Source organism: Mytilus californianus, unplaced genomic scaffold (genome assembly GCF_021869535.1).
Source record: "Mytilus californianus isolate M0D057914Y unplaced genomic scaffold, xbMytCali1.0.p SCAF_2, whole genome shotgun sequence".
NCBI classification, from domain to species: domain Eukaryota; kingdom Metazoa; phylum Mollusca; class Bivalvia; order Mytilida; family Mytilidae; genus Mytilus; species Mytilus californianus.
The window spans coordinates 25498198-25642376 of NW_026262668.1; the positions used below are offsets into that span (position 1 = coordinate 25498198).

The 144179-nt window shown below is 31.9% G+C and overlaps 4 long non-coding RNA genes across 7 annotated transcripts; 2 read left to right on the forward strand and 2 right to left on the reverse strand.

The window, feature by feature from the left end:
- The first annotated feature begins 14785 nt into the window (after positions 1-14785).
- LOC127729580 (uncharacterized) lies at positions 14786-17153 on the forward strand. The gene is made up of 3 exons (XR_007994732.1): positions 14786-14855; positions 16446-16637; positions 16996-17153. It is a non-coding gene; the product is annotated as an uncharacterized LOC127729580 (long non-coding RNA).
- Positions 17154-23669: 6516 nt separating this feature from the next.
- Positions 23670-28452, reverse strand: LOC127729570 (uncharacterized). Its single transcript, XR_007994716.1, has 3 exons — positions 28169-28452; positions 25928-26253; positions 23670-23911 (listed from the first exon to the last, which is right to left on the reverse strand). It is a non-coding gene; the product is annotated as an uncharacterized LOC127729570 (long non-coding RNA).
- Positions 28453-50923: 22471 nt separating this feature from the next.
- Positions 50924-116153, reverse strand: LOC127729567 (uncharacterized). 4 transcript variants are annotated; one of them, XR_007994711.1, is made up of 6 exons: positions 116137-116153; positions 72577-72616; positions 54913-55104; positions 54371-54472; positions 52435-52552; positions 50924-51045 (listed from the first exon to the last, which is right to left on the reverse strand). It is a non-coding gene; the product is annotated as an uncharacterized LOC127729567 (long non-coding RNA). The 4 variants fall into 4 exon arrangements; XR_007994710.1 differs by lacking the exon at positions 116137-116153 and adding an exon at positions 89476-89492; XR_007994708.1 differs by lacking the exon at positions 116137-116153 and having other exon boundaries at positions 72577-72635.
- Positions 89921-92371, forward strand: LOC127729582 (uncharacterized). Its single transcript, XR_007994734.1, has 2 exons — positions 89921-90049; positions 92308-92371. It is a non-coding gene; the product is annotated as an uncharacterized LOC127729582 (long non-coding RNA).
- Positions 116154-144179: the final 28026 nt, after the last annotated feature.

Here is a 144179-nt window from a genome sequence, read left to right on the forward strand (position 1 = left end):
CTATTTTATTAACGTTTTGTTATATAATTCGCGACAGAATCCATTAATTTCCTGCTATGTTTCCTGTTGTGTTTCTAGCTTTTCTATTTAAGCTAACAGTTTTTCTGCCCATTAACAAGCTCTATTACAAAAAAAATGTCTCCAATAGGATGGAAACTAGTTAAATCATGGTTGGTTTGATTTTACAACTGGAAAACTTATACAGAATAGAATCTCCAAATCTTTCAAGTTGTCAAAGTGGAGATCCTATAAGATGTGTATGGCGTCTCTTCCGTTTTTGTTTTATTTAGAGAAAATTGTATTGATAGACTTGTATATTGTTTAAATCTTAAACTGACAAATCCATGGTTGAAAAAAGACAAACAAACAAACAACAGTACTGATAAACGGCGTCTGAAATCGCAGATATGGAAATTCCTCAATCCTTTCAAAATAATGTCAGTTTATTAGATAACTTTTTACTAGATGTTTGACAGATTTAAATATAAATGAATAGGATTACATAATGTGGAGGTTTAATTGCTGACATTTCATTCATGATTCACTTTTATGTCTTAAACATATCACATTAGTTTAACTTCTCAACCATTTATTTCCCTTAACGTTCATTTCTTGGTACTACTGAAGGTATATTTAGAAAATTGCATCAGAACCAGATCAGCAATGAACATAAATATTTAGTATTTTTTCTTTATATTTACTTCGCTGTGTCTTAGTCATTGTTGTTTGACCGAGCCACAAAGTCCCCGCCGTCTCAATACTCATCTGCAATGATTCCATATTTGTCAACGTATGTCAAGTATATCATTCAAAATCATATCTTATGAATATTGTGCATTTAACAAAATCCAAGTTTGCAAGTTAGACAGCATAATGTAATTTGAATTGGGGTTTTGGTTATTTTTTAATATTAAATGCAAATCATTTTTGTCTAATATGTTGCAGCTCTCAATAAATATGGGGGAACGATCTGTTTTGCCTGCAGTCAGTCCGAACGACCAGACACTTGTCGACAGATACGTTTGTGTGCTTCTAGTCAGGTATTTGATCGAAAGATATATAACAGAATAGTATATTATCCAGTATTCAACAATATCTTCGTGTATTGCATTTAATGTGTGATTTGTTTACACTATGTGTCTCGCTTTTTTGTTGTTGATAAAATGTAATTTGACAATGAAAATCAATAAAGAAAGTAAGCACAGTGGGATTCATTGTTGTATCATTTAAGGACTTCCGGCATGCTTTCCATCTCTTATTGATGTAGAGCTTACGTAAAAAAAAGATAGATTCCATATTTATTCTAGAAATTGAAAATATTGTTTTCACCATCCGTAAGCCTTATTTTTTAAAACTTCATTGTGTCAGATATGTCAAAAAGGTAGTATGTTTTTAAATACTTTCACTACCTAAAAATTCCAAACATTCAAAACATTAAAACATAAAAACACAAATACTAAGAACTCCAATGATAATTCATAAAGGGGAAGTCCATAAACTGATAAAATCAAATGTTAGACTTTATCAATCAACGAAACGAATAGAAAATAAAACTTTGTGCATTTAAACAATGCGAAACAGCAAATAATATACCTGACAGTACAGGAATCTTTTTTAAAAGTCATCTTTTCAGTTGCACACACATGCAATTAGGCAATTCAACATCATATCAACTATAAAATAAAAAGATGTGGTATGATTGTAAATTAGACAACGTTCCACAAGAGACCAAATGACATATAACATGTCATGCAGATTTTAATTTGGACAAAATCGGAATCATGACATAAGAAACATCAGTAATGTAAAAGATCAATAGCAATTTAAGTGGACATGCTACTTGTCTTTTTTTTTTATTTCATAATTTTTTTTCTTCTTCATGGATTGACAGGCATTTTCATTTATTCATCTTTAGTGGCACACAATTACAGTAAGCGAGATAAATAAGCATAATCAAGCAAATGATAGGGAAAAAATAATAATAATAAGATACGATATAACAGAATAAAATATATAGACGAAGTATAACATTTTCATTATTATAATGATAATTGTAATAACAGTACAAGCACATTTATACATTTACAATTCATCATTAAAAGCTAATCAGTGACATGTTAATGGTTGAGACCTTAGTTCGGGAATGAATAACATAAAATATCTTAAAGCTAAAAAAACCAACAATAAAAAACCAAATATGACCCTTAACAAGTATACTCCTTCATGTCACCGGCCAATTCCAACTTCCAGGATCGATATGATAAGGTAACATTTTTGGCCCCTTGTATTTGATTTAAAACAATGAAATACTTATGATATCAAATATTTCCCTCAGAAGTTCGCATGGCTTTAATATGTCAATTTTGTTTAACATGTTTGCTTTACGGCTTCATTCGTCTATTTTAACTTACAAAAATGCAAACACTTCCAGAATAGTCTCATTTTAAGGTCTTGTTATAAAAGAGGGACGAAAGATACCAGAGGGATAGTCAAACTCATAGATCTAAAATAAACTGACAACGCCATGGCCAAAAATAAAAAGACAAACAGACAAATAATAGTACAGATGACACAACATAGAAAACTAAAGACTAACCAACACGAACCCCACCAAAAACTGGTGGTTATAAATATTTAAACAATGGCCTCGATCTTATTCAAAAGATATTTTGCTAGAAGAGTTATTGTACAAAGATATTGTTGTCGGTAAATAAAATCAAACTTATTTTTGCTAAAATACTAAAGAAAAATTTAAACTGAGAAGTCGACTCATTGATTTGATAATTAATCTTAATAAAGACTTTTGATTTTCCTGTTAAGTTTATATAACAATTCAATTACTTGCATATACCACAAGTTTATTTATGTGATTACACTAAGGTAACAATAGTTAACCGATATTAAATTCTCGTAACTTGAGACAAAATGATAACACAACTAAACTGAGGAAATTGCATGATCTCCAAAAGGAAAAACCGTTAACGTTGACGGTATACGCGTCTCCTGTTATGCACGTATCATCCGTCATGCGAATCCACACTCAGTCAAAATTTAACAATCGGGAATAGGACGAAATCGGTAAAATTACAGATCAAACGACCCCGAAAAGATGTCGCTAATGAGTTGAGACACAGTCACAACCTTTCGGTAAACTAATTGATGATCACTATAAAACTTATGTATTGTCGATTTCCGTCGATCTTCCTCATAACTCTGTTTGCACAGTGTTTGCGTTATGAAAATGGTATAGTGGGAACAAACAAGAACGTAGTTATAAATTGAGATATGCTAAAGCCATATCAAGTGGCCGAGGGTATATTATTGCTGAGAAATGGGAAGTTGACAATTATAAATACTATATCATCACGTTTGTAATACATTCTAGTGTAAATACGTCTATCTTTTTTTAATATCGCGGAAAAGATTAAGATATGAAGTAGACCTTCTATAATTGGTAGTATCCATTATCTCAAGTTCACTTGGATATATATGACAAATGCACACATGAAATGTTGGTTATTGAAGATATTTGCAAAATGCTTTTTTCCTTTTGTCGTTGTAAATGTATGAATTCTGATTCATATGAGTACACAAACAGGTTAGTTAAGAGGGTGGTTCAGATCCAGTACCCATTGGAATACCCACTGTCTGTTTAAATAGCAATCAACAAAACTCAACAAATATGTTTTCGATCAAAAAGTCCAGCATTTCGATTATTTCCTCTTTGGTGTTTTTGTCGTATAGGACGGTTCTCTTTATATAAAGAGGCATAGCTTGGAAGAGCTGCATTTACTATACATAAAGCTTCTCTATATAACAAATAAAATCTGTTTATAACGTTAATAAATGGGGGTGCATTGATTGCAAATAGCAAAATAACTGAAGTCGACTCTGACATTCAGTTGACGATGCTTTGATATTTACTCATTTGTTTTCTTTCAGGGATGTGTAACTCGACAATTCATAAACCAGTTATCTAGAAGAACGTTATATCAGACAGGTTGTGGAAGCAGAGATGTGAGCTAATTTGTCATGTATTTCTTTCATTCACAGCGCCATTTAAAACATTTTGAAACGTTCTTGATATTGAATTATTATATGAAAGTTTTATATTCTTGAATATTTAAAATCGACATGTTCTATCGCTAGTACAAAGACCACAAAGAATATTTAGTTTTTAGGAATGTCCTTCACATAAATATTTTGAATATTTGCTAATGATATATAGACCTCTATCGAATATGCAGTGTTTAACTATATTTACACACTGCAGTTGCAACTTGATCATATCGTTAGAAATATGCCATAATGCCAAACGTCAAGGGACACACATTGAGGTTTTATGACGTGAATGCTAGTAAAGATTAAACAACCGGTTTGAAAACAAAACCTAAGTTAGAATAAAATAAGGCTAACCTAATAATTCTTATTTCCTTTTTAATACATATAAATTATTTGAAATATGAAAACAACAGGTTATTAATTGTATGCGTCCACAGCGCTTTTTTAGATAAACGTGTTCAAACTAATGTCATACACACAACATTTATCATTTATTTGGTGTTTTTTTTCAAAATAAGCTTGCCTTTTATGTATAGTTATAAGATAAATAAGTCAATCCAATTTAATTAAAAAGGTACCAAACGGACACAATAAACAAATTTTAAAGAAATAAATAGAAAGGCTCGTCATTAAATTCAGTTACTCCTCTAACCGACTTCTTCAGTTCTTCAAAGTGAGCAGGTCAAACGCAAATAATATTCTTCACGCAATACGCACGCCAAATGTTCTATATTGAAACAAAAAAAACTAACTTAAAGATACAACGCATCTTTATCGCTGCAAATCAAGTATCAGTTTTGTAATGCATATTAATAAGTAACCCGGGCGCCGCGGTTATGAAGGAAACTTCAAATTGTAATAACATTAACGGTACCAAAGTCTTCTGCACCAACTGTGCATTTTGACAATTAATGTAATTTCAGTGCTGCCCGAGACACAAATATTTAAAAGACCAAAATCTAATACAAACGATTAGGAGCTGATACATCATGAAAAGATCACAAGTGATATTAAACCCGGACAAGGAAGCAAACCTAAAAACAATATGTGCAGAATATTCAACAGTTATGAAATAGTATATAATTTTATAGTCATTAAGCAAATATTTTTGTATCTATTAACAAGCAACTGCTAACTTTTAAATTCGATTTTCCAAAGCTTTTTTGTGACGAATTAGCTGTCCTGATTGATTTTAAAACGCTTTGTATATGACTACTTCCATAGAGATGTTTAGATTCATTCCAAATTCCGAACCCAAATTTTGTCAAACTGCACATAATCATGTCAAAATCAAAGTATTCTTTGATATGGCAAAGTTGATACCTGTAAATAACGACTGCTCTGAAGTTAGACGAAATGCTTTTAGATATTTTGAATTTATGATTTGGTAAGCTGATAATAAATGCAAACTTCAATATTTCAGCAATGTTTAGCGGCAGACGACCGAACACAATGTTGTACAAGAGATTTGTGTAACAATATGATTTGTACGTATCATTTTATAGTGTTTGATTTGTGTAAACCATATATGCCACACATCATCCCTCTGTTTCCCGTTGCAGTATATTTTACACAAAATGCACCTCTCCATACGACATTGCACCATTCAAAATTACAGCTTGTAAAACTTAATTAAACAAAAATTGTGGGATTACAAATCAAAACCCACAAATTAGCATTATTTTAAAAAAAGAGTAACTTTTAACTAAAATGTAAAACAATCTACACAGTTACCAATTGCACTATACACTATCCCCAAATAAACTATTCGCAGTTCAAGAGCCGTATTTGACTTAATTTTGACATGATCAGCTATTCAATATCTATAGTTTAAAATATCGTTCTAAACAAGTTTATCCTAAACCAAAATATACTGTTTATTTGATTGGTAAGTAGTATAACGTGTATATGCTAAACATCGAAGATTTTAAAACACAATTAAAGAGCCATTAAAATATGGATTATACGATTTAAAGGGTTATATGTATAGAAGATATATATATATAAAAGAGCTAAAACAGGGGGATTGTGTAACGAACTGGATTTTTACGAAATATAATGAACTCTCCAAAACGGTTTGACATCTTACTATCAACTTCAACATTTTTTTTGTTGACGTCTATGTTGAATTTATTTGTATGTTTGTTTGAATTTTTAAGTCAGTTGTGTTGTATGTATGTGATGTATGTTAACACAGTTTTGGCTACTGGATCCGTATTATTGTCACATTAACCTATGTCTGTTTGAATTTCTTACCCAATTTGTCAATATAAGTGAATTATAAACAATTGTCATACAAGTTAGAGGTTTAGCTAACTTAAAAAACCAGGTTTAACCAACCATTTCCTTCGGAAAAACGCCTGTACCAAATCAGGAATAATTTATTGCAGTTCAGTGTTTCAGTTGTTTTCCTCTTATAGTTGATGTGTTTCCCTCGGTTTTGGTTTGTGCCCCGGATTTGCTTTCGCTTAATCGATGTATGACTATTGAACAGCGGTATACTACTATTAAACAGCGGTATACTACTATTGAACTGCGGTATACTACTGGTGCCTTTATGTTTGACAATTGTTTTTCACTCGTTCCGTTGGTTGATAACCTTTAATTTTTCCGTTTTTTTTTTTGTTCCTCTTTTTAAATTTCGTTTTGTTATGTTATACCTGTTTCCCATCTGTGAGACATATTGTCTCGTTTTTGTAAGTATGTCATTTTACAAAATGCTATTATTTTATTAACGTTTCAACGTCAATTTAGACAAAAAGAAATTGTGAAACTCTTTAAATTTGGGATAAGACGTACCCCTAAATTATAGGTTATCCATTTTGATATCAAATTATAATCATTAGTTAATTGCGCACAAATGATTTATTTTTCAGCTTGTAATGTTAAATTGAATGCAAGTCTTGGGGTACCTTATGTTGACAGCAACGGAAATGTAAAATTTAATTGTTCGATCCTCTCTTCCACATTAAGAACGGATGTTCAGTACAACGTGACTTGGACAATTGATGGCTTTCCATTGAAAAGCAAGAATGGTATTTCTTTAGGTAGCATCTTGAGTTCTTATGAGCGTGTTGCAATATTGGATACAATTCATCTTCAAGGAAATCTCAATAAAATGGTTTGTACATATCATTTTCTAGTTCTGTATGCATTTAAAATGGTTCTGACTAGTTTTGTTAAACCGTTGATACAGTTTGTCTAGTGCTAACTCCCGCCATATCCATTTGAGATTTTTCCTGTGTTATTACCCGCCATATCCATTCACATTTGTCCTGTTCTATTTTTTGCCATCTCCATTTAAATAATTCTACTTTTATCCAATGCCATATCAATTCGATTCTTTCTACTAATTTTTACATTTTAACTATCTCGATTGGACAAAAATCGTTATAAACGAGATGCTGTTGTAAAATATGTATCATTGCGCATATAATATATCATACAATTAGTTATTTTAAATAAAAAAAAGTGAACAGAACTTTCAATGAACTGTACGCCCTGGGGGTATCTCTAGTCAGGTAGCTGATACTTATGCATTGCCATTATACATGTTATATAAGTTATTAGATATAAGAAGATGAGGTATGTGTGCCAATGAGACAACTCTCCATCAAAGTCACAATTTTTAAAAGTAAACCATTAAAGGTCAAAGTACGGCCTTCAACACGGAGCCTTGCTCACACCGAATGAATGAATTGTCAACTTCTTAATTTCAAAACAGATAATAAATTATTCAGGTATCATACCCCACCCTTAAAATTAGGGCTATATTGCAATCACCTTTGTCGTCCTGTCGCCTTTAGTCCAACAAATTATTAGTCACATTTTCTCAGAAATTACTAAACAGAATGTCTTTATATTTCATAAGTGGTTTGACAGTAACGAGTTTTAATTATATAACGAGGAATTAAGCTGTCAGATACCTTATTCCTGTTTACAGATACTTTGGATTTTTCAATTTGTTAAATTAATCAAATAACAAATCGTCATATGTTTCTCAAATACTCATACACAGGATGATTTTATAATTAGTAAGAAGCTCAATGGAGATGAGCTGTAACGTGTGTGCGCTTGTCCGATCCTTAAGACATCTACTTCCTGTACGTTTTCCCATACTTTGAATTACGAATAGGGTTATGCTTAGCACGATACCACGTTCATTAGAAAAACATTTACTTGCTCAGATAATTTTCATTTTCATTTCAGCTTCGGTGCAAAGTTGAAGTGACATGTAGCAACGATTCAAAAGTTGAAACTGTCAACAGCAATGGTTACTGGGTAGGGATGAAGGTACATACATGACATAATTTCTTCTTCATTTTTTTAAAGCGTAAAAAGGACCAATATTATGGACATACTATACCAAATCAATAAAATGTCCTACTTTTGACATGAAAAATATATAGTATGTATAACTTAACATATTAAGATGTCTGCTAAATTGGAAACCTTGGTCACAAGAATAGAAAATGAAGACGATACTACGGTTTACATAGATTATCAGTTGAAAATTAATGTTTGTCAATTGTTCTAGATACCGAATCTGGACGTTAAGGAGGATCAAATGCAATAACATAAATTAATGTTAAAAAGGCAAGATTCATCCAAAAAAAGTAAAAAAACTAAACATACCGAACTCCGAGGACAATTCAAAACGGAAAGTCCCTACTCAAATGGAAAAAACAAAAGCTCAAACACATCAAACGAATGGATAACACTTGTCATATTCCTGACTTGGTACAAGCATTTTTTTGGTAGAAAATGGTGGATTTAACCTGGTTTTATAGCTAGCTTAACCTCTCACTTGTATGACAGTCGCATAAAATTCCATTATATTGACAACAATGTGTGAACAAAACAAATAGACATAATAGTTTAAAATGTCAAAATAGGGGTATAGCAGTCAACATTGTGTTATAATCTCAATCACTATTAAAAGACATACATATATGTCAACAAAGAAAAACAAAATGGCATATAGACAAAGCACATATACAAAAATGAAACACAAGAATACAAATAAATGACGACAGCACAACACCACAATGGCGGGATGTACAAGTACCTAGTCACGCCTAAATGATATTAACAAAAATGGACCAAACAGTAAACGTTAATAATTTACAAAGACAAATAAAGAACACTATAACTCGTTATTAAGATTATAAACAACGTTAGTACCTAGAATCTATACTTCAAGACTATCGTGTATTGTTAGGGAAGTTGATACGGAATATTTATCAACAAGGTCTTGGTTTCTTCCGATGAACTTTTAGAAAAAGGACGAGACGTTCTTTGACATAACCCTGGTTCATCAACTTTCTGCTCAGAATAAATTTAATGTAATAGAAATTAACATAACAAAAGAACGGAGTGAAGTGCTATAAAATTGAAACTGCCTAATAAATACAGGTAGCTCTTTTGAGAAAAAAAAAACCCCGATAGAATGAATACTTTATTCAAACGATTATATTTGGTGTGATATTAAAAATATATAGACAGATTATACTACATGTTATTTGTACAAAGATAGATGATATTTATAAAGATAGATGTTAATTATTAATAATGTGAGTTTTTTTCTCATTTTCTCTTTCCCCCCGACAAATGAGCCTGTAAAAATCGGGGCCCCCATTGTTGCTTCCCTGGGCAACTTAGAGTTGATATAACAGGTGATTATTAATATAATATGTTTAAAATTTATAAAAAAAAAAAAAAAAAAAAAAAAAAAAAAAAAAAAATTGTGACAATAAATGAATAAGTAGGAAATTTAAACGTTAAAACTTAATGATTATTTGAACTGGAACTTTTCAAAAAATATAATAGAAATAACGTAGGCATATCTATTTTTTCAATGTTGAGTTATTTTTCTGCGTCTATTTTTCTTAAGAATTGATTTTTGATGTCTTAAAAATCGAATACGTTTGAAAAGGAAACCAGTTTCCACGACTCTTCTATAGTTAAAAACGATGCATTGAATGTTCTCCATGTATCAATATGAGGCGACAACAAATGAAGGATTTTTAAATTTGAACGATCAAAAATGTGAATGAATTGAATAAACGTTTTTTTTTTGTACTGTAAATAATATTTGCTTATGTATATGAACTTCTTTGGAAAATATGTTATATTAACTTGTATCTAATAAATGTCATGTAAAAAAAAAAAAAAAAAAAAAACTTTCTGCTCAGACACTGATGATGTAGTACAAAGTATGAGTAGCGTGATAAATGTTGAATAGAAAGTTATAAAATTTATCATTTGTTTCCGTGTTTTGACAAATGGAAATTTATCGGGTATCAATATCAAAATACTATCAAATCACTAATGAAATATTGTATCAGTGAGAGACATTCCCTTCAAATGTTTACTCAACTACATGCATGGTTTTCAAGTCGATGTCGATAGGGTGAATATCGGCAATAATTGATGGAAAAATCTAACGGTCTATCGTGCTAAATCGCTTTTTGATTTTTTTTACTGTTATGTTAAATGTGCCTAACAAACTATTCAACACGTTATATTTCAATTATAATTGCATACATATGTACATTCATATTCATATGCAGGTATCACCTCAGAGAATAAGTCATACAGTACATCAGAATGTTACAGTAGAATCAACGCTTCCATTTTTCAGTGATCATTTACATAAACTTTCTGTTGGCATACAGATAGAAAGTACAGGTATAAACAATAATGCTTAAGTAATATTTTCACGATAATGTTGCATATAGGGCTCGTTTAGTAAGATACAATCCATATATATGTATTGGTCCTTTTAAAAAAAACAAAGTTTTAAATGTTATCAATTTTGCACTTTTTGCAACTTATGTAAAACATAAAAAAAAACATGTTTTGCGATCCTGGTAACAAAACGCATGGTCCTACACTTTGTTTATACATATATTTTGCCATAGAGTAATTATTTTCTCAGAATGCTCATTGTGTCATTACACTTAATTCATTGGATGTTTTCTGATTGATATTTATGTCTGGGCAAATGCAAACAAGTTGGTTTGTATTAGTTGGATTTGGACTTGGAATTATCATTCATTAACTATGAGCACTCTAAGATCTATACTGTGTGTCTTTTGTCATTTTCGTGTTTCGTTTTTGTACAGATCCGATAAGTCAAGCCTCATCCTAGTAATTTTAAAGTTTGTCTTTTGTTGTGTCGATCCAGGTGTTTATAATTCAAAGATGGTCGCTAGCTGCTCTTTGCCATAGTTGTTTCCGTTAATTGCTGTAACATACATATGGCTGTTGGTTTACTCGTTTGGTTTCTTTTGTAAATTATCATACCGGGACCCATTGGCAATCGAACCACATCTCCGTTTTTATAATAATACATGTCATCTTATCATGCTTATTAAGACAATTATGCATTTGCAAAGGTGTTTGAAATAATCAATTGATTGATAAGCTGCAAAACTTTCATTGTTTATAATGCGAATAACTTTCTTATTCACCAAAATTAAATCATCCTGCAGAGCACCCTTTTATGATTCAATTTGATAAGTTCTAAAATGTTATAACAGTTACTACTACTAGGGGGTGTTAATCGACCGTGACTACCCATGAGGGTCTCACACGGTCGGTACATGTTTTAATGTGCTACTTAAGAATAGTGTAATATTTTCCACTAACTATGGTTCGACTTACTTGATGTAGGCAAATATAACAAAAATGATTTTCCAGATCGGAATTTCATTATTGAGTGCATACAAGCACTATAGTAAATTATCGTTTATTATCATTCTAGGTCGTAATGTTACAAAGTGCGCCTACAGTTTTGAATTAGATTCCTTGACAGGAAAGTATACATCTAAAATACCTGTTCATGTGCAACCACACTCCTTTTACAAAAACTCTGACATATTAATATTTCGTCGATTGAATAATCTTCGTTATCCGATGTTTTATGACTACAGTCTACCGATCGTCCATATTGGTGTAAGTTTACTATGAAAAGCATGTAAAATTTATACCTTTGACTTCTATTAAAAGATAATGTCATCACAAATGTGTAGAACACAACCACATGACTACTTGCTTTTCAAAGCTAATAACTTCGTTATTGGTTGCTATTAATTTAGTTATTATTTAGATAATATAAACACTTATAAAAGAAAGTTATATTACGACGAATTACAATGTCAAAAATAATTTGAATACATCTACCATATATTGCTTACATTTTTAATTTACAAGTCATTTTAAGATACAATCCTTTTAACTTTCAATATAGGTAAATTGTTTTTAAAAATTTCTGCACTTTTTAATCATGTCAATTAATGCTCAAGTCACGTAAAGTACGCTGCTCTCATTTTGTTAAACAATCTATTCGTTATTTCCTATTATTGAATTATTCTTGAAAAATGATAACATATGTGTTAAGTGTTCAGAAATTTTTCACTTACATTGCTTCCGTTTATGTGAAACATTGCAACCTTTTGTCTATAAATATACCAGTATATAATTTTGAAAAAAAAAGAGGAAATACAACATGCGGCTCTCTTAATAAAAGCTTGGTAATTACGAGTTTTTGTGTAACTTTCCACTTGTACGGCTCATATATAATTGTTGTGTTTAAATGTAACAACTCGGAAGGACTAATATCAAATGCCAGTGAATAAATTTTACTGCAAAACCATTGTATCATCGAAACCTTTTTATCAGTTAGAGGTCCAAGAAAGTGCTGTACATTCACCATCTCTGGGTCAAATCAAAATGTATGCCTCATGAAAGATCGACTTGACAAGATTCTCTAGTGCCAGTTGAAATAAATCCTATCAAAATTAAAATACTTCACAAATACACGTCCAGACCTATCTTGTTGTTGAAAGGAATATAAATAATGCAAAAATTTTATCTCAACCTTTAAATTACGTTCCTTTTACATAAAAATCAAAGATGAAGGTAGTAACGGTACCATCACACTTGTTTAATTGATGCAATGGCTTCTTCGTCATTTCGTTTTTTCTATTTATAGCATTACAGTATTTCACATGATGTTTTGCATTCCTGTAAGTTAGAGGGGGACAGTATTCGATTATTTGATGACTCGTGAGTACATATTTAAATCATATATACTATACTATTAGACTTTTTCAATAACTCTCGACAACGACTTATGACACCTACAGTTTACACTCCCTTTTCACGAATGTGACCTACCGAATTAGACTATTTATCGGGTTTGTACTAACATGAGCAATACGACGGGTGCCACATGTGGAGCAGGATCTGCTTATCCTACCGGAGCATCTGAGATCACCCCCAGTTTTTGGTGGGGTTCGTGTTGCTTAGTCTTTAGTTTTCTATGTTGTGTTTTGTGTACTATTGTTTGTCTGTTTGTTGTTTTCTTTTCAGTTATTTTCGATTTATGAGTTTGAATGTCCCTTTGGTATCTTTCACTCCTCTTTTACAGATGAAATGGAGGGGTCGTACCAAAGATAAAAATCATTCAGAAATAATATAACATACTTATTCGAAATTATAGAATTAGACCTCCTTAAAAAATGGCAATTCGCAAATTTGTCACATGTACGTTGAATTGTATAAATCTTTGAGTAAAAACATACTGATTCACATCCGAATACTTTTCTATCTTCAATTATATAATTATGAATATTAAGATGTGCTAGTCTTCAATAGAAAACTCTGTCAACTGTAAATAGCGATTAACTTGTTTTAGAATGCCTTGTTTGTGTCTACAGCTAATTATTCCTTAGCAACAACGTTGTAAAGAGGCCATGATATTCCAATGTGTCTGCCTGTCCGTTAGTAACACATGGTGAAGACACGGCATTGCTTGTTTATTAATCGATCTTCGACAACAACCCATATCAATCCGTAGTCGAAAATGTTTGAGGAAAGTGTCAAAAATTTAAAAGTGTTGTCACTGAATATAGAATTATTTTTAAAATCAAATTGGTGAATTTAACTATGGAGAAAAAAGAAAATATAGAAGGTATCCAAGACCAACATTAAATGACATATTCCAGCCTTGTAAAAAGACTTACACATTTGTTTGATCATCTTTTCGGTTCTGAAATACACATAGCTTAATTTTCGTCTGCCAAATTTCAACACGAAACCTTGAACATGGATGAAGATCGTCGATTTGAAATACAATATGAAGATCCTCCCGGGCTTCTCTTCATACTCAATTAAAAAATAAAATTGACATTTGATTAGCAATTGATTTACTATGTTAACCCAAACAAGCAAAATATCATTGTGGTAAATATAACAGACATAAAGGATAACTTTTTTTTCAAGCCAGTATACATTTACGTTAAATACTATTTTTGAGACGAAACCTTACATTTTACACTCTTCTACCTGTCGGTGTCCTTATTAACTGAAGGTTCAAACAGTTGTTGAAAAGGTCTATTACTGTTATCCGGACCCAAACATATATAGGATAGAATGAACATAACTAAAATTCATGAATTCGACAATATAAAAAAATTATCTAGACTGTTATCAATAAGATACCTTGTGTTTTTTGCAAATTATGTTTGCCATAGAATATATGAAAAAGCTATTTTCATAAAAAATTGAAAACATGTACTTTGATGTATGAACATATTGACGAAATGTATGATAATGTTTTTTTTTGTGTAACTTTTGTATAAAGTTATATAACCTTGTAAAATATAAAAACTTCTACAATTTACATGTCATCGAAACAAATGCTTTATTACAGAACACTTACTATCAACCAGGGAGAGTACCTATATTTGATTCTTTATCGAACAAATGCCGTGCCTTCCATGGAGGTACGTTTTAAGTATAAACTTTAATACATATAGTTTTAGTTTCTGACAAATATGTGAGTCTTCCAAAGAGAGTAAACGTCGCCTGTCGTTCCAAAAATAATTTCAACAGAAATAGAGGAGTCCATGTTTTGGTATTGGAAACGAATTTTTGGTTTGGTTCTGGTAAAATCTGTTAAGCTGTTTTCATGGATTTATAACTGATATAAGCAAAACTTATAGGTCCATGTTTGGATATGGGAAACCTTAAAGCGATTAATTCTTACCCAAAAGGAAATTGTGCTTCAATATGCTTCATATAAAATGATATGGTGGGTAAACTATCTTTTGGGGTATGACGTTGTTTATCATTTGGATTCTGATTGACGATACTTGATATTCGTAATTTATAAATTTAACAAAAGTTAAATTACATACTCTCAGCAATGTTTTCAAAAGCTTTAGATATTGTATAAACACATTGATTTAGTGTGGAACAATTGTTGACATGTTAATGTCCTATTGGATGCGCCGTGCGGTTGTTGTCTCGTTAACCCATACAATGTGTAACGCAGTCATCGACGACAGAAGTGATCTTTGTGCGTCGCTTTTGCTTCGCTGTCAGGTATATAAGCTCTAAAAAGAATCAGGAAAGGATAACAAATATCAGTCTACAAAAGGAAAAGGGAAGATGAGTAGTCCAAATTGGAACTCAACTAAAATATATTTCAAATTATCTGAAATTTGCAGAATTGAATGTTGAATATATTTATTTCAATAAAACCACCCTATTTTGTTTAAAATTAAACATTTTTAATGAGTTATACAGTCATGAATGACAGTAAATTCTGAAAGATGGCTAAATTAGGCAAATTTTGGACTATTTGATCTGTAAATAACTAGTAATGTCATAGAATGATATTTAATAGATACATGTAAGAAAGGATATTGGGCATTCATCCATGACACAAAATCAATACAGATAATGTTACATAAAAAGTAGAATAACAAAAATACCCAACTCCAATGAAAATTCAAAACAGAAATTAACTTATCAAATGGAAAAATCAAAAACCTCAAACACATTAAACGAATGGAAAACAGCTGTCATATTGTTGGTACAGGCATTTCCTTATGTAGAAAATGGTGGATTAAACCTGGTTTTATAGCTAGCTAAACCTCTCATATGTATGACAGTCGTATAGAACTACTTTATATTGACAACAATGTGTGAGCAAAACAAACAGGCATAATAGGTAAAAATGTAAAACAAAAGTTGGGACACAGCAGTCAACATTGTGTTTTAATCTTAATCACTATAAAAACAAACAACTATGCCAGTATTTTGATCAGTCATACAAATCTCTAATTACATTTGTTCGAACCAATTTTGGGATGCAATAGATGTGATTTATTATCATAAAGGTACAATTATGCAATACAGCTCAAAACCCAGTGTCCTATCGGATATCACTCATTTTATCCAAGTACGGCCATAAGCTCTTTTTTCAAATCTGTTCTGTTAAAAGTTACCAGGAGCAAACGCTAGCATTTGTGTTATCTCTGCGAATCTATTTTTTTTTTCTTTCGTAATATATAAAATCTAACCAATAGGCTGAAATTAAACGTCAGATGAACGGCAGGAAAATGGTAACATGTGGTGTATTTGTTAAAGAAGGCAATGATGCTGTACAGATAGATGTTTGTGAAAAAACGACACAATTTGTTCCTAAAGTAAAGTATCTATCCAAGTCAGCTGAAAGAACAATAGGTGTTCAGCAATCAGACGACGGGTTGCGTTTCGTTGTGAGTTTTTTCTTCTTTATACAATAAGAAAAGGCATGACATCTAAAGACGAGTACAAAATTTGAATACATTTTGCAAGATTTTAAGCTAGAAAATATTCAGTATGGTCATAGAATTGCACTCTTCAATTGGTCTTCACTATTAAAACCCTACGTTGTCATTAATGTTTAATTCATAATGAACATAAGTACACCATTTCAAGTTATTGTGGCCACAACTTTATCATAAACTACCTTCAACCAAAACTATAACCAGAGACAGAATGTACAGACCGTTTTTATATGTATTTTGTTAATTGGAATACCTGTACGAAAGCGTTTCATAATCCAAAACATGTGTTTCTTTTAATTTACCATAGATAACAGTTTTAACTGGTTCAAATATAACAGTGGACATCAAGAGATCATCTGTGGACATGTATGTTACATTGTCAATAATTGATCAAGATCTAAATCCTCCTGGTGGAATTTGTGGAATGTCCACGAAAGGACAAAATGAGGCGGCGTTTTTTCGAACATGGACGTAGGTGATTTGTAAAATCAATGATGTAAACGAAAAAAGATTATATTTAACTAAAATATACAAACTTTCAAATTATACAAAAAAGCCAAACGAAAAACGAAGAAAAGACAAACAAAACAATTGTGCCCACCTTGTAAACTAATTAGACAGTAAACAATATTTAATCTTTAAATAAATTGCAAAATATAACGTATTATTGAATTAAGAATTTGATATATAGAAGCAATTATAAATCGAATGTGTTTGCATTTGTGTTTAAACAAACATTAAATAAACAACTGAGTTAAAATGTATGAGAATCCGTAATTTGTCAGTTTATTGGGATCATAAAAAGCGTTAGATAAAGTAGGACAGCGGCAAGGCATGATAGAAGATTGTTGTGATCTATTTTTACAATGAAGATATGCATTTAACATTCAATCTGTCTAAATAAAGATCATATATCCACGCTAAGCTGTCAATGCTCTGTTTTACTTTCTGTTCTGAAGATCTTTCCGGGAGCATCGAGATTTGTTGTAATGAAACACAGCTTCAAAAAATATTTTGAGACAGAGCTTTCATTGGTCAACGCATATATTTCAGAACAGAAAATAGAAGTCCTTGTAGACGAAGGGTGGACTCATGGTCAGTATTTAAATTTGATGGACTTGGGATAATTAGGGTTGATACACTACATACTTTTTTGAAAATAAAGTCTATGTCTACCTTTTTAATAAGACATAATAAAACTTATTGATTATCGAGCTTGTGTATTGTAAATAGTTTCCGGGAGAAGGGTATGTTTGTATTTATAGATTACTTGAATCCGTATGAAATTCCTGGCACATTTCTTTTCATTACAGTGTAACCAAGAGTACAAGCTTATTCGATTCTGCCATTCCTTTTGACTCATGGAACATCAAAAGTGATATAGGATACTGTAGCTGTGAAGATTTCAGAAATTTCGGAAATCAGATTTCCTGCGGGACAATGATATAAAATAAAGTTAACTGACTCTTACTGCACGAAAAAAATGTTTTATATTTCATGTGTATCAGTAAATACATTTAAGTTTTAAAAAGTAGAATAACAAAAATATCGAACTCCAAGGAAAATTCAAAACGGAAAGTCCCTTATCAAATGGCAAAATCAAAATCTCAAACACATTAAAAAACTGTCATATTCCTGACTTGGTACAGGCATTTCCTTGTGAAGAAAATGGTAGATTAAACCTGATTTTATAGCTAGCTAACCCTCTTACTTGTATGACAGTCGCATAAAAACGACCATTGTGATTTTAACAACATCTGAAAAGTCTGAACCATAAAAAAAAAACAAAAGTCTTGTAAAGTGTTGCAGTTATTGTTTCATCTATTTTTGATTTTCTGACATTTGGCTTGTAGTCAATCCAGTACTGTTCAGATACTTTATAGACAATTCAATATGTTGTTGTTATGTATAGGAAAATAAACTACTGAGCAGTCTAAACACAGACGGAATAGATCTTTATTGACTGCAAGAAATTTTCTAAAAAGTACTGAAGTTAGAGCAGTGGATTCGTTTGAAGATTTATTTAAAGACTGAACATCACTTAATATTAATTATTTACTTTTTTAAGCGCTGTGCAGATCAAAATGACCGTTGCAGGTCAAAATTTGTTCACTAGTGTAAAAGGGTAAATGTACGTCTAGTTCTTTGAATTCCTTTCACGATGTAAACCCATTGATTTTTTTTAAACTGTGCTTTCAAGGTTTATTTGGGATGATAATTAACATGATTAAGGTATCACAGGACAAACCAAGTCTATTGATGTTATTTGAACACAATCGCATGAGCTATACAATACTCGTCAAAGTGTTTTTTGCATTTACAACAAAACAAAATGTACCCTTAATTATCGTGAAAATCGGAATTGTTAGAGTTACATTTTAACACAATTGCATTAACCATAAAATACTTGAACATGTCGATTTGAATAGTTTTTGCATTCATTGAGTCATGGTCCTAATTGAGTTGACAAACATATGTTCTTTCACTGATGATAACCAAAGTTCGTCTTGACTGAATCTTTATAAATTTTAACATGATCATGGATCATGAACAATATAATACGTGACGTGTGATTTTGACGAATTTCTCATTTGCTGCTTAAGAGTTATGAGCAGATTTTATATTAAATAGAACATGTAAATATTCTGCCCGTTAGAATTTCTTTTTAAGGCACAATGTCATAGACTAAGATATAAGTTGGTAGTTGATTGTCCCGTCGACGCACCCAATCTTGCTTCTTTATGAATTCATGAGAGTCCGTAAGTTTATTGTTTTTACCTTTATGTGTCTTCTTAATCGATTTATGAGATTTGAATGTAGGTAAAGTGCTGTTGCCATTAGATATAGGTTAACTTCGTATTTGACATTGGACATTTACCGTTTTCTTCACCGGATTACCTAATTCTAGTTTAATATGATTAAGAAATATGTTAGTATACGTCAATTAGACAGGTAACACATGTCTTTTCATTTATTTTATTGTGTCTTTAAATTGCCGTTTTAATCATCAAATACCTAAAACTTTCTAAACAACATGTAATCTACGCATTTTCATCTAATTTTGTTTATTCTAAATTAATGAAAAATTTTAAAATCACCATAACATCAGAAAATATCTTAGTTTTCTATTTCTAAATAATGTCCTGGTTCAACACTTAGTGTTTCTGACCCAGACATAGATGACCTTAGTCATATTTGGCAAAATTTGTATGATTTTTTTGTTTCTAATGCTCATAAACTTCGAATTTGATTTGCAGTTTCAACTGTTCTGATTCAAGCACCACACATAAGTCGTATGTATATTTTTCGTCAGCACAGGTTAAAATTCTTCCAAAAAATATCTATGTATGTATGGTGATTTCTTCATATAAAATATGTACGGTTATGAACGGAACCAACAGGAAATACTCAATACGACGATACACGGAACGTCTATTACTGCTTTAAAGGCATTAACATTCCAAGGTCTAAGATATTTATATGAGAATTCACAAAATGATCCAAAGAAAACTTCAACAAATTATAACGAATTATATGAATCTCATTATTCTTCTTAACCATTTGCACAATTCCTATTTTTTTATGTTGTTACCATTTAAATTATTCAACATCCTGAATACATTCTATGTATCAGTTAAGGATGTTCCCTCCTCTGTTTCAAAACAACAAGCATTTTAAATAACTGGCATACATTAATTGCATATAAAACACGGAATTTAATAAAAAATAAAAATGAAACGTCCTTGTCCTTGTTTATGAGATATTATCAATTGAAAAGTTTGCGGGAAACGATTCTCATTTGATTTTTATACCTTTTTTTTAAACTATGAAGAAATAACAATGATTTTATAAGATTTTAAAAAATGGCCTTTTAAACTATATGTGATAAAATTATGAAAACAATGTTATTGGCACTTCATTGATAAAACAAGAGGATTCCGATTATCGAAAAAAAGTCAAAAATAAGAGTAGCGAACGTTCATAACAAAATAGTCAAAGATTGTAAGTCTTTTCAGTGTTATCGTGTTGTTAATATTGCGGAACTACTGAACTAAAACAGTTCAAAGATAGTAGACATTTTTCTTTTTTTGATAATTTTCAAACTGTGGCGTTTCTTGTAATGGTATGTCAAATGATTGTCAATTATGAACTAGCAAGGCATAATTTTTGATAATATGATCTCAATATCTGATGTCAATCAGACTTGAAATAAATTGTATCAGATGGAATACAGGGTATCAAATAGAAAAAAGGACACATGATGATATTTTGTTTTAAGGATGTTCGCTACTCTGTTTCAAAATAACAAGCTTTTTAAAAGACTGTTAAAAATTGATAGTATATAAATAGAGAAACTAAAAAAAACAGAAAAAAATTCAGGGTCCGTGTGCTTGTTTTCAAGATATAAGCCATTGAAAATTTGGCGGGAAGAAATTCTCTCTAGATTTTTCATAAAATTAACATCGGTACCTTTTTTCTTTTAAAAGCTATGAAAAAAAACAAGGATTTTATAAGATTTTCAAATACAGCTTTTTAAACAATATGTAATAAAATTATGAAAAGAAAAGTAGGGGTTAGCGGGAAAAATATTTAAATGGAACTGCATGGATAAAACCAAAGGATTCCGAATATCTAGCAAAAATTCAAAAACAAGAGGAGCGAACATCCTTAAATCATACTCGATATTTCATCATTGTTCATATGTAAAATAAATACAATTTTTAGTTTGAATGGAAATATATAATATACTGTTTTAAAAAAAGAAAACTAAATTTCACATTGAAAATATTAAATTCGGCGAACATTGTCATCAAACAGTATAGCAATAAAAACAAGGAACGAAATCTTATATCGTAAAACACCAACCAACCATGTTCATGATGTAATCCTAGAAAACGCATTTAGTGGCTATCTAGGATCTTTAAATGGTGTCCAGTACTTTTGATCAATTAATGACACGCTAGCAAAAATCTTCCGCGGGAATTATGAAACGATCCTTATTTATGTTATGATATAGTTTTGATATCCGCGAAATTGAATACTCTACAAATCATTGTCAATATTTTTTTGCGTACAAATCAGTCCAAAAGCGAAAAAAAATATAGTATTTTTGTTTATATTGTAATTATCTATTATACCGGTATTATTAATTTTGTCATCTTTTCTGTACTGATTTTTTTTTTATTTAATTATCTTTTATGAACGTTTTTGCTATGCTGTTGATCGAGTTTTACCACTCACAGATACAATGTATGTAATATACTTTGTGCCAAGTGAGGAATATCGTCTTTGGTTGTTTTGTGGAAATCGTAATGTTTCTGGCTTTAGGAGTTTTTGTGGTGTGGGCAAACATTTTACAGTTTCTGTTTAATTTCTACACAGCTTTCTTAGTAGATGGCAATTGTTCAATACGCTCCCATTACTTTTAAAGTTCCTTTGGTATTTTGATTTCGCCTCTTTTTTTACTGAATGAAAAAAATAATATATTACTGTAACAGTTTGTTCCGTTGTAGTGCCATATGGAACTCTTTCTATCTTTTGGTTTTGAGCCTTTGTGTTGCCTTCTCATTAGAGTATACCGCATAGTTTTTTTTATTTATCTGAATGTCAATTTGACATAAGACAATCTAAAATATAGATTCTAACTGATAAGGAATTATCCTTGTCGGTTATTCTCAATCACGTTTTAAAGGGGTGCTTGTTAATTTCACTTAGTCTTAGTTCCGTATTTCTTGCTAATTCATTTTATTTTTTCAATGTCTGTACTTTTTCTAACAGTCTAGTCTATCCTTTCTCCTTAAGAAAACCTTGTTTACATTTCATACCTTCACATTCGATCAAGTGTTATGGTTGGAGAATATGCATGTACCGTTATACGATGAATATGGTAATGAAGCCCGGTTTCACAAAAGGCAATTAACGTCACAGTACCCAAATTGCACCGAGTACCCAAATTGCACTTATTCAACAAAAATAGCTGTGGATGAATCTTACAAGTTTTCTTTGAGACTAAACAATTTGTATTTTTATGATTTGACATTATACACGTCTTTCAACATAGGTAAATATATTCCAATAAACACAAAACGTTCACGGTATATATCAACAGATGAAGCATTCACTGGAAAAAGTCAAATCTACGGAAACGTCACTATGCGACGTTCACAAAAAATCATATCTTAAAAATTATTAAATAAAATATGTTACAAGCATCCATTTCTTAAAAAATGAATATTAAGCATGGACTAATGTCTAATTGTTCTAAATATTTGAAGAAATTAAACAAAACATCTGTAATTCGATTTATAAGGATGTGAATTTAAGCATGGGTGCAATTTGGGTACTCATCATTACAGAATCCTGGATCGTTTGGAGGTCGGTTCAAACCCATTTTTCTATGATTCAATATAGATTCAAAATTAAATTTGTGGAACTATATAGTAAATACGGATACATCTACAAAATAAACCAAGAATGGAAACTTTTGTCTGAATCATTAATAAACGTAGGTGAAAAAACTGTCAAAAAATGTGCAATTTGGGTACCCTCACGTTACCAATCTGCCATTGTATGATGCCGTATCACCTGATATGACTCATCAACATTTTTTCACGAGAGTAACATGACGTGTGTCCCTGATGCAGCAGGAACTGATGCCCATTCCTGAATGTAGTGTTTTGTGGATTTTGTTTTTTCGTAATTTTCTTTTTGGCCTCGGTATCGTTTGTTTTTCGCGACTGTTTTACCTCTTGTTATATTCTCCACGGCCCTTTTTCGGATAGTTCTTGTGTATTTAATCAACGATAAAAAGGAGTTATGAAATGAAATAACATTTAATGATATGAAAAAAGGTTACATACATGTAATCTATGAATCAAGAAAGCCTTACTCTCAAAGATAAGGATATTTTTCTTTTAATTTTGTCGGTAATTAGTCATAGTAAAACTAAATTTAATGATACAAATAAAAGTAACGAGGTAATGCAATATTTTGTTTCGTTTTATTTCAAATTTGAAAACTTTCCGCCTCTTCAATATCATTTTTACTTATAACAAACTATGTTCCAGGCAAACTACAATTTTTCTCGGTCAAATTCTTCAAGACTAATAATTCCATCTTTATCTTCGTCCATGATTGACCAGTGATGAAACACGGTCGCGTTGTCCGTTATTTGCCTCTGTTCCAATGCTGTAGTGAACTCAAACTGTTCCATCATTCCATTCCTACAGAATAAAAGTAAAATTACTTTATAGCTATCTATAAAACCAGGTTTAGCTAGCTATAAAACCTGGTTTAACTAGCTATAAAACCAGGTTTAGCTATCTGTAAAACCATGCTAAACCAAGAAATGCCCGTATCAAGGCATGATTATGACAGTTGGTTTCTATTCGTTCCGTTGGGTGATAATTCCCAATGTTTGGTTTTGTAAGATTTTATGGAATTCCCCTTTTTGAATTTACCTCGAAGTTCGGTATTTTTGTTAATACTTTTTAAAAGGTATAAGAAGAAGATCAAGAATTCATGCTTTTGCTTTGTAACGTATGTTTTTTTAATGTGTATCGAATTATGTTTGATTTGTTTACATGTAAAATATTCGGCTTATTTTCACGGTAATAAAGGTTTCTTGGAAAGTGCTTCTATAATGTAACATGCAAATATGGATATTTTTTTTATTGAAATTTGCGCAATAAAATTTTGAAAAATCATTTTGAATAAAGTAATTTGTTTAACCTCTGCTTTCTTGTCCGAGTTTGATCTTACTTTTGGTCCTCTTAGATTGTATTAGCTCGTCAACATTTGTATTAAATTTTGGATTTTCAAATATGTTTAGCTCGAGCATCACCGAAGAGACGTTGATTAATATTCATGAACTCTCAAATCTAAACATTTGAAAGCCATGGACGTATAAATACGTACAAATGTTCAGAGCTATATGATCAAACGGGACTAAAGAGAAGAGCAACCGTTTCATATGATTTTTTTACCTATTTCTTTGAAATGTAAATGAGAGCATACGTCAGTAAGACAGCAACCTAACAACACAAAATCCAAAAGTATCATCTTATATCTTTAGGAGTATTTGTCTAGTGCACAAATTGTGTAATACAAATGAAAAGTGTCAGCCAGGGACACTCACGTCCGCGTGAAAAAAAGTCAGGCATAATAGCTGCTGTCAAAAACAGACAACGACGTTCCTAAATAATATTGAAAAGACCAAAACGAATAAAAAGAATGAAACTTTAACTTTAAATTTGCAAATCAAGCCCCGCCATTTCTTCAAGATAATTATATAAAGTGTCATGTAAATTAAAAAAAAAATGTGCCGAATAACATAGAATTTATTAAAACCATTTGTATTACCTCCAGCTATATTATGTAGACTATATATCATATCGGGTCATTTTAAAGCCGACTATACGGTATTAATTTTTCTCTTTGTTGAAGGCCGTGCGGTTGCCTATAATTGCTTACATGTCCTTCATTTCAACTTTCGTGAATAGTTGTCTCATTGGTAATCATACCACATCTCCTTATTTTTTTATTAAAGATATTTTTTTTTTAAACTTGATTTTTGTAGTCCCATAGGATTGCTAAGCAAAAATGTATCGCCATGTATATAAATATAATAGGACTGGAATCTAACTCTACAGAACCTATAACAACAATGCATTATAATGGACAAATTGTAAATATATATATAAAATAATATTTTTATCAGATTGGTTGCGAATACAAACAGTTGAGCCAAACACTTTTGGTCGATAGGAAAACTATCTACTTAAGCTGTTAATCATGCCCCCTTCTTGTGTCCTACGACATCATCCAGTGTCTTATTGGGTTCTGAATTATGTCATACTACACCACACAGTGTCTTATCGAGTTTTTAGAGGAAACAACACCTTTTTTTAAAAAAACTTCATTCATATTCAAAAAAGAAATTATGGCATAAACGTCAATGAAACAGCAACACAACTACAGATAACAATATTATAGATGTTAATCATAATGTACATATGTAAAATGTGTTTTTTATTCTATTTTTTTTCTTTTTGTTTTGTATGTAAAAACACATCAAAGATACGCGTTTCGTCTACTTAAAACGAATCAAGGTCCGTCTACTTAAAACAAATCAAGGTCCGTCTACTTAAAACGAATCAAGGTCCGTCTACTTAAAACAAATCAAGGAGTTGAAAGGACAAATCAAATCTTAAATTGTCAATAAAGAAATTTATACTTACTTGTTGATGTCTAGACCCATAAACGTCACATAAGCAGACATGTCGGTAGTAGCAAATGGTGCGCTACGTTTTCCTTTTGCCTTGTAACACTTACATGCACCATCACGTACAAAACAATCTTTACCGCTCGGTTCTGTACGACACCTACATCCACAACAGAATATGTTACATTTATCATATCCACAACAAGGAGTACCTTTAGTGCAGTCTTTGCAGTACTTTTCTTTAAATTTACGACAACATCCTGCGCTAGTTGTATCCATGAAAACAAAGCAAATTAAGAATACAAGCGTCAACCGTACCAGTTTTCCTTCAACAAAAGACATCTACAATAAAAAAATAATTGATATACATCAACAAATTCGTGTAAGTTCATTTATTCTATTTGGAAATATATCGATAGATCAGAGTTCACAGTGACTGATCGGTAATCCATGTGCCCTTTTTAATCGTATTCGCAAATTGATATATTACAGTTTTGTGATGTCAAATGTGATTGACCTGGCTTATATAAGTTTGAATCGATCTTATCAAAGGCGTAATATGGGTTAAACCGATGTTGATCATATTTAGTCAATTCTTCTTCTTGTCAGCTTCTAAAACAAAAGAAAACTATTGTATCGATCGTAAAAGCCACACAAGTACAATCCGATAAATGCAGGCTCCCCTAGCATGGAACTCTTAAAATATTAGCTAATCGGCACCAAATGAAGTTTTTGCTGTACATTATATACCTCTGTCGCCAAAGAAAGCTACACAGGGTTCCTGCAGCTGATATTTTTACAACATCAATATTTAGAAAACCTGATAATCGGTTATATTGTTCATGTTATTCATAAGCAATGGTTGATGGACTTTTAGTATACAAACGTCATAGAGTTTGATAAAACATTATGTGATACTAATGTGTGTGTACGTGATGCGTATATAAGGTACAACCGTCATCAGAGATGCTAGATACTTAAAATTTGAAAAGAAAAATGCATAAAAGATAATAGACATTACAACGTGACCTAAACAGAAAAGCCAAAATGGTCTAAGACCAACTTTTCCAGCTGGAAGGAAGTGCAAAAGAGAAGAGACGAAAGATACCAAAGGGATATTCATACATCAAAAACAAACTGACAACGCCATGGCAAAAAATGAATAACGATCAAAAAACAAACAACAGTATATAAAACAAAACATAGAAAACTAAAGACTAAACAACACGAACCCCACCAAACTTAGGTTTATTATGATTAAATAAGTTGTCAACTAAAGATTTATAATCAAAATGTAGACTTTCAAGCATATCAGAACCAAAGCATTGTTTATTGGAATCAACATTAAGTTTTTTTTATGTACAATTTTTATTTGATAAATTTTAAAGCCAGACTGATATCGTTTAAAAAAAGAATTAATAACATTTTTACCTTGTAATACATTTAATATATTAAAACTTATGACGGGGCAGTATAAATAGGGCAGGATAAAGGATCTTTTTTTTAATTATATTTTTGTTTTCAAAATCTCCTATACGTTTGTTGGTACAAATATATTTATGATACAAAATAGTATAGGGTACGGAATGGTATATGGTTTTGATCATTGGTACGAAATAACAAAATATGTTAGGTACGAAATGGTTAAGGTACAAAAAGAATAGCTACCTAGGTTATCATGTTTTATCTTAATTTATATTGACTGTATTAATCTAACATTTGTGAATTCCAGCAACTCAAAATGACGGCGCAATACATTTTCAATGTGGATTTAACGGTAAATTTTAGCCAATGGAAAATATTGTTACATGAAGATTGAATTAGAATTAAGGAATAACAGTACGGTAGTTGAAGAGTTTTCTTTGCAGTGTTTTTGTATTGTTGTCTGTCTGTTGGTCATTTACTTTTTTAGTCATTGCGTTATCAGCTTATTTTCGACGTATGAGTTTGAATGACCCATTTGAATCTTTCACCTCTCATTTACAGTTGTCAATTTGCGATTTGATGGTCACAAATGCAGTTTTACTGGCGATGCGTAGATTTCGCAATTACGACATATAATGTGGATTAAACGGTAAATTTAAGCCAATGAAAAAAACAATGTTACATAATCGCCAATTGACCACTGCAGCTCTTAAACTACAGTACTGTTATACCTTAAACATCACTCGGGTAGCGTGATATGGTAAATTATCTCAAAGGAGATCAAAAGAAAATTGTAAGTTAGATAGATAAGAAATAGAAAAAAGACTGTTACCTTAGAATGCTTAGTAACGATATACTCACTGTAGTAAATCAAGTAATTCTCCACCGTTTAGAATAACATCGCATCAGCTTTACTTATATAGTAGTGTTTATTAATTGTGAGTTCACAAGGTTAACATGCAATTATTATTCAAAAGAAAACGGCAAAACATGATTTAAGCATAAACATTCCTCCTCGGCTTTGAAATTCTAAATAAAAATGACAGTTTCCTGTTAAAACAATTACGCGTTAAGAACTAAATCAACCACAGTTGCGTTTCGACAGGGGGTATCGTTCATGGTTTTGTGGAGTCACATTTATCAGTGACACAAATATTTGTTGATTGCAATTATTCTTTCGCGGAAACCTAAATGATATAATAAAAAGCACGTGTACATTCACATGTAGGAGACAAAAATAGTAAGACTCTTTATATGATGCATTGTGTTTGTAAATTTCTAGTTCATCAAATTGTGTAACTGTCCAAAAATTAAGGTTAATTGTTTAGCTGTCATATGTACATCCTCATTGTTTTTCATAAATCTAATGGTTATATAAGAAACACGTATTGCGCATGTATTAAATCAACGGAATTCCACGACACTCCACGGAAATCATATTTTTTTTTTTACATTTTTGTTTATTTGGTTTGTATCTTTTTGTAAGAAAGAATCATAAGATACACCATAAAATGTAAATCAAAGCTGTCTAAGAAAGTTTTTAAAAGGATAGTATTAAATAATACATATAATTAAAATCCCATGGTTGAGTGAAAAAAAAAACAAAAATGTGTTTGACTCTATTAAACTCTAAAATTCAGTACTGTAACATTGGCCCCAAATTATCGGTAAGGGCTTCTCTAAACCAGCCTTACTGGCCAGGGGGTTTCATCAATTCATATCGATGTCAGTAAGAAAATATTACTAAAGTATTAAACCCCTTTTCGAACCTTGGAATACAGTAAAATCTTTTTACGGCCACATTAAAAAGATTATTAAGGGGAAAGGGTTTCCTGATCTAACATTATTCCGGCTGGTCTAGGGGAGCATCTGCTTAATGAACTAATGTGATTAACACCCTTTTGAGCCTCTCGTGTCTCTATAATGCAATAACGAATCCGTTCTTAAACCCGTTTTAAAATTTTTAAGAAGAGCATGTATATACTTACTCAAATTCATACTATACCACATCTTCTTATATCTATATAGGGATTATTCTTCAATTCATATAAAACATTAAAAAAAAACTTATGTTTGTATAATAATCATCAGCTTTCTTTTGAACCCTTACATTACCAATTCATCATCACATAATAACACAGCTAGTGTCAAGCTACCCAAGACCTCATCAACACCGAATGTACACAGCTACATTTGTAGTATAACACGGAAGTCAATAGCTACCCGTGACTTCAAAAGATCATCGTCCCCTAATTTACACATATAGCGTGTCACAGAAAACAAAAGCTACCCATGATTTCATCTTCGTCTAATTATATAATGCAGACAGACAGTATTACCCAGATGTTCTTAGCTACCCACGACTTCATCATCACCTAATTTACACAGCTTGTGTTACACAGAAGTCCATAGCTACCCTTGACTTCATCATCGCATAAAGTACACAGCTAGTATCACAGCTATCCATAACTTCATCATCACCTAATGTACACAGCTAGTGTAACACGGGAGTCAATAGCTACCAACGACTTCATAAGATCATCGTCACCTTATTTACACAGCTAGTGTGTCACAGAAAACCATAGCTACCAATGCCTTCATCTTGGCCTAATGAACACAGTCAGTGTTACACAGATGTTCATATATAGTTACCAATGACTTCATCCTCAGCCTTTGAAACACACATGTTTCTAGCTATAGCGACTTGTGACTTCAACATCACCTAATGTACACAGCTATTGTTACACAGAAGTCCATAGCTACCCGTTACTTCATCATCTACCAATGTGCACAGCTAGTGTTACACAGAAGTTACCCATAACTTATAATGTATACAGCTAGCGTAACAGAACCCAAATTGCACCGAGTACCCAATTTGCACCTATTCCGATAAAAAAGTGACAGATATATTATAGGTTTTCACAAAATGTACGTAGCTAGAGTTACACAGAATTCCAAAGCTTTGGGTGTGGATGGGAATTCTTTATTTCATTATTTTTTTAGTTTGTGTGCAATTTTTCTTCTATTTATTTTTGGCCCATTATTCTATATTCTTTATATTTTAGCACCCCTATTTTTTCTATTCTTTTTTGGGGATCTGTTTTTTCTCTATTTTCTATTTTTTCGGCCATTATTGTCTACTAGTATTCTGTAAACCATCCACACCCTCATATCCATCCAGACCCTCGTACCTACCCTTGACGTCATCACCACCTCATGAACATATCTAGTGTAACGCAGAGGTCCATAATTACCCACGACTTCATCGTCCACTAATGTACACATTCAGTTTAACACAGAAGTTCTTAGATACCCAGGATTACATCATCACCTAATATACATGTACATAGCTAGTGTTACAGATAAGTACGTAGCTACCGACGACATCCTCATTACCCAATGTACATAGGAAATGTTACATCGAAAACTAAAGCTTTCAACGACTTCATCATCTTTTGTGACCTAATAGTCTCGTTTGTTTTGATCTCTCTTTTCTTTACACCCCATGCAGACCCTTAATAGTCTTTTGTTTCATAACCAAATGATAAACGATGAAATCTGTACGTTGATTAACAAATTATTTATAACAAGTAAACATGTTTATTATGTATCCGTCAGCAGTCCTCGTAAAGTTGTCTGTTCAGTTTAAAGAGCCATTTACATATCATATCGAACGGTAGTATTCTCTGGACTATGGATGATATAGTTTCATGTTTTATAGTGTATGTTATTTTAAGTTTTTTTATTTCCCTTTTTCCTTTTTTCTCAGAATGTATGGGGTGGAAATGAAAGAAGATAGATGAAATAGATTTTTGTTTTTGTTTTATTTCTACTTTCAGTATTTGTAAACTGTATGACTTCAATATATCTGCTCTTTTCTATAAATTTGGGGAATGTGAATAGACTATTTTCATATTACCGACTTTTGACTCCGGATTATATAATTTGTCGACTGGTTACCTTGGACATCATGGTACCAAGTCAGGTAAGAGCAAGCTAAAGAAGTAAAACCAAGCTTTCAATCGGTACAATTTTGAGGGAAAATTACCTGCTTAACAATTTTTTCACTACAAAATCATCGGAAAACAGTAAACTTTCCCCTCAAATTACACCGATTATATGTTTGATTTTACTTATTTTGGTAGCTCTTACCTGACCCAGTACCATGATGTCCAAGGTAACCAGTCGACAAATTATATAATCCGGAGTCAAAAGTCGGTAATATGAAAATAGTCTATTAAGCAATTCGTGTATAATGCAAATAGGGTAGTGTGTAATGATATATACAATGTTCGTGCAGTGAAGGAAAATATAAAAAAAAAAATTTGAGGAGCCTTAGAAGCAGAGAAAATCGAGGCTTTCCTGTTTCGTAGCGAGTACATGACTGCCGTTGCTAAAAATATAGCAAGGGGTAAAAGTGCAGTTTCTTGCTTTTATTTGAACCTAATTTTGTGGGACTGTTCCTTGGGGTATTTAGTTTATAAATCATATCCAAAGTTCTGATTTATTAGGCAGCATGGCTGTAATTGCTAAAAATATAATATAGGTTCAAACTGCATTTCTTTGGATTTTCTTTTTCTAGTACTTGCTCAACGCCGCTTCTGGTGATATTGCAGGTACCAGAAGGAATCATCAGCTTAGTGGTCAGTGCTTCAGTAATAACATTATTTATAACATGCCTTTCTTAAATTTTCCGTTGGTACATTTAGAAATCATTTAAATATTCCAACTACTTCAGGCAAACTTGACCTCAAATGAAATTGGCTATTAATTTATGCCCATTTCGTTTAAACAGATCCTGAAGTGTTCAAGTATTTATCTGTGATGAGTAAATTTTCATCTTTAGCTTTTTAATTTATGGGTTGAATAATTTTTTTACAGAGTCACTGTACTTAAATGCATTTTTATGATTTTCACTTGTTTTTGCTTATGTCGTGAATATAAAAAATATAAAGCAAAACTATAAGTTGAAAAAAATCAGCACTGTCTTAATAACCATCTATAAAAGTTGCGATTATGTTGACACTGTCTGACGACTTTTTAATTTGCAGCTTTACTGTTTTTGACTTGTATATCAAAAACTAAAGAGCTATATTATAGAAAAAACTGTGACAATCAAAAATGATCAATGCTTCAAGATCTACCAAATTTATGGACCTAAATTGCCCGATTACTTACTCCGTATTGCCCTTGAAACACATTTTAAAAATGTGTTATGTACAATGAAGAGGAATGAAGAAAAATTAAACAATGATTAATATTTTACTATAATTGTATTATTGCTTCTGAAATGACCTGATCTCTCTAGGTATTTGATGTGGTACCAGGTGAGCAATTTGGCCTCTTGGGAGCCCTTAGTTGATTTAGATGTAGATGATGGATATATGGATGGATGGCTGTTTAGTCAGTCTGCATAGACTCAAACAAATGAAGATGAAGATGAATATGAATGACATCACAATGTCAGCGATTATGATAAATAGAAATAAGAAGATGTGGTATGGTTGCCAATGAGACAACTCTCCATCCAAGTCACAATGTGTAAAGGTAAACAATTATAGGTCAAAGTACGGCCTTCAACACGGAGCCTTGGCTCACACCGAACAAGCAAGCAATAAAGGGCCCCAAAATGACTAGTGTAAAAACAATTCAAACAGGAAAACCAACGGTCTAATCTATATAAAAACAAGAAACGAGACACACTTATGAACCACATCAACAAACTACAACCACTGAACAACAGGTTCTGACTTAATACAGGTGCAAACAAATGCGGCGCGTTTAAACGTTTTAACAAGTGCCAACCTTCACCCTAACCTGCAACAGTAGTGTAACATTAGAACATAGAAAGATACACTATAAAATATCAACAGACTGTTCTTAGTAAACGAAAACAGTTCGAAGAAAGAAGTTTAATAATAAATACATATAATGGAGTGTGTGTCCGAGCGAGAACTTCTCTATTTGGTCGGGTTGTTGTCTCTTTGACACATTTTATTTTATACGAATACCTTAAGGTATTTGTTCAAAATTATTATATTTTATATATATATATAATTTTATTAAAATATACTTTTTCACTCATTTGGTCTTTTGGAAAATGTTGTTTGTGCTGTATTTAGACCCCTCTACCAAGAAATTTGTTTTGCATGCACACGTAAAAAAATTACGGTTTTTATCGAACGCAATCATATTAGGTTTGAACGTTGTTTTCAATTTAGACTTGTTTATAATTTTATGTTATATATACTACTATGAAAATCAGTCATATGTTAACATGGTAAAGGTTGATGAACTTTTTAAAGTAAGTATTGGTTAGGTTTTACTGCACCTTACATGCACTTATAACAACTGCTCGAAATAAAATGACGAACATTTATTATTGTTTTTCTCTTCATTACATACACTCGTGAGAATGGTTGTTGTGCATTCTTTTGACCGTTTCACCTAATTCTTTAATCTGAATTATCATAATTCGTTTTACTAAAATATTCTGTGTTATTTTTAACTCGTTAATAGTTCTAACATTTTTTTCTCAGAAAAATGGATTTCCGTAGGGATTACTTTCCTTCTTGGTTTAAGTTATTATTATTTTTTATATTAATTAAAGAAACTTCAAAAACAATATCTCAAGATGTTCAACAGTAGAGAATAGAATGGTCTGGCGGGAGGGGGATGCATATGCCAAATAAGACTAATTATGTAATTACCACCCTTTAGAGCCACTCGTGCCACTAATATCGAATCAATTCTTAAACTGCATTTTAAAATGTTTAAAAAGGGTGTATAATACTTATTCAAATTTACACGATCTAACCAAATATAAGGTTGTTATTTTAGTGTGTCCAATCAAATATATACTTTAAAGTTGAAACAAAAAAAGTAAAATCAAGAAGTTTACAAAATATACTAATTTTGTCATCGTTTGCCATTATAGTAACTAATTAAATGTGAATTTTGGATTTTTTCTTAACTGCTTTTACCTTAGTTATGCTTAGGCAACTTTCAGACCATGTATGGTAAAAACAATTTGCATTTAAATTGTTTGATGTTGCCTACCTACCTACCTAAAAGCAGCCTAACCGAAACATTTTATGACATAAATCGTTTCAAATTTTGTTTTCGTGCTCTAACGTCGTTTTCTTGTGTTAAGCTTGTAACTTATGTCGTTGGCCCAAAACAAAAATAAAACCCTATCTACCTACCCAACCCTATAAGCATAGGTAGGCAACATTAAACAAAAAAATTGTTAAGGATGGCCTCATCCAACATTCGTCATACAATAGCTTGAATAGCTGTGTTATTTATGAAGGTCTGGATAGGGGGTTCTTCATTTCTGTATTCTTTAATTGGTTAGGCCATTTTTCTCTATTCTTTATATTTTTGCCCATTATTCTCTATTCTTTATATCTTAGCACCTCATTATTCTCTATTCTTTATTTGTTTGGTCCATTTTTCTCTATTCTTTATATTTTTTTACCAGTATTCTCTATTCTGTAAACCCCCATCCACATCCTCATATATACACGGCCATAGACCCCAGTAAGTCATCCTCGAATGATTGGATACAAACGCGTTAGTGTGACTTCCTTGTCTGCTAATGAGGTACTTAACCTTGACACTTGGCAAAGTAAGTCATCCTTTAACATTATTATTTTTGCATTTGTCAACAATGTATGTAACTTAAAACAAAGTCATAAATAACTAGTTTTCTTTCACGTGTTTTCACCAGTTGATGCAGATCCTTGCTGACATATATCTAATTGTTCTCGTTAAACGGTCGATCACTGCACATTTCATGATTTTTGTGAAAATAAGTTGTAAGATATGATTAATTCTGATAGATTAGGGTACGACATTTGATTTAAAGAATAAGCATGCATAGAATTAAATAAAAAAGGAATTTTCGATCCGCAAAAAAAAAATATACTAGAACATTATATACAAGATCATAGAAGTTAAATTTAGTATTTGTGATAAAAAGATATTATTAACCCTACATGTTTAGTTTAGCCTTACAATGCGTTATTCCAAAATATAGATTAAGGCCATTTTTATACACATACCAATGCAAATGTCAACAAAATGCATACATTTAAATCTATACATACTTAGATATACAGACACTTTACAAAAGTTCTTGTTTTTGCATTGAAAAGGACATTTTGGATAGTAAATTCATTTTTACATGTCCGTGTTTTTTCGAGTGTGTCCTTGTTTTATCGAGTGAAATAAACAAAAATCCTATGGCTTAAAATGTAATATGTCAGTGCATTTACGTTTAAAAAACAATGAAAAGGTTCAAATAAAGTTCTTTTCAAAACACGAAACAATGCATCAAACCAGTTTGATAATACTGTATTAACACGTACATTTCATAAAAGGTATCGTTCATTAGTATTCAGAAATCTTCATGTTAGTGTTCCGAAATGGATTTCATACAATAAATATTTCGTGATATAAACAATCTTTATGTGATCTCAGACATTTTGGATTGAGACGTTCGTACAAATTGCGCGTAAAGCGGGTAAATGCGTGTTTTTTTAACAGAAAATACAACCTAAATGTTTCATTTACTAATTGTCTTGATGGTAATACGTTTTATCGTTCTAGAAATGGATATCGAGAACAATGTGTAAATGCTCCTACTGTGAAGAGTAGGTCACACAGAAGTAAAGCACCATCATAGCTTCATTTCCATCAGAAATATTAAAGGAATGAAAATTGACAATGTATATCTGTGAGGTGTAAGCATATTATATACAAATTTCGATGTTTTTATTATTTCAAAAGGATCGTATTAAAACTTACATATTATTTATTTCGTTGTTTATTAAATACATTGGATAAGTCACCAGAGTGTATCATCATCTCAGAAGTCAGTACTTCGATACTGACATGATTTATAACAAACCTTTCTAAAATTGATTACCTACAAGGGGGACTGGGGAATAGAAAAATGGTCACTTAGGTCATCTTCAGCCCAGCTTTAAAACCCTTGCAAAAGCACGGCCTCCGTTTGGCTGTGCGGGATGTTCAAGTACACAGCCACGTTCGCGGTCAGAATGGGGCGTGTAAAGGAGTTTCACGCTCACTGCACGTTAAGGCATCCGTAGGTGGCCTATTGCAAGGCAAAATTTCTGTCCATATCCAATATACCCTCATTTTCAGTGACGGTCTAAATTTCCCAACCTTCATCCCGAACGTCTCCTGTTACAGGACCTACCTATTGGACTTAATGTAAATTTGTTCTCGTCCTGAGCATGCATGAAATATTTTCCACTGGACGTTGAGTAACCAACAATCAATCATTCCAAAAATTGTCCGTTTATGAATTAAAAAATCATAATAAACTAAGGTTTCAACTCCATCAGACAAAGTTGACTCTAGATGGAGTTGGCTATCTTTTAGGTCCTTTTGGTCATATAGTTCTTTAAATGGTTCGGTTCTTCTACATCATTGGCTTTCAAATATTCTAAATGAAGGTAAATCAAGAAAAGTGCTTCGAACGCATGAAATTTATTAAGACTGAGCTGCGTCTGATAGAAATCGACCTTATGCAAGTGCACAGTCATATATAAGTACATGTTTAAGACTTTGGTTGATTTTGGAACATTCAAATACAAATTAAAGATGAATCTTGGTCTGTTTTGAATAGATCTTATAACAACTCAATTTTCAAACAGTTACAGGCTAGTGTTGTTTTTAAATTTATTTTTATTACATATTCCATTCATTTCAAATGTTATTGTAATTATTTTATTTTTTTTGGGGGGGGGGGGCTCTTTTAGTACAATAGTTGGGTTTATATTGAATTTTTCAGAATTTTTACTGCTTTCCTCCTATGTTTTTTCGTCACTGTAATATTTATCAACCATAAAATAGTATTGACTGCAAAAACAAAGATATGAAATGAAATTGAAAAGATTACGAGTCCCTGAACTCGGTTCTAAAGACCGTTTTAAAAGAGACACAGTGATTTCTTATATATCGTGATATTGAAAGGTTATGGTAAAAGATTTCAGAACAGAAAGTTATCATTAGACACGGGTGTTTTTCGGTTTATCGAGAGAAATGATCGTGAAAGAATAACTAACGATGGTCAAGCATTTGCGACCAGATCGTGAAAGATCTGGTATAGGATCGTGAATGAAATATTATCGTAATATTATATAGTAGTAGGTAATTCATGTGTAAGAATTTTCAATTCAATATAGAAAATGACATGTTTTATCATATTTATGGTTGTATTTTACAAAAAACAGAATACTTTTGTTTGATTCAATTTTTTCCAACTTTGCCACATAAGGGGAGGCAACTCAAATGTAAGGGCAGATAATTCAGATAAAGTTACTTTTACAATAGAATGTGTTTACATATTTTATTATGTAGCAAGAAAACGGGTCCCGTGACCCCATTTTTTTCTTATCTGAAAGCATAATATTAGAGCTATCTTCTCATATTTTATCTCAAAATTCTATGGTGTAGTTTTCGTTTTATGGCAGAAAATTGGGTTTTCCATGCATAATCAATACAAAATCTGTCAATTTTGCACAACCTGTAGCGTGAAAATAAGCCCCGTGACCCATTCTTTTTATAATTTTTTTTAAAAAAGCATGATATAAACTACATTTTTGCAAATTATTAAAAAATTCTATGGATTATAATTTAGACACCCCATCTAACTTAATTGGTTTACGTGGTCATATCCAGCAGCGTAACGTTCAATAGATATCAGAAGATGTGGTATGAGTGCCAATGAGACAACTCTCCATCTAATTCACAATTTGTAAAAGTAAACCATTATAGGTCAAAGTACGGCCTTCACCATGGAGCCTTGGCTCATTCCCCGAGGGTATCACCAGCCCAGTAGTCAGCACTTCTGTGTTGACTTGAGTTATCATTGATATGTTCATAATTATAAATAAACTGTTAACAAAACTTTGAATTTTTGAAATACTAAGGCTTTTCTACCTCAGGAATAGATTACCTTAGCTGTATTTGGCAAAACTTTTAGGAATTTTTGGTCCTCAATGCTCTTCAACTTCGTACTTTATTTGGCCTTTTGAACATTTTTTGATTCGATCGTCACTGATGAGTCTTTTGTAGACGAAACGCGTGTCTGGCGTAAATATAAAATTTCAATCCTGGTATCTATGATGAGTTTATTTACAACCGCTGCGTCGATGCCACTGCTGGTGGAGTTTTTATTCCCCGAGGGTATCACCAGCCCAGTAGTCAGTACTTCTGTGTTGACTTGAGTTATCATTGATATGTTCATAATTATGAATTAACTGTTAACAAAACTTTGAATTTTTGACATACTAAGGCTTTTCTACCTCAGGAATAGATTACCTTAGCTGTATTTGGCAAAAATTTTAGGAATTTTTGGTCCTGAATGCTCTTCAACTTCGTACTTTATTTGGCCTTTTTAACATTTTTTGATTCGAGCGTCACTGATGAGTCTTTTGTAGACGAAACGCGCGTCTGGCGTAAATATAAAATTTCAATCCTGGTATCTATGATGAGTTTATTCACACCGAACAAACACACTTACAATCGAATCAAACAAATACGCCAGCCAAAAAAAGATTATGGAGTTGATTATACAGCCAGTGTAGTAAAGCATAATTAAGGAGCCCCTTAAGTGTCATGTAAATATAAATATGTTCGTTTGCCGGATATTTAATCTTGCACGCACCAGTTTGAAAACTCGTGAGCACGACTTTCCAAATTGTGTGCATGACTTTCAAACTGGCGCGCATGACTTTCAAACACGTGCTCACGATTTTCAAAAATAGTGTTCACGACCTTCAAGATCTGGTGCACATGACTTTGAAACTGGAGCGCATGACTTTTAAACTGTTGCGTATGACTATCAAAATGTTGCGCACGACTTTCAAACTGGCGCGCACGACTTTCAAAGATGGTGTGCAAGACTTTCAAGAACTGGCGCACACGACTTTCAAACTTGTTTGCATGACTTTCAAACTTGTGTGCATGAATTTCAAACTGGTTCGCATGACTTTCAAATTGCGCGCACGACTTTCAAACTCGTGTGCACCAGTTTAAAAGTCGAGCGCACCAAATTTTGAAAGTTATGCACACCAGTTTTTAGATGTCGTGCGCATGACTTTTCAAACTAGTGTACATCAGCTTAAATGTCCGGCAAACGAAAATATTTCTATTTACTTGGCTCCGTAAGGGGCTCCGTAAGAGGCTCCTCTCATAATGACATATACACTAACCCGATAAAATTCATAGAAATTAAAATATAAGTACAAGGGTATACAAAATGAAACTACGCTATAAAATCCTTAGGTGTCCTTATTGCATCTCTGGACAACCCACATAAAGAACGCTAAAAGTAAAAAATCTGAAAGCTGGATGCACATATACCGAACCACGACAAGAGGCATACGATCAAATGGAACATAATACTATAGTAGTAAAAAGACAAATAAAGATAAAACTGTAAATTAGATAAAATGCTACACAGAGTCAACACCTTAAACCCTGGTTCATTAATTGTTTACGCAGGCACTGATAACGTTTTACAAACTAGATCTGAGTATTAGCTGCAATCTCTTGAAAATCGTATGAGTTCAGAAATGTATACTTCATAGGCGGATGAAGTTGGTAAATCGCTGCTAAGGTGAGGAAATTTTATAATTTCAAAACTGAAATCATCTCGTTTGTCATAGACTCTGGTATTAAAAGATGACCGCTGTAGTCAAATTCGGGGTATATGTCTAAAAATGATGCCGAGGAAGCTGTATATGTGGTGTCTATAATATCTAGTTCAAGACTATTAATGGGACCAAATGAGAAAAGTTCGTATTGTTAATGGAGAGAACATCTTCAATACACCTGTGTGTACAATTAGAGTTTATTTGATCTAATATGATATTAAGAAGATGTGGTATGATTGCCAGTAAGACAACTCTGCACAAGAGACCAAATGACACAGAATTTAACAACTATAGATCATCGTACGGCCTTCAACAATGAGTAAAACCCATACAGCTATAAAAGGCCACGAAATGATATATGTAAAACATTCCAAACGAGAAAACTAACGGCCCGACTTTATATTCAATGAACGAAAAACAAATAGGATATAAACCAACAAACGACAACCACTGAATTACAGCTAGACTCCTAAATTGGGAAGGCACCTACATAATGTGGCGAGGTTAAACTAGTTAGCGACCCTCTTTCTAACCTGGGACAGTGGTGTAACAGAACAACAATTGAACAAACTATAAAGATCAGTTGAAAAGGGCTTAACTCATCAGATCGATACAAAGCAAAAACAAGTAACAAAAACACAAGAGTGGACTTATCCATCTCAATTACCCTTTCGAAAATAAAAACGCACACATTAAGATATTTCCGGGGGAAAACCACCAGACCCCCTCTCGCTTCCCTCGTTTGTGGATGCATTACGCATTATGTATACACAATATTGACCTTTCGATCATTTACGCTGCTGTAGGTCTTATTATCTTGGATGCCTAGTTACGCGTAGCATTGCCTCATAAATGAAAACAGGTCTAAATATGGGTAAAAATATATATATCACCAACAAAATTTAAAGCAATGATTTACGTTCTAAGAAAGTAATTACACACTTCAACCAATTACAAGTACATCAATTGATAACACAAATGCTGTTTTCTGATCATTACGTCTGGTCACGCCTTGTCTTTCACGATCCAAATAATGCGTTGAATGATCTTTAACGATCAATTTTGATAAAAAATCAACAAAAATAGAATTTTTCAAAAATAATATGAACTTTTTCAAGTAATAACATGAATATATTTTACTGGACTATCTGACATATAAAGATTAAGTTTTAGATATATCATGATATATTGGAATGTGACTATTATAGTTACAAAACGTGATTTTTTTCTTAATGATTTTCATAGGATTGTGTGTCGCCTTTTGTGTTTTCTTAAAAAGTACTGCATTTTTTTTTATTTTTTAAGTGCACAGTTTTATTAAGGAAGCTGAATCATTTTGACAGACATGACTTTTTTTTCTAATTTGTTCCACCTTTTGAAACTACAGCAGATTGTTTCATAGATTTTGAAGTAGAATTACACTTAATTGCATTCACGATCCGATACCAGATCTTTCACGATCTGATCGCAATGCTTGACCACCGTTAGTTATTCTTTCACGATCAATTCTCTCGATAAACCGAATGACACCCGTGTTAAAGTGAAAAGGGTTAAATTTGATCAACAAAGTAATATGTTTTTGGGACTTATTAAGAATATATAATATTGTTCTATGTATAATATATATATAATTACAGTTACAAACTAGAAAAATTCAGTTTAAAGCCCACGAATGTCCTTTCTTAATCACATTTTTTTTTCAAAAAAACCCGGACCATTTGTTGAAAAACCCGGACGTTTTAAACGTTGCTCTCGAAAAAACACGGACAATATAAAACACTGAATTGTAAGTGAAATTCTGCGTCGTTCGTGCTCAAAACATGTATAGCATTCAGAATAGGATGAATAGTCAAAAATAAAACTACTGTATCATACTCGCGAAATAGCAGTAAATCGATCTGATCGCATGTAATATCACTCGAAAAAACCTGATCTACACTCTAAAAAAGTGGACCTATTCACTAAAAAAAACACGATCTCAGCCGGACACTATACCTACCGTGGAAGTGTTCAATATTAAGTACTTCCTTATCATACAAGAAAGTCGTACTAACACGTTTGTTTTCGTATTACTTGAGTATAAAATCAGGTTATAATAAAAATCTATATTATTAATGACGGGATGCGGTTTTTTTTGTTGTTGCTAGAAAGCATAATAGCCATACAGAAATCAAAATAGAATTATTTTTGACTCGGTGGTGTTTTATAAAGTGATGAGCTGAAATGAATTTCGACGAATATTAAACATATTGAACCGTGGTTGCCTTAATGATTGTATTGTTTTTGCAGTCTTTAGTGTGATTGTCGGGCTACATTATGACTGTAAAAGTTTGATTTCTTTGCCGGATTATTGATATTACTCCATGGTTTTTTATTCTTCAATTCACAGGTGTGGCGTGATCGTCAGTATGCAAAGAATTACGCTCAAACCGGTGATAGGGACCGTCTAAAACTTGCAATGAGGTGAGAATTTTTGCTCCATGTTGAAGTCCTCACTTTGACTTTGAGATGAAGAACAGCTATAAAAGCGCTGTTCCTTTGCTTTTTGTGTTTTTTACTGTGCATGTACTGATTTTGTGTCATGGATGGATACCCCATATTCTTTCTTTTTTTATTAAGCAAACACTGCAAATAAAAGACATATATGTATTTGGCACACACAAAGTTTAAAAACGCCTTAAATCGTGTGTCTTAGCCAGATTAAGCTTGTTACCAAACAGCAAGAATCGTTGATTTGAAGGTCTAAAAGAGAAACAGATATTTAGCCTGAACGTGACTTTGGCAAAAAATAGCCAACTATTTGCAAGCATGGAAATAACCAAGAATATCAAAGATGTATCAATACAAATAGTATAAGACATCGAACGTTCATCTCTTGTAGGGGGACGGTTTTTTTTTCAATAAGTTGTCTTAAAAAAAATTGTTTTAGAAGGGTGTGAAAAAAAATAGATTGATTTTATTTAAAAACTGGAAAAAATGAAAAAGTAGAAATTTGAAAACAATGTAGTGCCTGTATGTTATTGAAAAAAACAAACTATCTGGCACGGTATAGCCAATTGTGCTGAAAGTGGCGTTAAACACCAAAAATCAACCAATCGATCTAGGTTTTTCCCCAGCAGTGTTGAATCATTTTTCAACTGCTGTTAATATGACCAAATTGACATACTGATTAGTAAAAATTGATAGATATTTATATTTACAAAATGGAGTTTCCAATTGCAATAAAAGCCATACCAATACACGGTTTTATATATGATTTCCAATTTTATAAATCTATATTTCCAGAAATTTATTTCCGTTAGTTTAATAATGTTATGGCCATAAAATTAGATAAAAAGTATAAATTATCAAATAATTTTGAAGCCATCACTACAAAAACAAAGCTAACATGATTAAGAGTAATGGAAACATCAATACTATATGCATTTGCTGAGACTTCGATAAAACCTGGGAGCTACTAAAACAACCTGGACTAGTACTATTCTCCAAAAAAATCCGGACTTATTAAAGTTAAGGTTTCCCAAAATGTCCTTTTTCATTCAATAACAAGTATTTCAGAAAGGTGTCTGAAAAAGTTAGGAAGTATTATAGATTCTGGAAATTCTTTTCCATTAATGTTTGCTTTCATATTATGCATATGAAGGGCTGTATTTTAAATCAGGCCTTTGGTTTTCTAGTTTGAATAGTTTCACTTTTTGGTAATGTCAGGGTCATTTAAAGCTGACTATACAGTATGGGGTTTGCTCATTGTTGACAGGTCGACCTGTATTAATTTTGCTTACATGCACGTCATTTGGACTCTGGTGTATAGTTGTGTCATTAGCACTCATACCACATCTTTTTATTTCTATTTTTATTATGTTTATTAAAAACACATTTTGCAAAAGATCATGTCAAGTATAACAACAAAAACGCTACTGTAATTTGAACCGCAACGCCTTTTCACTTTAGTCTAAATGTAAAACAGAATTTTGATTAATTAAAAAAATTGAAATTAGAAACAAATGAAATGAAATACATACATACATACTTCCCAAAGCGCCCCAAAGTTTACAGTGGTGCGTGATAGTAACCGTCGGCTTTTAAAAAAAATGTTTGGTTGTACGGAGTGATATAAAATACAAAATGTATATGTTTTTGGCCAAACAAAAGGAAAAGAAAAGAATATATAAAGAGCAACAAAGAACAAGATCGTAACCCCACACCCACCCTAGACAGTGTGGATGCATAACCTTATTCTGTTATTACGTATATACATGCAAACAATATGAATATCTTGGATGGAGTTGCATTAACAATCTGAAATTTTAGAAGTGTTGCAGAATTGTCGGCTTTCGTAGTTCTTAAATGTATTCTGAACTTGGAAGTCATTCAAATTATGTGTTTTTGTCTTATGGTGATACTGTTAACAGGGATACACATAATTGGGAATTGTTAGAAATTGTTTGGTTAAGAGATAGCAGAAAGAATCAACGTCCGATTAGTTCGAGTTATCAGAGATCCCCAATCGGTGGCAACAAGTACAGTTACATGATGTACAGTAAATAGCATTTCTTGAAAGTATTTCCCGCTATGTATAGCATTTTTGGAAAGTTTGTTTTTAAGCGACCACTTCAGTTGATCTCATATAAAAATATAACTAGCGCAGTTGAAATTATATTCGGTATTACATTTAACTGTTTTATTTGAATGTAAAACATTTCTAAGGTAAGACTTATATTGTACACTAGCAAAAAGGGGGATGTTTGATAAAGGATTACTTTTCAATGCATACTTTTATTCAATATGCAATTTGGAGGAAAATGATGCAGGTCTTTTAATGAAAACTGTTTAATAAATAATTAATAACGTACATGTAATACTACAATTAAAAAAACGTACTGTTTTCACGATCATGATGATCATGCAGGATCGCCTCTATTTGTCGTTTGTTTTTTTGCCTTTTTTCATTGGTTTTGTGTTGTTGGGTTTCTGTGTCATTGTCGTATACTTCAAATCTCCTTTTATTCTCGTTTATGATGCATAAATATACGTATAAACTTTATCACACAAAGAATACACCCTAAAAATCCAGCAAATTTACGGCAGGATCGACGTACTATTTTTCAAATTCAGTGCAATTTAGTTCTTTCGAAAGAGATGACAGTCTTGTAAAATTTTCATCTTTCGTTTACTAGAAACGAATTTAGGAGGGTCCGAAGCACCATTTTCATTAAATTAACGACTTATTGAACCATTATTTTCAAATACACCATGAATTCTTTACATCTTCAAGTAGGCTTTCTTCGTATTGACCTTCATATCAATAGTAAGTATACATACTATTTAAGGGCATACGATACAGTTACAACTTACAGGATAGGTCATAACGTTGCTACCGTAAAATGAGTGCATAGACCTCTCTTTTTGAAATTGACATTTGGCTTGATTATGTATGAAGATTATTTTTACCAATTTTTATAAACAAATCAACGATGATTTGTTGTTAAATTAGATAAATATACAGCAAGAAAAGTACCACATGAAGATATATTTTTTTATTAATTATCTAAATTGACTATGTGAAAAATAGCTTCTGTTCGCCAAAAATTCATGGTGGGAATGAAACTGTATCGCATGCGCTTAAACTCAACTTACAATAAATAGGCTATATCACCGATTTTCTTAAAATTTTGGCTCGTTGAACTTTAACTGAAAATCAAAAACATAATGCATTTATCTTTTTTTTCTCAGAAATATTATGATTGAATTCTTTCAAAATAAGTGCACATTTGTATAGAAAGCACAAAAAACGGCGAAAGACGTTCTTAAATTTGTCTTCCAATTTTTATTCCATATATTTTTCTTAAAAAACAATATGTTGTTGGTACAGAAATTTCCGTTTTAATGATATAGAAATAATTTGGTCACCGACTTCGTTTTACCGGTATACATCATTCAAAGTGGTGTACTAGGTGAAAAAAATTCCACAAAACGTCGAAATAATCGTAGCTTCATCGCGTTGTAGGCCGTAAAACGTCGATTTTCGGATGGTTTTTGTCTAAAATGTTTTGTATACATAAAAAAAAAAAAACAATTGCGGCCCCTTATTAGCGATAAATTTCCAAAATTGTCAACCCTAAAAACCCTAGGTGCTCACCTTTTCAACGGAACATCAGTGTATATTACTATATTGATTCGAAGTTGGTGTAATATCAAATCAGGAAACTACAGAAAAAGGGTGGGGGCGAGCAGTTTTATTATTATTTTGTACATGCATTCAAGGTAAAAAAAATTATAATGATACCATATTATGATAAATAAAAGAGTAGGACATCTTTAACCAGTACCTCTGGCTACTTTCATGTAATAGCGAGCAAACTTTAACTCTGCTTTCCAAACTATACTAGTCAACAAAAGAAACGATACAAGGCAATGTATTTTCCATATATAATAAAATTGGATACACTGTACCAAGGTAAATAATTGCCCAATTGGTCTAATATTTACAGAGTGTTTTTTTCTTATCAAAACCATTGATTTAAGGCAAAAATGCGATTTTTTGTTGTTGCAATTTTTGTTATTTCAAAAATCGTATTTTCACCCAAAAATTCAAAAATCGATATAAGAACTTAAAACTCTAAACTTAAACATGGTCTGCTTAAAATTTTGAATGCCTTTGCAGATATTTGTATACTTAATTCATATCTTCGAAATTAAGTACCGACTTTTGTCATCATTTTCCGCTAAATAAATTTGACCCCTGTGTTCAATAACATGGTATTTTCTCACTTTCAAATTTGGTCAGATTCTTTTAATCATATGCATTTGCTTTGCAAATGAATGTTTTTTCTTAGGTAATATAACAGTTTTTCCTATTTATTATATTTTATGATAAATTGGAGTTCAAACTTGTGTATCGTTACTTTTGTTGACTAGTATATATGCCGTCGTATTCTTTGTTCGACATATGATGTAGATAGGCAAATAATGAGGTTTGTGTGCAGGTAAACAGGTTCTACCGCACCACGTTGTGTGCAGGCAAACAGGTTCTACCGCACCACGTTGTGTGCTCGTACAAATTTGGCCTAGTATCTGGACCACGAAAAAAGGTTGGTTGTTGTTAGTTTTTGGGAATTTTTTTTCGGAGTAGTCGGACGTCTGTAGTTAGTATTTTTTGTGTTTCCTGTTCTCTTTTTTATGCATTATTTTATTTTTTTGCTGTAAATATACGGATGCCGACTAGGGCAACATTGAAAAACAAACATTTATCGTAATTACGGCATACCGTATAGACAAAAAAGACGAACTGGAAATTTGTTATGGGCATACATGTAACAGTTATATATTTCAAAAACTGAACTGTTAACTTTTCTGGTAAATCAAAAATTCATATAAAGATATTTACAATTATTCTAAATGTGCGTTTAGGCTTTTTATACGCGTTTTACGTGTATTATCTTCAAAAGATGTCATTAAGTGACACGAACCTGTTACCTCAGATACTGTAGAAAGCACACAACATTTAATGTTAGATAGAAGTGATGGGGATTTTGTTTTCTGTTGTGATCTGTAGCGAAGTGTTGAAGGAAAAGAAAATGGATTGACTTTAAAAGTGCAAAAAGTAAATAATCTTACTATGACACTCTCACTGATAAGTACAAAATTTAATGTACAACGACGACGAGTTGGAGATGGGATATCGCGGGACACAAAAAGAGGTTGTTGAAACTTTTATATCACATTAAGGAGTTTACAATATCATCACTGTTTCCCTGCTTAAGGATCACTATCTTACATGTTTTTTTAGGGGGGGGGGAGGGGAGTGTCGGAAGAAAAAGGACATACCCCTTATGGTTATATGGTTGACCTCTTATAAAATAATTTATTCTTCTATTGCAGCAACTGTTTTCGAATAACCCGCCTTAAGCTGAAGGTGATATGCGGAAGACTGAGAAGAGTTTTAAGACCCACTTGTGCAGGTTGTACAGATATTTGTGAAAGAAAAGCCCGAGGACGTTGCCAGTGTCGAGTCTGTATGAGGAACAGAAACAGGAACAGATACAGAGGGCGCTAACTATTCATATGATTTAATTGTTTATACAGTTTAACAGTTCTTTTGTCTTTTTAAAAAAACTTTTCACTAAATTGAATTACTAATAACTTATAGAATACCAGGAAATGTGGAGTATACGTCAATTACTCAACATCAGTGGTTAATAAAGAAGACAGTTAAAAGTCGCCGTAGGTATACGTACGGCCTGTTCAATAAACCAAATCCAAGTGTGGATGGTAAGCTTTTCAATCGCCCCTAAGTATAGGTGTGTTGTTAATATGATCAAAACAGACAACCAAATAACCGACTTCCACATCAGATTCTCAATTGACATAAATATGGAGAATGACAACTATTGACGATATCCTTGACTTCTTTTCAGACAAATTAACATCAGCCGGGGTACTCAATCTCCCCTCGTGAGTATCTTAAGCATCATTACTATGTTCCTCTTTCGTAAGTATTTTAGTGGTAGCAATTAAGAATCAGTTAACGTTATATGTACAGTTAATAAAGAAAAAAAAAAACAGAAAATATAAAATGTATATTATATAACAGAAAAAAAAACCAAAAACAGTAAAGATCCGAATTATTTTCTTTTACTTTAAAAAGATTATATACTCTGGAATCTAAACACTTTTTTTTCGTCTCTGTATCTGTCAAGTTTCTTTGTTGTGACTTGGCAGTAAATTGTGTTGTTGTAGTTACTTTTGAAGTACAAAAAAAAAAGCAACAGTAGTTTACCGATGTTCAAATCTCGTGAAATATCGAGGGAAACACGTGCCCCAACAGGGTAAGCGTTTCCTGATATGTATGCATCAGCCACTATGCGAATCCACACTCAATAGAAATGCTCAGTTCGAATCATTTGCGTTGCGTTTTATTGAAATCTGGATACCAAGACGATTTAATGGTTTTAGTAGAAATCAATAGAATTCACATTTATCTAAATCTACTTTATAATGAAATAAATGAATATTGACCATCTTGGATGACGCAGTTTTACTTTCGTACTGTACAATTCATTGTCGAGCTGAAAAGCTGACTGTGACAGAGTCAATTTTATAAACTTGTACTGTTATGGCTTTAAACGTGTGAATACTTGACACCCATTAATTTTGTATCAATGATCATCGGGTTGTGTAAGCTTAGGTCCTTATAATGGCATGGTCATTTCACTTTTTTTTGCGCATTTGCAGATTGAAATAGTCCCTAAAGCTCCAAAAACCATGTCTTTCTTTCGTTATCATTATAAATGCCATACATTTATCGCTTGGCGTGCAGTTGAGATTAAAAGCAAACCAATAGCTCTCTATAATCAGAGTATACATGTACATTGTTTCGATGGGTTTATTAACCATTTCTAAGAGACGTCCGTTTTATGGACCGTTCATAGGCATATTACTGTTGAAATCTTTAATGAAAAGTACTGAACAATGCTGAATTTATTTTTCAGTACAAATATTTTTAAAACGATTTTGTATGATTAAATCTACTATCAATATTTAGAAAATGATAATTAACAAGATTCTTTAATTCTTTAAAGAAACATTTTTTCTTCAATGATGTAAGCAATTTAATTTTTCAATTAATATTTCAGTTTTTATTTAGTCTGAATGATAGATCTTACACAAAGGATTGATCCCATTCGTCAATATTATTTGGGAGGCTTTCTTATTCTTTTCCTATTTTAATGATTGTTTCAATTTGTCCTGAATGTTCAATTAATTTGCCAATAACTATTTTTTCTTCGCCAGAATTTGTTTGTTATATGACATTCATTCAGTGGTAAGTCTTTAGGCATAATCAGAACGAGTATATTCGACGTCATTTTACCAAATTCAATGGAAACGAAAGTATATGGTATATTAATACACGAAAATTGTCTACCCATAGTTATTGATCTGCTTCATCTCAAAGTCACGGTGAGATAAAACGCATGTTATATATCAAATTAAAAAATAAAACTGTGTTACAACGTTCACCGATGTTGATGGTAAATTATTTGAATCGTTTTGCAATGTTCAAGGTAATTTTGTTCTTAGAATTAATTTTCTGCATTATTCACGTTTCTTGCAATTGCCTTCAAACTGCTGTTCAGACGCCAAATGTCAATTTTGAGTTTATACAAATGAATTATGTTATATATACATTGTCGCTATCATAGAATTAAAACCGTGACAGTATGGACAACAGCAACACGTATTTTGTTAATAATACTGAATTATTTACCTTTAACTTCTTTGTCATCGGCTATCGATAACAATGATTTTACGCTCACACAGTCTGTCAGAGGCCTTCCAGTGGGGATTTAGATAATCACTTGCTACATATTTCGAAACTTTCTTTTTACAAAACTTTAAAGGAATTTGTTTAAACTATTCTTAATATCAGCACACCGAACAGTTTCACTTTAAAGAATGATAAATATTCAGAGCTAATATCATTAAAAAATACATTTACACATTTCGATTTTCATTGTGAAAACTTTACGTTGATGAGGTTATTTTACAAAATATCTTACGAATGATGTAAATGTTGTAATATGCCTAAAAGGTGTATTGCTTTTGGAAATAAAGTATTATTATTATTATTATGTTAAACATCTATGAATATGAAATCTAATATTATACAAATTTAAACATATGGATCTTTACCAATTCAACTGTGTAGAAACATTTGCACTCTTTATATCTCAGAAGAGTTCTGTCAACACTGCAATGATCTCTTTTTTTTCCATGATTAATATGGAAAGGTCGTTACAAAAAAAAAAATAAAAAAATAAGAGAGTTATTCTTTTTTCTAACATCGTCCTATATATATTAAGTTATAACAAAGTCAGCATTCATTAAGTTATACGATATCTTTTACATTTATTTTTCAAGCTGACACATTTACCAGTTACCAGGTGGTTTGAAAACGTTCTTATAGCTGATTGGAGGACTTGTGTTATATGCGCACTGATAGCTAAACCATGTAACCCTGAAAAGACAAATCTTGATCTCATATAGACAATTGATTTTAAACGTGAAGTATTACTGCTTATGCGACAGTTATCTGTCCCCCAAAATTCACTTGTGCGTAAATTTAAAGCCATTTAGGTAATTTGATTCAGTTCACTTTCAGTGTTTTGAAAAGATCCTACAAATCATCCTTTCTGATGAAGGTAAATCCAGAAAAGCTCTTTGGACGGATGAAATTATCTAACGTGTTGTTTTCATTTTTTACAGCACTGGGTCGATACCTCTGCTGGTGGACTACCAGTCCCCGAGAGTATCACCAGCTTAGTAGTCAGTACTTCGGTACTGACATGATTTATAACAAACCTTTTTAAAATTGCCCGTTTATAAATTTTGAAATTATAAAGAAACTAAGGTTTCAACCCCCTCAGGCAAAGTTGACCGTTGATAGATTTGACTATTTTTTTTAAGGTATTTGTTTGTCATATAGCTCTACAACTATTTCGGTTCATATACATCCTAGGCTTTCAAATATTCGGCTTTGAGCGTTCCTGATGAAGGTAAATCCAGAAAGAGCTTCGGACGCATGAAATTATTTAACGTGTTGTTTTCATTTATTATTGTATTCTTATTCTACGATTTCGGACGTACGTTTATCGGCTCTATCTTTTTTGTGTTCATTTTGAAACGATAGGTAACATTAATGAAGCCTCTATACTATTTTCTTTTTTTTATGTAATGAACTTTCAGTAACAATGGCTTATATATCTTCAGTAGTCGATTAATATTTACTTCTGCAAGTTGGATTCTAGATCTTTTTAATCATTTACAAGGAGAATGCCAAAATAGACGGGCGAGAACCAACCATCGGACTCCTGGTTCAATTTGCGTTTAGGATTAGAGCTAGTGAAAGTTTTAGGTATGTGTATGGTTAAGGTTAAGGTTAAGAATAAACTCATCATAGATGCCAGGATTCGTCCACAAAAGACTCACCAGTGACGTTCAAATAAAAAAAAATGTTAAAAAGGCCAAATAAAGTACGAAGTTGAAGAGCATTGAGGACCCGAAAAGTTATTGCCAAATACAGCTAAGGTAATCCTTTCCTTTGTTAGGGTCAGCTTAGTATAGCTGTGTATGGGTTGCCACCCCTGAAGTAAAATAATGTCAAATTATATTCCAGGTTTAAACTTGAGCTACATAATGTGGTTATATTTTACTACTCTCCTTACGCTTAGAACATACCGTTTATACATGTAATATATATTTAGAGAACATAAGGAACTGATGAAAGCCTTGAATTATTTATTATATATACACATAGTTTTGTAAAACTAGAGTTATCATTCTTGTCCCTAACAGATATATAGGATATTTTAAAGGCCCGAACGATTGTGACTACGTTAATACAAACCCGCCATCAGGAGACCAAGATGTGGTCATGAACTTCCCTTTATCTACTCTAAAAATCCGTCCTTGTGGAAGTTTGTCATTATAAGCAAGTCTGCAATCTTTTAGGGAGTACTGTATTCCTAAAGATATTTTAGTAAAAGTTCAATTTAATTAAAGAACTAAAATGTTTAAACATAAACATCGATACGATACTTGACTTTCACTACATGATTACATGGTACATGTAACTTTAGCTGTTTTCATTCCTTTTGGTAATGCTACCTTTATACACATTTGGTTCTTTAAACTCTTGGAACTCAGCTTTAACGTTCCTTGGGATTGATTAATCATAAAAGTGCTTCCAATACACACAGCAAAATGAAAAAATAAAACATTTTGACTTATTCTGCAGTTTGTAATATATGTTCGGAATCTTTTGTTCATTCCAATGAAACAAAAAAAGTTTTGACTGTTTGTTTGATATTAGAAATTGACCTCGAGACTGCATTATAGCCTGCTGGTAAATGGTTGTGTCGTACAAAATCTTGTCAAATAAAATAATTAACATTTAGACCATGTGATTTTCTTATTTTGTGTATTCAGTCTATTGACGTCAGTCCAATTGGTTGCAGTTTTATATCAAGCATTCGACTTTCTTTCCTTGACGTGTGAAACACAACTTCTATGATATTTCATGAAAATTTATAGCCGACCGTACGAGACCCTCATTGGTAGTCGATGTCGTTAACACCCCCTAGTAGTATGACAATACAATTTTGCAAAAACACATGTAATGTAAATTTCAAGCACGGAAGAAAAACCTTAACCACTCGCGTAATACATGTGCCTAAATGCTTGATAGCATTTCATCCCGTTCCCGTCTATACAAAATACAATACCAATTCATGCTTTCGTCATCCTGACTGAATTATTAAATATTTTTGTATAATTGGTAGCTTCATGATTATCTTTGTGTTTCCTTCCAGTTGTTAGACTATGAATGAAAATATAACTCTTCAAATAACACAGGAAAAAGGTTCGGGCATCTTTAATTTATATATAGATATACAAATATGTAAATGGTTTTGGAGGCTTGACATGTTCGCCTTTATAATGTGGTTCCAAGATCATTTAATTTATACGCAATATAATGCTTGCAAACCCGTAAATCGCGTTTCAGATCTTATTTGATTAAGTTTGAAGTACTTGGAAATTAATGGTAGACATATCCTGATAATTTTAAAGACCAAATATTCAAAATATCACCAGATTTCTAGAACCAGTTTTCAACATTTGGTGTCATATAGTGCTATAAAAATCATTAGTTTGTTGAACACTAGTGTCTTGTCAACGATGGTAGCTTGAATGTTCTCAGTATATGTGTAGCGAGTGTAGAAAATATTATTTTACAAAACAATGAACATGTACGATAACATTGCAACAACATATCCATCTGCAAATAATCTTGTTTTACTGAACATTAAGTAAATAGAATCATTGCCATGTCATTAGAATACGTGAAGGAATGAAATAAATTAATTTGATTTATGCATGTTTGTTAAGGATGTACTTAGGTCAGGTTAAGGAGTTTTTGTCAGATGTTCGAACTCCTTGGTTTTTTTCCTACTATACAGGGTAAAATATTTTGCCCCATAATACCCATTTTTCTTTTCATATAAAACTTCAATAGCTCATAAAAGGTCATTTACCAAAATTTAAGCAGATTCTAGATTTCTTTTCTTTCGATTTGAGACCCAAATAATACCAATGCAAATATAAGGTAAAAGTCTGAGTCAGCCTTTTCCCGCCATTTAAAAAAAATTAAATATCTCGAAAATATATTTTTAGCTTATTTTGTTCCTTAACTAATGCTCTTTTGACTTATAGTATCAATTTTAAATTTTAGATTTTTTTAATTTCAACTAAGTACATCCTTATTAAGAATATTATATATTTACCTGGCTCTCTACAACATTTTATCATTCGTTTCAAACCTAGGTGGAACCAGCCACTATAGTAACCATCTTTAGGACACTGAAAAAAATTGCTCACCGTGGAATCTACCAAAATAAAACGTCAAATATAACACATATCTTTTTGAGCCGCAAAAATAAAAAAAATGTTAAAAATCAGGAATCTATATATTGACCTAAAATTAAAACCAAATATTTTTTCATTATATACAGGTAACGTTTGAACAATTTGTGTGTTTCAGGATTAATCGCTGATTCTTAAATATTAAAAAAATATTTATTATATAATCTTAAAATTTAGAAACCAGGAAGTCTTATGTATTAATCATCACTATCATTACTTTGAAAAAATAAGGATATGGAGTTAATAGACTGGTGAACAAAGTGTTTTCTTTCATTTACTCTTTATTTCAATAATAGTTTGATTATACATTTGCAGATTTTTTTTTACAATTTATTCTACATTTAAGTTTCAAAGTTGAAATCGTTAATGCATAATGAAGTATTCGTCTAAATCAAATACTTACGGAAGATTTTGCACTTAACATTTTTGCCAGGCCCAGGTCCAGGTTTACATGCGATTCGATCTTGATCTGGAAAAACTTGATCTGGAACATTGCCATCTTGACACATTTGTATCCTCTTATAAGGTCTCGTCAGGACTCTAGTTCCATTTGCACTTTCGGCAAAAAGTATTGCCAAAAGCGCAAATATTAAACCTTTATCGGTAAAAGAAAATATCAGTTCTCAAGAACAGTAAATCTTGAAAAAATTACAAACTCAGACAATATTGGCAGATTTTGCTGAAGAGACGTCAAGCAGCTGGGGAAAGCACATGCTGGAGTATTCCAACTGTCCAACGTTAGAAATTCTAACATATCAAACGTTTTAAGCAATAACCATGATAACAAATTTTACATTTTTTATGAATTTAGTTTCAACCGATATGAGAATCTTCAAGTTTATGTTTTTTTACGTTATACATACATCATCTTCATTGATATAACAAACATCAAAGTATATAAGGTCAAATAGCGATAGTACCAAAATATACACAACATGAGATGTTCTTACTAGTACAGTTGTCTGCAACTGAATAATATGCTTTTGTTTTGTTTTGACCATACCTAGTGGTATGTGTCATAGACACGGAAGTAAGTTTACTAATTTTTGCATGAACCCTATTGATAGTTTTTGTAGTCTTTCGAAATACCGGAAGTGATTACTGTTTTTTTTTCGGAATACATCTGTTCTTTTCTATGGCCACCTGCGTAATAGGTAATTAATTTATCTAATGAATATGTATTGGCGTTCTACAGTTGCTATAGAGATAAGTGTTAATCGAGGCTGATTGATATCCTACAAAAGTAGTTAACTAAATTAGAGTCGCGGCGTACGTTCAGTTTTCTGAAATAAATGTGTGTTCACATTGGCGATTAAGTGACCGTTAATGGATAGGGCGTTTTTAAGATTTTTAAACTAAGCCATTTTAGCGTGATTGAAAAAGAGCAGTCCATTAAGCAGCAATTAAAATTCTACGTCCAGGAAAGATACAAACCAACAAGGAGTTTCTTAAATTGTTCCTATATTGATTGAAATAGCAAAAGTGGAATAATTATTAGAAGTCCATTACTTGAACTAGTAAAATGTTGGATATCCTTTATCTTTATCAAAATACAAATTAAAATAAATAGGAAAAAAAATATAGAAAAGCAAACTGAACCTTAGAATCGTTGAGATGTTTAAAATACAGATATAAGATGCAACAACGAAACATTATATTTTTAAAGTTATAAACATATTTTTAGAGGTATGATGACGATTCTGAAAGAATAATAAAATGTTTGGGCGTGAAGTCTGTGATGTCAGATATTATGCATATGTAATAGCAGTGATGAAATTCTAATACATGGTCAGAGATAAAATAACGAATGTCTAGTTTTATAGAGACTGAGTGATGATAGATACAGTCAGAGTTAAGATACTAGTAATGAATTTCTACTTATAGTAATTAAGGTTTTACTTTTTTATCAAAATAAAGACAAGGAAACGAAAGCAATAATAAGACAACTCAATGGCATCAGGCAGTTAGTTTTCTCGTATGATTTGTTTTACATTTGTCATTTCGAAGCCTTTTATAGCTTACTTTGCGGATTTTGCTAATTTTTGAAGGCCGTACGGTGACATGTATTGAGTTGTAAACTTCTACGTCATTTAGTCCCTGGTGGAGAGTTGTCTCTTTGGCTTCATGCAACATCTCCCTTTTTAAATAAAGAAAGCATACTAAATCTTATTTAAAAATGCAAGTTAACACTGGAAATTACGATGAAATTTAAAGGCGCCTTTTAGGTGCGTTAAAAGCAGAAATTATTTGTCATATTGAAACAGTTCATAAATAAATATGCGTTTGAGTCCTTAAAATAATACTATAGACATGAAACAATTTACAGACACACTGAGTGATATTCTTTGTGATAGGTGACCCCCTCCACAACACACACACAATCAGACTTAAAGTTGAAATAGCGGGTGGACAACGTCATGTCCCACATAAAGAAGAATCAGTGCAAGATTCTTCTGGGAATTCCGTCAATGTGTTTTCAAGGAGTTGAGGCAATCTCTATTCATAAGCGAATTTAAAGGGTCTAGTTGACAGAGGCCTGGAACGTTTTTGGTAACACAATAGGACGATTTCTTAAAGTTTGTATTCATACGCAAAAAATAGCACAACTAAGAAACAAATGTTTTTTTTCTCAAAATCAATTTCCGTATTCAACGGAATTGCGATCGCAAAAACCGGATTTTTAAATAGCGTACTGGACATGAGCTATATTAAATTGGCACAGTTATTCCTGCTTCCTTCTGTCTGTCACACAATCGTATAACAACAAGAGATAAACATCTTCATTATATTTTGGCTAATTCAGAAAAGGCCAAGTTATGAAATGAAAAAGTGAGATTTGTTTGAACAAACTGATTTAAGTATAAAGCTGAGGTTTCAAACTATTTCTACTGTAAAAACCTGATTGGAGTGTGTTGCCTTGTGTATAAATAAATTGAGATCAAGCATATCTTGAATATGATAGCCAATGACCAAACCATATAAACCAGTGTAATTGGTTTTCCAAAACGGTTTTAGTTAGGAATTAACAAATAAGAATATAGCTTAGGGTTTTGAACTATTTTCAAACTAGCTACAAAAACAAATAATCATGATTCATTTGTTTTCTTCACAAAAAGACTGTTTTCACATTTACATGTCGACTTTATCCAGGAAGCTACCTCATATTCCCAAATCAGCACCTCAAAATGGAACATACAGTGGTTGTCTCCTATTTGGCACGTTTTAATCTTATCTATTGTAAAAGAGAGGAATGGGAGAGAGAGGAATAATTTCTTTGAGAAAATTATACCCATTATTGAACAGCAGTGTGTCTACATCTTATATAAAAAATGAAGTAAAATCATACATCTTTATTTAACAATTATCTCATCTTATATACCAAACCGGCATGTAGGTTCACGATTGCATTTCTTTTTTAAAGAAAACAACTTGTTATAAATTTTAGTTTTATCCTACTCACTAGGTTGAATCCGCTGCTCTCCGTGATGTTCATTCTAGCAACGTTAGTAGCCACGATCCTCTAGTGGCATGACAAAAGGGTGTATTTCTGCATTTTCAACACTGAGGTTGTGAGTGCGAACCCTGCACGTGGCAGGTGCAATCGACTCCAATCTTAATTGACTAGGATTGTCAGTTTTCCTACAGAAGGTCGGTCGTTCTCTACGGTCACTACGGCTTCCTCTACCCATAAAAAATGACCACCACGAAATAGGTAATGGGGCTTAAAGTGGCGTTAAACACCAATCACTCAATTATTCAAGGTATGTAATTGCACTAAAACTACAGCTCAATTAGTCAACGGTGACTTGGAGGATTTTTTTCTTATCAATTAACATTTATATATAAGCTCTTTTGGTTTAATGCTTTTAAGTCTCCAATGTGACTAATATAAATGGTTTGAGTAACACGTTTCGATGACAGTAAGATGCGTATGTGCTTATTTTATCGTGTTTTTTTCTAAAGTTAGCACCGCTACTTGAATAATGTCGTTCTCCGAGTGTCCAATCCACCCTGTAGCCGGTGCGTCGGTACTGGAATGATTTAAAATTTATATATCTTGTTAGTAAATTTATCTTTCATAAATTAGATAAATCTACCAACCAAGAATTAAATTTTCAGCGTTAATCATAAGGCAAAGCTCAGTTTTGTTTAATGTTTTGTTTAACCCGCCCTTTTAATTGTGTGCTAGCAAACGATATATCTGTCCTGTCTCTGATCCTGATTGTACACGATTACGGATTTCAATGTGTTATGATTAACAGTTTGCCAGTTATTGTATTTATATTTCATAAGGTTTAATTATGGAATAATTCTTAACTTTATCATTAAAGGGACATTAGCTACGAGATATGAAAAAAAAAAAATAAGATTTGATTTTTTTTTGGTTCAATCATTAATGAAAGTGAAATATTGAAATAATAATTCGCTTTTTGCAGCCAGTTTGGTTCAATTTTGTCAAAATAAGCTAAGAAATATCGCTGATGAATTTTTCACTTGCAAGTTAATAATTCGACCTCATAGAATCCGTATTCATGTGACCTTTTATTCAACTCCTTAGCTAGAGATAGGTTACGCATGTTCAGCTTTTAAAAGGATAAGAATGTCAACATTGAAAATGAAACAAGGATAAATCATTTGATTGACTGATTCGATCCACAAAAACTCATTCTTATACAGGTAAAAACGATGATTAACATATTTGTTTAATCTATAACATGAAATCAAACAGGCCTAGAAAAATCCAACTGTACGTGTTCGCTATTTATTTATATCTATATTTATGTTTATATCGGGTTATATGACCGTTGACAGTCTTCGGAGGTCACCTCGTTGGTTAATAAGATGGCGTCTAGACTTTTTGTAAGTTGGATATACGTTTTAGTAGGTTATAAATCACATATGAGATTTTGAATGAAATCGGTGAACTTGAATTTGACAGCTAATGCCCCTTTCAAATCGATTTTATGTAAATTCATTACAGTTTTATTCACCGTTTTTGTTTACGACTATGGAATTCAGAAATTTAGTTCTTTCAACAGTTTGTTCTTTTTTGAATATGATTAAGTAGCAGTCTGGCTAAGAAACATGCAAAATGATGAGATAATAATACACAGTGTATCACAGAAATTTACTATACTTTTTGTATTGAAAGGTCTTGTGAAATTAGTACTGACTTTGTAATATTAAACCATTCAACACAGTATATTTGTCTTGGTACTATATTGAATGTTTTGAAAATATGAACTTTCCCCACTTATTCTAGTATAGAAATTTCACTATTTTCTACAAAGGCCGGATGTTTTAAGGAAAATTGTTAAATCCAAACTAAAGAGAATAATTTTCTTTAACACATATGAGAAAATGAAATATGTAGCCTTATACTGGTTTCGAGTAAATTTGGTTTTATTTTAGAGTAAACATGATCTAAGAAAGATAACTCTTTCTATGAAAGATAACTCTTTCTATGAAAGATAACTCTTTCTATGAAAGATAACTCTTTCTATGAAAGATAACTCTTTCTATGAAATATAACTCCCTCACACATAAAAACAGTTGCCATGTGACTAAAATATATTCAAGGTCATTATCTAAATGGAATTAAAGCATTTTTGAACCATTTTAGTCCTTTTTATGACAATACAGACTAGTGGTTCATATTCAACAAAAAGGAATAAATAGTATACAAACTATATTACACTTCATTTACCCCTGAACTGCAATGTTTACATTTACTCACTTTTTGTTTGAAAAGAGTTTTAGGCTGGTGTGTTTCATTTGATATTACACATTTTTGTGTCGTTTTACCGTAACGGGCGTTCATAATCCTTATGAGAAGATACTGTTCATGATCAGGCATGGGGTAATGCAAATTTGTAATTGTAATGCATGGTAATGCATTACATTTTTCAAAGTAATTGCATGTAATGTGTAATTCAGCAATTTTAGCATTACATGTAATTGTAATTTAATGCATTACTTTAGCAAAAAGTTGTGTAATTTCATGCATTACATTGCATTACATGGCATTACATTTTTCTGATACTATATATATATATCTTTTAACAGATTATTTAACAAAAACAGAATATAAGATTTCTTGATTAACTAAAAAATTATCATTTGAATATTCATTTTCTATTTATTCTCCACACTTTACCCACTTGTACTTAATCATAAAAAATGGGATTATCATTCTCTTACTTAGTTTTTTATTTCATATATTTTCCTGCATACAAAGATTGATATTTGAAAAGCATTACTGTAAAAGTGTCCCATTGTTGTCAAAAGATCAGAGAGTACCTTGTCATAATTAAATAACAGATAATTGAACATTGTCATAAAACACTAATTGGTTTGTTTTACAATCAACAACATTTGGTCATAAATTAAGTTCTGTGTATATTTTATAATTAGGAAAGAATTTCTCAGTAAATATTTTGATTGAAATTAAAAAAACAAAAAACAAATGTATATTTAAATTTATGTATGTATAAAAGAAAAGTCAAGATTAAGTTAAAATGAAGCTTAAAATTCATCTCTGTCACTTCTTTTAAGAGAAACACAGAGATGCATAATATATTGAAACTTTAAAATCAAAGATAGAAGAGCAACCAACTTTGATAAGTTTTGTGAAACAGTCAGGTAGTCCGAAATATCATTGGGATGATCCTAAGCAAAAGGAGGCTACAGATGCATTAATTCAGTATATTGCTGGTGATTTACTTCTGTTTGCTACAATTGATAGCCAAAACTTAAAGAACGTTGTTAAAAACTTGACCCAAAATTTAACATTCCAAGCAGAAAACATATCTCGTCTAAACTTATTCATACTAAAGCCAAGGATATGCTAGAATCTTTTATTATTTCATGTTGTTTTTCAAAATTCTTGATTTTTCTTTTCACTTGATAATAAAATTTTAATACAAATGTAATGTGTAATTCAATGCATTACTTTGCAAAAGTAATTGTAATTTAATGCATTACTTTGATAAATGCATGTAATTGTAATTGTAATTTAATGCATGGTTTTGTCAAAGTAATTGTAATGTAATGCATTACATTGCAATGTAATTCGCCCCATGCCTGTTCATGATGTGAAGATATTTTTGAATTGATTTAGACAAAGGCAAGTCTTTTCATAACTTTTCCAGTGACATGTTGATTTCTCAAGGAGAAATCTATTCGTTGTACTAGTAGTTTTCAATTTATCAGGACTTTATCAGCGATATCCCCAGAAGACCAGCCAGTCAGACAATAAGACTGCAACACATACACATTGTAAATCATTTACGAAAACTGAATTAGAAATGTCTATAGTACCAACATGACAAAGGGAAATTTAACAATGAGCAAGCATGGCATAACTTGTGAGGACGTTTTTGTATGTCGTCGTTAGGCCATGTGTGGCTTTTTTCACTACTAAACGTTCTTTTGGCTGTGTGCCCTTTCCATCAGAAAAACAGGGAAAACAGTGTATTCACCCTCTACCTAGTTGAATAGGGAGAGCGATTAGAGAAGTTACCAGTCAGCAAAACAGGAAGATCAAGATGGACCATGGAGTAATGGTACATGTACATGTAAGTAATGGTAATACTTAATTTAATATACATGTTTTAATTGAATGTAAATTCATTATTCTCCTGTGAAGGATAGATTTATATTGAGAAAATGTAATCAAATGATATAAACACCCATCAGGAGTCCATTGTAATAATATAACAGTGTACGTATTACTTTTACACCACCACTCCCTCCCCCCTATTTTCTATGATTTATCTTTAAAAATCCAAGAGACTATGTTTTTGTAAATGAAGTCGATTCGATGCTCACTGTTATTGCCAATACATGTTTACAAAACAAGTACCTCTTTAAAAGTTGGGGGAGTAGACAATCACGCACAACGAAAGATGAATTTACAAAATGTGACTAAAATGACTAAAGACCCGTCTAAATTGCATTTAATTGATAAATTCAACTTGCACTTACTGTTATCTTGATGACATTTTCTCGCTAAATAATCAAGAATTTTCTAAATATACTGCCAAATATACCCAAAGGGACTTACTTTAAAAAAATCAATTATAAACGGTTATAACTGTCCTTTCCTATATTTATTCATTTCAGTTTTACAGGCGAACTCTACACTAAAATTTACGACAAAGGGACATTTTTTCGTTCCCTTTTGTTAATTTTCTTTTCTTGGACGGTGAAGTCCCTTTGGCACCATCAAATAAAAAAATCAGTAAACATAAATTTGAACATGTACATTATTCACTGATCAATTCTGTTTTGTATTTCACTTGTTAAACACATTTTAAAATCATTTTTTCATAAAGTTAGTACCTTACACATATCTGTTTTACCCCTTCTGACACCCACATGTATAGCAACAAATGTACTCCCTCCAGAAAAAAACCCCAAATAAAATAACTACAAATGTACCTCAACCGCCCTTTTTCCCCATTTAAAAATATTTTCAATAAAGTGATTTGTTTATTCTGTTAAAGGCCCGATATTCTGAATAATGTACATGAACATGCAATTGCCTATATCAGAAATTTATAACCTATACTGCTACACACCCACTGAGGCAACAACATTGAAGCAATCTTTAATGGGTGTAAAAATAGAAATTTTCTGGCTAATTTAAAAAGTTTTTATACCCCTTCCGAATATTATTTACATAAAGTGATGGTGTATTGTCATGATAATGTCTCTGACAGTTTGGGAATGATATAGAACTGCTTTACAAAATTTTATTAGATTTTCTATGACCATTTACATGATTTACATGACTAAAAACAGAGAACCACCTTCCTAAATGTGATAAAATTTTATCAATTTGTATGTACATGTAATAACAACCTATTGTTTTTACTGATTAAAGATCAAGAATAATCCTGATCTTTTAACAAAAATGAATATTTTATCTTAACTGATATGTAATAATGTTCTTTACTTTCATGTACATTATATTCAACATTGTACATGTTGTATGTCTTATTTTAAAGGTATTTGTAACCAATTGCGTAGATGGTGTATGCCCCATTGATTGGAAACGATATAATTTTTTAGCACAAAATATAAAAAGAAGATGTGTTAGCATTCACTTAGCTTGGCGGTATATATTCCATTTTCTGTAATTGCGTACCCCCCCCACCTTTTTAAGAAAATGTAGGATCTGCCCCTGATTTCTGACTTGGTACAGACATTATTCAATGGTAAGTTAAACCTGGTTATTTAGCTAGCTTAACCTCCCACTTGTATGAATTATTTATCGTTCCCTTTTATAATGCAAAAAGGGTGCTCTCTGACACGTCGGCGTACTGATGAATTAAAATATAGGCAATCGTTTCTTACGTGGTAAACACATGCTCGTTTTTCGAACCACCTTTTAAAAAATGTACACTGTTGAATAGATTTGCACAATTAAGTAACATTCTACTTAATCATGTGTCTTCATAAATCTCAAGATGGATTGTTTTTTAAACAAGCTGATCAAAAACGGATCAAATTTACCTTAAAATCTTCATTTTCATAAAAACTATCTATGCCTTTGCTTCAAATTTCAATAGACTATCTTTGAAAATTGTAAAAAAGCATTATTCACATTAGACTAGTACTAAAAAGTGAATAAGGTTGTGTACAGGAAGCTTATTTATATTATTATTGAGAAAAGAGTGCATAAATATTGTAAAAGACGTTAAGACATGATCAACATTTAAAAAGAAAATTTACCAGGCTACATATTTTTATTTTTGATATGTTTTACACAAGAGTCAACTGCAATAGTATGATTAAACAAAATAATTCTAATACCCTGTTCTAGGGAGATAATCAAGTTTGAAAACGTCAAATATTTTATTTTTTTCCAACATGAAAATATTTGATAATTTGCTTGCCATGGTAACCAAGTTGCCTTGCTTTCATCCGTCTTTTCAAATGTTTCCTATTTAAGTTGAACATTGTAGATTGTAACAATTAGTATATTTTTCTAAACAGTTTATCATTACTGTATTAATTTTATTTGAAAAACAATACAAATTTAAAGTTTTTAAGACCATTTAACACCTTGTTGCTAGGTAGAGCTGTTTCCATAGCAACATCTTGAATTTTTGTGTGCTGATTGTCATTCATATAAATTCTGCCTCAAGTTGAATCAATTTAAGTATAGCAGATACATATCCTACACTGTAGATGTATCACTCCTTGCATGATTCTTAGCTGGACAGCTTCTTTATTAAAATTCAATGTTTCAAAGGACAGTTTTTCTGTTATAAAATTATGTTTTTATACACAATATCACATAATAAAACCAAATAGGACGAAACATGTGAAAACATTCTAATGATCTGTTTTCGGTGTTCATAAATCATGTAAATAAACAGTTTTTACAACAATTACATGTCAGTAAATAACCAGTGAACTTCATTTTAAGACGGATGAACACACTTAAAATGTTTTCATGCTTGTATTGACAAAAAAACAACTCACATTGCGTAATACACAATTCGGACGCATGAAATTTATAACGTGTTGTTTTTATTTTTCTACAATTACTTGTTGGTAACATCAAAGATTTGTCATAAAAACTACAAAATAAAACTTCAAACGAGTACTAGTTAAAATTAGTATTCTAAAAAATTTCTAAGACATTAATCAAGTCTAACACTATGCTATATCGTAGTATACAAAATATAGACGAAACACATTTCTGAATGTGTAAAGGTGTTTATGCGTATAGACTTGATATTTAAACTATTTATTTTGTTTTACTAATTTCCTGGTAAAGAAGCAAAAGTCACTAAAGTCAAAGAGAAAACAATAAAAAAAAAGGAAAAATGAAAAACGCCGTAAATACAAACAAAAGAACCGACAATTCTTTATAGACAGTTAATGTCTTAGCAACCCTACCAAAACCCTGTGTGATTTAGGGTGTAGTCAGATCCTGCTCCCCATGTGGAAACCGTTGCACTGGTAATGCAAAAGTAGACATATTAACACAGGTATAGGGGTTGACAAAACATACATGATACATGAAAAAAGTAATAAAGATAAAACAGTTAGTACGAATGGTTCGCTTCGACAAACGTCGGAAAGCTTATTTACGAAAAAGAAATCAGTCAAATAATGTCAGTGGTAAAATCGATTAAAAGCTATAAAGCGTCTGAGTTTGCTTAACGTCCAAAGGCAAATATTTCATTCATATTATCACAAAAAAATCTTCCACTACGGAGCATAGGTATTAACGTCCAAATTCCGACCAAGCGCGTAAATGTACACTCCATTTTGAAGATGTGTTTTCCCGTAGACAATCTTCATTGTTAAGGGAAAGCTCAACTTTGTTTAATGTTCTGTTTAACCCGCCATTTAAACTCTGTGCTAGCAAACGATATATCTGTCTTTTTCAAACTATAATCTTAAAAATACATGATTAAGGAATTCATTGTTTTATGATTAACAGTTTACCAGTATTAGTTATTAGATTTCGTAACGTTTGATTTTGGAATAATTCTTAACTTCATCACTATATCGATTTTATATCATATCAATATAGTTGTATACACCGTTTTTGTTTACGATATATATAGAATTCTTTCAACAGTTTGTTCCGTTTTGAATATGATCAATTAAAATTCAATGCTTCGAAGTTGATATATTAACACAGGTGAAGGCGTTGACAAAATATATATGATACATGGAAATAGCGTCCTAATTCCGACCGAGCGCGTATATTTACATTCAATTTTGGAGATGTATTTCCCCGTAGACAATCATTAGTCCTAAGGGAACCAACTGTGTCCCTTTTACGTGGCGACCTGAGGTACATTCCATACAAGAGCTTTGCAAGAATAAAAAGGAGCCATTATTAACCTTTTATTCTTATTTTATAGTTAAATTCTTTAAATTTAGGTTCTACTATATAATGTCATCAGTAAATCATTCCTGGTTTTAAGACTATGCTGATGGCACCTATCATATTGAATTTGAAATAAAAGATACTGAATGCAGTAAAGCCTGCATCATATCTTGACTTACATCTAGAAAATGACAATGAAGTTGGCTGAGAATTAAACTTTTTGACAAACGTTAAACGATACGATTTTACCTTTCCCATTATGATATTCGATTAAGAGTTGCGACTGTTCCCCTGGTAGTCTTTCTTTCTTTGCCAACCAGCGATTGACATTTCGAAACTATTAAGGACGCCGTTTTTTGTTAAACATATTACCCAAAACATTTTTTCTGATTGTTTTTTTATTCTCTTCTAATTTAAAGCTTTTGGACTGCAGTTGTAAGAGTTGTAAGTTGATATCAGGATTTGACACATTAAATTCCGTTGGTAAATCGACAAACCTTACATATTTTCTTCTAAATTATACTTAATTTTGAAATAACTAGCTTTGGCCCTTGAAAATCTTTCTAAAACGTCAGTTCCCAGTCTGCGATTTACTTTAAATTTGCGAAATAAAAATGGACGATTTTCTTTTCAAAAACAAAAAATCAGAAACATTAATTTCTATTTCTTTAGATTTTTTTCTTTAAAACCATAAAGTTTTCGAACTGCAGTTAATATTAGATGAAAAGAATTCACACATTAAATTCCGTTGGTAACTGAAGGCGACGTTTAAATCTCGAAATTCGGTTAACACATTTGATGTCCTACTAAATTATACTTAATTTGGAAATAACTAATTTTCGCCTTTCAAAATTATACAAAAATTGACTATCTTACCTTTCATTGTGTAGAAGATTATTTTATTTGAAATATTTGTTTGATACACAGATACTTTTATTGTATCACAAGTGACTGATATATTTCATGTTATTTTTTTACAAAAGAGACGTAAACATGGTAAAGAGATAACTTGTAGTAACAAAACCAATAAAATATAATGTAAAATGAACATAGATTGATCAGTCTAATATCCATCACTTAGTATATTGTTCTTATAGTGTAGATGGTCGTATATTTCAAATTAATCAAAACTCATTGTTTTGAGTAATTAATGTGGTAACTATAACTTATATTGTATACGGTTTAACCTTTTTCGTGCATTAATGTTTATTCAGTGATGCTGGAAGTCGCAATACTTGAAAATTCATCCAAAACCTAATACATATTACATTTAAAACGCTCTTTATGGCAATACCACTTAATAAATCAAATTGAAATGTTTCGCAGTATTTTAAGAAATGATTTCACTATTTATCGGTCGTACCACTGTCTGTACCAGTCTGCTTTACTCTTAATAAAATTGCTTATCGGCCGTCCCGCTGTCTGTATCACTCTGCTCAGCTGTTAATAAAATTGCATATCACGGCTTTGTGACGTCAAATACGTTAACCCGGCCCTGATAACTTTCACCCAGACATATCACTGACGTCATAATTAATGAACCGACGTTGACAAGTCAATAAAGAAAACACTTGTTTCTATCATGCAAAATACACAAACACAACCTGATAATTGGTATGTATCTGTGTATTATGTATTATTAATAAACTCCTCACAGGTACGAGGACCAAACCCTGGAATCCAGACGCGCACTCCGTTCACAACAAAAGCACGAAGTCGAAGAGCACAGAGGACCCAAAATTCCGAAAGGTCTTGCTAAACACAGCCATGGTAATCTTTTCTTGAAAGGGTAGAAAGTCCTAAATATTTCGAAAAAATTTAAGTTTTGTAAGCAGTTGATTTACAATAATAACCATATCAACTTGTATCTCAATTGTTTGTAAAACAATTGAAAGGTCTTTCCAGTTAAAGTCTGATATTTGTAATGCACTCTTTACGACCTTTCATTTAAAATGCGACAAGCATAGCTTCTGAAACTTTTCACTTTTTGCACTTAATGACCCTATCCACTTAATTTTCTAGATCGTAAGTATTTGTTATGTAGACTTGATGACCTTTCATTTGCTATGCGACAACACCATCTTCTAGAAAGTTTGATTTTTGCACTTAATAACCCCATCTAGCTCATTTTTGGAGGAGAAGAATTTTGTTTTTGAAATGTACACATTTTGACCTTTCATTTAATATAAAACAACCTTACCTTATGAGACATTTTTTTTTGCACTCAATGACCCCACCCAACCCATTATTGGGAGACATCAATTTGATTTTTGAAATGTACGCTTTATAGACTTTCATTTGATATGCGACAACCTAACCATCTGGGAAGTTTGAATTTTTAGCACAAAATGACCCCCACCCTTCCCACTGGGATGAAAAAGGGGTTTAAAATTTTCATTTTTGAGTAGAGCACATTTAGACGTTCAATTTGGTATTCATAATGACCGCATTTGGCAAAGTGCCAAAAATGATGCAATATCAATTATATAAATAGAACTTACGAAACTTACAAAGTCAATGTAAAAGATGAAAATTTCAAATTGATTTTTTTTTTGCGTTTTTCATTGAAAGTTTTTGGTAATTAGTCAAACATATAACCATGTTAAACTCTTCAAGTTCTGAAAATTTCAGTTGGAAACTGTTGTTGATTCAGAAATACATGCTCCGCTCGCAAAATTTCAAACTGCATTATCTCTATAACAACAATAGATATCTCAAATCTGTTAAATGATAAATAATCTGCAGTTGAAAGACAACATTGTACAAAAAAAATTGGACAATTCCAAAGTTCAAGAAGGTCACAATGAATCATCAAATATATGATGTAATACCAAACTTGAGAACCGGAAGTCGTAGAGACATGGGACTACCACCATTCAACTCAGGACCACTTGACCTTTCAAATATCACAAGGTCAAGGTCATTATACACTTTGAAGGTCAAGGTAAAAATTCATCATGACCTGACATTGACCTCAAATTGAAGGTCTTAAAATACGGATCACTTTTGCAATTTATAGTAGGTTGATATCTGTTACCTTTAAAAAGATATACACACAATATTGTACTTTTAAGAATCATCTCGTCGAAACTTTTGAACAGACGGTCGGACAGTTTTGAGTTTAATGTATTAAATGTAAAGCTCGTCTAGAGGAACATTTTATACACAGTATGTATGCAGCAAACTCTTATCGTTTTCTTAATATGTTAGCTTGAAATTGCAGCGTAATTTTTTTTTGCACTCAGTGACCTTTGACCTTGGGTGCAACTTAAAGGTCACATGAATTAAGATTATTGATAGAGGTCCCAAGTCTCTACGACTTCCGGTTCTCGAAATATAATTTTTCAAAAAATGTGTATAATTTTTAAAGGGAAATAACTCCTTATAAGGGATGATAACAAACTTATTGTTTATGTTTATTAACATTGCCATCTGTTCTTGTAGATGCTGCAATTTTTAATGTGATTCTATCTATAATACTTTTTAAGAAAAATGCAAATACAAGAAATTGCTTCAAGCGGATATAACTCTCAAAGGGGATGATGAAATCCTACGCAGCCTCATGTGGTAATACATAATAATGAGATCTACCTATTGTTTAAATAAGGTCATGATATCTTTAAAAACAACGAGGGGGCCATGTCGAAACAAACCAATAAAAGGGAGATAACTTCTAAAGGGGATGATGAAATCCTACACAGCCTCATATGGTAATACTTCATGATGAGGTCTATCGATGGTCCATATTTGGTCTTGATAACTCCAATAGAAACAGGGGGAGGCCATGTCAAAAAAATGCTGGAAGAAAAAAAAACAAACTAGTATCTCAATTGTTTGTAAAACAATTGAAAGGTCTTTCCTGTAAAAGTGATGTTTTTGTGATGTACTCTTTAAGACCTTTCATTTGATATACGACAAGCATACCTTCTGAAAATTTTCACTTTTTACACTCAATGACCCCATCCGCCTAAATTTTTGATATCGGAAGTGTGAAATATGTAATGTAGACTTGATGATCTTTCATATGATATGCGACAACGCCATGTTCTAGAAAGTTTGATTTTTGCACTTAATAACTCCATCCACCTCATTTTTGGAGGACAGGAATTTGATATTTGAAATGTACACATTCTGACCTTTCATTTGATATACAACAACCTTACCTTAGAAGACAATTTATTTTCTGCACTCAATGACCCCACCCAACCCATTTTTTGGGGACGTCAATTTGATATTTGAAATGTATGTTTTATAGACTTTCATTTGATATGCGATAACCTAACCATCCGAGAAGTTTGAATTTTTTGCACTAAATGACCCCACCCTTCCCACTGGGATGAAAAAGGGGTTTAGACTTTTCATTTTTGAGTAGAGCTCATTAAGACCTTCAATTTGAAAGTACCAAAGATGATGCAATATCAATTGTATAAATAGAACTTTTAGCCTTTCTACCTGCCGTTAGGTTTTAAAGGACGATAACTCTATATTTTACAGGAAGCTGAAATGCGCAATGCAATCACAACCTATTATCACGAGTCACATACAGTTATCCTAAACGGACCGTAAACCTTTGCTTATTTCCACCATTAATTCTGTTATTAGCATTTATTTGTTATAATAGGTACAGTCATTGTATTGAAAAAAATCATTCCTCTTTGTCGCATAATTTATATATAATGCATAGTGATGCACGTTGACAGAATATGAAAGTGCATATGTAGTTGTCTCCCTTAGTAGTATAATCAGTTTCAGAATGTGCATATCTGGCTTCATGATAAAAAGTATTTAATAAATTAATCCAAGCATTACACAACAATAGGCATTTACTAAAAATTAAAAAAAAAATGGCTTGAAATAATATTGCCTTAACCTCCTCCCCTTAAAGAAACCAAAATTGTATTTGGCAAACAGGATTATTATGTCATTGTTATTTCCCTTGTTTAAAACTATAAATTTCATATTTCTTTATTTAATGACTTACATGATGCTTATTCAATTCATATTTGTGAAATTGAATAGATATTGGTATTTTGAATTCATTGGTTAAAGATATTTTTTTAAATTCTAAAGTTTAGTATTTGCATCGTCGCAAATCATTTATAACCTTATTTGATAGACTTAGGCCTATACATTTTATATAACTGGTTTGTAATCATTATATTAAATTGTCTGAAATCCAGTCCAATAAAGGAAAGCTGTGAATTTCCAAAACTTCCATTAATGGATAGTGCATCTGTCATGTGCCTTCTTACAACGGGTAATTATTGAAGTCATGGAATGCTCCATTCCTTTACTTTGGACTACATGATAAAAGTACTTAGTGACTAAATTATATATTGTTTTCACTGTTTTTGGTTTTCATTTACTTAGATAATTAGATAGCGCTTTTACATTTGGCATCCATCGTCTCCGTATAAATCAGTTCACAAACTTGAACAAGCATTTAATAAGCCACTGGGTGTTAAACAATGATTGATGCATCAGTTCAACTCAATCTGTAGTGTTCTATGCTTTATTTCGCCTTGATTTACATATATAAGTGCTATTGTGCAATACTGTGCCGTTGCACAATACTTAGTTAACCTGTTATATATTTATAGGCTTCATAACGTGTGAGAATGGGATATCGCTTGATATCAACTCGAGTTATTCAATTTCAATAATAATAAACGAGCCTTGTCCCATGGACAAAATGTACATCGCCATAACCTTTGAAAGTCATCAATGATATAACGAATAGCCAACGGAAAAAAACCACAATATATTATGAGAAAAAATGGAGTCAATTTAGTACTGTTCAGGAGCTGTTTTGACAATTCAGTATGATGTTAATGTTAACAGGTAAATAATATAATCTATATTTTTTATTTTTATAAAGTTTAGTACATATTACACTACCGTGAGATAATGGTAGGGATTCCGTCTCCTTCTTTAACTTGTAATTTCCGTTTACAGTTGAGAGACCCACGCATTACAAAATATCCAGCCGTGTATTGAGCATCAGACTTAATTTTTTAATTAAGTTAGATTTAATCATAAGGTTACCACAATTAATTCTGTATATAACAAAGGTATTCCAAGTCTAATCAAATCAGTTCAGAAAACGTATCTGTGTCACAATCTCGTCCTCATGTTCTGTCATAAAGCAATGTATTTTCTAACTATTCTTTAAATGATATAACTGAATAGGAAAAGTTTATACCTTACCATTCATACACGTGTTCATCATGGTAGTTCATTGAGTCATCTGCAAATATTTAACGAAATCATTTGCTAAGTTACCACATAAACATGAAGTTGTATGTTTGATTGTTGTAAAGCTTTGTTTAAAAAAAATATCCAGCGTTTACGATCTAGTAAATAGTCATGAAGAAAACATTTGTGTTTCACCCAGCAAAATGACAAGACAATAATAGACGAAATACCGTTATTTGAAAAAAAAAAATATATTTGCTTTACGAAATCGAACACTTAACAATTTTGAAAGCCCTCTTTACTCACATTAAACCGATGTAAATGTAACTTTATGTACTATTTTGTCAGATATTTGATTTTCTTCAACCATATGTTAAAATCGGTGAATTGATTTAGAATTGTATTATTCGGTTACGACACATCATGTATTAGTTTCTAAGATTGCTTCTTAATGACGCAAAATAACGTGGAAATTTATATACATTAATCTAACAATTATATTCGATTGTATTTACGGTGCATTTATTAGACTTGAAAACCGCTTTGCAATGTTTCTTTAAACATCCGTCTTCTAACATGGCTAGAAATAAGCTAGATTTAACATATACTGTATGTACTTAAAAATTCAAAAAAGAAAAAAATATAATATTGTTAATATCAAATAAGAATTGCCAATAAGAAAGAGAAGGCCGTAAATAACTACAAGTCGCCATACGGTATTCAACAATAAATAAAACCCTTATCGTATAGAAAGTCCAAACAATGAATTATTAAGTCATGTTCAGTCTTTCACTAAATTTTCAAATACTGCGGTTAATTCAGTACTGTTCAGTACTTTTTCATATAATTCAGTAACTATATAGTTGATCTTTACAGGTAAAATATAACTACTAAACATTTTGAACATAGACTGAACTGATCTTATTTGACTACAATCGAATTTTCTGAAAAGTGATGAATTAACAGCAGTAGATGAATTCTGAAAAAAGATTGAAAAACTAAAAATAGCTTTTAAAATTTATTGTTCAGTCCCTTATGAGTTGTGCAGATCAAATGACCGTTTCAAACTAAAAGTCGTTTACAAAAAATAAAAACAACCCGTTTTAAATTACATGCGTCCAAAGCGCTCTTCTGAATTACCTTCATCAGGAACGCTTAAAGCTGAATATTTGAAAACCAAGCAAGTGGGTATTTATACTTTAAATTACCTTGAAATTATCAAAGAAAATAATTGACCAATATAATTATGACCTTTATCAATAAGTTTCTTCAGATAATATGCCATGGTATAGCAACAATTTATAAACTTATCTGCTTGTGGATACTATATCTAGAAGGATAGTTGTGTTGCTCAATTTGTTTTTGTAGTGTAGTGTGTCATGAAATGATCCTTGTATCATTCATTTATTCTTTTGACAATAACGCCGCTTATTTTTCTCCTACTTGTGCATTTAGGTTACATGCATAGTACGTCATCTACTATTTGTTTAAATGGTGTTTATTGTGTCTTTATGAAGTTAAGACAGGAAAAAGACGAAAGATACCAAAAAGGAAGAATCAAAACTCATTTACGTAAGTCGAAGAGAGACCGAAAATAGATGTTATTGATAACAGTTTAGAAAAAGAGGCTCAATTAGTGCCAATTATCCATATATGTAAGCGAATAATAAACTAAAGACACATAAAAGCCTAGTTCAATCAAACCCGCCAAAGGAATCAGAGTGATGCATAATGAAAAGTTATACCTAACATCCCTATTTTTCACCCGATAAAGGGTACAAATCCAAATTCGTAAATAGTCAAGTAGTCAAGAACTAAGACAAAGAGCGTCTAAAAGTACAGAAACCGTTCAGGTGCAAAACGATTATTTTGATACCATTATAGGTGTTACCTCTCTACCGTTAACTTAATATGCTTATTCTTCAAAAATCAAATAGCTTCTTGAAACGTGTGACATATGTCTTACATAATATGTTTTAATAAATAATTGATGCCTAGTTAATGTTGTATATATTCCTTTGCGACAGAGGGGGAGCAAGACGTGCATGGTATGCACATTATATCTCTTTGAGTTTGTTAAAAAGGAAAAATGAAATCCAGTCACATCATTTGCTTTTTTTTCTCGCCGTTATGTGTGGAACATGTAAGTCAAGTCTATAACTACTTCTATGTGATATCATTTTTATTGTAACGAGGACATACATTATACCCACTGACGGTTGATATGAGATAAATAAACATTCTCAAAAATGTTTTCAGAATTGGACAATATTTGATTGCACAGATAACCGCATAATTTTCCGATAAGAAGACAGTGCTCCGGTACTAGCATGATAAGCATAGCAGTTTTTTTCCGTAATTAAAGATTATCGATGGTTTTTCAAACGAGACGGTGTTTCTCATCTACAATTTTATCGGAAGGCGACAGCCCTGAGATGAGATGTGGCCGAGAAACATCCTAGAGTTTGAAAGACCATTGGTAATATGTTTATAGCTATTTTGCCTATGACGTCGTTGATGTTTACATTGACAACGTCACGTGCGCCCTTGGTTTCTGACGATAATTTTCTATCTCAAGTAAAAAAAGACCAAAGGAAGAATACGCAAAATTGCGATAGTTATAAAATATCTTACTGTACTACACATTTTAAACCAACGAAGGCGAAGGAATGTTTTTATTACCGAGACACTTTATTCGTTATGCACTCAATAGTTTTTACTTTTAGAAAAGATCTTTAATCTCTTGTCCATGGTTCAAATTTGAATTTAATAGTTTTTTAAAAGGCTTCACATAGACATGACGAAGGTCAGTTTTTATGATTAATATTGAGATATTTCTCAGCATCAATCTCATCGAAGGGCAATAGTCTTGAGATGAGGTGTGGCCGAGAAACATCCTCGAGTTTGAAAGACTATTGATAATTTGTTTATCGCTATATTATGCCTATGATGTAGTTGTTGTTTACATTGACAACGCAACCTGCGCCCTTAGTTTCTGACGATGATTTGCTATCTCAAGCGAGTAGCATGATATGAAAATTATCACAAAATAGACCAAAGGAAAAATACACAAAATAGCGATGATATTGTTTTATTGGTACCTACATCGATTTTTTAATCAATAAAATAAAGCATAAAGATAAGTTATTGCTATACGACTGTGAATATTAACGGTCCTACATTCTGTCGAAACATATTTCTTGGCATTGCACAATATCAAGTTTTCTCTGACTGTGTATGACGTCTTTATACTAATTCTATTGGATGTGTACTGATTGATATTTAAGTACATGATTTGTTCATTAGTTGTTATTGGCTTTGAACTATCTTTCAGCAACTCTCGGTCATAGAAATACACTCAGAACTCAGAGTATATAATTTGTGCTCGAAACACCAAAAAATAGTAGTTTGATTGGTTGAATTTCTGAGTCTGAGTACGATAATCGTACTTGAAATTTTTATGACCGAAAGGCCCGTACTTTGTTTCTTAAGTCCTGTGTGTTTTGTTTGGATCTCATGAGTCAAGCCTTTTTAATAGTGAGTTTTTATGTTGTGCTGTTACATCACTGTTCCCGGTTCGAGGGGGAAGGGGGTTGTTGGGCGCCCGCAAACATGTTTAATCGCGACACACTCTCTGTGTGTGTCTGTCCATAGTCAGAAGCCTGTAATTCAGTGGTTGCCATTTGTTGCTGTATATCATAGTTGTGTTTCGTCTTGTTTTGTACATAAATCAGGTCGTTAGTTTTGTTGGGGACTTTTATACATGTAGCTTGCTATCTGGTTCAGGTTTTGCTCATTGTTAAAGGCCATATGATAACATGTCGTTGCTTACCTCTACGTTAATTGGCCTCTGGTGGAAAGTTCTCATTGGCATTCATATAACATCTTATTATTTTTATATGTAACCGCTTTTCATGTTTCTATGGTCAATTTTATGTTTTCGCGCGCATATTGGTTTCTCAGTTGGATATAGTAAAAGATTAACAACCTTTGAGTTCTTTAATTTTTATAGTGTTAGGTGCAGTCTGCTGATTGGGTTACATTTACTTTATTACCATTGCTCATATATCAGTCTGTCAATAGCCATCTGACTATGATCTCTTATAGTTGTAAAACATGATAACTTTCTGTTAAATCATATTATTAGTGAATATGAGCACTAAGACATAGAATTGAGAATGGAAACGAGGAATGTAACGGAGACTTTAGACATAACATTTTGAATCCTTTGTAGATATTATTTTGATATTTTAGTGTTGTTGTTTTAAATCATAAACAAAAATCAATGTTAGTACCGATAGAGATTCAAAGATCTGATAACATAGTCACACTGATACTGTCTTGAATATTTCAAATTAATAAGTTAACATGGATCATATCTAAGTTTACAGGTTCTATAAACAACTCTACCGTTAAAATCAGGATGTATCATATTTGTAAAAAGATTTCTACAGTTACCATTTTAGCTACCGAACTTTCAAACTAAACGTATGTATCTATGAAAGAATTTGAAAAATTTGTCAAGTAATTTGTAGTTAAGAAATCCCTGACTTAATAATTTACCAGTTATATAAAGATTGATATTAGCGAAATTTGAAATTTCATTACAGACTAAGGCATAGCGAATGTGTTTAGAACTATACAGATCGCAAGAAGGGACCAACTAAATATTAGTATCCAACCAAAAAAAAAAAAAGGATAATAAGCAAGAGGGAACGAAAAATCGCCTCTTTTGTAGAATAAAAATGTGTTTATATTTGTCTGTGTGAAAATGAAATGACCAAACCTAGAAAAGGTAACATTATTACTGTTATATTAGGTGCATATTTAACAGAGTTTAAAGCCGTTTGCATGATGTCAATATCTGCATTATGTTTAGAAACTTCTTGATTATTCTAAGCAAAAAATTATCAACAAGGCAAGTGTTATAAAATTTTTCAATCGAATTGATTTTAACGGATCTCAACTAAATTTGGCTACAAGTTAGCTGTAATTCACAACAATACAGGAACACATCTGCTCTTAAAGGGTCTCAATTGGTGCTCGTATGATAACCTTCAACCAGCTCATATTGTCACAATTTTTAGGAAGTAAATGTAGCATGTTTTGATTTTTCCTTACAAAAAAGCTTTATATTAGTCACATCAAAATCATGTCTAATCACATCAAAATCATGTCTAATCACATTCTTCATAGGACTTTTAATTGAATAGTAAAACTACACTTTGTCAATGATGAGATTGTATAGACATGTAATATAGAGAGTCATAACTATAAACTGAGTTGAAAAGAACATCAAAAACACGGAATGTATGTAAATCATTCAAATGATGTTTAACACTCCAAAAAATCAGTTCCATTTTTTTTTCCGCAAAACTATGGATTTATAATTTCCCTCTGAAAACCTCCTTTCACATACTTTCCATATATATTTTTTAAACTTTAGTTTGTTCTATCGTGTATTATATATTTTGAAATAAAATGTGTTTACATCTTGTTTACCCGATCAGATACACTTTCTAAACTGAATGAATTCTTAAAGTAATTAACTAAATTTGTAAGCCTTACATGTTACAGGTTATGCAGGATTTGCGTGTAGGAGGAGTTGAGGAATTTGTACGAAAGGGTTATTTTGAGGACCATTTGCCATACGAAGACTGTTATTATACTGAAAGATGTTATCTTCCCTTTTGGCATCATAAGCCATCCAATTTTCCAAGTACTTACTTTTATTTAAATCAATTAGGTTTATTAGGATCTCACGTACATTAATTGCCAAATTATGTGCTGTTCATTTCTTCAACAACTATCATAATGAATTTCATATAGATATGAACATATTGATGGCAACGCGCTAAAAAAATCGAATAAGTCATTGATCAGTAATCATTATCACTAGTATCAGACCTGAAACCTGGACATATGAATATCAATCATAGTATGCACAACTGGGTTTCTTGAATAATCATCTTCAAATCCGATCGCCACCAAAAGTGTGGAAAGCGGAACACATTTAAACTTTCAGAGAATTATCAACAGAACAACATACATGTACTTATTCTACATGTAGCATGAGATACGAGGATAATTAATCGCCAATAAGACAGCACCCGAACGACGAAAAAAAAACCCACAGCAACATCTACAATCTTAAACAATAGACGGGGTTTTTTGCGATATTTCAAGGTCTAAACCGTGCCCAGTCTATACAAGTTGTGAATAAATTTGACTGGCACAATTTTCAATCTTTGTTTTTGTTAGTTGTCATATAAATCGACACTAATAAGTTAATTTGAGAGCCACTTAGCTGTACAAATCATTATGGAATAGTATCTAAAGTAACTTACAAATTTCAAACAACATTTATCAATAATTCAAATATCAATATTTTTTGTTTTTTAGCCGATAGTAATTACTCTTCTCCTTATCTTGCCCGATATCTTGTGACGCTTAATTGCAGCATATGACAAAATATCGTTTTTATACTGGTAAAGTAAGACTTTGGTTTCACATTAGTTTAATACATTATTAAAGGAACGGCTGCTGTATGAATATCATTTTCGCTTTAAAAAGAGTGTTTTGCCGTTTCAAATGTTTCAAAAATTCATCAAAGCTTATATTTCAATTAAAATGATTCTTTGAAATTAAAATGACAATACTCATCTCTTTCATTTAAACCACGAGCAAATGTTTCATCTCATGATTGTGAATATCTTATGTGATTATGTGATTATAGTTATGTTTTCTTGAGTAAAGATTACCTGTATTTGTATAGGTCTTAATGTAACGTTGGGTAACAATTTTTTTAGGTTACTAAGACTCGCTCAGCGTGAAATGACAACGTCCAAACTACGGTATTAATAATTAAATAAAAAATATATATGACATAACACTATTTACTTCATCTGACATTCAATACAGTTAACATCATTGGACGAAACGATCCAAATAGACATTTCCCTGCCTTGTTGTATTTGTGCCACCAAATAAATAATTAATTATGAAAATAATTAAAGTCACATGAAACGACTTGTAATTATAATGTTATCGAAATTATTGAACCAATGCACGCATATATACTTAGTAGCCTATTAGGGTGCCCAGTCAATGGATTTGAATGATATGGGTTATTAGAATAACACACGGCTGTACGTTATATCAGTAGAAAAAGGATAACAAGCCTCATTGAAATATTGGTGTCGTCGTTGTCTACAGTAGTGACGATTGTCTTAACTTTGTGTCAATGGTCAAAGCTAAAATTTCAGAGAAAACGCAGATCCACCTTTAAACAGCGTGCCGACCGTTTAGAGCGAAATAAATTCGAAGAATTTAAAACGATTATTACTTTAGTTTCTATATTTTGTTGATTTGATATTTAGGTTGCAAAATATGATTCGAGATTGACATTTGTACTTTTCATTCAACTGATAAATAACAGTGACATCAATCGATTAAAATCTCCAAATTTTTAATTTTCACATAAGATTCGATACAAGTGATCATTAGATATGTCATTTACATATTAACATTTATAAGTTGCCCTTCAAAAATGTTATTTTTTCCGTCTTTTGATAGAAGGTGTTCGTAATGATTTTCTGGGTAAATATCTAACTTTCTTTTGCTAAGTGTGGAAGCACATACAATTGTACTTTGTTCCAAAACAGGTGTAATAATAACGCAGAATATATTGAATTAGCAGGTCTGAGTATATCTTTGCTCTATAGAAACGAGAAATACTGCAAACGGTGAAAAAGGGTGAGGGGTCTGTCAAAGTTTAATCACTCCATCTTACACACTAATATGACTTATTGAGCATCATCTGGCTATACTATTGACATGAAGTTAAAGATTATCTACAAAATGAGTGCTATGTACAGCATAGAAGTATTCTACTTACACCATTTTGTAACACATATAAACAAAATAGAAATATTGTCAAAGCAAGTAGTAGCTTTTACGTTTCATTGTCTACTGTTAGTTTGAAAGTCTAGGTCTAAGTCAGAGAGCTAATTTCAGGTGTTTTTATTTTTAACTCGTATTCGACGCAAGAATGCGAGGCATAGATAATACAATCTGATGGTGGTGGCAGCGGGATCTGCGTAAACTATTTGTATAGTTTTATGTTTCAGAATGTCTCACTTATCAAGAGTTCTGGGATAACTAGATCTGGTTACTAGTATATGGTACCCATGCAAGGTCTACATGTCCATCAGACATGGTTCACCTGACCTTGACCTCAGTTCATTGATAAGTGAACAAGGTTACGTTTCCGTGGTATAGTCCATATCTCAGATACTATAAGTTGTGGGTCAAATATACTTGTATGGAATGATAGCAATGTATACATTTCTTTGTGGAAGAGTTCAACTGACCTTTCCTCATTTACGCGTGGATCATTGACAATGTTTATTTTATGTAATACTTGGTCTCTTAAACTATCGACATAGTTCAGGTATGTTTAATCAAGCATGCTGTACCTTATTCCTTATCTTATAGAAAAACCTGATATAAAATCCTAGCTTTTACAGTAATGATCTTTATGGTCTTACTTTTCACGTACACTTGTTTTTAAAGTAAATCGTAGCCATTCAAGTACATAAAACATGTTCTTTTTTTTTTAATTTGAAGTTAATATTATTTTTCGACGTCCAAATACCTTATTAGTGAGATATAAATTAAACAGAATAAAAGAGATGGGATTCGAATTAATTTTCAACGGATTCAAGTAAGATTTGTCGCCAGGGAACCATCAGCTACTATGCAAGACTAATATTAAAATAGTTAAAATTTTAGCAATTAGACAGGTTGAGACATTACAAAAATTCAACCAGTTGAACAAGATTTTTTTTTAAAGAAATCAAATAAGTAAGTACTACCCAGCAAACACACAACATTTTAAAAACATTTTTTAAATGTCATATGGACGTCTCTCACAAAATATTTCGATAAGATATCATTTAAACATAAAAAAAATTACAACATTAACAAAATATTATTTGCTAATATCTTTTATTCATGTTCTCAAACATTGTTCTTAAATATCCCGTAGATATTTTATAATATAAAAAAAATAATATTTTCTTCAATTGGTATTTTATATTTTAACAACATTTAAAGTAAATATTTTCCAAATATCCAAAAAACATTCTGCAAATAAATGTTTTACAGAAAATATAGTTTTGCTATTTGCATAAAATGTTTTATAACGTAAAATTAAAATGTTTTACATAAAACATCTGAAAAATATCAGCTAAATGTTTTCTATAAAATATTCTGACATACACATTACTTAATAGTCTTACTGATATTTTATTCAACATTTTACGGATATAAAAATAACATTTTATTTAAACTTTATTCAAAACCCCACAAACAACGTTTTGTGGAATTAGCTCTTTTTTTCAGGATAAGATATAGTACTACATTTCATCAATATCATGACAAGCAAGATAGAAATCCTTAATTGATATCTTGAAGATCCTTGAAGTCAGATTTTATTCCTTCTTATATTAAAATTCAAAAGAGTCAACATTAAATTAAGCAATAATGTATTAATAAACAATCACTTTCTTTAATGTTTATTCATTTCGTTCGTGTATATTTTAGAAATTAAGAAATGAAAACTGTAACTGTACTAAGTTCAATTTTCGTATGGTTTATGTGCCTTACGGAAAACCGACCTTTTCCGGAATCGACTTTTGTTTTATCACCGGAAATGATTTTGAAATTTGAATTTCGAAACGAAGACAGATATCAACAAAGAGAGCCAAGAAAATTGTTTGTTACGCGATATATACTCACTTGGTAAGAATGATTAATCTGTTAAGATGAAACTTGTGCATTCATTGTGTGTGTTCAATCATAATCGGAACCAAATTACATCTGATCTCTTTCTGGAGGTGCGGATCAAGGTTTTGAAAAAAGGGGGGCCCCTGCCCAAGGCAAGCAAACGTTTTTAGTGATACTTGTAAATAGTCAATACATTTATCTTATAAGTAGCTCCATAAGGGGGTCGGGCCCCCTAAATCCGCCACTGTTCAAGCATCTACGTTGATATAAAAAATTTATAAGGATATGTGGGGGAGCGTCTTTTTACCACAGAACACCACAGAATACCACAGAACACCAAAAATATACCACAGAACACCAAAAATATAAATACTTCAGACATTATATTATTGTTATTGTTAATTCTTTTTATAATTTGACATTAATTTTATTATTCAAATAAATTTAATTTTTCTATTTAGGGTCGACTCACTATCGCTACGCCCCAAACTGAATTGGCCTATTACTGGGTCTATACCAAAAACACCTACCAGTATTAAAACAATTGTAATTCTGGGGTATATTACGGAAGCGTATTAGCGCCACACAACTTTTTTTTTTAATATTTCTTCCTATGTTTGCGCCAGGAAAATTCATCATGTCAACTTTTTTTTTTATAGAAAAAAGCATTTTTTTTTATAGAAAAACATTTATTTATAGAAAATCATTTTTTTTTATAGATTTTATAGATACATTGTTTTTAAAAGATTTTTATGAAATATAGTTTAGTATCTCAAAGGTCTCCAAATATAAAAAAAAGTTATGATCATTAAAGAAATTTATATCTCATCGGGTTAATCGTCCTGTCATTAGTGTAGCCCGAATTATAAAAATAATATAATTCTGAATTATTAGTTTTGCATTTTGTAAAGTAATTCACTGTTCTGTGGTATAGTTTAGTAGTTTTATTGTATTTTGTGTAGTTCTGTGGTATATTTTGGGTGTTCTGTGGTATTCTGTGGTAAAAAGACGTTCCGGATATGTGGCTTGTGTGTTTGATTGCCAATACACCTTATCGCTATTTGTCCGCCATTACTGGCCATGGACATCACAGAAGTTCCCGTAAAATGTTGACGTCATATTAGAAAATATTTGACACCACAATTGAAAGTAATACACCTTATTGCTATTTGTCCGCCCATAGATAAAGTACTGGACCCACATCAAAAGCAGATGATATTTGCCGAAATTTTATCACCCTCTTATTATATACATGTCACGCTTGGTGTTAATTAGCCTTCGTTAGCAATTGCCGTCGATCGATATCTAATAAATTGTGAATCAGGAGACTTTTAAACACACGAATGTGCTACGTAATGACTTTTAACCATATTAAAAAACGACTTTTTTTTTTAACTCTGCCAGGTCCAAAGCTCGGACAAAATAGGAGGGAAGTCATGAGAAGTAAATATTGTAAAAGCGCAAATGTCCTTTTATCAAAAGCGCAAATGTCCTATGGATTGAAGCGCAAATGTCCATTTAAAAAAGCACAAACGTCCTATGTAAAAGTGCAAACGTCCCGCGCCAGAAGGGATATATACATGTAGCTGTATTTATAGTACAAATCAGACCTCTAAGTAAGAAGGAAGGGAAAAAAACATGAATGACAGAGGACAAAACTCCTATATTTTCATTTTATCATAGCCATTATAACGCTTAATCTATATATTGTTTACTTCAAAAATGAAATCGACAATCAGATTATACCACCATCTATTTAATAGCAAAACAAGCACAAAAATGGTAAGCGGAAAGGTATATAGAAGAAACAAATTCAGAGACATAATTTTGCTATTTCCATATTATTTAATGTATTCAGTGTGTCCACTACATACGTTTAACGGTTTTCTTCACCAAACGGCGTTTAATTAGTTTATAATGTATTCCTTTTTTCTCTTTAGTTTCTAAAACTTCGTGTTACGACAGAAAGTTTCAACACTTGTAAAAATCTTTTTTCTTTTCTAAAAAAATAATAATTTCTTCTTTCTGGCATAAAATATGATTACATTATTTTGAATCTCGATAAATAAGAAATTTCTTTAACTCGCCATAGAAAAATTCGACCAGGTTCGACCTCTTAACCACGTATACCATCAGTAAACGATATGTCTCCTCTTGTCAATCATACAGGTCTTATTTCCCGAGTGCAACCGATGCAAGTGCTATGACAATTTAATTGTACATGCCTGTTAAGTCCATTTTCCATGATTTCTCTATTTTATTATTTCAACAACAGCATAACCTTTTCATTTGTTGACAGATTTTCTCCAAATAAATTACAATCCGATACAACTTTTACAACCAGACGCTTTTTATTGCTTCCGCGTCACGGCATATTATTACTAAAGGTAAGGCATATTAATTATCGGTTGATAAGACGAGTGCCCGATAATTTAAATATAATTATGATAAGTAATTAGTCTTTTGAGAGGATGTCGGCAAATATCATCTTCATCATAGGCCACTACGCGTAGTGCCGTGCTTTTGATATTTCAAAGGAAACTACATGGGGCTCAGTGTGACAAATTCTGAGTACTTTATCTATGGCTATTATATCTATGGTCCGCCATTACTGGACACCACACAACTGTCACAAGTTCCCTTAAAATTTTGAAGTCATCATAAAAAATATCTGTTTGACGTCAAAAGTTCAAGCAGGATAGATTCTCGGGTCAAGCGGGAATAGCGATAAGGTGTATTATTGTATGACGTATGCTGACGTAAAAAGCGGGACAGATTTCCAAATACTGAAATAGCGATAAGGTGTATGAGACAGCTATCAACCAGAATTTAAATGACTTGGATAAAAGAAATTATAGGTCACTGTACGGCTTTCAAAACTGAGAAAACCAATGCCATATAGTCCACTTTGAAGCCTTGACAAACAAATGTTAAATTTTTCTCAACACAATTGAAACAAAACAACTAACTGCCTACATTAAATACACATTATGAAAAAGAAATTTGACAGACTTAAACCAACAACTATTGCAATAAGCATGACTCAATACCTTGTTTCCGAGGCACACAAACAAGTTACAATAACACTAATATAAGCACCATTTGAATATGGAGATTTTTTTTCTAGTAAAATCAGTGTATGTATGTATTTGCAAAACAGTAAATTAAATTTCCCTTAACAGCTTAATGAACATTACAAAGACTATGTAAGACTTCAGTACAAGCAAGATAATATAAACTGTTGCTTAAAATTATATTTATTGCTTCATACACACAATGTACATGCAATTTATCTTTTATTTTTTAACAGGAGCTAAAAGAAAAGCCACAAAGGACAAGTTCAATATGCAGGTTTACAATTTGGAAGTGGCGCAGGTTCTTTGGAACGTCTACAACCTTTCAGGAGAATTTTTTTTTGAAGTAAGATTTTCATACAGAATTACTGTTATTCCATATTTAATTCAAATATTTAGCATAAACAATGCATTACATTCAAGATTAAGGGCATACAATACAGAAAAGATATCTGGATATTTGAATAAATTATTTTTTTTGTGACAAAATAGAAACAAGTTGTTTATTTAAATCAATCTTTTAGTCCAACAGTGTGCTTTCATAAACAACACATTTGCTTTCCTTTGAAGTATTTCAAATACATATAAACAACTCATTTAATGACATCTGTGTGTTTCTCGGAAGTTAAGTTATAATATTATCATCATTGCGAAAACAATGCGTAACACTTCGATAAGTTATTATGTGCCTATAGTATACTTCTAGGACTGTATCATATGCCTTTAGATACAAATGACAAGTTATAAACTATGTCACTCTACAGAGTTTAACACTTAAAAAGGGCAATAAGATGTTTAATGACATTATGTAGCAGGGCTTTTTAAAGGCCCCTACATGATACAATGCATTTAATGAAAACTAAAAAAAAACAAGAAAAGCAACAGCCTGATTTATACAAAACAATAAAAGACAAAAAATATGATGGACAACAATCAACGAGTATAATAAAATAAGACTATTGACTGGACACATATCATGCATATCTAGTCTAAATTTGTTTATGTGTTTTTTTTTAATAACTAAATGAAGTTCAGCGTGGTATATTGCTCTCTCTTAACACGGTCAGCCATTTATCGTTCCCTTCCGACAGACTATCATCGTTATTTGTTTCAAAACTTTAAAGGGAAGGGGATGTATATCCTTCAGGCAACGTGAATCGTTCTATAATAAAGGAATGTGCAAGAAGTTTATATATGAATGTAAGATTAATTTTTTTTTCAGAAGCATGGCACAGCAAGAAAAAGTTATAAGACACTACAAGACATTCCAAGTGATTTTGAATAAGACAATTGATTGACTTTTTCAATGTATTCTTAGATAAATCAAATAGTTGATGTAAAATGGTGTTTTGTTCTCATCTCTTCAGCCAATTATCAATGATTATTGACTTAAGATGTAACCCTATTAGAAGAGTATTGTTTTAGTTTAGAAAGAGAAGTTGTATTGAAAAATCTGAATTTGGGACACAAGTTTTAGTCAATGTAACTTGAACTTAAAAATGTGTATAATGTTTGCATAATGTCCAATGGCATATATGTCATGCATGTTCAGGTTGACATATGCATGATGTGTATAAGATAGGTAATAAAAGTTGAGAGTGAAAAACTGAACATTATACCATTGTGGTTGGAATGTGGGCTTTCTTGCACTGTCTGTCGTCTGTCCACCTATATTTGTCGGATTTTGTCCAACAAATATTTTCATCACTGTTTTTCCCAAAACTGCTGATAAAGATGAGTTCATATTTAATGAGCTGCTTGATAGTGATGAACTGTGATGTGTGAACATTTTTGTATCTGGCACCTGTTTCCTGTTTGCTTATACATTGTATTTCAAAATGTTGAATGTTCTCAAATTTTTCATTACTTTAATTACTAATGCTGATGAACAGAACAACTTCATATTTGGTAATTTGCTTGACCATGATGAGTTGTGTCTGCCATTTTGGATGTGTCAAAATTTGTAGATACTTCTTGTTTTTAGAGACTTTGAATTGTGAATTTCATATGCTTAGCAAAACAACTGATTTATTCTTGTTTGTATATAGAATTAATCACTGTGTATAAAATAATTTAACTAATGATTTGTTATTTTAAAAAGCAGGAAACTCAATCAAAAGTACAGAAATTTTTATATTGATATGATCTAGATACCAACCAAAAACATCTTCTTAAAACATTTTGAAAACATTTTTAAGGCACATTCTCACTTGCAAGAAAACATCCAAAAAACATTTTTATAACATTATTTGATGTTCATGATGTTTTTCAAACGTTCAGAAAATATTTCTAGAAAATATTTTTTAAAAGCTTATCAAAATGTTTTATACGCCATTGTTTTTCACATTATCTTGATATTTCTTTACAACATTTTAATTATATTATGCAAATATTTTAGAAAATATATTAGAAAACGTTTTAGCGATATATATTCTACCATACATTTAATGTTTTTCTCACGTTTTTTTGTGATATTTTCATGACATTAGACACAACATTTTAAAAACATTTTAAAGATGTTTTTGTGTTTGCTGGGTATATATACAAAGAACGCAAATTACTTGAGGAGCAATAAATAGGCAACACAAATCCTTTAAAACTTTGAGGTTAGGTCTGATTTGTGATAATATATTATTTTACCATGCTATATATATTAAAATGGTTACTGAATAATATCGATTAATCCTGCGTCATATGCTGTTAAGGTAACAAAGGTGTGTGGTTGTTTCAAAAGTCGAAGCAACAAAGACAGCTTTTTTGTTTATTTTGAAATCTGTATTTTTACTAACTCAGACTCTAACCATAACCTAACTAACAGGCTTGCTATTTTCCCCAAACGAAAACAGATGAGTTAGATTTAATTATAAGGTTACCACAAATAATTCTGTATATAGCAAAGGTCTCTTAATTCTAATCATATCAGTTCAGAAAACTAAAATGTATCTGTGTCACAATCTCGTCCTCTTTTCTTTGATCATGACATAAGGTGTCACATGTGGAACAGTATCCTGCTAACCATTCTGGAGCACATAAGATCGTGTTGTTCAATCTTTAGTTTTTTATGAAGTGCTTTGGAGACTGTCGTTAGTTGTTTGTTTGGTTTTCCTTTTTTGCAAGTTTTTTTGTTAGTTTTTCTGTGATTTATGGAGTTCGATTGTTCCTTTGGATACCGTACTCTTGTTAACAAGTCCTGAAGCGTGTGAAATTGATTTTCTTACTTTACATCTGTAAGGTCAAGTATTCACTTATTTGAAGCTGTGCATGATTAAAACTATCGCATTGATCTGAGTTTGATTCTATTACACCCTGACAAGTACATGTAGTGATAGCTTATATATAATCTACGCTGACTGTGGCTATTGTTTTAAGTCCCTATATTTAACATAGCTCCACAAGTATGTATACATAACTGACTTTGCAAGTTCGAATCTAGCCGTTTTGGATGAAGGTGATATCAATTGGAAGCACGAAATTTGTACAGTATCATTTTTGATTTAACATAAATACAACGAAAAAATAAAGACGATTGCGATGTTTGTTTATTTATAAAAAAAAAAGACTTCTGGTAAAAGCTATGTAGATGAATCATGTACAGAGTTCACTAATTATATAATTTATGCATGTCTTCGTTCAAAATGATTTGATAGGACTTGATTCATCAAGTTTATGTTCTGTCATAAAGCAATGTATTTTCTAACTATACTTTAAATGATATAACTGAATAGGAAAAATATGTACCCTTACCATTCATACACATGTTCATCATGGTAGTTCATTGAGTCATCTGCAAATATTTAACGAAATCATTCGCTAACTTACCACACAAACACGAAGTTGTATGTTTGATTTTTGTAAAGCTTTGATAAAAAAAAAAAAAAAAAAACAATCCAGCGTTTACGATCTAGTAAATAGTTATGACGAAAACATTTGAGTATCACCCAGCAAAATTACAAGACAATTATAGACGAAATACCGTTATTTAAAACAAACATATATTTGGTATACGGAATCGAACACTTAACAAAATTGAAAGTCCCTCTTTACTCACATTGAACCGATGTAAATGTAGCTTCATGTACTATTTTGTCAGATATTTGATTTTCTTCAACCATATGTTAAAATCGGTGAATTGATTTAGAATTTTATTAATCGGTTACGAAACATCATGTATTAGTTTCTAAGATTGCTTATTAATGACGCAAAATAACTTGGAAATTTATATACATTAATCTAGCAATTATATTCGATAGTCTTTACGGTGCATTCGTAAATAGTCAAGTAGTCAAGAACTAAGACAAAAAGCGTTTAAAAGTACAGAAACCGTTCAGGTGCAAAACGATTATTTTAATACCATTATAGGTTATACCTCTCTACCGTTAACTTAATATGCTTATTCTTCAAAAATCAAATAGCTTCTTGAAACGTGTGACATATGTTATACATAATATGTTTTAATAAATAATTGATGCGTAGTTAATGTTGTATGTATTCCTTTCCGACAGAGGGGGAGCAAGACGTGCATGGTATACACATTATATCTGTTTGAGTTTGTGAAAAAGGAAAAATGAAATCCAGTCACATCATTTGTATTGCTTTTTTTCTCGCCGTTATGTGCCGAACATGTAAGTCAAGTCTATAACTACTTCTATGTGATATAATTTTTATTTTAACGAGAACATACATTATACCCACTGACGGTTGATATGAGATAAATAAACATTCTCAAAAATGTTTTCAGAATTGGACAATATTTGATTGCACAGATAACCGCATAATTTTCCGATAAGAAGACAGTGCTCCGGTACTGGCATGATAAGCATAGCAGTTTTTCCGTAATTATAGATTATCGATGGTTTTTCAAACGAGACGGTGCTTCTCATCTACAATTTTATCGGAAGGCGACAGCCCTGAGCTGAGATGTGGCCGAGAAACATCCTAGAGTTGCACTCAATAGTTTTTACTTATGGAAAAGATCTTTAATCTCTTGTCCATGGTTCAAATTTGAATTTGATATTTTTAAAAAGGCTTCACATAGACATGAGAAAGGTCAGTTTTTATGATTAATATTACTACTATATTAATCATGAAAACACACTATTTTACATATATTTTGATTTCATTGCTAAGTGTAAATAACTGTAATAAGATCTTTGAATTATACATAATCGATGGTTTTTCAAACGAGAGGGTATTTCTTAGCATTAATATCATCGAAGGGCGATAGTCTTGAGATGAGGTGTGGCCGAGAAACATCCTCGAGTTTGAAAGACCATTGATAATTTGTTTATCGTTATTTTGCCTATGATGTAGTTGATGTTTACATTGACAACGCCACGTGCGCCCTTAGTTTCTGACGATGATTTTCTATCCCAAGCGAGTAGCATGATATGAAAATTATTACAAAATAGACCAAAGGAAAAATACACAAAATGGCGATGATATTGTTTTATCGTTTCCTACATCGATTTGTTAATCAATAAAATAAAGCATAAATATAAGTTATTGCTATACGACTGTAAATATTAAGGGTCCTACATTCTGTCGAAACATATTTCATGGCATAGCACAATATCAAGTTTTCTCTGACTGTGTATGACGTCTTTATACTAAATTTATTGGATGTGTACTGATTGATATTTAAGTACATGATTTTTTCATTAGTTGTTATTGTCTCTGAACTATCTTTCAGTAACTCTCGGTCATAGAAATACACTCAGAAAGCGGAGTATATAATTTGTGCTCGAAACTCCAAAAACAGTAGTTTGATTGGTTGAATTTTTGAGCCTGAGTACGATAATCGTACTCGAATTTTTTATGACCATAAGGCCCGTACTTTGTTTCTTAAGTCTTAGGTAATTTGTTTGGATCTCATGAGTCAAGCCTTTTTCAACTGATTTTCATAGTGAATTTTTATGTTGTGCTGTTACATCAATGTTCCAGGTTCGAGGGGGAAGGGGGTTGTTGGGCGCCCGCAAACATGTTTAATAGCGACACATTCTGGGTGTGTCTGTCCATAGTCAGAAGCCTGTAATTCAGTGGTTGCCTTTTGTTGCTGTATATCATAGTTGTGTTTCGTTTATTGTTTGTTACATAAATCAGGTCGTTAGTTTTGTCGGGCCCTTTTATACATGTAGCTTGCTATCTGGTTCAGGTTTTGCTCATTGTTAAAGGCCATACGATAACATGTCGTTGCTTACCTCTACGTTAGTTGGCCTCTGGTGGTAAAAGATCAACAACCTTTGAGTTCTTTAATGTTTATAGTGTTGGGTGCAGTCTGCAGATTGGGTTACATTTACTTTATTACCATTGCTCATATATCAGTCTGTCAATAGCCATCTGACTATAATCTCTTATAGTTGTAAAACATGATAACTTTCTGTTAAATGATATTATAAGTGAATATGAGCAATAAGACATAGAATTGAGAATGGAAACGGGGAATGTAACAGAGACTTTAGACATAAGACATCTATGTTTTATCATTTTGAATCCTTTGTAGATATTATTTTAATATTTTAAATTTTTAGTGTTATTTTAAATCATTAACAAAAATCAATGTTAGTACCGATAGAGATTCAAAGATCTGATAACATAGTTACATTGATACTGTCTTGAATATTTTGAATTAATAAGTTAACATGGATCATATCTAAGTTTACAGGTTCTATAAACAACTCTACCGTTAAAATCAGGATGTATCCTATTTGTAAAAAGGTTTCTACAGTTACCATATTAACTACCGAACTTTCAAACTAAACGTATGTATCTATGAAAGAATTTGAAAAATTTGTCAAGTAATTTGTAGTTAAGAAATCCCTGACTTAATAATTTACCAGTTATATATAGATTGTTTTTAGCAAAATTTGAAATTTCATTACAGACTAAGGCATAGCGAATGTGTTTGGAAATATACACATCGTAAGAAGGGACTAACTAAATATAAGCACCGAAAAAAAAAAGGATAATCAGCAAGAGGGACTGAAAAATCGCCTCTTTTGTAGAAAAAAAAATGTGTTTATATTTGTCTGTGTGAAAATGAAATGACCAAACCTAGAAAAGGTAACATTATAACTGTTATATTAGGTGCATATTTAACATGTTTGAAGCCGTTTGCATGATGTCAATATGTGTATTATGTTTAGAAACTTCTTGATTATTCTAAGCAAAAAATTATCACCAAGGCAAGTGTTATAAAATTTTTCAATCGAATTGATTTTAACGGATCTCAACTAAATTGTGCCACAAGCTAGCTGTGATTCACAACAGTACAGGAACACATCTGCTCTTAAAGGGTCTCAATTGGTGTTCGTATGATAACCTTCAACCAGTTCATATTATCACAATTTTAGGAAGTAAATGTAGCATATTTACAATTTTCATTACAAAAAGGCTTTATATTAGTCACATCAAAATCATGTCTAATCACATTCTTCAAAGTACTTTTAATAAAATAGTAAAACAACTCTTTGTCAATGATGAGATTCTATAGACATGTAATATAGAGAGTCATAACTATAAACTGAGTTGAAACGAACATCAAAAACACGGAATGTATGTAAACCATTCGAATGATGTTTTACACTCCAAAAAATCAGTTCCATTTCTTTTATATTACACAAGTAATAATAAAAGTTTTAATTGGAGAAGGGGAACTTGTTACAAGGACACACAGATAAGTTGTAAAACATTTACTAAAATGAAAGATGAAACGGTATTTGACGAGTTATTGTTTTGTTTGTTTTTTTTCGCAAAACTATGGATTGATAATTTCCCACTGAAAGCCTCCTTTCACATACTTTCCATATATATTTTTTAAACTTAAGTTTGTTCTATCGTGTATTATATATTTTGAAATATAATGTGTTTACATCTTGTTTTCCCGATCAGATACACTTTATAAACTGAATGAATTGTTAAAGTAATTAACTAAATGTGGAAGCCTTACATTTTACTGGTTATTCAGCATTAAGGTGTAGGAGGAGTGGAGGAGTTTGTACGAAAAGCTATTGTCCAAAGGGGTATTTTGAGGACCATTTGCCACACGAAGACTGTTGTTCTACTGAAAGATGTTGTCTTCTCTTGTGGCATCAAAAGCCATCCAAATTTCCAAATACTTTCTTTGATTTAAATCAATTAGGTTTATTTGGTTTATTAGGAACTCATGTACATTAATTGTCTAATTATGTGCTGTTCATTTCTTCAACAACTATTATATCAGTATGAATTTCATATAGATATGAACATATTGATAACAACGCGCTATGAATCGAATAAGTCATTGATCAGTAATCATTATCACTATTATCAGACCTGAAACCTGGACATATGAATATCAATCATAGTATGCACAACTGGGTTTCTTGAATATTTATCTTTAAATCCGATCGCCACCAAAAGTTTGGAAAGCGGAACGCATTTTAATTTTCAGAGAATTATCAACAACATGCCCTTAACAGAACAACATAATGTACTTAATCTACATGTAGCATGAGTTACGAGGATAATTAATAGACAATAAGACAGCACCCGAACGACGAAAAAAACAAACAGACATCTCCACAGCAACATATACAATCTTAAACAATAGTCGGGGGTTTTAGGAATATTTCAAGGTCTATATCTAACCCAGTCTATACAAATTGTGAATAAATTTGAATGACACAATTTTCAATCTCTGTTTTTTGTTAGTTGTCATATTAATCGACACTAACAAGTTAATTTGAGAGCCACTTAGTTGTAAAAATCATTATGGAATAGTATCTAAAGTAACTTACAAATTTCAAACAAAATTTATCAATAATTCATATGTCAATACCTTTTGTTTTTAGCCGATAACAATTACTGTTTTCCTTATCTTGTCCGATCTCTTGTGACCCTAATTGAAGCATATGACAATATATTGTTTTTATACTGGTAATGTACGACTTTGTTTCACATCAGTATAATACATTGTTAAAAGAACGGCTGCTGTATGAATACGATGTTCGCTTTAAAAAGAGTGTTTTGCCGTTTCAAATATTTCAAAAATCCATCAAAGCTTATATTTCAATTAAAATGATTCTCTGATATTAGAATGACAGAAAAAAACAAAAAAATAAATATTACTTGTACATATCTTCAAGTTTTTAGCAATACTCATCTTTTTCATTTAAACCACGAGCAAATGCTTCATCTCATGATTGTGAATATCTTATGTGATTATGTGATTATGGTTATGTTTTCTTGAGTAAAGAATACCTGTATTTGTATAGGTCTTAATAGAGATTTCCATTAAAATGACATACGTACCTAACTCGACGTACGCACGTAAGGGGACCGGTTATTAATAACCTATTAATTTTATTAAATGCATCACTCAAGTTTTAACTAAGTATTCCTTAACTATTAAACCTATTCAGGATAAATTTTATCAATATCAAGTATTTCTAAGATGATGAAAAACGAAAGAAACCATGATTTTGATATATCGCGTGATTATTGAGATTCCCGCCTAAACTTCACTGTCATAAGACCACGTATAGATACGTATCGTTACCTATCATACGATTGATTTGAGTTGACTTTCATGGTTTTGACCATGACTTTGTTTTTCGATATACTTTGCAAATGAACCTTTTATTATTTAATATTTTACATGCTTTTATTTGTCGTTATCAGATTGGTGTTCCTTCTTCCTTTCGTTTTTTAATGTTTTATGATATTTAATTTCCGTGGGTGGTTATCATTAGACAGAGATTTTTCTAGCAATTTCAGAAATATTGAATTCAAAGTGTTAGTCAGAATTTGTCTCTGTTAAAGTTGATAACTGGGATTGCATCATACTTTTTTAAGCATCATTTCAAACATTCTCTTCTTCTGCAGTTAATCTTGTTTTTTAACAATTTCCGATTTTTTTTCCTCGGGAAAACGGACATATTTTAAAAAAAAAAATAACACAGGTCTTGTACTTGACATACATTTTTCTTTCAAATGACAGTCAACTAACATTAAAATAAAAAGAATTTTGTAATCAATTATAATATATGTAAATAAATGTGTACACCAATTCGTTATATAGATTGTAATTTGGAAGGTGTACTTGATTAGCAATTGATGACTAATAATCTGCATATAAACATTGACCGCTGTGGATAGTAAACTATCAATTCATAGTACATAGTAATTGGCTAAAACAAGTCCTGTCTAAAGTATCTCTGATTAAAAGTGGATTAGAATGCCAATTTACATACTTTTTACCTTTTTAAGACATCTATAATGTCACTTCAGTCTTTACAGGAATTTTCGTTTTTAAAATGAACTTTTAATGAGAAAGGCGTGATATTGTCATAGTTGTTTTTGGATTAAGAAAACTTAGAAGTGGATTCTAAAACTATCACATATTGATTGAGTAAGCGAAAATTTTGAGTTTCAATTTTTCTCTCGCTTTGGAGGTATATATATATATATATATATATATATATATATATATATATATATATATATAAACAAGTCTAAATTGAAAACAACGTTCAAACCTATGATTGCGTTGGATAAAAACCGCAATTTTTATACGTGTGCATGCAAAGCAAATTTCTAGGTAGAGGGTATATATATATATATATATAAGTACGTCTGAACCAGTGACAACTCTACAACAGATTTATCCATCGATTCACCAGCAGTGATGGTAATACATGGTTGTGTTCATTCTGTATGTACAACTCGTCTAAACATCAGCCCAACAATATTAGATCTGTAAATTTGCTTTCGCAATTTTTTTGTTCTTCCCTCGCCGGGTTTCTAACTCATGCTACTGAGAAGATCAAAAAATTTGCGAAAGCAAATTTACAGATCTAACATTGTTGGGCTGATGTTTAGACGAGTTGTATATACAGAATGTACACAGCCATGTATCACCATCACTGCTGGTGATCCGATGGATAAATCTGTTGTAGAGTTGTCACTGGCTCAGATGTACTTATAAATATAATTATTTCTGTGACTGTATCTTGCATTAATTTGTAGGATCCTTTACAATAGATATTTCAGCTGATCTGTAACAATTCCATCTTCATTCCTTATATATCATGTACTGTATTACGATGCTAGATTAAAACTGTCCCAGGCATAGGGGGAGGGAGCACTCACAAACATGTTTCACCCGGACACATTCTTTATGTGGCTGTCCCATGTCAGGAGCCTGTGGTTCACTTGTTGTCGTTGGTTCATATCTGTTATATTTGTTTTTCGTAAATTGTTTTGTTTTAAATCAGGCCGGTAGTTTTCTCAATTGAATTGTTTCATGTTGGCCCCTTTTATAGTCGACTATACGGTATGGATTTTTCTCACTTATGAAGGCGTACGGCTGACTATCATTGCTTTCATCGACTTCATTTCTCATTGGCAATCATACCACATCTCCTTATTTTTTTATTTTCTTTTTAACTAAATACGCTTAATATTCTCAGGTATTTTAACATGTAAGAATCAGCTTTCAGTACCTGGGGGTACTTTAAGATCGGTATTCGCTGTCTTTCATCATTCAAATTTGATTAGTCGAGTTATTTCCAACTGAATTTTACAGTTTTTTTTTCTTATATTGTGCTGTTACACCAGAGTGTTGAGCACTGATAAATGTGTTTAATCAAGCCGAATTCTATATTGGCTTTCCCAAGTCAGGAGCTTTCAATTCAGTGGTTGTCGTTGGTTACTTTCTGTCATATTTGGGTTATTTAAACTTATTTTTACTCTTGTAAAAAATTTGTTTTTCGTTTGAACTGTTTACATTTTTCCAAGTCAAATGAATGCCTTATATACTAGTATCTGATAATACGGTATGAGTATTTGTTTATTGCTGACGACAGTACGAGCCAATGTAGTCGTTATTCACGCCAGTTGGACTCTGTTTGACAGTTTGACGCTCCACATCACCTTATTTGATATAATTAACTATAGTTGATGAATTCAATCTCTATATCAGAAATTATACATGATAGTGAATAATTATGCAAGTTATATTTCAAACAGATCAATATATATTTCTTACAAAAAGAAGATAATACAAATTCCGAAGATTTTTTATTCATCTATCTGTATTTAAAATATCTGTTCGTCTTTTGGAAAGACCGGCGCACAGTTCTACCTAACATGACATGTGCCATCGGGAATGACGATAAATTGATTAACGATCTTATTGCCCGAAATGTTTGTATCTCTTTTATAACATGTTCGATGTATACACGTCTCTTCCTATGTAGTGCATTCAACTTACGTCGCCGACGTCTCTCTGGTCTTTGTTGATTTCTGATATCAGTAGATTTGTACGGAGTTATCAATGGATAATTGTTTGGATATATGCTATCCGCTAATATATAACAATTTAATGGGAAGTTTAACGGCAGATTTGGTCCAATCGGCCTTATTTGATGGTACGAGTTCGCATCGTTGTCATGCCCAAGAAAACCTGAATGTACAAAGCAAATATTCTTGTCGTTGTCAGCAATAACCTACAATCAAATAAGCAATAGTATAGAATCTTTGTATTTTACAAATACAAGTGTGGATACAGATCAGTGTGGATAGTATTTTTGGAAGTCTGTACAAATACAATAACAAATTAAATAAATAAGAAAAATGTTACACTGTAACAAATGTAACAGCATGCGAGACAATCAGTTGATAATTTAAGGATTGGATAACTTTGTATTAGATTTGCCTATATTTAATAATGGTGTCTATGCGCTGAGAGTCTAAACATATAGCTAGGTTATATTCTTTGTGATACATAAATGACATCGCTACACTCATGTATTTATTATAAACGGCTATTTATCTTAATCTTAGAAACAATGCCTTGTTTCAAAGCAGGCGAATTCATCAGTGTTTGGACACATGAATTTTGGTGAAGGTTGGACATATTAATCAAAACATAACATTAGGGAACAAGATTTTAACCACTATCAGTCCATCAATGGCTGCTGTAACCCTGAACTAGTGACCTCAAAATCAATAGAGATCTTGTCTATTTTATGGGGCTCAATCAAATCAAGTAAGTTAAATTGGTTATGAGTTTCAAAAGATAACATCTGTTAACCCAAATTTACCAAAGTTTTGCACTTGATACTTGCTGCTGTTACCTTGATATTTGACCATATAATCAATAAGAATGTTATCATTCCAGATGTCACAATCGAAAACGACATATCGTGAAAGTTTGAAGTTACATCTATAAACCTTATTTTTTTGTAAATGTGGCCATGATCCGTCTAGTAAATAACCAAACTTCAGTTCATTACATCCAAGTAAGATATGCTGGATGTCACTGTGACTCCGAGATGAAAAACAGCAATAAAAGCGTTGTTCCTTTGTTTTTGTGGTTTCGCTTTGCTTTTACTGACAAGGTTTTATGGATGGATACCCCATATCCTTTTTTTTTCTATTGTTACATACTAACTATTTAATGATCAATAATTGCCTGAGTATGTATATGATATTTACGATGACCGCTGTAAAAGTCTTGTTGGGGTTCATTCATTGGAACTTATATTTCATGCGACGTCCCATCTATCATTCCAACGACATTAGGCATTTCATGCCATTTTCCCCTTTTGTCGAGACACTCTTCCGGCGTCGGCCATACTACTATAGAAGAAAAAACCTCCCACAATTTTATCCATGTATGCCTTATGATGTGACTGATGGTTGATACGCTAAGTCCGAAATTTAGCGAAAGTATTGCATAGATAGGATATTGACGAAGCCAAATTAATGTCATTAAGATTCTATTGTTAACTGACAGGATCTTGTTACCATGCCCTGTCATGTTGCCTGCTACTAATCCAACTAAATTATGGAATGAGTTTGGATTTTCTCCGGTCAGCATCCAGAAATCATATGGTCTTCTGATAATCAATGAATAAACATCATTTATAACATAGTTTTCGTGTTCCCAATTTTCTATAATTTTGTTTCGAATAGTCATGTTGTAAAATGGTAGCGGTCTTTTTCTTTGTTTTGAATATTGGTAAAATAAATTAAGTAAAATAACAAATCCAAAATCATCAGTATCACGAAAAAAGCAAGGTGGTGGTGGTTTAAGCAGCATCTTATATCTCACAAACATCATAAGAATAATAGCAAACATTTTTTTTCTTCTTTCATTCATGATGTGACGTCGAATTTTAATCTTCAGGCGTCTGATAATCAACTTATTGTTAAGCGGTCAATTCGATTTGTATACATTAGGCTAACTCTATTATTTTTTGTGCGAGGTCGGTTTGGTTTTTCAGGTCAACTCGGTCAACAAAAAGCTTCTAACAAACTGACCGAATAGAAAAAAATGGCAACCGAAAAAACGCACGTAGAGGTAACACCAACAGAGGTTGATTTAATTTTGGATAGCTATTCCAAAAATAGCAGCAATTGGGTGGCTATTCAGGCCGACGTTAGACATCAAGTACATCTTCTTCCACCATCTGCCAGGAATCTATAGGAGAACGGGAAATTTGACAAGGTGAAAAGACGCATGTCCGACCAGATCAAAAAGGCCATGAAGGAAGGTTTTGTCAGCTCTAGTGAAGATATGAAAAAAATAGTGGAGGACATTAAAGCAAAAAACAAAAGATACCAAACAAAGGAGCACCCTAGGGGGAAATCTAAGAAACAAAAGAGGTATTTGAAAATATTGGCACATCTTTATAATTTTACTAAAATCCCTTTCGAAAAAAAAACAAATAGGTTGCCTAATTTTGGTACATTTATATCAATATATTTTTCTTATCTATAGCTAATCTTTTAATGTTTATCTTTAGGAAATGACAAATATGGTCAGATTTGAACCACACATTTTACTCTGAGTACACACAAACCTGTGCAAATTCAAGAGTGTTAAGGCAAGGCTGGACCTAAACTAATACAATTAAAATGGTTTTTGTTTTTGTTTTGTTTTTTTTTTGGGAAGGGGAGGGGGCGCTCAGTGACCCAGTGGTCTAAGTAGTTGAACTACAGTATCAATACCTTGTCAAACTAAGATTAAGATTATGAGTTCAAATCCTACACGAGACAGGTGCGCTGGACTCAAATCTTCATTTACTAGAATTGTCAGTTTTCCTACCGAAGGTCGGTAGCTCTCCCCGTGCACTATGGCTTCCTCCGCCAATAAAAAACTGAACGCTACGAAACAGAGCAATAGTGCTGAAAGTGGTGTTAAACACCAGTCAATCAATCAATCAATTAATCAATCAATCTTTTTTTTTATAATTATCATTGTTTTATCATGATTTATTATACTATTTGAATGTGTTGATTATTTTATGAGCCCTTTGTTAATCCTTCTTATCCACCTATGGTATTTACCCCACGAAATAAATTAAGTGCTTTTTCTTCGGGATAAAATATGATAAATAAAACGTAATTCTTGTACTCTTTGTAGGTTGCACCACAAAAGCAAGAAACCGACATTCGTCAGGCTGTCATCAATCCGGACGCCGATGTGGATGTGCCAGATTTGGAAGATGAGGTGGTTGAGGAGGATAAGGAGGATGCAGAGAAAGAGGATTCGAGCGATGAAGAAGTTGTGAGACCCAAAGAACCTGACAATCAGGAAAATGCAAAAAATAAAGAAAAGAAAAGAAAATCAACAACGGAAATGGCAAGGGAAGCCTATGAACGCTACCTTGATGATTCGGATCGTGGACGGCCATTAGAGGCAAAGATGATGAGGTGCATGGACAAATTTTTAGACATGTGATCTGCAGTAACTTGTTTGTTTTAATTCCATATTGCTAAGTAAATCTGTTTGGTTGGAATAAAATAATTTAATTTATAAGTTATGCACAAAATATTTTTTTTTTTTATTTAATTCAGATGAAGCTTCAAAATATGACAGTAGGCAGCCTATGAATAAAATACATTGGTTTATAACATTTACGTGTTATTTTGTATATGGTTGTGGCTACTTCTCTCCAAATTCTAGTCGACCCTTGCAAGAAATATATCTCATTTTGTTGAGAGTTTTATTTAACTTTAGAGAATTCGTTCAGACAGTAATTTCAAGGAGTATAAAGGAATGAAAATACATTAAAAAAAAACAGAAACGAGAAACACCTTTGAACCACACCTACAAACGACAACCACTGAACAACAGGCTTAGGACAGTTGCTTGTTTAGCGACAGTCTTACCAAAAAAATAAGGTAGGGTGTTTCATTCGTTTGTGGGTCAGGATATAAGTTTACTCTATATTTAGATCCATGTTGGAGTGTAAGGAATAAATCGAAAAAAGAATGCATGATAGCATACTAAAGCTTTGAAGAGAAAATTGAAAATATGTGTTGGACAGACTGGCGGACGGATGCGGGTACAATATTATGTCAGTGTATGTATCTTAGATGCTAGTGGTAAGGAAGTCTAGATCAAAAATGGGGTAATCTTTACTTGTTAAAATATTTTATACTATTTAAAATAATAATTGCATGCCTAATTAATATTAATAATAGCAAGTCACAAGGAGAATGGAAGCTATGAAGCACCATTTTACAATAAAAACTGAGTTTTTTTATACAAAGAAACAAGCAGAAAAATCAAATAAATTATGCAACAAAAAGTGTTATCAAAACAAAACAAGTGTTGCTAGAATAATAATATATGCACATAAAGCATAACATATAGAAACAGGTTTTTATTAAATATGGAATTGACTGGTAGCAGGCTAGCCTCGATTACGGGTTCAACTATTTTGTTGGACCCCCTGATCGAATGACTGGAAGACTGGATTTTTCGGCTTCTCCACCAAGCATGATGCATTCACGAGTAAGAACAGGTATTGGTTTACTCGAAGAAAGACAAGTGTGTCTTTGTAGCGGAAACGCTATCTTGTTACCTAGCATATAAAAATGCTACTGTAAGTGTTGGTCATGTACAAAAAGGTATATTCATTTATCATTATCATTTCATCATCCTTAATATATATGTAATATTTGTCGCTGGATATAAGACATACATCATCATCATCATCATCATCATCATCATCATCATCATCATCATCATCATCATCATCATCATCATCATCATCATCATCATCATCATCATCATCATCATCATCATAAGTATTATAGCTTGAGGCTTCTTCGTCGTAAGTATTATAGTTTGAGGCTAAATTCTTATCTGATATTTAAGCTAATTTATTTCGAGAACTTATTTAAAGTACGCATCACTATGCTATGCTACATATTTTTTATAAATGTCCAAGTTAAAGCCAATAGAGATCATAGAAGTATGTTTATCAAATGATCATGTCTACTCACAATTAAAACAGTAAGAAAAGGATTGACTCGTCCGACTGAAACGAAGCACAATAACAGCAATTACTAGTATTTCCAAATAAACTCCATGTACCGATCTAAGAGTATTCACAGCTACTGAACACTATCTTAAAAGACAACTACAACTAAAAAATAAAGAATAATTATCAAGTCTAGAATATTAATCAATGATGTTATACTGTTACACCACTGTCCCAGGTAAGGAGGCCCGCGAACATGATTAACCCCGCCACATTATGTATGGATGTGCCTGTCCACAGTCGGGAGCCTGTAATTCAGTGGTTATCGTTTGTTGCTGTGTTTTCGTTAATTTTTTTGTACATTAATTAGGCCGTTAGTTTTCTCGTTTGAATTGTTTTACATTTGTCATTTTGTTGTGGCCTCTTATAGCTGACTATGCGGAATGGACTTTGCTCATTGTTGAAGGCCGTACGGTGGCCTATAGTAGTTAGTCTCTGTGTCATTTGGTCGCTTGTGAAGAGTTGTCTCATTAACAATCATACTACATCTTCTTTTTTGTACATATCACAAATTAAGTATAAAAAATTCATAAACAGTATAGAAAAGCAATTAGACCTTTTGTCATGTCAATAGCACAGAGTGTCTGTAGGACTATTAGTGTTCATAACTGTATAGCAGATTATATGAAGTTTCTATAAAATGTAATGATAATTTATCGGCAAAAGATACATGATGAATTGTTAGTGGAATTATATATAACTATATAAAGAAATAAATAATATAAGTGTCTATAAATAGCAACACATGACATACAAATCTATGGGAGTGTGGATTAATAAGTACAGAGATTAATACAATTACACAAATAAAATTATAGATTGCCTAACAATGTAATTTACACACTATTTAGTATGTAAATATTAGAATGTTTAAAATATTAAAATTAAATAAATAATATATATATATATCTATATTAAAAGAAACATCAGAAACAAGAATATGTGTCCATTAGATTACACGTCAGTATCACATTTCCGTGTTAATAGAGCTACTAAATTCAGGGAAAAATCCAATTCAGTATGTAGTCTTAAACTTTTAAATCTCATGCGAGATGTCCAATGTTCAAATATTGTTGTTTTTAAAACATATTTATCAAAGTCAAACGACAATCATTTATTTGTTTTGTGCAATACAATTTGTGATTATGGCCTTATCCAAGATATTTGAAAGAGGTCGTAGTTCCCGATAATTGAATTTATACTGCCGAGCAGGGCGATGCGAAAAAAATTGGACGATTGGATACTAAAAATTTGTATATATAACGTAGAAAACATGAGATTTTCAAAATTATTTGGCGATCGAAAGGGGGAAAGGAGTAAGCCCTCTACCCCTGTATCCGCGAATGCACGTTTAGGTATACATGGACAAAAACCTCGTCCCATGCATTATTATAGTTAAAGACGAAATGTACTATTTGATAAATGTACCAATGATATTAATTTCTGCCCACGTCAAATTATTCTGAATTAAATTATAAAAAAAATAATTTAAAAAAAAAGTTAGTCGCGTACACCTTTTACATTCGGGTTGGAATCTATTTCTTAAACGTTAAAACTTTGAAAAACAAAAAAAAAGATAACCTTCTCGCTTCGGATTTCATTATTTTTATATTTTCATGCTAAATTTTGACTTGGTAGTTTTAAAAATTCATATTTTGAAAAGAACTGAAATATGGGTCAAGTGAAATGACAAGAAATGATGGGTGTATTTGATTACAAGTTACTAGTTTACTTATTCCGTTAAAATATTTTTGTCAATGAATTATTCAAAATTTAATAACAAAATATTTAAAGATTAAAAAAAGCAGTTGGATTGATTTTTACTTTAAGTCTATTCCAGCAAAAAATACGTGTTCAAAGAGCAAAAAATGCATGCAGTGTATACTCCCCTCCGTCATGCTTCAATGCAATAGGACGAAATACGTTGAGTTAGGTCGGTTATGTCGAGTAAAGTCATTTTATTGGAAATCTCTATTGTAACGTTGGGTAACATTTTTTTCAGGTTACTAGGACTCGCTCAGCGTGAAATGACAACGTCAAAACTGCGGTATTAATAATTGAATAAAAATATATATGATATAACACTCTGCTTGATCTGACATTCAATATAATTAACATCATTGGACGAAACGATTCAAAAAGATATTTCCCTGCCTTGTTGTATTTGCACTTGAATTTAAAAAAAAAACAACTCCGAAGCCACCAAATAAATAATTAATTATGAAAATAATTAAAATCACATGAAACGAGTTTCTTGTAATTATAATGTTATCGAAATTATTGAACCAATGCACGCATATATACTAAGTAGCCTATTAGGGTGCCCAGTCAATGGATTTGAATGATTTGGGTTATTGGAGTAACACACGGCTGTACGTTATATCATTAGAAAGAGGATAACAAGCCTCATCGAACTATTGATGTCGTCGTTGTCTACAGTGGTCACGATTGTCTTAACTGTGTGTCAATGGTCAAAGCTAAAATTTCAGAGAAAACGCAGAGCCACCTTTAAACAGCGTGCCGACCCTACATATATCCGTTTAGAGCGAAATAAATTTGAATAATTTAAAACGATTATTACTTTAGTTTCTATATTTATGATTGATTTGATAGTTATGTTGATATAGCATCGATGTATTCTACTAACACCATTTTGTAACACATATAAACAAAATAGAAATATTGTCAAAGCAAGTAGTAGCTTTTACGTTTCATTGTCTACTGTTAGTTTGAAAGTCTAGGTCTAAGTCAGAGAGCTTATTTCCGTTGTTCTTATTTTTAACTCGTATTCGACGCAAGAATGCGAGGCATATATAATACAATCTGATGGTGGAGGCGGCGGCAACTGCGTAAACTATTTGTATAGTTTTATGTTTCAGAATGTCTCACTTATCATGAGTTTTGGGATAACTATATCTGGTTACCAGTATATTGTATCCATGCAAAATCTACATGTCTATCAGACATGGTTCACCTGACCTGGATCTCAGTTCATTGATAAGTGAACAAGGTTATGTTTCCATGGTATAGTCCATATCTCAGATACTATAAGTTGTGGGTCAAATATACTTGTATGGAATGATAGCAATGTATACATGTCTTTGTGGAAGAGTTCAACTGACATTACCTCATTTACGCATAGATCATTGATAATGTTTATTTTATGTAATACTTGTTCTCTAAAACTTTCGACATAGTTCAGGTATGTTTAATCAAGCATGCTGTACTTTATTCCTTATCTTATAGAAAAACCTGATATAACATCCTAGTTTTTACGGTAATGAGAGATGGGATTCGAATTAATTTCCAACAGATCCAATTAAGATTCGTCACCAGGGAACCATCAGCTACAATGCAAGACTAATATTAAAATAGTTAAAATTTTAGCAATTAGACAGGATAAGACATTACAAAAATTCAACCAGTTGAACAAGATTTTTTTTTAAAGAAATCAAATCAAGGAAGTACTATATATATACAAAGAACGCAAATTACTTGAGGAGCAATAAATGGGCAACACAAATCCTTTAAAACTTTGAGGTTAGGTCTGATTTGTAATAATATAACATTTTACCATGATTTATTTATTAAAATGGTTACTGAATAATAATCGATTAATCCTGCGTCATATGCTGTTAAGGTAACAAAGGTGTGTGGTTGTTTCAAAAGTCGAAGCAACAAAGACAGCTTTTTTTGTTTATTTCGAAATCTGTATTTTTACTAACCCAGACCCTAACCATAACCTAACTAACAGGCTTGCTATTTTCCCCAAACGAAAACATACGTCCATCTTTAACACAATTATAGTAATAATATAACTCATATTTCAATCAATATCTTTTTCACAGTTATTGTTAAATTGCGTTTTGTTCTAGAGATTGAGCATCGTTTGTGTCATTTTAAAAAATGGCAGTAACGTTTTCGACAAGTTATAACGAGTACATCAAACAAACAAACAAGTCATAATATATAATGTTGTTAAAAACAAATATTCATTTTTATTGTATGAAGGATTCCAGCATGACAGCAAAAGGGGGACTTGTAAAGATAATGTGAGAAGCGCACGAAATATGTGTACCTTACTCCAAATCTGTATGGTCATTTGTTCAATTATTATAATTGGTTAGAACTGATGCTGATTCTGATTATACTATATCCCAGGTTGAAGTAAGCTACGTTTGCAACGTCCATTGGTCAATATTACAGAGATATATTAAGGATAATGCCACATAATAAACTTTTTATTTTCTGTACATTGTTTCGTCTTTTTAATTTAGACCATCAGGCTCTAAAGTATGAAGCTGGTGGATTCAAAAGTTTTTTTTCCTCTCCTTTTAGCCGTTGTGTCCCATTCAATATAAATAAGAAGATGTGGTATGAGTGCCAATTTTTACATTTATAATTTGAAAAGTAACATTAGCAAAAAGGAAGTTTCTTTCAGCGAAGATATATTGTGAAGTGCCAGTTTTTGTTGATATTGCATCATGATCGATAGATTTTTAGCCGAATGTTAAAGTTGTCCATTGTTTCTTCCACGTATTGAATCCACAAGTTAGTACATCAATTGAGTTCTTTGTTTTACAGTTTATATTTACGTAGATGGTATGACTTTGTTTTATAAAGGATCTGATAAAAGAACTGCAAGTATTGGCAGCTTTCCAACAAAAACAATTCCTTTTGCCACATTGTATGTAGCTTCCATGAGTTGGAGTAGATTGCTTTGTTTATACAACTGTTACTAATGTGTCACGAATAATCTAAAGTGGCGTATCTTGACCCTTATTTCTAATTAGGCATTTGAGGTTTTAGTTAAGACTTCACCGAGGCCGTGATGCAGATTTCGAGGGATTGGGTGGTTCAATGGCGAAACCGACGTCGCAAAAGAGTTTTCAGCAGTTTTGCTCAACCCCTATTGACAAATATTTTATGCGTTCTTTTAGACTAGACAACGTTTATATCAATTCAATTGGATGAGTCGATTAAGATGAGAGCACAAAACTCGACTAAATGCATGCAAGACATGAACAGAAAATTTACCCTGCAACAGGTCCCTTACGGACTAGGCATCGGATTTAACGAGCCGATTCAGACCTGATGTGGCTGTGAAGTTTTACATTCCACACTGCCAAATAGATAGCAATCTTAAGCATTGAATTCACTGCTGAATGTGAGAAATCCAAACATGACCATATTTCTATACCCCAGTAAACCTTTGTGGTTTATTCAGAACGATAACTAATCAAGAAATCCACTAAGTTTTGCAAAAGAGGTCGATCGGAATATTTGGACTACCATTTTGAAAAGAGGGAATATTAGGATAGGGTATGGGTATAGAATACGTACATCCCGCACAGCCAAACAAACTTGTAATGTTACTATGCTGGTTAAAATTTTGATAAGCGATATTCAAATTTAGATAGGGTCTAACCTTATCAAAAATAGCTGTCATCGTCATCACTAAAAATATTAACTATGTTTTATAACTTTAGACGTTTAGGGATTTTGTCAAGGTGCATGGATGTATTATAACTGAATGAATTATGAAGTCTGTCTCGTATTATTGAAGGAAAATGGCGATGGGAAGAGGAGCACAGTTGGTTTCTATAGTTAATCGGAATCTCTGTTTAAAAACACGAACTTAACGTATAAAAATGTTAGAAATAAAAATTTCATGTCAGTTTCAAAGTTCTCTCCTCATGTTTGAATCCGTTTTCTTTTTTTCAAAGTATATTTTTTCCGTTCCTACAACAAGGCATTTGTATAAACATTGGTCATTTTTATGAAATAAAGTAGATCAGCTCGCAAACAAGTTTAACCCAGCCACATTATGTATGTGTCTATCACAAGCCGAGAGCCTGTAAATCAGCTGCTGTGGTCTTGCATGCCCAGTTAGTTTTTCTTGTTTTAATTTGTTTTACATTTTGTCAAGTTGTGTCCTTTTATAGCTTACTATGCGGTATGGGTTTTGCTCATTGTTGAAGGTCGTACGGTGACCGACAGTTTCTAACATCAACATCAATTACTCTCTGGTGGATAGTTGTCGCATTGGCAATCCTACCAAATCTTCTCAATTTTAGACTGGACTAAATGTTTAAAGTCAATAATGAGGAATGCGCGTGGAAGCCAAATGTTTGAGCAATCGTTATTCTATGCTTAGGAAAGCATTTTATCTGGCTTCTTAGTGGGATTTTTTCATCGTTAAAATTTTGTGGGGCAATTGCTTCAATGCCTGAATGAAAGATTTTGATTACAGAAGATCAGGGGCAATTAACATAATGGCATTTTGTAAATTGACCCGAGATGGTAAATTATTCTTTAAAGGTACAATTTAATCATTTAGCTTCGGAAGTACAAATAATAAGACATCCTTGGCTTTTATTTTAGGTTTGTTTAACGAATTCAGCCAGAATTTTTTTTTACATGCACCATATATATTTTAATAATATAGAGCAAATTGAAATAGAGAATAGAAACGGGGAATGTGTCAAAGAGACAACAACCCGACCAAGGAGTAGAAAACAGCACAAGGCATATAATGGGTATTTAACGCATTGAGAACATCACGTACCCGGAGACCGGCTTCAGCTGGCCCCTAAATAATAATGTATACTAGTTCAGCGAAATGAACTCCACACTTAACTCTGAAACATACTATTTTACCAAATTAATAAAGAACTGCGCCATGAGCGCATAATACGTCCGTTGACCTTTAAACTCGTCTTGTGCTTTAAATGAATTCATATGATCAACTAGAAATACTGTGATCACTGCTCAAATAGACTCCCCACTCCAAAAAAAAAAGAAAAAAAAAAACTAAACAAAACAAAACAAAACAAAAGCACATGCACACGCAGTGGTACCCATTGACACAAAACATGAAAGATTTTGGCACTATTTTTGAACGAATAAAATTCTATAACTATCCAAATGGTGAAAAATGAAGAGTTGTCAACGATTTTTCATCGAATAAAGTTTCATTACTCCGCAATGTCATAACAGAAATTAAAAAAAAAAAAATATGGGAGCTCATTTCAATAGATATAAACAAGTCACCAAAGTTTTATGAACACTGCTCAAAGCAATTTTGAGTTATTGTCCGAAAATTTGAAAAGCCCCCCTTTTTAATTAATAAAGTCCGAATACTACCAGACATAAAATCAAAATATTTTAGAAATTCGAAAGGGAGCTTACGTTTATATATATAAACAACTTACCAAAGTTTCAGAAAAAATGATGAAAGCGGTTTTAAGTTATTGTCCGACGTGTTGACGACGGACGGAAGGACGGACCGACAACGGTTTACCACATAACGTTCCGTCTTAGGATGGTTGTATAAAAACTGTATTGAAAATCCAAAACATGCGGTGGTTTTCAATGCAATGACATGAATTTCCCCCAGCGTTACAACAACTATCGACAACTACGAAACTGTCGTCCATTGTCGAAGTCACGTTATATTTCTGATTTGCATCAACATACTGCGGTACAAGATGAGTCACTATCTTCAAGAAAGAATAATAGGAATGAATAAGTTTCTAACAGACACAGTGTAAAAAGGGAAAAATAAAAACTATGTTCCCAAATGTTTAACTTAAATTGTCTAACGAAAACAAAATAATATCACAAATTCCTTGAAAGACGATCATTTGAAAAAAGTTTGAAAAGATACAAATTCAGTTAATGATCTGGATTTATAGAAAGAGGTATATTTCATTAATTTTATCAATTTAATTTTTCAGTTTATTTCAGTGCTAAACGTGGATGTTCTGCCACTGGACTGTTCTGAACAAAATATTAAATCGTTACGGAATACTAGCAAACTATGTTTGTCTTGCCTGCGATTGCTGCTGTCAGTGTAAAAGTGTAATGTTGACTACCAAAATACTAGGACCATTTATCGGTAAAATAAAAAAAAAAATAAGAATAAACTGCTTTCTTCATATGTTATTTCAGGGCCTGTTAGAAGTTTCTATCTAAATTTTATAAAGTTCCATAAAGGATAAACAAAGTTATTTATATCTTTAGAAAAATAATCCTAGTTTACGTAAATGTTAACTCTAAAAATACTTAAAGCATCTATCAGTAAAATATAGGAAATAGTTCATAGACTAGATTAGCCGGGTTACGCAGATTGTGTCTTAATCAATGGAGAATGCTCTATACTAAACAATCAAATATTTGAACAATGACTAAGTTCCCAAGACTGAAAAAAACGAGAAATAAAAATCCTCAGACAATTCCATAAAGAAAGCTGCGCAACTTCAACATATGTGAAATCTTCCTGTAAAGTTTCAGGGATCCTAGAGGAAAACTGTAGGAGTTGATTACACAAAAGAGTGGCAAAAGATACCAAAGGAACATTTAAACTCATAAGACGAAACTAAACTGACAACGCCATAGCTAAAAAAAAAGGAAAAAGACAAACAGACAAACAATAGTACACAAAACACAACATAGAAAACTGGGGTCGATCTCAGGTGCTTCGGAGTGGTAAGAAGATTTTACTCAACATGTGGCCACCTCTTTCTTAAATTTTGCTGAAAAATGACTAAGTTCCCAAATAACGAAAAATGAGAATAATTCATCAAACAATTCAAAAATAACAGGTGCAAAACTTCAACATATGTTCAATCGTCCAGTGAAGTTTCAGGGATCTGGGTTGAAAACTGTAGTTCTATGTGGAGTTGATTACACAAACTAAGTACTACACAATTTCCCGCGCCTGCCCACCCGCTTGACATTGATATACTATTAGACGATTTGGGACTACGTCAAACCCGGAAAAAAACCTTAATTGCTCAACAAAAAAGGTAGCCACGTTTGAAAACAGTTGGGATCTCAACTTGAATACTTAAAAGATGATGTATTTAATTGTAAAATACTAAATATTTAAGCACAAATGAGTTCTCTTCCATTTTTGCTCAGATTTGTATAATGTTTTGTGGATAATGGTTAATTTTGTCTCTTTTCTAAAGGTGTTTTAAAGCTATTCAGTTGTCTGTCCTTTTTGTACTTTATATTTTTGTATGTTCCTACTATTTTCGATGTAACCTTTTAATATTAAATCTTCGGAGGCAGTTAGTACTTCAAACAATCTTTGACATAAACTTTATTCGACTCAAATGAGAATTGAATGTGCTGATATGCTAACATGTTAGTTTTTCATTTTAGATTGTACTAATTGCTAAAAGTATTCAAATCATGCTGACTTTCCAGCTCATCTAAGATATTGCATAAATCCAGAACAGGTGTTACAGCATTTAAGCTGTTGATTTTCAACTATATTAATTACATTTCAGAGGGGTATAACTTCAAAAAAATATTGGATCTGCACTTTTTTGCTGTTGTTAACCTTTGACACAACCCCTTACGTTAGGGGTTTAGTATCATACCGTCATAAAATATACGAGAATAACATAGCCCGTATCATGCCAGCAACTGGCTTTAAAATAAATGTGTTTATATCTGATGCAAAGACCCTATGAGCGAATCAATATTAATTTGAAATAATGCCATCTTCAATGACCTGACAACAGTATCGTAACTATAACCCATCTGAATAAGTCTGTTTAAAGATTTGATTAGCTTTTGAGGTGAATGACGACATTTTTATGCTTTGTATAGAATATAACCATAAAAGATTGGATCTGAAATGTCTGAACGTATACGATGTCTGCATGTTGATTTATATTTACGAAACACGTCCTTGTACCGATGATAACATTTATAAATGTTTTAACAGGTTTGTGATAGTGAAAACCCTGGTGTAATAATTTTTCAATTATACAGAGATTTCGTTCGTTAAAACCAAATACGTTGGTACATGCATCTATAATTAGAAACAGCTACTTTTGTATACACTACTCAATGTATAAACTACGTATACAAAAACAAATTATTTCATAATAAAGGGTAATTTATTGAATACTATTGATGCAACAGATGTCCAAACAAACAAGTGGTTGTCGTTTGATGGTTTGGTTCATACGTGTTTCTCGTTTCTCGTTTTATATATATATATATTAGACCGTTGGTTTTCCTAGTTGAATTGTTTTACACTGGTAATTTTTTAGCCTTTTATAGCTTGTTGCTCGGTGTGAGCCAAGGCTCCGTGTTGAAGGCCGTACTTTGACCTATAATTGTTAACTTTTTATACATTGTGACTTGGATGGAGAGTGGTCTCATTGACACTCATACCGCATCTTCTTATTTATAAACACATCATAAAAAAAAGAATGTGAATACATCTAATCGTGTTATACGGATTAAAGCAAAGGAAATGCTTGATAGTAAATATATCAATTTTATCTATCAGCGCTTATCCAACAATATGTGATTGTATAGAAACAAATTATCGATAGTGTCTCCAATACCCGAACTTTCAGACCGTTCGATTGTAAAATACTCTCCCCTTCCTGAATTGGTCCCAATTTTATAAGTCTTTCTAGCCAATAGCAATAAAATCCCAGAATATGAAGTTTCCATTTCAGCTCACAGTCAGCTTTTATTTACGGACGTTGTTTTAGAGAAGAAAAAAAGAAACTGGCTCTAGTAGGCTAGATGCTTCCACTTTTCTCTAAAACAAACTACATTGATGCGTTGATATGTCTATAGAAAACCTTATGCTTTGACGTTGCTGCAATCATTACATTCACATGTAATCTTAAGCATCTTATAAAGAAATGTTAACCCATGTAAATTAATAAGTACTTATATGGATTATATGATTTTGATATGAACATTCTCAAAGTTAATTGCTCGTATTTCAAAGAACATATTAACTAAAATAACACTCAACATATATATTAATGCAACAGGTTTTAATAAGATTGATTATTTCTTAATTCAAGCTAAATAATGGAATGTGTTTGGTGTCCAACCGAGTGCACAAGGAAGTAAATATTTTACGTGGTTTCACGTGATGTGTAATAAACAAATACAAAAAAAGTTTAGAAATAACAAAAACCAAAACAATAGTATACAATTGTGGAAATAAAAAAATTCTTTAAAATACAATTCGAAAATCAAAACAATGAAGTGTCAACTGAGCAACAACATTTCATTACATGACCGACTTGTGACCGGATTTTTCCTAGGCATGCGCAACACAACTTATGTGTTATCATAACCACCTTAGTATCTTCCCTTTCTTTTCAAACATTTCCAGTACCGCAGTTTTTAATATTCATTGGCAAAGTTTGATTTGCCTTTCAATGTTGTTTACATTATGGAATCCAAGAATATCACCAAGTAATTCATTATTGATCCAAATATGTGTCGGCTAAAGTGCTGTTGCAATAAAAGACTCGCATATATTCATTAGGATAAATCATTGCAAAACGCTAATAAACATTGCACCTTTTATTTTTCCCATTGCACATCAAATGATTTCATGAAAAAAGTAAAATAATGATCTATTTGAAACAATGCGCAGTAAACTATATATGATAAGAATGATCAAATTTATTTATTGCTATCGATGTCCTTTGATTTTTAATGGATAGTTGTCTGATTGACAATTATACCACAATTTCTATTTTTTATTACATGCGTTAGTGAATGAATTTTAAACTTAACGGGTCATTTTGATCTTACCGTGATCTGAAACATCATAACAATAAATTATTCAGTCATGTTCAATCATTCAGTTAAATTACAGACTTCTCCATTGCAGTCAATTCAGTACTGTTCAGACAATTCCCTAGGAGTCAATTCATTACTGTTCAGTAGCTGTTTTGACAATTTAGTATGATTTTGATATTAACAGGTAAATAAATGTAATCTATATTTTTTATTTTTAGAAAGTTAAGTACATATTACACTACCGTACGATAGTGGTCGTTCAGGCCGAGATTCCGTCTCCTTCGTTAACCTGTAACTTCCGTTAACAGTTGAAAGACCCACGCATTACAAAATATTTAACCGTGTATTGAGCGTCAGATGAGTTAGATTTAATTATAAGGTTACCACAAATAATTCCGTATATAGCAAAGGTCTCTCAATTCTAATCAAATCAGTTCAGAAAACTAAAACGTATCTGTGTCACAATCTCGTCCTCTTTTCTTTGATCATGACATAAGGTGTCACATGTGGAACAGTATCCTGCTAACCATTCTGGAGCACATAAGATCGTGTTGTTCAATCTTTAGTTTTTTATGAAGTGCTTTGGAGACTGTCGTTTGTTGATTGTTTGTTTTTCCTTTTTTCGCAAGTTTTTGTTAGTTTTTCTGTGATTTATGGAGTTTGATTGTTCCTTTGGATACCGTACTCTTGTTAAACTGTCGTGAAGCGTGTGAAATTGATTTCCTACTTTACATCTGTAAGGTTAAGTATTCACTTATTTGAAGCTGTGCATGATTAAAACTATCGCATTGATCTGAGTCTGATTCTATTACACCCTGACTAGTGCATGTAGTGATAGCTCATATATAAACTACGCTGGCTGTGGCTATTGTTTTAAGTCCCTATGTTTAACATAGCTCAACAAGTATGTATACATAATTGACTTTGTCAGTTCGAATCTGGCCGTTTTGGATGAAGGTGATATCAATTGGAAGCATTTGTACAGTATCATTTTTAATTTAACATATATACAACGAAAAAATCAAGACGATTGCGATGTTTGTTTATTTATAGAAAATAGACTTGTGGTAAAAGCTATGTAGATGAATCATGTACAGAGCTCACTATTTAAATAACTTATACAAATAAGAAGATGTAGTATGAGTGCCAATGATACATCTATTTATCCAAGTCACAATGTGTAAAAAGTAAACAGTTAAAGGTCAAAATACGGTCTTCAACACGGAGCCTTGGCTCACACCGAAAAGCAAGCTATAAAAGGCTCCAAAAAGACTAGTGTAAAACAATTCAAACAGGAAAACCAACTGTCTAATCTATATAAAAAACGAGAAATGAGAAACACTTATGAACCACACCAGCAAACGACAACCACTGAACAACAGGCTCCTGACTTAGGATGCATGTCTTCGTTCAAAATGATTTGATGGGACTTGATTCATCATGTATTTTCTAACTATTCTTTAAATCATATAACTGAATAGGAAAACTATGTATCTTACCATTCATACAAATGTTCAGCATGGTAGTTCATTGAGTCATCTGAAAATATTTAATGAAATCATTCGCAAACATACCCCACAAACATGAAGTTGTATGTTTGATTGTTGTAAAACTTCAAAAAAAAAAAAAAGAAAGCAATCCAGCGTTTAGGGTATACGCTTACATACTAGTAAATAGTTATGAAGAAAACATTTGAGTATCACCCTGAAAAATGACAAGATAAAAATAGACGAAATACCGTGATTGCATTTTTTTTTTTGGATACGGAATCGAACACTTTACAATTTCGAAAGCCCCTCTTTACTCACATTGAACCGATGTAAATATAACTTCATGTACTATTTTGTACGATATTGGTTTTTCTTCAACGATATGTTAAAATCGGTGAATTCATTTGGAATTTTATTATTCGGTTACGAAACATCCTGTATTGGAATCAAAGATTGTTTATTAATGAAGCAAAATAACGTGGACATTTACATACATTTATCTGGCAATTATTTTCGATTGTACATATGTCTTTACGGTGCATTTACTGGAATTGATAAACGCTGTGTAAGGGTTTTTTAAATCATCCGTTTCCTTACATGTCTAGACATAAGATAGATTTAACATGTAATAGGTAATGTATGTACTTAAAAATTCAAAATCGAAAAAAATATAATATTGTTTATATTAAATAAGAATTGCCAATAAGAAAGACAAGGCCGTAAATAACTACAGGTTGCCATACGGTATTCAACAACAAATAAAACCCATATCGAAAGTCTGAACAAATAACAAGAAAATATAGGCAATAGTAGTATACCGCTGTTCAATAATCATAAATCGACTTAACTGAAACAAATCCGGGTCACAAACCAATACTGAGGGAAACATATCAAGAGATATAAGGGGAAACAAAACGGAACAACAGAAACACTGAACTGCTACAAAAACAAACGCAAACATACGTAGAAACGGACTATGTGATAACAACTGCCATATTCCTGGCTTGGTAAAGGACATTTTAAGAAAAAATGGTGGGTTGAACCTGGTTTTATGGCTAGCCAATCCTCCCGCTTATATGACAATGTTAAACATACCGCTAAAATGACAACATAACGTGACAGGAATACAGTACAAATAAATGCAAGAACATTCAGGACAGAGAAATACATAATAAAATAATAAAATAACAAAAATACCGAACACCAGGGGAAATTCAAATTGGAAAATCCCTTATCAAATGACAAAATCAAAAGCTCAAACACATCAAACGAATGGAAAACAACTGTCATATTCCTGACGTGGTACAGGCATTCCCTTATGTAGAAAAATGGTGGATTAAACCTGGTTTTATAGTTCAATTCTATGACAGTCGCATAAAATTCCATTATATTGACAATAATTATTAAGTCATGATTAGTTTTTCAGCCGATTTTCAGATTTATCTGCGGTTAATACAGTACTGTTCAGTAGTTTTTCATATAAATCAGTAACTATATAGTTGATCTTTACAGGTAAGTTATAACAACTGAACATTTTGAACATAGACTGAACTGATCTTATTTGACTTCAATCGAATTGTATTAACAGAGACTGAAAAAAGACTGAAAAACTAAAAATATCTTTTAAAATTTATTGTTCAGTCCTTTATGAGCTGTGCAGGTCAAAATGACCGTTTCAGATTAAAGTCGTTTACAAAACATGAAAACAACACGTCATTAATTTCATGAGTCCAAAGCGCTTGTCTGGATTTACCTTCATCAGGAACGACATCCGAATATTTAAAAGCCAAGCAAGTGGATATTTATACTTTAAATTACCTTGATATTATCAAAGAAAATAATTGACCAATATAATTATGACCTTTATCAGTAAGTTTCTTCAGATAATATGCCATGGTATAGCAACAATTTATAAACTTATCTGCTTGTGAATACTATATCTAGAAGGATGGTTGTGTTGCTCAATTTGTTTTTGTAGTGTAGTGTGTCATGAAATGATCCTTGTATCATTCTTTTACTCTTATGACAATAACGTCGCTTGTTTTTCTCCTACTTGTGCATTTTGGTTAAATGGTTAGTATGTCATCCACTATTAGTTGAAATGGTGTTTGTTGTGTCTTTATGAAGTTAAGAAAGAAAAGAGACGAAAGATAGCACTTCGTGTATATATACATCCGGCCTTTAAAATTTCCAGGTTTAACGTTCCCATTGATGGGAAATCCAGAAAGCGCCAAATTTGCTAATGTTGCTTTTATTAACTTATGTTACTAGCACTTGGTCTGTACAACTACTATTAGTCCCGAGAGTGTTACTAGCCAGATTGTCAGTCATTCCCTACTGATATGATATATGAGGTATATATTAGAAAGTAAGCATAAAATCTACGCCGGCTGTGGCTATTCCTTTTAAGTCCTAATGTTTAATATAGCTCCAAAAGTATGTTAACATAATTGACTTTGAAATTTCGAATCTAGACGTTAAAGGTGATATCAATTAGAAGTACGAAATTTATGAAGTATTATTTTTCATTTGACATAAATACACGAAAGACGGTTGTGATGTTTGTTCATTTATAGAAAACAAGCATTCTGAGAGTATTGCATGGCAATACATAGACTACTACCGGTTAAGAATTCATTGTACTGGAACAAAATGCTAACTTGATCTATAACTTTTCATGATGTAAACTTTATTACAAATATCAAGTCAATATTTTCATGCATGACGAAAAAAAGTGTGGAAAACTGATTATTTGAGTGATTTTTCTATGTCCAAGGACCATAACTCTGTACAAAATCATCAGACCGGAACAAAATTCGAAAGTAATCTGTAACTTGTCATGATAAAACTATATATCAATTATTAAATCAATATCTTTATTCATGACAAAAAAAGTGCGGAAAACTGATTATTTGAATGAATATTCTAAGTCAAAGGACCATAATTCTCCACAAAATCATCAGACCGGAACATAATTTGAACTTGATCTGTAACTTGTCATGATAACTCTATATACCAAATTTCAAATCAATATCTTCAAGCACGAAGTAAAAAGGGTGGAAAACTGATTTGCCGGACTGACGGATGGCAGGCAGACAGACAGACAGACAGGCAGAGAGACAGAAAGACAGACAGAGTGCAAACATAAAGTCCCCTTCGACTTCGTCGGTAGTGGACTAAAAACATACCTGGGGTAAACGACATGCAGACAAATCCTATACAGAGCTCACGAATTTCATAATATATGGGTTTCGTCGTTCAAAAGGATTTGATAGGACTTAATTCATGAACTTTATGTTCTGTCATAAGGCGGTGTTTTCGGAACAAATACTTAAAGGATATAGTTGAATAGGAAAAACTAAGTAACTATGTACTTTACAATTTCTACACATGTTCATCATGGTAGTTCAATGAGTCATCTGCAAATATGTAACAAAATCTTTCTCTAGCCGACCACACAAAAATAAAGTTGTATGTTTGAATGTTGTAAAGGTTTGGTTAAAAACTATCCAACGTTTATGATATACGTTTAGAAATTAGTGCATAGTTATGATGAAAACGTTTGAGTATATAACAGGACAAAAATAGAAAATATGCCGTTATTTAAAAAAATAAAATACGTATACGGAATCGAACAAATCACAATGTTTAGTCTCTTTTAATTCCCATTGATGATAAATGAAACTTCTTGTAATATTAAGTAGGATAATTAATTTCCTAAACCATATTAAAATCGGTGTATTGATTAAGAATTTTTATTAATCCTAATCAGTTGCAAAACATCATTTATTGGTATCAAAGGTTGCTTATTAATGAGGCTTACTAACGTTGAAATTTAGATACATTAATGCGGTTATTATTTTCTTTATAGTTTATTTGCTTTTACGGTGCAGTTTTCATATATAAAACGTATTGCGGTGTTTCATTTAAATAATCCGTCTTCTTACATGGCTAAAAGTAAGCTAGATTTAACATGTAAGACACATTGCATCTACTTAAACAAATGAAAAAAAGGTAAATTGTATAATTTTATCAATATTAAATAAGGTGGCAATTAAATGGGACAAGGCTGTAAATATCCATAGGTCGTCGTAGGATATTCAACAATAAATAAAACCCTTATCGTCTTTTAGTCAATTTTCAGATTAATCTGCGGTTAATTCAGTACTGTTTCAGTAACTATATAGTTGATCTTTTACAGGTAAATCATAACTACTTAACATTTTGAACATAGGCTGAACTGATCTTTTTTTCCATAATCGAATTGTATGAACAGTACAGAGTTAACAGCAGTGGATGAGTCTGAAAAAAAGACTTAAAAACTGAAAGTATCTTTTCAAATTTATTGTTCAATCCTTTAAGAGATGTGTAGATCAAAATGATCGTTACAGACTAAAAGTCGTTTACAAAAAATGAAAACATCCTGATTTAAATTTCTTAAGTCCAAATCGATTTTCTGAATTTAGCTTCATCAAAGACCAATATAATTATAATATTTTATCAATAAGTTTCCTCAGAAAAATATGACAGGTTAGAACAACAATTTATAAACTTATCTGCTTCTGAATACCATATGTCGAAGGATGGTTGTGTTGTTCAATTTGTTTTTGTAGTGTAGTGTGTCATGAAATGTTCCTTGTATCATTCTTTTTTTCTCTTTATCTCCTGCTTTCTCCACCAATAAAAGCCATGACCGCCATGAAATAGCACAATAGTGCTAAAAGTGGCGTTTAGCACCAATCAATTAATCAATCAATTATTCTTTTTATTATAATGTCGCCTGTTTTTCTCCTACCTGTACACTTTGACTACACGCTTATTATGTCATCTCCTATTTACTCAATAGGTGTTTGTTGTGACGTTATGAAGTTAAGAGGCGAAAGATACACAGAGGAATAATCAAAACTCATACTTGTATATCGAAGAGAGACCGACAAAAATCATGTTATTGATAATAGTTCAGAATTGAATAGGCCCAGTAAGTGTCCATCATCCTAATATTTAAGCAAATAACAAATTAAAAACAAATAAAAGGGTCAAACCCGCCAAAGGATTTTGAGTAATGCATGATGAAAATAATATCTAATCTCCTTATATCTTAATCGATTAAGAGTGCGAATCAAAATGAGTAAATAGTCATATTAAGAACTAAAACAAAAACCGTACAGTACAGAAACCGTGCAAAAGGATTATTTTAACTTTCTTTTGTCTTAAAATCATCAGACCTCCAATTTCAAGTCTATAGATGTTTTTTTAAAAACTATATGATGTTGATACATAAATTTCTGTTTTAATGCTGTAAAATAATAATATGGTTTTCGACTTGGTTTTTATGGTATAAAAGTGTTGTTCTAAGTGACAAAATAAAAAAAAACGTCGAAATAAGCGTAACGTCATTGCGTTGTAGGCCGTAAAACGTCATTACCAACTAGGTAAAACGATTGGTTAATAAACTAAAAACGTAGTCTGTGACCATACGATTATTTTATATCATTAAAACGGAAATTTATGTATCAACAACATATAACTTTTTAAGAAAGATCTATTGATTTAAAATTGGAGATTTGAAGAATTTAAGTCAAATTTCAGAATGTTTTTCGCCGATGTTAACTGCTCTTTGTACACATGTTCACTTATTTTGACAGAAATCAATCAGTAATAATTCCGAAATTAAAGGAGATCAATTCATTATTTTATGTATTTTCAGTTATAATTCAAGACGCCAAAGCCGTATGCAAAATGTTACCATAATATGTGACATAGCCCAAAAACTGTATTCAGAATTGGCATAAATAACTGCGCAATTTTCAGCTCAGTGCTCCGGTAATGGCATTATCATAACAGTAGATTTGTCCGTAATTATACAATATCTTACTATTCTAAACACTTTTGAACCTCCAAAGGCTAAGTCACGTTTTTTCTGCAAAGGCAATTTTGCCGATATGCAAACAACAGTTTTTTTTTTTTATTTTGGCAAATATCTTTAATCTCTTGTTCATGGTAAAACATTGAATTTTATATGCAAACCTTTCACACAAACATGACTCCTTTTTCTGCATGAATCTGTTTTATGACTAAAATGACTACTATTTTTATACTATTGTTAAGTATACATTACTGTAATAAGATCTTTGAATATCATTTATCGTACAAAGATTGATTTTGTTATCAAAGAAATATAGCACAACTAAATGCTTTTGCTATACGACTGTGGACATTAACATTTGGTTGATTGTTATAAAACATCTGTTTCACAGATGACGACGAATATGTTCCAACTGTCGTAACCACAATCCCGTCCTGTTTCCTCGAATGTGACCTACCGAAATAGTCTTATCACTGGATATGTATTTGCATGAGCAACATGACGGGTGCCACATGTGGAGCAGGATATGTTTACCCTTCCGGAGGACCTGAGATCACCCCAGTATTCGGTTGGGTTCGTGTTGCCCAGTCTGCAGTTTTCGATGTTGTGTTTTGAATACTGTTGTTTGTGATTTGGTCTTTTTTTTGCCATGGCGTTGTCAGTTTATTTTCGAATGATGAGTTTGAATGTCACTTTGGTATTTTTTGTCTCTCTTTTCAGTAAAAAAGACTTCTGCAAGCAGTTTAATCTTTCATTTGTGATTAATTATGGTTATGTTGATGATGATAAGCTTTAATGTAGTATGGACATTAAAAACATTTGACAGGTTTTTCCCATACTTTGCCTAAATGAAGTTTAATTTGGGCTGTTTTCAAAAATACTATAAAAGGTATCAGTTACTCAGAGATTGTTATCAAGCCACAGGTTGTGCAAAAAAGACATATTTTGTATGGATTAAACTGGAAAAAAACCTATTATGTGAATAGAAAACTAACTGATAGAATTTTGAAATAAATTTTAAAAATATGTGAAGAAAGCTACAATAAAATGTTTCATAACATAATTTTTTTTTTGCTATAAAACAATGAAGACATTTTTTATGTATCCAACTCTTATAAAATTGAACAATCTGAGTGATCTCCCCTTAAACAAAAGTTTGAAAAGTTCTGAATTGAATCAAAATATTATAAAATTCTGTATTTATGAAAAAGTGTTGTGGTATGACATTTATGATAAAATCAAATAATTTTTATCGTTTAAATGTAAAGTCTTGCATATATAAATTTTATTCGTGGGGTTCAAAATACCATATGGCATCGTCGTTCTTGTGTTTATTTGTACTGTATTCCTGTCACGTAATGTTGTCATTTTAGCGGTATTTTTAACATTGCCATATAAGCGGGAGGTTTGGCTAGCCATAAAACCAGGTTCAACCCACCATTTTTTCTTAAAATGTTCTGTACCAAGTCAGGAATATGGCAGTTGTTATCAAATAGTCTCAGCATATCCTATCTTTAATTCAAAGTATCCACTAATAGGAAGAATTTTGCATTTTGTGTGGCAGGTTGTTCATTTTCATCCTGTCTTGTGCGAAGGGATATTTTTCAGTTCTTGTTTATTTTCACAATCCTCCTACCTCACCATCCTTCCGAAATTTAAACGGTCGTCGCCTTCGTCAATTTCTTTTTTTTTCACATAGCATAGTATAAGACGATCTTTTGCGCACGGAAATTTATTTTCCATTTTGCATACATTTGTTTCCTGCATTTTGTGTGGCAGATTATTCATTTTCACCCTGTCTTGAGAAAAGTGATTTTTTTCAGTTCTTATTTATATACAAAATCCTCCTGCATCGCCATCCCTCCAAAAATTAAACGGTCGTCACCTTAGTTTGTTTTTGCTGTTTTGTTTTTTTTTCGAATTGCATAGTATGATACGATCTGAAATAGCATGCATTGTCAATAATATGGCAGTTGTTTTCCATTCGTTACGTTGGGTGATAAAGTCTTACGTTTGATTTCATCAGTTTGTCCTTTTGGACCTTTCCTTTTTGAATTTACATTTGAGTTCGGTATTTTTGAAAATACTTTAAAATACCACTTTGCTAGATTTTTCATTGTTTGAAAAATATTGTTTTTGTTATAAAATCATTTACTCACTTGCTAAGTTGCTTGTATTCGGATATATAATTTTTTCAGAAAAAAACACTCGTTCGTTTCTGCGAAAAATATCAAGTGCGGTTTATGTGAACGAAAGTTTATCACGACCAGTTCAGTGATACTGACATCAGCGTAGCAGCGATTTTACATAAAAGGAAAACTGTACAACTGACCGTAAATAATTACATATCGGTTAATATTATTAATTCGTATATTTTATCAAATTTGATTCGTTTAGGGATAGTCACATGTTAAACTATATTTTCTAAGGTAGAGAGAAAACGGCGGATAGCAAAAAGCATATTGCACGGTTATTTTTAGAATATCTAAAAACCGATATACTTTGTGACGTCATGTAATGAATTTCAGGATATTGTTCAACGTTTTGAAACAAATGACATCTGTGATTGATTATTTGACAATTTTTTTTTCAAATACATAAGATGTCAAACAAACAAAAAAAAGTAAATGAAATAACAACTAATATGTTGTTATTGTCAAGGAGACAATATAATATCTATAAAATTCCAACAAAATCAAATGTCGATTTTGATACAAATATGGTCGAAAATTAATAATATAACAAATATAGCCTTTGTATGAGGTCAATACAGGATATATCGACCCAAAGAAGTATATCGACCTCGGACTTCGTCCTCAGTCAATATACTTCTTTCAGGTCAATATATCCTTGTATCGACCTCATACAAAGGCTATATTTGTATAGTATCTAGCCAGCGAAAAGAGCTATAAATGTAATGGCTGATGATCTGATATTAATTTAAGAAGCTGTCTTGGTCTACACGAAGCAAACTATGAAATATGGTCCAGAAACAGTATCAAAGAAATTTTATGTTCCAAGAATCTACACATCAAGAGGATCTAAGATATACATTTTTTTCCTTTATCGTTTAAACTGGAAACGGGGAATGTGTCAATGAGACAACAACCCAACCACAGAACAGAAAACAGCTCAAGGCCACCAATGGGTCTAAACACAGCGAGAAAATCTCGCACCCGGAGGCGGGTTTCAGCTGGCTCCTTAACAATAATGTATACTAGCTCAGTAAAAATGGACGTCACACTAAACTCCGAACCATATAAATGAGCAAAAAATAAAAAAAAATACAAAACTAACAAAGGACAGAGGTTCCTGACTTGGGACAGGCGGAAAAATGCGGCGGGGTTAAACATGTTTTATGCGACCTTAACCCTCTCCCTATACCACTAGCCAATGTGGAATAAACAAACACATAGCAATACGCACAGTAAAACTCAGTTTGAAAGAAGTCCGAGTTTGAATTAAGAATAGGTAACAAAAGAACCTAAGCAATATGACAATGATCAACATGAATAAACAAAGGACTACCATCAGTTAATGACATGCCAGCTCCAGACCTCAATAAAACTGATTGAAAGATTATGTGTTCATTATATGAAAATCAAGTACAATCCTTTCAGTTAGGGGTTAAGTATCATACCATTATAAAATATACGAGATTAACATAACCTGTATCATGCCAAAAACTTGTTTTAGAATAAATGTGTTTATTTCCGATGCCAAGACCCGATGAGTGAATCAATATTAATTCTAAAAAATGCCATCTCAAATGACACGACAACAGTATCGTAACTATATCCCTTCTTTATACGTCTGTTTAAAGGTTTGGTTAGCCTTTGAGGTGAATGACGACATTTTTTGTGCTTTGTATAGAATATTACCATAAAAGACGGGATCTGAAATACCGGAACGCATAAGACGTCTGCACGTTGATTTGTGTTTACGAATAACATCCTAGTACGGGTGACCAGACGTTTTGACAAGTTTGTGATATCGAAAACCCTGGTGTAATAATTTTTCAGTAATACAAAGATTTCGTTCGTTAAAATCAAATACGTTGTTACATGAATCTATTTTTATACGCTACACAATGTTAAAACTACAAAAACAAAATATGTCATTATAAAAGGTTTTTTAATGAATGCCATTGATGCAACAGATGTCCAAACACACACATCATCAATAGGAAAGAATGTGAATACAACTAATAGTGTTATACGGATTAAAGCAAAGGAAATGCTTGATAGTAAATATATCAGTTCCGACTATCAGCGCTTATCCAATAATATTTGATTTGGTTGCAGCAAATTATCGATTGGATCTCGAATACTCGAACTGTCAGCCCATTTGATTGTGAAATACTCCCACCTTCCTAAATTGGTCCAAATTTTATAAGTCTTGCCAGCCAATAGCATATTAGCGCATAATTAAGCAATCAATCAGAATTTACTGATGGTTAGTAAGAATTTAAAGATGGCGTGTATATCGAATGAAACAAAGCCTCGCACCATGATGCTAAGCAAATATCCCAGATATATGAAGTTTTCATTTTAGGTCACAGTCAGCTTTTTTTTTACGGACGTTGTTTTAGAGAAGAAAAAAAAGAAACTGGCTCTAGTTGGCTAGCCACTTTTCTCTAAAACATACTACATTGATGCGTTGATATGTCTATAGAAAACCTTATATGCTTTGACGTTGCTGCAATCATTACATGCACATGTAATCTTAAGCATCTTATGAATAAAAAATGTTAACATATCACGTTAACTTTCTAAACTGATGCAGTTTGTTAACTAATGTAAATTAATACGTACTTATATGGATTATATGATTTTGATATGAACATTCTCAAAGGTAATTGCTCGTATTTCAAAGAACAAAAATAACTAAAATAGTACGCAACATGTATTAATGCAACAGGTTTTAATAAGGTTGATTATTTCTTAATTCAAGCTAAATTATGGAATGTTTTTGGTGAATTTTGAGTGCATAAGGAAGTAAATGTATTACGTGGTTACACGTGATGTGTAATAATCAAATACAAAAAAAAAGTTTAGAAATAATAAAAACAAAAACAATAGTATAAAATTGTGGAAGTAAAAAAAATTCTTTTAAATACAATTCGGAAATTAAGAAAATGAAGTGTCAACTGAGCAGTAACATTTCATTACATGACCGACTTGTGACCGGATTTTCCCTAGGCATGCGCAACACAACGTATATGTTATTATAACCACCTTAGTATCTTCCCTTTCTTTTCAAACATTTCCAGTACCCCAGTTTTTAATATTCCTCGGCAAAGTTTATACTTAAAGCCGCAAATAAATACTTTCCTCATGATCTTTCATTTGGTAATCACATGATTACACATACGAACGAGCAGTAAACCAACAAAACACACAAAAATGAAACAAAGGAGTAAGCCACACAACGCACTTTCCTGCAAAAATAAGTAAATCAAATGTTTAGTTTTAATATATATAATATAATATAATAATTTGTTTTAATTAACCTGATTAAAATGATAAATGTCTGATTAAAAAATAAAAATATATATTTTTTGTGTTTTTTTATTAATGACATTAACGATGTTGATAGTTCAGCACGATTCTTAAAAAATGCCATCAACGTTTTTGCTTGTGTTAAAGTTGACTGTCAATTTAAAACGTAGCTGTTTGTGTTTGTAAGGCTATGATCAAGAACATCACCCATTAATTCATTATTGATCTAAATATTTGTCGACTGAAGTGCTGTTGCAATAAAAGATTCACATATATTAATTATGATAAATCATTGCAAAACACTAATAAACATTGCCCCTTTTATTTTTCCCATTGCACACAAAATGATTTCATAAAAAATGAAATAGTTGATATATTTGCAACAATGCGCAGTAAACTATATATGGTAAGAATGGTCAAATTCATTTATTGCTATCGATGTCCTTTGATTTGTAATGGATAGTTGTCTGATTGACCATTATACCACAGTTTCCATTTTTTACTACATGCGTTAGTCTTATGAAACTTACAAAGTCAATGCAAAACATGAAAATTTCAAATTGATTTTTTGGGTTATTTTTTTCATTGAATGTTTTTGATATTTGGTCAAACATATTAAACTCTTCAATTTCTGATAATTTCAGGTGATTACCTGTTGTTGATTTAGAAATACATGCCGCTGCTTGCAAAATTTCATAGTGCATTATCTCCAAAACGACAACAGATATCTCAAATCTGTTAAAAGTAAAATGATCTACAGTGAAAGAACAACATTGCAGAAAAAATAGGGGATAATTCCGAAGTTCATCAAGGTCACACTGAATCATCAAATATATAATGCAATACCAAACTTGAAAACCGGAAGTCGTATAGACATGTGACTACCACCATTCAACTCAGGACAATATTGACCTTTCAAATATTACAAGGTTAAGGTCATAGTACACTTTGAAGGTCAAGGTAAAATTTCATCATGAACTGACATTGACCTCAAATTAAAGGTCTTAAATTACTGATCATTTTTGCAATCTATAGTAGGTTGATATCTGTTACCTTTAAAAAGATATACACATAGTACTATACTTTTAAGAATTATCTCGTTACAACTTTTGAACAGACGGTCGGACAGTTTGAGCTTAATGTATAAAATGAAGAGCTCGTCGAGAGGAACATTTTATACACAGTATGTATGCAGCAAACGCTTATGGTTTTCTAAATATGTTAGCTTGAAATTGCAGCGTAAATTATTTTTGCACTCAGTGACCTTTGACCTTAGTGCAAATTAAAGGTCACATGAATTAAAGATTATTGGTGGAGGTCCCAAGTCTCTACGACTTCCGGTTCTCGAAATATAATTTTTCAAAAATTTTGTATAATTTTTCAAGGGAAATAACTCCTTATAAGGGTTGATATCAAAATAATTGTTTATGTTTATTAACATTGCCATGCTGACGTTTTCAAATCGATTCTATCGCTAATACTTTTTAAGAAAAATGCAAATAAAAGAAATTGCTTTAAGGGGACATAACTTTCAAAGGGGATGACGAAATCCTACGTAGCCTCATATGGTGATACATGATGATGAGATCTACCTATTGTCCAAATGAAGTCATGATATCTTTATAAACAACGAGGAGGGCCCATGTCGAAAAAAACAATAAAAGGGAGATAGCTTCTAAAGGGGATGATGAAATCCTACACAGCCTCATCTGGTAATATTTCATGAGGGGGGGGGGGGGGCGTTGCTTTTTTGTCATGGCGTTGCTAGTTTGACTTTGACTTGTGAGTTTGTATATCATTTTGGTATTGGGTCGATACCTCTGCTGGTGGACTATCAGTCCCCGAGGGTATCATCAGCTCAGTAGTCAGTACTTCGGTACTGACATGATTTATAACAAACTTTTCTAAAATTGTCCGTTTATAAATTTTGAAATTATAAAGAAACTAAGGTTTCAACTCCCTCAGGCAAAGTTGACCTTAGATGAATTTGGGCTATTTGTTTTAGGTATTTTTGTTATAAAGCTCTTCAACTGTTTCGGTACTTATACATCCCTCAGATTTCAAATGTTTGGCATTGAGCGTTCCTGATGAAGGTAAATCCCGAAAAGCGCTTCGGACGCATGAACTTATTAAACGTGTTGTTTTCAATTTTTTACATCATTGGGTCGATACCTCTGCTGGTGGACTATCAGTCCCCGAGGGTATCATCAGCTCAGTAGTCAGTACTTCGGTACTGACATGATTTATAACAAACTTTTCTAAAATTGTCCGTTTATAAATTTTGAAATTATAAAGAAACTAAGGTTTCAACTCCCTCAGGCAAAGTTGATCTTAGATGAATTTGGCTATTTGTTTTAGGTATTTTTGTTATATAGCTCTTCAACTATTTCGGAACTTATACATCCCTTGGATTTCAAATGTTTGGCATTGAGCGTTCCTGATGAAGGTACATCCAGAAAAGCGCTTCGGACGCATGAAATTACTAAACGTGTTGTTTTCAATTTTTTACATCATTTAGTCGATACCTCTGCTGGTGGACTATCAGTCCCCGAGGGTATCATCAGCTCAGTTTTCAGTACTTCGGTACTGACATGATTTATAACAAACTTTTCTAAATTTGTCCGTTTATAAATTTTGAAATTATAAAGAAACTAAGGTTTCAACTCCCTCAGGCAAAGTTGACCTTAGATGAATTTGGCTATTTGTTTTAGGTATTTTTGTTATAAAGCTCTTCAACTGTTTCGGTACTTATACATCCCTCGAATTTCAAATGTTTGGCATTGAGCGTTCCTGATGAAGGTAAATCCCGAAAAGCGCTTCGGACGCATGAAATTATTAAACGTGTTGTTTTCAATTTTTTACATCATTGGGTCGATACCTCTGCTGGTGGACTATCAGTCCCCGAGGGTATCATCAGCTCAGTAGTCAGTACTTCGGTACTAACATGATTTATAACAAACTTTTCTAAAATTGTCCGTTTATAAATTTTGAAATTATAAAGAAACTAAGGTTTCAACTCCCTCAGGCAAAGTTGACCTTAGATGAATTTAGCTATTTGTTTTAGGTATTTTTGTTATACAGCTCTTCAACTGTTTCGGTACTTATACATCCCTTGGATTTCAAATGTTTGGCATTGAGCATTCCTGATGAAGGTTAATCCAAAAAAGCGCTACGGACGCATGAAATTATTAAACGTGTTGTTTTCAATTTTTTGGTATCTTCCATCTCTATTTCTTCTGATGACCATAAGCGTTCACTAGTTAACATACCTATGTGCGATCAAACATCTTTCTAGCCTGGAACAGCGGCATAGCCGCACATCGTTAGAACATAATGTCAAAACAACTTAAACAATAAGTTTAACAATAAGTTTATTTGTACGTTGTAAATTGATGTATGACATTTAACAACGAACAGTCTCCGGGACAAGTTTGCAATTCCGCTGAGTGCAAAAGTTGTCATATTAATTTTTGGAGTGAGGTCAAAATGAAGTTGATAACTTGGTTGGTATTGGTTCCTTAATATTTGTCCTTAAAAAAATTTGGCTCTAGCACCACTGTTAAAAATGTTATGCCCCTTTTTTACAAGTGTCCTCAAGGGAAATCTAATTTCCCTAATGAAAAAAGATTTTTCATCAAGGGAAATTTTTTCTTCCTCAAAGGAAAAAGATTTCCATTTGGAAATTTGCTGCATAAATTTTCCTTTGAGGAAATTCTATTTCCTATGAGGAAATTTGCTGCATTAAATTTTCCTTTGAGGAAATTCTTTTTCCTGTGAGGAAATTTTGTCAACTACCATTTCCTTTGAGGAAAATTTTTACAAACATTTTTCCTTGAGGGAAAATTCAAGACAGCAAATTTCTTCTTAGGAAAATATTGTTCTCCAAATTTCTGTATATCAAATTTCCCCTATTTTTCCTCTATGGAAATTTCTTAACAATACAAACAGTATGAAGATAATTTTTACTAGACTGAATAAATGATACAAATGATTATTAAAACTTTAATAAATTTTTGACTGATGAGTAACATGACATACAAAAACAATACAGTCTGGCTGTTTGGGTCCAGGTATCATGGGTATTGTACATACTTTATATGACTTAAATTTTGATTCATAAAATACTTTTTGTAGCAAACTTTTTTGTTATTTGTTTTCTTTGTTATTGTTTCATTGCAATACAATAATAAGCAAACCGATATGAATCTCATACCATTTGTATTGTTCTTAATATTGTGCTCATATTTGCAGATTAAATTAAATAAACACTTTTCATGTTAATTTGAATTTTCTTCTGTTTCAGCTGCTGTGTACAATTATTCAATTCACTATATAAGAGTTCAGTGCATAAATTATTCCATCCACTAGACATTTTCCTTCAATTGGTAGAGTAAACATTTTTGAAATTTGTTCTACAAATTTCCTCTGTATATTTGATATGAGGGAGCGATGTAAATGAGTGGATAAAGCAGGTGTTAATTTCAACAACACAATTGTGTTCCTGTACATCTATGATAGTATTCCATTTTGTTTAAAGCCATTTTGTTGAAATTTCCTATTTCTTTTTGCAGGAAAGCACACATTCCATTTCACATTAATCCAATTAGCACACAATGTAGAAAAATATCAACTTTAAGTTTCCTCTTCAGTATTGACCTAATGATGATCATGAACACCTAAATGTCTGACCTATAAAAAAAATGAAAAACAAAAATGTTATAAATGGAGAAAAAAAAACAGCAATATAGATTAAGGTTATTTTATCATGTTTATGAACATTTTGAGAAACTTCCATTTGATATTTTTACTTGTGAGTTCTCTTATTTCAGTGCTTTGTGTCCACGGTTTAATATTAGTCGTTTTAGTGCCTTGCAGTGATATTTTTAGTTGAGCCACCTGCAACAGTTTTTACAGTTTGTTCTTATGTTGTGCTATTAAAACCACTGTCCCAGGTAAGGGTAAGGTTGAGTGCTCACAGACATGATTTTTTTTTATTAATTGTAATTGGCTTTGAACTAGCTGTCAGTAACTGTGAGTACTAACAGATCTGTACTTTGTGTCTTTTCTGTTATAGGGCATGTATAAATTTCCTGCCACGTCCAGTCAGCAAACATGTTAAACCCCACCACATTTTGTATGTGTCTATTTTTCAGTAGTTGTCCTTTTATGCTGTATATCATATTTATTTTTCGTTTATTGTTTTGTACATAAATCAGGCTGTTAGCTTTAACCTTTGAATTGTTTTACATTTGTCATGTCATGGCCTTTTGATACCATACAGTTAGCTATTATAGTGGCCTTACCATTTAGGCCTTTTTGTCTTCTGTTAATCTTGTTTTGCCGATCATTTCTACTGTTTATATTTTTCATTATCTTCTATAGTTCTTGCCCTAAACATAAAAAGGGTAAACATTATCATTTAATGACAATAACTACTATGAGTAGTCAACTGACAATTTTGGCAATGTTGACTCGTTTGTAGAACTAGTCTTGCTTATCATTTTTGCTGTTTAATTCCTTTTTTTTTACCTATTACAGTTTTTGACAAAGAAATAGGTAACAGGCCCGAGAACACAGTTTTTATGTTGTGCATTTCTTATAGACAAAAAAATCCAAATTTAAAAAATTGCACTGGCTCTATCCCAAAAAGAATTGTACAGTGTAGTGTACTACTTTTGGGACAGATCATATCAAAATTATAGAAAAGTCTATTAGCTATAACTCTAAATATGGAAATTTTATGTTTAGGGGGTCTATAATTCAATTTGACAACTTCAGACATACTAATTTTTTACCTTTTCAAACTATACCAAATCACTACTTTACCTATAAAAATGGCCGCAATTTTTTTCCAATGTAATTTCATCCCCCTTACTTACTATTTTATCCATAAAATATAAAGAAATAAATTTGGAAGGAGTATGAAAATTATTTGCAAGTTCTACACTTTCCACACTAGGGACCTAAGAGAGTAGAAATACTTGACTAATTTTAATCAAACTTGGTATGAACTAAGATTAGGGAATTATAAGAGAGTTTACCTAGTTTCATGGCAATAGCATATACATTAAAGACTATATGGTCATTCTTATGTTTGAACTTTCGGTGTTTATGTTTTTACGTGTAAATCGAAAAACTTATCAAGATTTGGGCCTTCATAATTTAAATATTGCAAAAAATTGCTTTTTAAATGCCTTAATATATAATTTTGCATGTATTTAAAGCAGCTGAACACTCATTTGCTGTCTCAGATTTATTACAATTCTTCAAAAGTCAAATTTATATGAGCCTGTGCCTGAAAATAGAGATTTTCTATTGAAGGGGGGAGGAGGCTAATATAGAATTGTAATTTTATCAAACAAATTTTAATTTGTGAAGTAATTTTTCTATAAATAATTCTTCCATATATATTTAATGTATTTTAAATGGAACGAAAAGTTACAAATAGCATACCACATGAGTTAAACAAGGTCCTAGGCCATGCAAGACTGAAAATTATTTAGGGTCAATTTAGACCGTAACACATATTTACATATAAAACATGAAAAATGCATACAGAAGCTAGAAGAAATAAAAAAAATGTTTCTTTTCTGTAACTTCTAGGCTAAGGTGACATGATACAAGAAGTCTGAGTCATACCCAAATTTTTTTTAAATGTAATTTCATCCCCCTACTTACTATTTTATGCATAAAATATATGAAGAAATAAACTGTCCACACTAGGGACTCTATTTGTAGAGAACGAAAATCAAAGGATGATAACTGTGTCCCCGGACAAACAAGATTTCACATGCTGAAATGTCTCGCCTGCTTTAGTTTTGTTCAGAATTTTTGATTCCATGCATCAAATATAGTTTACCTATTGCTTATAGTATCTGATAAATGACAAACCAACAAAACTTATCATTGACCAATGAACCATGAAAATGAGGTCAAGGTCATCTAAAGCCTGTCAGAGAGACATGTACACCTTACACTCATTCCATGCACCAAATATAGTGGCCCTATTGCTTATACATGTAGTATCTGAGAAATAGATCAAACCACAAAAACTAAACATTGTCCAATGAACCATAAAAAAAGGTCAAGATCAAGGTCAGATGAAACCTGTCAGTCTGACATGAACTCCTTACAATGATTCCATACACCCCATACAGTTAACCTATTGCTTATAGTATCTGAGATACGGACTTGAACACGTAACTGTAGCCTTGATCACTGATCCATGAAATGAGGTTGAGGTCAGGTGAACCCCTACCTGACTCACATGTAGACTTTGCATATACCAAATAATATTTTTTTGTCACCTTTCACAATATCTTCCTTAAATTATATTTTTTTTTTGGTAAAAACATTAAATCTAAAACAAATTGAATGCAAATACATATCAGAATATTACTTTTTTATTATTTGTCTACCTTAGAACAATAAAAAAATATATATAATATTTTGAAAATTATTATGTTCATCTCTGCTTCCTTTAAATGCTTAATTTGATTGGCTTATCCATGAGACGATATTACGACATTTCCATTGGCTATTCGTTAGGTCATAGATAACTTTCAAAGGTTTAGACGATGTACATTTCATCCATGGCAACGGACATATGTGCATGATGTGATTTCTCCAAAAATACAAAAAATTTTTAAATGTCTGGTGTTAAAGTTGGACGCTGGAAAAGGAAATATGACGTCATACTGTCATGTGAAGGAGACTACTTCAACGATTCGCGGAAGTTTTATTTTAACAATAAGAGTGTTGACTATAAGAGCAATAGGTTTAACAACTGTAGAGAATTGGATATCGCCTGATATCAACTCTCGTTATTTAATTTATATAGTAATAATAAACTCACCAAAGGCTCACTTATTAGCGGTACATGTATATTAAAATTAAATAACTCTAGTTGATATCAAGCGATATCCAATTCTCAGTCGTTATGAAACATACAAGTCTCACATTCTGCAACTTTCGTTGCAGGCAATACAAAAAAACTTAATTGAAGGGCAATAACTACTATAAGGAGTAGACCCAAGATTTAAAGTTTCTCAGTTTTTGCAAAATATGCAAATAATGGGTAAACATCATCATTGAAGGGAACTCCAATAAGATTTAACTGTTTCTATTTATATATTAGTTTTCAAGATAAAATGGCAAATATGAAGAAATAAAATTGGTAAAAATCTTCATTTTAGGGCAACTAGTCCCATTAGTATGGTTGATCACATAGGTGCTTGAGGACAGGATCCTGTTATGAGCTCCCATAGTCCCCCCCCCCCCCCCTTATTATCATAAATCTTATATTTTTCAATATATATCACTTATTTGTACCATATATATACTAATATACCATATTTTTACTCTTAATATGCATGTTTACTATTAACGTTAATCTCGACTATACAGCGAAGCGAAAGGTTGCCAACTTCGTTTCAGGGAATTGGGGCTATGGTCGGAAAAAATTGTTTTAAAATGTAATGAAATGTAACCTACCGGTCTAATCAACGAGTACTTGCTGTTCCCAGATAATTATCCTTATTGAATATCAATATCCAGACATAATATATTACCGTTTAAACACTTTTAATTATTTTTTTCGCTGGCGGTGTTGCTGTTTTTTTTTCCCATTCGACTTCGATCAACAGAAGTTACAAAACAACGACATCTGTGTGGTCTTCAGCTCAAGAAGGATAACTCCACCTGAAAACGCGGGAAATTAGATGACTTCCGAGAAACAATGTACAGAACGAAAAGGTAAGAGAGTTTCGAATTGATTATTTGGCTGAAATTTTAAACAGTGAAAAAAAATCTTAAACTGTGGAAAACAATAGTAGATAGTGATGGCAACTAACAAAACACCCATTTTCACTTGGGTTGTATAAAATTTACAACCGTGCAATGAATCTGAATTTGTTGATCTCATTGAAATTAAGAAAAAATGTGAATTTGAAGTGACAAGTTCTGCTGTGGGTAATGTCATTACAAAAATTCCAACAATGTTAAAATAAAATCAGGTCGCTGAAAAGAAAACTAGTGTAAATCTACCCAAAGATACTATGGTTTGTCTTGGAAACAGGACACAATTAGTCAGCCTGGTATATCATTTATTGACATTCAAACTCTTCTCCCTGAAGACTATTTTGTAATATCGAAAACTCAAACATCAATGAAAATAGGACATTTTACGGGAGAAATTATAAATGGTAGTAAAATAATGATTGAAATTCAATTAGAAGCAGATGGGGGCATTTCTCTCCTAGTGATAGGAAAGAAAATTGGACTTGAAAAGATAGGACTTTCGGAAATGTTTTCAATGACAGTAAATTCAGTTGAATCTCTTTTTAAAGTTATAAAACAACTTAGGTACTGTAGTGGCGTTAATAGTGTCGAGCAAGATTTACCTCATTTTGAAGAGCAAGTGTGTCTTGTATGTGACGAGAACTCCGAACAAATACGGTTTCGTGCCAAGACGTGTAGTAAGATGTTAGATTGGATGGCAAATGAAGCAACAATGAAAAGTATACCCCCTGAGGGATATCAATCTGGATTTATTATAGATGAGATGTCTATACAACAAGATTTGCAATTTCGCAAGCAAAAACACAATATAGAGCTGATTGGCTTCACTGAATGTTCACCGGAGTCAATTATATTTGAGCAAATAAAGAGTAATAAAAAAGAAAAAAACTCTTGCTACGCATGTTCTTCAATAAGTTTTCTTAGGATTTACATGATTTACAGGTAACCGTTTTCCATTTGCACATTTTCCTTCTCATACTGCATCAGGACATGAACTTTACTTACTTGTATGGAAATCTGTTAATATGTTATCAGCATTTGGATTTACAATTCAATATATCAGTACTGATGGGGCACAAAGCAATAGAGACCTTTTCAAAATGTTGTTGCCAGACTTTAACACTATAAATGCAATCACATGCTCTTTTCAAAACATTTTGTCTCCAAAGGAGAGTCAAAAATTATTTTTTATCATAGACATTTGCCATACTGTTAAGAAAATAAGAAATAACATTTCTAAAAGTGGAGATGGTGCTTTTTGTAAACGGAGGTTAAAGTTTAAGAACAATTTCATAGAATGGACTCACTTTAAACAGGCTTATCTATGGGACATTTCAACAAACCCATTTCCAGTTCATCATAAACTGATACAAGAACATATTTTCTTAACATCAGAAAATAAAATGAGGAATCATTTAGCAGAGGAAGTTTTAAATAGTGACATGTTACATTTAATGAAACTTTACAAGTCAAGCTTATGTGATGCAGGAACTAAGGTTGATGCAACCATAGAATTGCTACAACATACAAGTGTGCTCATTCAAAACTTTAAAGACTCACGGCCTATAACAGATTCAAGCGATGAGAGGATTAAACAAAACCATGATGTTTTACAGTGGTTTATTCAGTGGTTAAAAAATTATTAAAGACAATAGTGAAATAACAAACAAGGAAAAACATCTTATATCCCATCAGACTAGGGAAGATATAATTTCTTCTATCATGGGATTTGAAGAAATGTTTATATATAAACTTAAGTGTTCAAATGCATCAATAATTCCAAGTCGTGTAAATAGTGATGTCATAGAGAACATATTTTGTCAACAGAGAACACTTCATAATGGGGCTAAAACTAACACAACATATCTAGGTTACTGTCACTCAGTAAATTCAGTTATTCTTGGACAGACATCAATATCTCGCAAATCTAATGCAGGAGGTGGAGAGGGAGCACAATAGAACCAAGCAGTAAGGGCAAATAAAGAGATACAAAGGTTTATTGTTGAAGAATGTACATTGCCATGTAGATGGCTTTTCATATTTTGTTGTTGTTAGGTTGCTGTCATTTGCATATACCCCACAACTCAATTTTAAACCAAATAGGTTGTTATATAATAATATAACTCTGAAACTGAAAACTGACGGTGTATGTTTAAATGCGATAAAAATAACCTTTCAGAAAAAAAATTATGCAGAGCAGAGGTGACAAGTAGTCTCATTAGCAATCATACATCATATTCTTATTTAATATATTTAAAGATAAAACAAAATTGAGTAACCTTAATGGCCAAAATTCCTAGAGGGTAGCATAAATTCACCCCTCCCTTTTGTTTTTTTTTTTTTGGGGGGGGGGGGGGATTATATAAATCTACACAAAAGAACAAATTATCTGTGAATATACTCTATTGGCACAGTGGACAGGTGATGAAAGAAACTGCTTCACTAAGACTAGCCCAAGTTTAATCATCTTGTAAATTTGCACAATCCCTGTGGTACCATAAAGTATAATATATAATTTTTACCTGAAAGGGTTATGGAGTGAATAATACTGTAAATATTGTCTGGGGATGTATACTGGATGTTGTAATTACAAGTTAGTGTTTGAACCCATAAATCAAATAAATATTTGTCATTCAATAATTCATCTGTGACATAGCTAAATAAATTTTTTCCATGCTCAACAAGATTTATGTGAGATAGTTTTTGTCTACACAAAGTTTTAAGTTTACTAAAGAATTCAAAAGTTACATCAGTAATGTTGGTTAAACTTTCACGCTAATTCTGTTTTCTTTTAGTCTCTTCTAAACTTTCTGGATCAATGCTTGAATTCATTAAGACATCATAGGAGGTACAAAGAGAAGATAATATTTTCATTTGATCTTGAAGCTTTGATATTTTTTATTCTGATCCTACAGCAAACAAAGAATTTCTTATTTTAATAGACAAATTATGTTTTAATTTAGCTAGGACATAGCCACTAATATATCTAATTTTTCCTCTTGCAGGGGAAGACAACTCATCAGATGTGGGAATGTTTTTAAATGATTCGTGCTCCTGTAAATTTAAATGAAAAGGTAAATCTTCAAATATCTTCTTTCCAAGTAATATAAAACAGCTGTCATAAACTGATGATATATTCCAGATGCACATTCTTCTTTGGAATACATACATAGTAAAGACTACACTTTTAACATACTCCTCTGAATTCAAATATTTATGAAATTTTATTCAGAAATCATGTTGTCGTTTAGCTGAATAGTTTTTTTCTCCTTCTGGAAGACTTATTAGTCCAATGTCTTCAATTGCCGATAATTGTGATTGATACCACTCATCAAAAATACAAAAATTTCTAAAATTTTCATTTCTAAAGATTTCATGTCATTTTCTAACTGTGACCCAACATATTCATTAAAAACAGAATCAATAGCAGCCTTAGCTTGTGATGATGATTGATCTTTTGTCAAAACATTTTTTTCAATGAAACAATCAAGAAGTTCTAGTTTTTCAATTTCACTGTCAGAAAAATCAGAATCAGAGTTAAAATCATCATCAATTTTGGCATATGTACATGTATTATCAGTATTATCATTACTATCATCATCGTCATCATTATCATTTTCATCATCAGAATCAGAGTCATCATGTTTTTCCCCCTTATTTCCTATACCATGTCTACAACATGAAAGATCATCCTTCAAAATTCCTAATGTAAAATTGTTGTAAAAATCTAAAACATGGGAAGGATGCTTTCGACACATTGATTTTTTGAAGTTGCGAACTCGCATACCATCAACTTGTTCTGCCCTGCCTACAGCCACACCTATTTGTCCTGGTTGGAAACAGTATTCGCAATTGACAACAACAGTTGTTAAACTCATACCTTGTGCCTTATGAACTGTAATAGCATAAGATAATTTGAGAGGTTTTTGAATTCTTTTTGCAAGAAAGACATTATCTGCAGGATCATATGTTGTAAACACAACAGGTTTCAGCGTTACTGTGGACAACTTATTGTTGATTATTAATTTGACATCAACTGAATCTGAGTTCAGTTGATTTACCGTACCACACAATCCATTTACTAATGTATCACTTAAATTTCTCAAAAGCATCACACAACAAATAACCTTTAGACCCAAATTCTTTGGTTCCAAAAACTTTCGCATGTAGAAGTCAGATCCTACATCATTAGCTTTATATGTTTTAAGTTCGCCTTGCAACTGTTGTATTTTATTATAGTTAAAAATATCAACATCATAGTTTCTAGCATAAACATGAACAGCTGTGTCCTCATCTGGCAATGGACGATCTAAAGAGTTTAGAAAAGCAACATTTTCTTTTGATAGTTCTCCCTTTTCGAGTGCATTTATGCACTGATTCAATGCAGTTTCACTTTGCCTATGAATTATATTCAATTGTACCTTGTGTGGAAAGCAATCATTAAACCATGGCAGTTTAAAACAGTGGCTACCAGAATCTCCAATAATTTTATTTGGAACAGGGGGTAATTAATAAAAGTCACCCGACAGAATTACTTGTATCCCTTCAAAGTATTTAGCATTATCATTAATTTTTCTTCATAGTACCTCAACTTTGTTGAATATTTTAGCGCTTACCATTGAAACTTCGTCAATTATGAGGAGATCTGTCGTTTCAATATTATGTTTTACAGACATAAAACGTTCTTCTGATTGAACCAGGTGTACAATCTCCTCATTAAGATGCTTTCCATCCTCTATCCCGGCCCATTTGTGTAAAGTTTTTGCCCCCCAAATCATCGTAGAGGGTGGATGCTATACCCGTCGAACAAACTATGGATACATTTCTATGTTTTTCACGTTGGTCCTTACCGATATATTTGATAAGAAAGGATTTACCTGTTCCTGCCTGACCACTGATAATGAGATTATGCCCATTTGATAAATAAAAGCTATCTTCTGATATTCGTCTAACATTTAAGATTTGTTTTGAAGTGTTTATGTATATATTTTATGTCGTTTGTTTACTTATTCGAAACTCTCTTACCTTTTCGTTCTGTACATTGTTTCTCGGAACTCATCTAATTTCCCGCGTTTTCAGGTGGAGTTATCCTTCTTGAGCTGAAGACCACACAGATGTCGTTGTTTTGTAACTTCTGTTGATCGAAGTCGAATGGAGAAAAAAAATGCAACACCGCCTGCGAAAAATAATAATTAAAAGTGTTTAAACGGTTATATATTATGTCTGGATATTGATATTCAATAAGGATAATTATCTGGGAACAGCAAGTACTCGTTGATTAGACCGGTAAGTGACATTTTATTACATTTTAAAACAATTTTTCCCGACCATAGCCCCAATTCCTTGGCAACCTTTCGCTTCGCTGTATAGTCGAGATTCACGTTGATAGTAAACATGCATATTAAGAGTAAAAATATGGTATATTAGTATATATATGGTACAAATAAGTGATATATATTGAAAAATCTAAGATTTATGATAATAAGGGGGAGGGACTATGTGGGGCTAATAACAGGATCCTGTCCTCAAGCACCAATGTGATCAACAGTATACCTTTTAGATTGTCACCGTTCACTGCAAATGGATCACTGGTGATAGGTGAATGGAACTAATAAATTGATCGGATCAGATACGAAGTTCCCAGTAACGGAGAACTTCCATCTTTGAGTTAATATAAATAGTGTCGGTGGTCTCACAAATGAATCTGAAGGTGAATTGCAGGTAAATTAATTAGCAGAAGTGAGACAATTATCAAACTTGCACATTATTCATTATTTCGCAGTTATTTACGGTTTATTAGCTGTATATTTCACAAAACAGGTGCTTCTGAAGGTATACATGTATGTAAACAATCAATATACTTTTGTGTATTTTACTGCTACAAGATATTTTATTTGCTTATCACGATGCCCGTTGCTGGGCAGGGTAACATAATTACAAGACAGGCAAATATATGACTGTGAACCCGTGTACTGTGACTTTTATATATTACATATATATCAAGTCCTGACACAGTTAGCACAACGTGTGTGCTAAGTTGATCACAAAGAGGGTGGTAAAAGGACAAGGAATTATAAATTTACAATTCTAGAAAAGGGGGAGTGTGCACGGACGAACGGGAATTAAAATAGCCACTTCACGATGATCGAAAAAAATACCTTGCACGTTATTTTCACCATCTTGTCTGACACACGGTGAATAATGAGCTTCAAGCACGAAAACAATAAGTCATGTGAGTTACTAATGACAAACACGTTGTACGGAAATAACCCTTAAACCCCTCAATAAAGTCTCATGTTAAGTCAAATGAAAAACAATTATAGCGAGGAAAGATAAATCTAAATTTGTTAAGATTGCCGGATGTATACAGTGCCTATGCAGTTCGGACATTTTGCAGGTACATTTCGCCAACATAACAAGCTCGAATGATCTACACCTAAGACTAAGGATAGAGTCATTGTCAACATGGTAAAATCCTACATGTCACCTTGCGACCTGACCTATAAGAATGTTCAAAACCGAGAATGGTATAATTTGATAAGAAATAAAACCTGCCAGTCAAATTTGCTTTACGAGACTGTGTGACCTCAGTGCAGTTTTAAAATGTGACCGTGTGTCTCTACTTGAGCCCCAAAATTCATCTTGGGCGTGTGTGTGGCTAAAAAGGGGGGACATTGATTTTTTTCATTTGGGACAAAGAATTTGTTTCCATCTTGATTCAAAAACTTATTATTTTTTAAGACCAACCAGAAACTTTTTTTCAAAATTCAATGTTGTATTTCATAATTTAATATCAAAACTAAATATTTGTTATACTTCCCTCCTGATTTTTTCTCAAGAAATCATAGAATCAATAAATGTATAGATCTTAATAATGCATGTCTGTGTGAGATCCATTTCATGAGACCAATGGTTTCTATAGAAATCCTTGATGGGACCCTTTATAAATACAGTTTTCTATTATTCCCGGAATAGATAATAATTTTCTTTTAATCTTTGGGAAATAATCCGATATGTTTTCATGTTAAATTATTTCACTTCATAATTATGATAAAGTAAATCCTTTTTAGTTCTACAATTTTTAATTAAACTGAATATTTTCAATTTGACAAACTTTTTAAATTTTAGTGGCATAGTCAGTCAACTGATTAGTTGCATGGCTGATTACAGGTAAAGCAGTAATTTTCCATATGACAGTAGCGTGTACCATGGGGTGTGTATAACTTATTTGGAATACCTTAAATTTCTGGGGAACATCCTGTCCACGTGTAATACTTAATATATATTGCAACTGATGACATTACACAAATTTTCTTCTGTTAAATGTAGTATCTGTGTCGATTTCATATTCTTCCACTCAAAATTTTCACAAAAAAGATAATTTAATAAAATCACTAAAAAAAAGATTGAAAAAACACTAGCAAATAAACTTCTGTAACTACGCATTGAGTAAACGCAGATTTGTGTTTTAAGGGCTAATTTCCAGTGGACTTATTTCATACTAGATAACTAGACCTGAGATAACTGTAACTCTTTATATATGACAATTAAAAAAAAACTTCCGATCTGATACATATACCTATAAGGTACAAATTTTGAACAGCTTCAAATATATGGCTTAATATTTTAGATGTACCATTTGTATCACGTCTTGTTGAACGTCTAACCAAATTAAAAGGCAGAAAGAAGGCTCAAAACCGCATTTTTTAAAGATATTTTTTTTCAATCCCAAAATAGAGAATGGATATACAGATTAAAGTCAAGATGAGAAGAACTTTCTTTTCTACCGAAGTAAATATATTAACAAGGATTTGTATAATAGGATTATAATAGGATTATACAAATCCTTGATATTAATAAATTGTTAAATTCATTAATTTTTTAAATTTGAACATGTGAGCGAAACAAATAAAGGGGAAATTGGCCATACCTTTTTGGTAAGTGGACAAAAAGTAAAGAATAATTTATTTATAATTCTTCAAATATATAAGAAAAAGTTCTTAAAAAGATTTCTATTTATTCCATTTTTTTCAGTTTAGGAAATTGTTTATTAGCCATGAAGCCATTAATGTACCAAGCCATTTTGACTAATTGTTTTCTTAACAATTATTGATTATTATTGACTTTTTATGATAAATTTTTAAATAAATTACTTTATATATAATAGTTCAAGAAAAATATATATATTTTTTAGA